Source organism: Chenopodium album, chromosome 6, assembly GCF_948465745.1.
Source record: "Chenopodium album chromosome 6, dcCheAlbu1.1, whole genome shotgun sequence".
NCBI classification, from domain to species: Eukaryota; Viridiplantae; Streptophyta; class Magnoliopsida; order Caryophyllales; family Amaranthaceae; genus Chenopodium; species Chenopodium album.
In genome coordinates this window covers 14,001,184-14,132,543 of record NC_137839.1, presented here as the reverse complement: position 1 = coordinate 14,132,543, position 131,360 = coordinate 14,001,184, and the positions used below count along the sequence as shown (strand labels likewise).

The 131,360-nt window shown below is 35.3% G+C and overlaps 4 protein-coding genes, 1 long non-coding RNA gene, 1 other non-coding gene and 1 pseudogene across 7 annotated transcripts in view; 3 read left to right on the top strand and 4 right to left on the bottom strand.

Annotated features, from left to right (window-relative positions):
• The first annotated feature begins 22,997 nt into the window (after positions 1-22,997).
• LOC145637377 (small nucleolar RNA R71) lies at positions 22,998-23,104 on the top strand. Its single transcript, XR_014114169.1, has one exon. It is a non-coding gene; the product is annotated as a small nucleolar RNA R71 (small nucleolar RNA).
• A 25,666-nt stretch (positions 23,105-48,770) lies between these two features.
• Positions 48,771-50,088, bottom strand: LOC145634632 (uncharacterized). Its single transcript, XR_014113454.1, has 3 exons — positions 49,866-50,088; positions 49,517-49,591; positions 48,771-48,923 (listed from the first exon to the last, which is right to left on the bottom strand). It is a non-coding gene; the product is annotated as an uncharacterized LOC145634632 (long non-coding RNA).
• A 23,215-nt stretch (positions 50,089-73,303) lies between these two features.
• LOC145634631 (sulfate transporter 1.2-like) lies at positions 73,304-78,321 on the top strand. Its single transcript, XM_081686039.1, has 13 exons — positions 73,304-74,077; positions 74,438-74,486; positions 74,601-74,808; positions 75,676-75,850; positions 76,004-76,069; positions 76,157-76,270; positions 76,362-76,478; positions 76,569-76,695; positions 76,815-77,101; positions 77,220-77,410; positions 77,546-77,631; positions 77,747-77,823; positions 77,930-78,321. Exons 1-13 carry the CDS (start codon positions 73,760-73,762, stop codon positions 78,074-78,076), a joined length of 1,962 nt encoding a protein of 653 aa, XP_081542165.1. The 5' UTR covers positions 73,304-73,759; the 3' UTR covers positions 78,077-78,321.
• A 15,280-nt stretch (positions 78,322-93,601) lies between these two features.
• LOC145635890 (non-specific lipid transfer protein GPI-anchored 31-like) lies at positions 93,602-95,373 on the bottom strand. Its single transcript, XM_081687259.1, has 3 exons — positions 94,925-95,373; positions 94,784-94,816; positions 93,602-93,975 (listed from the first exon to the last, which is right to left on the bottom strand). The coding sequence occupies exons 1-3, from the start codon at positions 95,262-95,264 to the stop codon at positions 93,776-93,778; spliced, it is 573 nt and encodes a 190-aa protein (XP_081543385.1). The 5' UTR covers positions 95,265-95,373; the 3' UTR covers positions 93,602-93,775.
• Positions 95,374-107,711: 12,338 nt separating this feature from the next.
• On the top strand, positions 107,712-109,821 carry LOC145636713 (uncharacterized). The gene is made up of 5 exons (XM_081688274.1): positions 107,712-108,287; positions 108,417-108,470; positions 108,825-109,141; positions 109,237-109,705; positions 109,795-109,821. The coding sequence occupies exons 1-5, from the start codon at positions 107,712-107,714 to the stop codon at positions 109,819-109,821; spliced, it is 1,443 nt and encodes a 480-aa protein (XP_081544400.1).
• A 3,562-nt stretch (positions 109,822-113,383) lies between these two features.
• On the bottom strand, positions 113,384-123,480 carry LOC145635889 (uncharacterized; annotated as a pseudogene). The gene is made up of 9 exons (XR_014113930.1): positions 123,250-123,480; positions 121,222-123,166; positions 119,728-119,843; positions 118,792-118,867; positions 118,328-118,412; positions 117,084-117,250; positions 116,152-116,295; positions 115,864-115,992; positions 113,384-113,811 (listed from the first exon to the last, which is right to left on the bottom strand). The product of XR_014113930.1 is annotated as an uncharacterized LOC145635889 (transcript).
• Positions 123,481-130,126: 6,646 nt separating this feature from the next.
• Positions 130,127-131,360, bottom strand: part of LOC145636712 (carlactonoate CLA methyltransferase-like) — a 1,605-nt gene continuing 371 nt past the window's right edge. Inside the window, exons 2-4 of the mRNA XM_081688273.1 lie at positions 131,232-131,360; positions 131,023-131,184; positions 130,127-130,183 (exon numbers count right to left, since the gene is read on the bottom strand). The exon at positions 131,232-131,360 is cut by the window's right edge and continues 3 nt beyond it. Coding sequence (XP_081544399.1) covers positions 130,127-130,183; positions 131,023-131,184; positions 131,232-131,360 — 348 coding nt within the window. The remainder of the gene's footprint in view (positions 130,184-131,022; positions 131,185-131,231) is intronic.

The following is a 131,360-nucleotide window of genomic DNA, read 5'->3' as shown; positions in this document are numbered from 1 at the left end:
TGCTAAAAACGTACTTAAAACAAAACTAAAACAACTCCTAATTAGAAACTAATTGCTCTACAAAAGAGCCTTTCCAGAAACACGCGCCCGATCGGGCTAGAGGCCGCCCGATCGGGCGCGCCTTTTTCCTCGCACTGCTCTTCTCACTACCGCGCCCGATCGAGCTAGCAGCTCACCCGATCGGGCGCGCCTTTGGCCACGCACCAGCACGCATCTTGCGCGCCTTGCCCGATCGGGCCCTTGCTTCACCTCGAGGCTCGGAGCTTCGATTGGGCTTATTTCTTCGGCCCAATCCGGATATCCACTTAGGGTCTTGATCACTCGGTCCATATACCTCGGTATCCCGATTACCGAGCCCTTAATCACCGGCTCTCACCGGTCTTGGGCTCCAAAAGTGGTCGTGTTTTTCCAATACTCGTGATTGCTCCAAAATATCTCGGGAAAATACTCCAAAAGCATAAATCCCTGCAAAAGTCAACCAAATCTACGAAAACACTGGAAAACACCGATTAGTAGTAAAAGTGGCTCTAAAGAGCCAAAAACACTACTAATTATGACCGAGGGACGGGGGTAAAATACCATATAAAATAGACACATCAAGATTCATGAAGGAGCATGTGGCAGCCATCAGGGTGGAAGAACTATAGCTGGAAAAGCGCTAAGGGCTGGATTGTATTGGCCCACCCTAAGGGATGATGCCACTAAAATTGTTAAGAAGTGTGAAAAATGCCAAAGGTTCGCTTACATGCCCCATGTTCCGGCCAACTCCCTCACAAGTATTCAGTCAGTCCTACCCTTTGATCGTTGGGGCATGGACATCTTAGGGAATTTTCTCGTGGCCTCGGGGCAAAGGAAATTTCTGATAGTAGCAGTGGATTATTTCACCAAGTGGGTTGAGGCTAAGCCGGTGGCAACAATAACTGACAAACAAGTCCAAAAGTTCATCTGGAGGAATATCATCACCCGCTTCGGGGTACCCCGCATCTTAATCTCATATAATGGCCGGCAATTCAACAGTGGGCCAACCATAGAGTATTGCGGGCGTTTTGGGATCAAGAAAAGGTTTTCGGCTGTGTGTCGACCCCAAACAAATAGCCAAGCAGAGGCGGCAAATAAAACAATATTGAAAGGGTTGAAGACAATGCAGGAAGGCATGAAGGGGTCTTGGGTGGATTACTTGCCCGGGATCTTATGGTCCATTCGTACCACAATCAAAGAAGCTACGGGGCAAACCCCTTTTGCCTTAGTGTATGGGAGTGATGCACTACTCCCCGTGGAAGTGGGGATCCCATCCCCCAGGGTTACCTTCTATGACCCCGACCGAAATGATCAGCTGAAGCCCTTGGCCTTAGACTTACTCCCAGAGATAAGGGGAGATACTTTGCTTCGTTCTATAGCATACAAGCAAAGGATAACTTGTTATTTCAACAAAAAAGTCAAGGCAAGGCCCCTGGTAGAAGTGATTGGGTGCTCTGGAAGTGTGAGGCTGCTGGAAAGCCCCCGGCATTGGGTAAGCTAAGCCCTAATTGGGAAGGGCCTTACAAGATTAAAGAGGTAATTCGCCTGGGAACCTTTATCTTACAAACCCCTGATGGCAAGGACCTCCCTCGGCCATGGAATGCTGACAACCTCCGGAGGTTTTATGTTTAAAACATCTTCATCACAATGATGCCCTAGGGGCAATAAGAGCCGATACTAGCACATCATTGTAATGACTTTCACATTTTCGTTAATATAATGAAAAAACCCCGGTTGGGATGTTTGCCCCATTTATTTTGCACTTGTTATTCTTTATTTACTTAGTTTATTTTTTGAAATTTTTATATCGCTTATTAGCATAGCCGACTTCCATTTAATAGCACCACATGCCGGGCATAAGGCATTTTGGTTCGCTAACACTAAAGTTTGTTCCAAAGTTTGGGGCAAGATGCTAGCCTATACTCAAGCATTTGAGATAGAGTCCTGGCCGAAAGATCACTCATAACTTGGGGCTCGTTTAGCCCCCAGCCTAATTTAAAAGGTTGGAAAAGCCTAACTCTTATACTACTTACAACTTAGGGCTTATGTTAGCTCCAAAATCGTTTCACTTTGTTAATAATAAGCAGGGATAGCCCAGCTCTCATATAACTCGTAAAATGGGGCTCGTTTAGCCCCTAGTCCATTTACTTGGTTAATTTATAACTTAGGTCTCGTTTAGCCCCCGGATGTTCACACAAATCACGTCCTCGCAAAAAATAACATAAGGCTCGTTTAGCCCTCATCAAACAACAATAGCATGCTAAAGCCGCTAGTTAAGCATTAGGGGCTTCTTTTTGGCCCCTAGGGGTGAATGAACAAGTAGTAAACAAGTGGTAAACAATAAACAAGCAGGAGTAAGAGCACATGAAATCCACATCAATAGAAAAGCAAAAGTAAAAGCCGAATGTGCAAATATACAAGCCAAGTTAGAGATTCAAAGTTACAACAAAAAGATCACAAGTCTCATGAAAAGAAAAGACATCCTAGGAGAAGTCAATCAAGACAAAGCAAGGGGCTACTCCTTGGCCTCGCCCTCCTCAGCAAGCACCTTCCTCTGCTCCTCCTCCTCGGGCTCGCGAACAAGGTCCTTAATCTTACCTCGTACCTTGGGGTACGAATCCTGGAGTCCAAAAGAGGTGAAGGCAACATGCATATGAGTCAGGGCATCCTCTATCCCCACCTCAAAAGCCACATATCCAGTCTCAGATTGGAAATTAACGCAAGTCGGAGACTTTTTCCACTCAGCAATCACCTCCTCCTGGCTTTGCTCCACCTTCCTCTGGGCCTCAGCAAGATCGTTCTTCATCTGGGCCAGCTCGTCCTTCTTCTCCTTTAGCTCGTTGTCAATTAGTTCTCCTCCTCCTTAGCCTCCTTGAGCTGAATCTCAAGGGATTGAATGCTGGATTTCCCGGCCTCCTGAGCATCAACAAGCTCCTTCTTGGCCGTCTTAACCGTCTCTTGGGCCGAGTTAAGCTCTTGCTTGAGATTGTGGATCTCGGTCCTAGCCGTTGTGTGGGGAATAATTTCAAGCGTTAATCCCCTAGCTTGAACCCCACTATGATCATACACTAAAGTACGGTGGCGTCCAAAAGGGAAGAAGATAGAGAAAAAGAGTCGCCAACAAGTTTTAGGAACTTGTAAACCGTTCACGGGGTGAAGGTTACACCCCTTAACGATCCAAGAGATCGTCAACTCCATAAGGTCTTGAACCAAATAAGGGTTCGGGGATGAAGGTACAAATCCAACCTAAAAGTGATTGAAACTGCCCTAATAATAGGCCTCTACTTTATTCTGATCGTATTCATGTGCGCTTTTTGACTAACATGCAATCAATAGGTTTACCCCTAAACCTGTTATCATGGCTCTATATGATGCAATGAGTTTGCAACCTAACCATGGATCTAGTTCTCTAAAGTTCAGGATATGGTTTAGTCAATATAGGATCCATGGTTAATTGTCCGGATGCACCGCGTGGAAGCCTAACCGTGAAGGGTTGGCGCGAGTGGATGGGACACCGCGAGTTTAGAAAAACTCGCTTCCATGGTTTGGTGAATTCAACATCTCGGATGTACCCTTTGTTGCACGGAGCGTTCAATCGGGTAGATGGAGCTTGAATTCCCAGAGGGTTATGTCCATATGTAGAACACATATGGGTTTCAGAAAAGTGAGAAAAAATTCAATCAGGAAGTAGGATCGAGCAAACAATACGAAAAACCGGTCGAAATTAGAACGGATATTTCTGGCTCGGTGTTGGGGGAAATTGGCGCCAGCAAACAGAGACTGGCGCCAGCTTTTAGCTGTAGTGCCTGGTGCCAATGCTGGCATCTGGCGCTATGGTTAAAATGCTGGCGCCAATGCTCTGGCCCCTGGCGCTACTTCCCACATGCCTCAGCAGCTTTCTGTGATCGATAAAATTTTCCAGTTTCGCGCGGTTTTATTTCGGTCCTAGTTGTGAAAGATATTTCTCAAATTTCCTACGTGTAAAATCCTATGTTTTTAACTCATTATAGATGGTATTTCCAATGAGATCTTTTTTATGCATATGACAATAATGTTAATCAAAATTACGCACATGAAATACTTAGAACGTTTCGAGTCTCATCCACTCATTCTAAATTATTGCCGAAACAAATTCTGGAATTAAAATAGAAATCCTCCCCAGTGGAGTCGCCAAAAACTGTAGGGAATAATTTCAAGCGTTAACCCCTAGCTTGAACCCCATTGTGATCATACACTAAAGTACGGTGGCGTCCAAAAGGGAAGGAGATAGAGCAAAAGAGTCGCCAACAAGTTTTTTAGGAACTTGTAAACCGTTCACGAGGTGAAGGTTACACCCCTTAACGATCCAAGGGATCGTCAACTCCATAAGGTCTTGAACCAAATAAGGGTTCGGGGATGAAGGTACAAATCCAACCTAAAAGAGATTGAACCTGCCCTAATAATAGGCCTCTACTTTGTTCTGATCGTATTCATGTGCGCTTTCTGATTAACATGCAATCAATAGGATTACCCTAAACCTGTTTATCTATGTTGGTTGAATATTAATGCACAAATAAAACTATTATTGGCGATCACTTGAAATTATAATCACATTAACCCTAAACAAGATTATTAATTATCTTATTAAGCGTGATTACAAGTATAGATTCCCTTTAAACATGCAATAAAAGGTGTGATCAAGCAATAAAAATAAATATCAAGCAACATAATAAATATCACAATAATAATAATAATAATAATAATAATAATAATAATAATAATAATAATAATAATAATAATAATAATAATAATAATAATAATAATAATAATAATAAAAATAATAATAATAATAATAATAATAATAATAATAATAATAATAATAATAATAATAATCATAATCATAATAATAATAAAATCATCATAAATGAAATAATCATCACCAAAATAATAATAATAATAATAATAATATTCATAATCATCATAAATTATAACAATTATAATCATAATCATGTTCATGTTAATATTAAAACATAATAATAGCAAGATCCTAGGCATGATACTAACAAGATTAATAACAAACCCTAGCATGTCACTAAGCATTAAAAATCAAATGTTTAGCCCTAACATGATACTAACAATCATAAATATTAGGAAGAACATAGGAAGCATCGTAACAATCATATTTGATATTATAACCTTTTCCCTAAACATGATACTAGGAATATCACAATAACAATATAAACATGATTTCTACATCATAACATCAATTTAAACCATTAAAGCACTTACTTTGATGCCTCGTACCTCTTTCTAATAACAAAATACACACGTTAGTAACTTCAAGGAAAATAATAATCAAAACAATTAAATTAAATAATTGAAAGAGAGATTTGGGACCAAACCCTCAGAAATTAAACCTTTCACGTCTAGGGCGAAGGCAACTTCGAATATGGCTAGGTGTTTCTAGATCTTGCGAATGCGGAATTTTGTATGTGAAAACAAAGTTTAGAGAAGAAAGAATTGATGAATGATTAAGAGAATGAGAGGATTAATTGAATGAAAACTGATTGTAGGCGAATGCTAATTAAAACTGATTGTTGATGATAACTCGTGAATGAAAACGGAGTTTTTAATACGTTATTTATAGAGAAAATCAGCCAAAAAGATAAAATTAACAAAACAGAGTTTGACGCAACTAAAACAGAGCTGGCGTAAACCCTGGCTAACTAGCGCCAGACACCAACACTAGCGCCAGGCCTGGTTCCAGGCGCCAATGCCTGGAGTCAGGCGCCAAGTCTGTTCTTAACGCGTTTTCGAAAATCTGATAAGTTTGCCGTACTGGAGGATAAAATCATATAATTTCCTCGAAAATGCTATTTGATTTTAATTAAAACTCCCAAAAGTCAACAAAAATCAATTTATCAATGATAATTGAATAAGGAATGAAAAGAACCTTCTAGAAGAATCTAGAAGACTAAAACCATTCCTAATTGTATTAGGAATGATAAATCATATTAGGCCCTCCCCTAGATCATTGGGCCTCACATAAGGCTCAAAACGGGCCCAGTTTAGTAAATTGGCCATAACTTCCTCAATATTCATCGGAATTGGGCTTATAATATATCGTTGGAAAGGTCTTTGAAAGCCCCATCCAACTACACTACTATTGGACCCATATCATGGACCAACCAAACTGGAATGACTGTTTTCTTAAAATAAGTTTTCAAAAACAGAGAGAAGAGAAAAGAAATTAAAACTTTCCGCAACACTAAACTTTCAACACTTACACCTCATTCGATTATGATTCGACGTGAAAGGTACTCATCACCGGGTTTGGTTTTGAGGAGACACAAATGGGTGTCTACAACATGATTTCTACATCATAACATCAATAAAAACCAATTAAACACTTACTTTGATGCCTCGTACCTCTTTCTAATAACAAAATACACACGTTAGTAACTTCAAGGAAAATATAAAATCAAAACAATTAAATTAAATAATAATTGAAATACAGATTTGGGACCAAACCCTCAGAATTAAACCTTTCACGTCTAGGGCGAAGGCAACTTCGAATATGGCTAGGTGTTTCTAGATCTAATGAATCCGGAATTTTGTATGTAAAAAGCTAGTTTAGAAAAAGAGAGAGAAAGAATAATCAAGAAAATCTTGATGAGAGTTGGTGAATGAGAACTCGTTGTAGGTGAATACTGGTTATCGCAAACGGAGTTTTTAATACGTTATTTATAGAGAAAATCAGCCAAAAAGATAATATATCAAAACAGAGTCTGGCGCACGAAAAACGGAACCAGCGCCAACGCTGGCTGTTGGCGCCAGGCGCCAATGCTTGCGCCAAACGTAGCGCCAGGCGCTACAGCTGGTGTTTGGCGCTGATTTCAAAAATTCACGCGTTTTCTTAAAATTAGTTCAAAAATTGCCGTACAGGAGGATAAAATTGTATTTCTCTAAAAAAATGCTCTTTGATTTAAATTAAAACTCTGAAAAGTCAACAAAAGTCAATTTATCAATGCTAATTGAATTAGGAATGAAAAGAACCTTCTAGAAGAATCTAGAAGACTAAAACCATTCCGAATTGCATTAGGAATGATAAATCATATTAGGCCCTCCCCTAGATCATTGGGCCGCATATAAGGCTCAAACAGAGCCCAGTTTGGTAAATTGGCCATAACTTCCTCAATATTCATCGGATTTGGGCTTATAATATATAGTTGGGAAGCTCTTGTCAAGGCCCATCCAACTACACTACTATTGGACCCATATCATGGACCAACCAAACTGGATTGGCTGTTTTCTTAAAATAATTTTTCAAAAATAGAGAGAAGCGAAAAAGAAATTAAAACTATCCCCAACACCAGACTTTCCACACTTTCACTTCATTCGATTATGATTCGACGCGAAAGGTACTCATCACCGAGTTTGGTTTTGGGGAGACACAAATGGGTGTCTATAGAAGTTCCCACTTTGATTGAGTTTGGAGAAACGCGAGTTTCGAAAACAAAAGTCAAAGTATCGATAGGGACGGAGAATTATTCTGAACGTTCTGCGATCCTAAACCATTCTTGTAACGCCGATACGTGCAAAACTATCGTTAGTTAAACAGATAAAAGAGTTAAGAAACGCGTATCTTGCACCGTCGAGCACACGTCTCTAAAAGTAACCGATTTGCTGCTGCTTTGCTGTTGTTTTTATGACCTCCTGCCAAGAGAATGCCATCCCGCTTGAAAACCGCTACGCTTGTAACTGCTTCCAATATAGAAGATTGCTTCACCTGAAACGATCCTCTTCCGCTATGATAATATTCCACGTCCAAGGGAACACTATCGAAGACAACTTCGCCTGAAATCGCCTTCAGTTGCTTTTAGACAACTTTCCACAATCTATAGAACGCCATCTTGCTGCTTGTTTTGACGATCTTCCGCAATCTAGGGAACGCCGTCGATAAATGTTGCTACATCTCGAGCCTTTTCTTGAATCATAGTGACAACCTTTCCAATCATAGCAAAAGTCGTCAAAGACCGCCTCATCATGAATCGCTCTTCTCATATCTTGGTGACAACCTCCACAATCTTAGCAAATGTCGTCGAAGACCGCCCATCTCGTGCCATCTTCTCAAACCTTTTCTCAAATATTTGGTGACAACATCCACAATCTTAGCGAACGCTGTCGAAGACCGCCCATCTCGTGCTATCTTCTCAAATCTTGGTGACAACTTCCACAATCTTAGCGAACGCTGTCGAAGACCGCCCATCTCGTGCTATCTTCTCAAATCTTGGGTGACAACCTCCATAATCTTAGCGAATGCTGTCGAAGACCGCCCATCTCGTGCTATCTTCTCAAATCTTGGTGACAACTTCCACAATCTTAGCGAACGCTGTCGAAGACCGCCCATCTCGTGCTATCTTCTCAAATCATGGTGACAACTTCCACAATCTTAGCGAAAGTTGTTGAAGATAACTTTACTTGAAGTCATCCTCAGTTATTGCGATAATATTCCGAAGAAAAATTTCCGAAGACCAACGCTTGTCGATCTCTAAAGCTTGCTTGAACTTTGCTTCCGCTAAAACCAGAATGTCGGTGTCTCTGTGATGAGCCAATTCTTAGGCACTTTAAGCTAAGTGAGACGATCTTTCGTCAGTTCGATCACTTATTTGCGGTTGTAATCAAATCGACTACTGAATCATGTCAAATTGCTTATAGGGGCTAACTGGCGTACCAAGGAACCCGAAATTGCTGTTCTGAGAGGCTTCGAGCTTTGTCGCTGCTGAAATATCTCTGGCGCCAAGAATTGGAGTAGGGTCTTCCCTATTCTGCTTCACCTGTATTTATTTTTGACCGTATAACTTTGCTAATCTATTTAACCATCTTAGGGTTGACCTAAGGTTTAACGTCGCTTGACTCATTGACTTGACACGACTCAAGGTATTAACTTGACTCGCTGTGATTGACTGACTCGAGGTTGACTCGATTCGAAGTGAAATGATACGTGTGACTCATGACCCGTGTGTGCATAGTGTTGACTCAATGCAAAAAAAGCAAAAAATTTCCGTCATTTTTGTGGAGGGTACCGACATTCTCCCGAAAAAGAAAGACGCAAAAAAGAATCGAAGTGAAGTTTTTGAAGGTGCATATTGAATGAGCTTAGTCAAATGTTGTTTCTCACAGTACAAGGATTGTAACATCTTAGACTATCCTAGTTGACTCGATAATGAAAGTATTTGGGTAACTTAGGCACGGAGGCTAAGCACTTCATACTTCATAATGCAATAACAATTATGATTGATGAGTGATGTTGATATGACAAGGCATGCTTCAGCGTTGATCCATGACAAAGGGTTCCTAAGAGAAGGACTACTTGGTCATGTATCTGTGCAGTGTGTGAAAGTGACACTAAAGCTAGGCTGCAAGAGCTAAGTGTGTGGAAAGATATTGTTTGTAAAAAGAGTCAAATGGTGGTGACTCTTAGGCTAGGTAAGCTAATGATGTAGGGATCAAGCCCCCAAGTCTAGCTCTAAGTAGATAGGGATGTGCATAAGAGATCCCTTGATGTGATCATGGTGTAAGTGTGTGAATGTGAATATGAATGTATTTTTATTACGGCCGCACCTCGATGTGAGGTTGCCTACGTATCCGTTAGGAATCAGGCCGAACGTAGCTCTAGCCGAACCTCGCACAAGTGTGTGTATACCTCAAAAAGGTCTTTTTAAGGGTTGTAACGTGGTTAGGCTAAAGGTTATAGAAGAAGGGGATAAAGGCTCAAGACCCTCGATAAGCCCCCAAGGTGTGCAACCTTGCTTTTGAATCTTTATATTTTTATGCTTGAGGCTTGTTTCTCTTTTTTTTTTTTAGTTTTTTTTTTCTTTTTTGCTTTAGCATCTATTTTATTTTTATGAGTGTGGGCAATCTCGATCATGCGGTCTATCACTCACTTGGAATTCATGTTTCTTAGGCATGGTACCGAGCACTCGATAAGAGGCGCAATCTGAGACGCGTTCATATCAAAGATATTTTCATATCAAAGACATTGGAACACTTGCCCTTTTGTACACTTTTATTATATTTTTTTTGTTTATTTTTTTTTGCTTATTTTAATCTTTTGAATTTACTCAAGCTTTTTTTAGAATTGCATAAGTTCACACCATCCCATCCCAAGGTTAAAGGATTGTAAATTAGAAAGGTGAAAGGTAATATAATGTGGCTACAAGGGGTGCCTCAAATCATTGGTATACCTTGTGCTTAGTTCGACATGGATTTTTTTTTTTTTTTTTTTTTTTATGCAATGTAATGTGATGATCATATGCAAGGAAATAAATGCTCATTTTATTAAAAGAAAATATATAATGATCCTACAAAACAAATCTAAGGAGAATTAAAAAGGTGCCTATGCTAGACTTATTGGGGAAAGGGTAAATAAAAAAGAAATAGAAAAAGAGGTCACGAAATCTTGTCGTTGAAGCTCGCCTCTTATCTTGTGTTGTTTCCTTTATCATCACTCGGTCTTCTTGTTAACTAGAGGCATGGGAAGCTTGTTATTATCAATCAAATGTTGGATAGCTTCCTTTAGCTTCCAATAGCTCTCAGTAGCATGACCCCTACCTTGATGGTACTTGCAGTGTTCGTCTGGATTCCAACTAGGCAATCTCTTTTCAGGTGCGGGATCTTGAATAGGTCCAATGGGAGTAATGAGTCCTTTGGCATGGAGTCGATCGAAGGCAGTATCGTAGCTCATCCCAATGGGGGTGAAGTCTTTCCTTAGTTGCTTCTTAGATCCTTGGTTATCTATGGCTAAAACTTCACTGATATCAAAGGTACTAACATTGTTACTAGAGTGGGCGTTTTCGGAAGAAGAAGGATTGTCGTTCTTCTTTCCTTTCCAGCCACCGTGGTTACTATTTTTAGTAGCTTTTTGCTTTGCGAGGTCATCTTCGATTTCAATTCCGATGTCATAAACGGCCTTGAAAGTATTTAAATTGTGTTGATATTTTAAATGTTTCGAATACTTCTCTTGGAGATTCTTGATAAACATCCTCACAGATTCTTTTTCAGTGGGCACCTCAATCATCTTAGTGGAAGTTTCCCTCCATTTATTAAAGAAAGAAGTAAAGCCTTCATTCTTTTTTTGTCTTAGCATCTCAAGTTGTCTATAATCGGTTTCAACTTGAATATTGCACTTGTACCTATCAATGAAAGCGTTCACTATCGATTCCAAGGCAGAGGTTTTCTCTTTGTCAAGGGAGAAGAACCATTGTTGGCAAACGGTTTCAAGAGATAGTGAGAACAGAGAGGGGAAAACCTTCTTATCGATACCCTTAATGTTCATTATAGTTTCGAAAGCTCTTAGATGGAAGTAAGGGTTATCTGTTGCCTTGAATTTTGGGATGTCAGTGGCATTGAACTTATGAGGAAGAAGTTCCTTGTCCAGCGAGACCCCTTGTGAACTCATGCCCTGAAATTTATAGTCATTGGATAGCTTGCTCAAGTTTTCTTGCATAAGGTTCATTTGTTGTTGCTTCACAGGGTCATCAATTTTGAGGGTTAAAGCCTTTAACACCTCAGTCACGTCATTCAATTGATTCCTAAGTTCATTAACTTCCTCTTGAGTTGCCATTATCTTTTTAGCCTTCCTATTTTGACGAATTGGTTTATCAAAAAGTAAAACTTGAATAAAGAGGTTGTCCTTGATTAATCACCATTCTCTCCTCAACCAAGTACTGTGGAAAAAGAAATTTGGGGATATTTATTGTTAATTATTTGACTCAAACTCTATTCAACATGCAATGGATGGAGGAAGTGAAGAAAGATTGGAATGGAATGTGAAGAAAGATGATGGAGGTGGAGGGATATGAAGAATTAGAAATAGAATGTACCCCCAACTCAAATGACGGAAAAAACCGACTCATGCATGAACCTAAGACATGGTCATGGTGACATGTACTCAAAGTGTGTGCTAAGACTAGTGAGTGTAAGTGATATGTTAAGACTCGTGTCATGACCATGTGGCTAGACTATGTGACTAGACTCAATTAATGACTTAACAAGGCGTTATTGACAGCGAAAATCAACCGAATTAATTAGCAAACTGGTTAATTAGACACTAGGTGATGACTCGATTAATAATCCGAACTGTAGGCCAAACGACAGGACTGGCGCCGCACTATGTAGTGTAGCGCCAAACGACAAAGCCGTCGCCAGGCGCCGCACTCCACAGAGTGGCGCTATAGTCCAGATTTTGGCGCCAAAGCTGGAGCTTCAATCTGGGACTGTTTTCGGTGTTATTAATTAACAGGGGTATGCCTAAAGTCGTGCTAGGTCAAAACTGATTAAAATATTAGACTTTATTGACTCAAATTAATTAATTAATTAGGAAAAGTTCTTTAAGTCATTAATTTATTTAATCTCAACACAAGTCAAACAAACGGTTAAGAAAAGCATAGAATATATGCACAACAAATAATGCACAATTAAACAAGTAGGCACGATATGATGCAATGAGTTTGCGACCTAACCATGGCTCTAGTTCTCTAAAGTTTGGGATAAGGTTTAGTCAAAGAGGGTCCATGGTTAATTGTCCGGATACACCGCGCAGAAGCCTAACCGTGAAGGGTTGGCGCGAGTGGATGGGACACCGCGAGTTTTAGAAAAAACTCGCTTCCATGGTTTGGTGAATTCAACATTCTCGAATGTACCCTTTGTTGCTCAGAGCGTTCAATCAGGTAGATGGAGCATGAATTCCCACAGGGTTATGTCCATATGTAGAACACATATGGGTTTCAGAAAAGTGAGAAAAAATTCAATCAGGAAGTAGGATCGAGCAAATAATACGAAAAATTGGTAGAAATTAGAACGCATAATTCTGGCTCGGTATTGGAAGAATTTGGCGCCAGCAAACAGAGACTGGCGCCAGATTTTAGCTGTAGCGCCTGGCGCCAATGCTGGCGTCTGGGGCTACGGTTAAAATTCTGGCGCCAATGCTCTGGCCCCTGGCGCTAATTCCTACATGCCACAGCAGCTTTCTGTGCTCGATAAAATTTTCTAGTTTCGCGCGGTGTTATTTCGGTCCTAGTTGTGAAAGATATTTCTAAAATTTCCTACGTGTAAAATCCTATGTTTTTAACTCATTACGGATGGTCTTTCCAATGAGATCTTTTTTATGCATATGACAATAATGTTAATCAAAATTACGCACATGAAATACTTAGAACTTTTCGAGTCTCATCCACTCATTCTAAATCATTGCCGAAACAAATTCAGGAATTAAAATTGAAATTCTCCCCAGTGGAGTCGCCAAAAAATGTGGAGAATAATTTCAAGCGTTAATCCCCTAGCTTGAACCCCACTGTGATCATACACTAAAGTACGGTGGCGTCCAAAGGGAAGAAGATAGAGCAAAAGAGTCGCTAACAAGTTTTAGGAACTTGTAAACCGTTCACGGGGTGAAGGTTACACCATTAACGATCCAAGAGATCGTCAACTCCATAAGGTCTTGAACCAAATAAGGGTTCGGGGATTAAGGTACAAATCCAACCTAAAAGAGATTGAACCTGTCCTAATAATAGGCCTCTACTTTATTCTGATCGTATTCATGTGCGCTTTTTGACTAACATGCAATCAATAGGTTTACCCCTAAACCTGTTTATCTATGTTGGTTGAATATTAATGCACAAATAAAACTATTATCGGCGATCACTTGAATTATAATCAAATTAACCCTAAACAAGATTATTAATTATCTTATTAAGCGTGATTACAAGTACAAATTCCCTTTAAACATGCATAAAAGGCGTGATCAAGCAATAAATAATAAATATCAAGCAACATAATAATAATCATCAAAATAATAATTACAATAAAAAATAATCATGATCATAAATTATAACAATTATAATCATAATTAAAATAATAAAATTAATCATAATTAACATAATCATGTTAAAGCATAATAATAATAGCAAGATCCTAGGCATGACACTAACAAGATTAATAACAAACCCTAGCATGTCACTAAACATTAAAAATCAAAGCTTTAACCCTAACATGATACTAACATGCTATTAGGAAAGAAAATAGGAAGCATCATATAAATCATAATTGATATTAAAGTTACCCTAGACATGATACTAGAAATCATAATAATAATCTAAACATGATTTCTACATCATAACATCAATAAAAACCAATTAAACACTTACTTTGATGCCTCGTACCTCTTTCTAATAACAAAATACACACGTTAGTAGCTTCAAAGAAAATATAAAATCAAAACAATTAAATTAAATAATAATTGAAATACAGATTTGGGACCAAACCCTCAGAAATTAAACCTTTCACGTCTAGGGCGAAGACAACTTCGAATATGGCTAGGTGTTTCTAGATCTAATGAATGCGGAATTTTGTATGTAAAAAGCTAGTTTAGAAAAAGAGAGCGAAAGGATAATCAAGAAAATCTTGATGAGAGTTGGTGAATGAGAACTCGTTGTAGGTGAATAATGGTTATCAAAAACGGAGTTTTTAATACGTTGTTTATAGAGAAAATCAGCCAAAAAGATAATATATCAAAACAGAGTCTGGCGAACGAAAAACGAAACCAGCGCCAAACGTAGCGCCAGGCGCTACAGCTGGCGTTTGGCGCTGATTTCAAAAATTCACGCGTTTTCTTAAAATCAGATAAAAAATTGCCGTACAGGAGGATAAAATCGTATTTCCCTCAAAAAATGCTCTTTGATTTTAATTAAAACTTTGAAAAGTCAACAAAAGTCAATTTATCAATGCTAATTGAATTAGGAATGAAAAGAACCTTCTAGAAGAATCTAGAAGACTAAAACCATTCCTAATTGCATTAGGAATGATAAATCATATTAGGCCCTCCCCTAGATCATTGGAGCGCATATAAGGCTCAAACCGGGCCCAGTTTAGTAAATTGGCCATAACTTCCTCAATATTCATTGGAATTGGGCTTATAATATATCGTTGGAAAGCTCTTGTCAAGGCCCATCCAACTACACTACTATTGGACCCATATCATGGACCAACCAAACTGGATTGGCTGTTATCTTAAAATAAGTTTTCAAAAACAGAGAGAAGAGAAAAGGAAATTAAAACTATCCGCAACACCAGACTTTCCACACTTTCACTTCATTCGATTATGATTCAACGTGAAAGGTACTCATCACCGGGTTTGGTTTTGGGGAGACACAAATGGGTGTCTACACTTTGAAAGCTCAGTTCAGAGGCCCTCAACATCCTTCATAGCCCCCCTCCGGTATTGACAGGGTAAAGTCGTATCCTCAAATGAAAAGTATTACCTAAATCCTCTAACTAATGTAGATAGGGAAGTAGGGTCGAATCCACAGAGAAACGAATCTTTTTATTCCTAATTAATTAGAATAATCTAGATTATGAAGTAACCAATATTTATATTTGAATAAGAAACTAAACTACTAAGATTGAGAATAGGGAGAAAACAATATATAAAAGGATCTAGGGCATAGGTTCACCAATAAATAATATTCCAGGGTAGAATATAATAACCATTCATCAATGCATACTTCAATCAGATTATAAAGGGCTTTCACTACGTATTATAATCATACAATTAATTTACCGGCATTAAATCTTATCTTTCGAATCTCGAATTAACCATTTATAAATTAACCTGTCTATTGAAACTAGACCTAAACATTAATTCTCATCTGTCGAATCTGGAATCAATATTTTCAAACTCATGCATAAAAGACCAGGCCTAATCTAGTCACAGAGCATTAATTCAATCAATAGGAAATTAATCTAGCATTGATAATTAACAACAATAAATTACCCCTTCATATTATTTATGGATCCCCACAACCCTATAATGTAAACTACTCACACATAGTAGAAATTAAACTAATCAAAGCAATAAAGAAAGACATGATAAAAGGAATAAAGTAAATAACTAAGATTAAGAGAAGAGAAATCGTTACCAAACTAATCTGTATTAATGGAAAAACAATCAAGAACAAGAGTTGAGAGAAGTGTTAAAAGAGAGAAAAGATCCTAAGTAGAGAGAGAAAGTCTAAGGAAGAAGATAAGTGAAATTAATCGTCCTAAAACGTACTTAAACAAAACTCTAAACAACTTCCTATTTAGAAACTAATTGCTCGACAAAAGAGCTCTTCCAGAAACACGCGCCCGATCGGGCTAGAGGCCGCCCGATTGGGCGCGCCTTTTTCTCGCATTGCTCTTCTCAACAGCCACGCCCGATCGAGCTAGCAGCTCACCCGATCGGGCGCGCCTTTGGCCAAGCACCAGCACGCTCTTGCGCGCCTTGCCCGATCGGGCCCTTGCTTCACCTCGAGGCTTGGAACTTCGATTGGGCTTATTTCTTCGGCCCAATCTGGATATCCACTTAGGGTCTTGATCACTCGGTCCATATACCTCGGTATCCCAATTACCGAGCCCTTAATCACCGGCTCTCACCGATCCTGGGCTTCAAAAGTTGCCGTGTCCTTCTAGCTTCCGTAGTCGATCCATAAAGCCCGGGAAAATGCTCCAAGAGTGCAATTTCCTGTAAAATACAACTAAAACTACGAAAACACTAGAAAACACAAATTAGTAATAAAAGTGGCCCGAAAGAGCCAAAAACACTACTAATTACGACCAAGGGACGGGGGTAAAATACTATATAAAATAGACACATCAAACTCCCCCAAGCCAAACCTTTGCTTGTCCCTAAGCAAAGATCTCATCAATGAATCAATAAACATGCTTCACCCCAAAAGTAAAAATATCAAGCACAAACGATGCGGGGTAAATCAAATAAACATGCTTCAAAATCAACCAATCAAATCCATCTAATTACCAATCTTCCCTAACAATTGTCAATTAGAGCAAACCACAAGAGCATGTAGAATTCAAGACTAGTGCTCACGCACTCAACTCTCGTTTTTGTGGCGAGTAAAAGATGTACTCGATCGCTCTCCATCCAACCCCTTTAGGTGAACAATTCCCTCCCAACTCACACTCTCGTGTGTATAAAAACAATTAACGCTCATCCTACTAGTCGACTCGAAATATGCCAAGTCATAACTTGCATTGATAAACAACACTTTCACATTCATACAATTCTACGCACAAAGGTCGGAAGGTATTTAAAGCTTGTAATGTAAGGCTAGGGTAAAGGGTAGGATAAATTTGGGAATAAGTGAGAGAAAAGCTATGCTTAAAGGAGCCATATCCTAATAAAACCCATGATCAAAATAAATAGTGATCATACATTTCCAACATAACCAACTCTAACATCAACCAAATATACTCCAAACAATATAAACAATCCCAACACTTACATTTTCACTCATAAGATACAATAATGAAGAAGTAGAGTGAATAAACAAACTTTATTTTCAAACTTGAATATTTTTAACGAAGCTCAATTATTTTTCTTTTGATCAACCTCCAACTAGAACATTTGAACAATTTTTTTTCTTTCGAAGTTCACTTATTTTTTTCACACATTTTTTTTCTTCGAACTTCTCTTTTTTTTTTTTTTTCATAATATCGTGCTTTATTTTTTTCAAGAAAATATAACTCTTAAACTCATCAAAAATAGACATGAATAACAACAAAACAACTTCTCAAAAGCCCACCCAAGTTGTGCAAATAATAAGCACACTACAAACTCCCTCACCTCACTCACTAATGCTCCCCCAAGCCAAGCTTGGGACTAGTAACCAATGGGGAAAAATAGGCTTGTAATATGGCTAATAAAACAACAAAAAGTCAAGGCAACAACATGGGTAGCAAGAAGGGAACAAATGTATCTAAAATCATCTGGAGGCTACCTAAAAGAACAAATGCCTTCGTCCTCCTCAATGTGCATAATAATGAATCATATAAATATTACTAATAGTTGCAAACCAATACTCAAATTCATTGACATACCAGGAACTATGGAACTATCACACATTCCTTACCAAATCAACTAGTCAAGCACTATATTCACAAGTAGTTGGACAAAATTGACGCATGCTAAGGTTTCAAGGAAATCAAACTTCAAATCATGATCAACTATTCCACAATGTTTATCATCAAATACCAGGAATCAAAACAATTTTCTCAAGTAAGGGGCATGGGGAAGCATAATTTACAATTCATTGGAACGTATTTTTGAAATTTTTTATTTTTCAATTTTTTTTGTATTTTTCATATATAAGAAAGCAATAAAAACTAACCTAGGAAAGCAATAAAAACTATACTATAAAGCAAATAAAGAGAGAAAAGGAAGAGAATTACCAAGTGAAGAACACCCCCCCAAGCCAAATCAAGCAATGCCCTCATTGACTTGGGAGTGGAGCCTACTCCTCATCCTCATCCATCCTCGAATAGCCCCCTCCGTGGCTAGAACAGGCTCCTCCATGGCTAGAGCCACCACCTCCATAACCCGAACCACCTGCAAAGTAGTTAGGGTCCACATTCCCCCCAAGCCCACCAAAAGGTACATCGGTCCCATAACCATGGACCGATGAGTAGTCGACGTAGGTACCAAAGGCACTTGGGTTCGTATATCCACCTTGCGGATATTGGAACCAATCAGGGACAAGTGAATCGGGGGGAATAGCCCCCCGACGGGCGTAGTCATCATACATGGGGTATAAACCCCTCCTTAGGTTCCTCTCCACATAACCTACCCTTCTATCTAGATACCCTACTCTAGCATCTAAATCTCTAACCAAACCCTCAACTCTCCCTTGCCCCGTCTCAATCCGATCTAATTGGCTCCTAAAAGCCGAGAAGTCATAAGGGGCGTTGGGGTCTATGTTGTAGTTGGTAGAGGAAGTGGGAATATCGTATGTAAAGGGTGGAGGTGGTTGATAATGTGGTGAATGGTGAGGAGGTGAGTGGTCTATGGGAGAGTGATGGGGTTGAGGTGAAGGGTGTGGTGGTTGCACCTCACCTTGACCGTTAAGCTCGAAAGTGTAAGAAGGCTTCCCCTTATCAAATTTGGTCAAGGTGGGGTGGGGTAAAGTGAAAGCATTATCCCTCCTACCCGATTCCCGTTGAATCACCCACCAAGTCTCCCCTCCCATGACATTAATCCAATTAAGGCCACCTAGATAGGGTAGGTCCATAATAGTTGGGCCGGCTACCTTACCATCATCGTTAGGGACAAAGCTAAGGTGTTTGACCGCTATATGTGTAACTAGGCCACCAAAGTAAATGGGTACCCTAGACCTACCCGCCTCGGCCGCATTGGCCACCCATTAGAAGTGGTTGGCCATTTTGTTGACTATATTGAGATTTTCACTCCTAGGGATCATGTATGACCTTAGCAATTCAAGCTCATCCCGCCTAACATTGGCGGGTTCATGCCTTCCAAAAATGGTAAGGCCAACAAACCGTTGCCAAATCTTTGGCACGGGATGTTGTATCCAAGTGCCCTTAGCATGTTGGAGGTTCAAATTAGGATCCCCCGTAAGGGATTGATAGACAACGACAATGTTGTCTTGGGGCGGTTCAAGGGGCCTATCCTATTTCAACTCAAAAAGTCTACCAAATTCTTTCAATGTCAATCTAACATCATTATTGAATAATCAAAATTGAACATGAGAAATTAAAGCATTTGATTTTATGACATTAAAACTAGAAATGAATTCTAAGGTTAAATAATCATAAGTATCGTAATGCATGTTAAAGAAACCGCTCATGCCAACTCCCTTGAATAATTTTTCTACATGCTTATCGATTCCTAATCTAATAAGGATAGGGTGATGAATGAAACGAGTGGGAATTACCTGCCTCGTAATGAGGTTAAGCATCCTTTGTTTTTGCTCTTGGGTGGTGATGACCACCCTCTCCCATCCCGGAATTTGCAAATCCGGGTCGATTCTCGCCTCTTGTTGCCTTGAGCTTTCCCCCCTTACCGTTCTTGATCTCTTGAAATCCATGTGATCAGAAAATATAGGAATTGAATAGTTTCTCTCTTAGGGTTTAGAGAAAATTGAGAGAAAATGGTAGAAAGTGGGTGTAGATTGTAGAGAAAGATGAAAGGATTAAAAATATGTAAAAAAATTTGAGTTTTGATGGAAGGATTGGAGAAGATCTTGAAAAATAAGTGAGTTTGAAGGTGTAAAAATTGAGGTTTTAGAGAGAGAAAGTAATGGAGAAGAAGATGAAATAAGAAGAAAGTGAGGAAATAAAAAAGAGGAGAAGTTTAAAGGGGACGGCTAAAGTAGGCGCGCCCGATCGGGCAAGCCTCGACCGATCGGGCAAGCCTCGACCGATCGGGCGGATAATCCTAATTTCCAGAAACATAGTTTCGCGCCCGATCGGGCGCGAACACGAACAAAAATTTCGCCCTATTACTCGCCCGATCGGGCGAGCTTCGTCCGACATATCTTTTCCTTCACTCGATTTGCGCCCGATCGGGAAACCTCGCCCGATGGGCAAAATTTGCTCGAGTTTCTGACTGAACTTGCGCGCCCGATCGGGAAACCTCGCCCGATCGGGCTAAATTAGCTCCGCTTTCCAGCTCTCCTTCGCGCCCGATCGGGCAACCTTGCCTGATCGGGCGAAATTAAGGCTGGAATTTGCCTTGCTTGCGCGCCCGATCGGGCGAGCTCCGCCCGATCGGGCCCGTGCCCGGTCAGATTTCCTTAGCTTTTCTTCGTCTTCAAATTTTTCTAAGTCTTTCGACCTCTTAAACCTATACCTGTACAAAAACACTTATAAACGGTAAAATTTCGCTCTCCTTGCCTCTCAAAAATAAAAATAAAAGTAAAAAGGAAAACTAGTCTAGAAAGCAAGAAATACGGGTTGCCTCCCGCAAAGCGCTGGTTTATCAAGGTCCCGCACGACCTTCTTACCAAGTACAATAACTAGGACCCTTGGCCTAACGCTTGATCGGGTGGTTTCTCACCCGGTCTAGCGATGTTTAGACTGCGATGCGGCTTTCTGACATACCCTGTGGGACGCCAAATCACCTTATCTAGTGGATCCTCCTTAACTTGGACTGGGGGATCTTTAATAGTATGCATCAAAGATCCTTCTTTGATCGAGGATTGCTTCAGATTGTCCTTGTATTCAATACTAGCAACTCGATCTGGCGGAACACTTACCGCAGGCTCGATTCGCACAACTTGCTCGATCGGTTCCACCTGTTCATCCTCAAAACCAAGACCAACAGTGTAAAACGCTCTTTCTATTGCATCGACTTCCTTCTGCCATTTGTATATCTCATCTGAAAAGGATGCAACACAAGATACCGCCTCCAAGGGACCTTTTTCAAGAGCTTGGGGCTTGTTAGAATAGTTTTCAACCACATTAACACTGAAACATTTCTCCTCAGTCATGGAGATTTTAGGGGCATTATTCAGATTAAAAACAACTTTATCATCCCCTACTGATAATGTTAACTTACCACTTCTTACATCTATTACTTCTCCTGCAGTGTTAAGGAATGGTCTACCCAAAATAATTGAGGTTTGCATATCCTCAGCCATATCAAGAACAACAAAATCTACAGGTATATAAAATTTACCTACTCTAACGGGGACATCCTCTAAAACACCTAAGGGGTACTTGAAAGAACGGTCGGCCATTTGTAGAGTTATATTGGTAGCTTTTAATTTACCCATATTCAATTTAGAACACACAGATTGTGGCATGACGCTAACACTAGCACCCAAATCACATAATGCATTATCAATCAAGAGATTGCCAATATGACAAGGGATAGAAAAGCTACCTGGATCTTTTAATTTAGGTGGAGACTTATTTTGAAGTACGGCACTACATTCTGTAGTGAAAGCTACTGTCTCTACCTCACTAATAGACCTTTTCCTCGTCAATATTTCTTTCATAAATTTTTCATACGAGGGGATTTGTGTGATCAATTCAGTGAAGGGAACTATTACCTTCAAATCTTTTACCACCTCCAGGAACTTACCAAACTGCTTATCCAAGTTTGTCTTCAATTGACGATTGGGGAATGGAAGTTTGATAATTGGCTTTGGGGCATTATTACTCTTGTCTGGAGTAGCCACCTTCTCTGGAGTTGTACCCTGCAATGTAGAATTAGATATGTTAGTATTATCCTTTAGCCCTGTAGGGCTATCAACTACATTGTTTGGTTTAACGGAATCAAGATTAGCATTATTTAATAAAACAAGTTCATCAACTCTGGGCATAGAGGGCCCTTCATAGTTTGAACCACTCCTTAGAGTAATTGCAAATGCTTGATCCGTAGGCCTAGTCGGCTGTGCCGGTAGAGCTCCCTGTTGGCGGGCTTGTAGGGTAGCAGAGAGTTGCGCAATTTGATTATCTATAATTTTATTTTGCGCTAGGATTTGATCAATTGTCGTATCTCTACTCTCCATGTGCTTTTGCATATTAGCCAACATTGCTCTAATATCCACCAGAGAAGGGTCAGAATATGAGGAGGGTTGTTGTGGTTGGTTCTTCTGGCTAGCATTGGGATGATAATACTTCTGCTGCTGTTGTTGTGGCGTCTGTGGTTCTTGTGGTGGTGGATTTTGAACATTAGTGCTCTGGTAGGAAAAGTACGGATGATTCCGATACCCAGGATTGTAGGTGTTGGAGTATGGGTTATTCTGCCTATAAGCTTGGAAGGCATTAACTTGCTCCACGGAACTCCTACAATCCTGCTCCCAGTGACCTACAATACCACAATTTTCACAGAAAGCCTCATTAGAATTATTATTAATCGCAGAAACATTAGCTACATTAGCAGTGCTCAAATTATCTAATTTTTGGCAAATAGAGGTCAGTTGAGCTTGCAAAAAGGATACAGAGTCAACACTATGTTTCCCTTTGTTCGCAAATCCTCTAGGATTCCCATATTGGGAATTGTGTATTGCCATGTCTTCAATAACCTGACCTGCATCATCAACATTAAGATTCATAAATCTCCCACTAGCTGCAGAATTTAAAATTATTCGAGAAGAATTTCCAAGGCCATTATAAAAGGCTTGGATTAATTGTCATTGCGTAAATTATGGTGAGGGCAATCTCTTTGTAAATCCTTGAACCTCTCCCAAGCCTCATATAAAGATTCATCGGCTTCTTGGGCAAAGTTCTAGATTGCACTCCGTAGTACGGCTGTTCTCTCTGCAGGGTAATACTTGTTATAGAAATTCAAAACAAGAGTTTCCCAGTCAGTTATACCAAGTGTAGTTCTGTTCAAGCCATTAAACCACAATTTAGCTTTTCCAGTTAAAGAGAAGGGAAAGAGAATCTCCCTGATTTGGTCTTGAGTGACCCCGGCTTGCCTGATGGTGTTACAATATTGAAAATAGTCGGCAATGTGAAGATTCGGGTCTTCACCCTTTGCTCCACTGAATTGTTTCCTCTCTATCATCGTTATAAATTGAGGTTTAATTTCAAATTGAACCCCATCAAGAGCCGGAGTAGGGGTGAGATGTGAAAAATCCGTAAGCTTTGGTTGTGAATAATCACTAAGCTTCTTTGGAGCCGTCATCTCTGATTCTGCGTCTGATGATGTCTCTGAATCGCTAGAACCAGTCGGAGGATCGCGGTGATTATTGTTATTATCACCAGAATCCGCCAGGATTTGCTTGTAGAAATTTTTCTGTCTATGGAAGGAACGTTCGATCTCAGGATCGAATGGGATGTAACCTGATCTGGAACACCTGGGCATAAACAAAAACTAGAAGCAAATATGAGATTTGCCTCAGAGAACTAATGCTCTCTGAGACAAAAGGAAAATAATCTAGACTACAAAAACAATCAGAAATAAAAATAAAACCGTTTCCCCAGCAACGGCGCCAAATTTTGACAGGGTAAAGTCGTATCCCCAAATCAAAAGTATTACCTAAATCCTCTAACTAATGTAGATAGGGAAGTAGGGTCGAATCCACAGAGAAACGGATCTTTCTATTCCTAATTAATTAGAATAATCTAGATTATGAAGTAACCAATATTTATATTTGAATAAGAAACTAAACTACTAAGATTGAGAATAGGGAGAAAACAATATATAAAAGGATCTAGGGCATAGGTTCACCAATAAATAATATTCCAGGGTAGAATATAATAACCATTCATCAATGCATACATCAATCAGATTATAAAGGGCTTTCGCTACGTATTATAATCACACAATTAATTTACCGGTATTAAATCTCATCTTTTGAATCTCGAATTAACCATTTATAAATTAATCTGCCTATTGAAACTAGACCTAAACATTAATTCTCATCTGTCGAATCTCGAATCAATATTGTCAAACTCATGCATAAAAGATCAGGCCTAATCTAGTCACAGAGCATTAATTCAATCAATAGGAAATTAATCTAGCATTGATAATTAACAACAATAAATTACCCTTTCATATTATTTATGGATCCCCACAACCCTAGAATGTAAACTACACACACATAGTAGAAATTAAACTAATCAAAGCAATAAAGCAAGACATGATAAAAGGAATAAAGTAAATAACTAAGATTAAGAGAAGAGAAATAATTACCAAACTAATATGTATTAATGGAAAAATAATCAAGAACAAGAGTTGAGAGAAGAGTTAAAAGAGAGAAAAGATCCTAAGTATAGAGAGAAAGTCTAAGGAAGAATATAAGTGAAATTAATCGTCCTAAAACGTACTTAAACAAAACTCTAAACAACTTCCTAATTAGAAACTAATTGCTCGACAAAAGAGCTCTTCCGGAAACACGCGCCCAATCGGGCTAGAGGCCGCCCGATCGGGCGCACCTTTTTCTCGCATTGCTCTTCTCAATAGCCGCGCCCGATCGAGCTAGCAGCTCACCCGATCGGGCGCGCCTTTGGCCAAGCACCAGCACGCTCTTGCGCGCCTTGCCCGATCGAGCTAAGCTTGCCCGATGGGGCCCTTGCTTCACCTCGAGGCTTGGAACTTCGATTGGGCTTATTTCTTCGGCCCAATCTGGATATCCACTTAGGGTCTTGATCACTCGGTCCATATACCTCGGTATCCCAATTACTGAGCCCTTAATCACTGGCTCTCACCGATCTTGGGCTTCAAAAGTGGTCGCGTCCTTCTAGCTTCCGTAGTCGATCCATAAAGCCCGGGAAAATGCTCCAAGAGTGCAATTTCCTGTAAAATACAACTAAAACTACAAAAACACTAGAAAACACAAATTAGTAATAAAAGTGGCCCGAAAGAGCCAAAAACACTACTAATTACGACCAAGGGACGGGGGTAAAATACTATATAAAATAGACACATCAGGTACTCCTCGGCGAGCACACTCAGATTCATGCCAGCCTACATTCCAAAAGGACAACAAGATGATGGTTATAACAAAACTAAATAAAGAGAAATTATATGTTATATAACAAAGTATACCTTCAAGACGTCGTCGAAGGCCGAAGAGATAGCCTTGGTGGGATCTTTCCTCACCACCTCAACGTCCTTTGCTGAAGGGAAGCGGACCACTGTTTGTTTTATCATCTTCTTCCGACCCCGCTTGGTGATGCCGAGGAGAGAGTCAGGGAAGTAAGGAGCCATTTCCTCGCAATCTTCCTCCTCTTCTTCCTCGCTCTCATCCACCCGAGGCTGCTTTCCCTGATCCCCGAAGCCCTCGGCCTCCAGGAGCTCGATGTGAGTGGAGCTGGTCGGGGAGACAAGCTGAGACCCCTGATCGTCTATCTCCATTTTTGTGGCTTGGGAGGATCATTCTCCCATCTCAGTTGTTTTCCTTCTCAACTTTGAGTTCTTGAGGTTCTGAAAAAACAAATCACAAGTGAAGTTAGCAAAAAAAAGCAACATTTCATGAAAACCAACCTCAAAGAAGTTGGCATACCTAGGGAGGGGGAGGAATGCTCATGTTTCCTTTACTCAAGGAGACCTTGACCTTTCCAGCTCGAAAGTTCACCTCTAACATCTTCCTTTGAAATTTCTTTGTTAACTGCTTGAAAGCAACACCTGAAATCATCATTCGCACAAGTTTGTTAATGAACAACAAAGCTTAGGAGAAATCATAAAAGTGTAAGACATATATAAACAAAAATAAATCCTACCACTATCATAGGCGTGGCTCTGGCCCACAACACTCAAAAACTGCTCTTTCTGGAAGTGTCTATCCTTCAAAATCCACATGGTTGGAAGCTTCTCCTTGGACCCTTTTTCCTTATACGATTGCAACCAAATAGCCGTCACGACTTCATCAGCTTCCATGGCAGGAACGTTATAGTTCAAGCCAATCCTAGGCTCACCGCTATGATCTCGAGGAACCCTCCAACCCCCAGCATGGTAAATGAAAAGAAAGGTGTGGCGAAAACCCTTCTGACTCGTGGGTTTTGTGTTTATGGTAAGATATAACTCCTTATCATGAAAAGCATACCACCCGTGGCTATCTACGTTACCTGGGACCTCCTGGAGCCTATGTGTGTTCCTGAAGGCGATTATGGTACAAGGGGCTCCAAGTAAACTACAAGTGACTATGTAAGCGTTTATTGTCAACCAGGAGTTAGGAACAAGCTGGGTTACACTAAGGTTATACTCAATCAACAACTCCTCAACAAAAGGGTGTAGCGGAAATCTCAACCCATTATCCAAGCATTGCCTATATACAGCTATACACCCGGGGGGAGGGTTATCTATGGTGCTATCACCCCCAGGAGGGGAAATGAGAAAAGGCTCCCTAATATGGTACTTAGTCTGCAAATGTCTAGTACCCTCATATAAAGATCTAAGACAAGCAGGGGTGGGGTGGCACATAGAAGGGCTAGCTCTCCTAACAGGTGGTTTAAAAGTCACTGGCTCCCCAAGAGAAGTATATGTATCATCCTCACTTGACATTGTCACCACTCCGTCAACAAGCAATCTGTTCAAAGAACCCCTAGAAGTCGGTTCACGTGCAAGAGAAACTTCCCAAGAGGAAGGAGGCAAACAATAATCAAAGCCTAAATCATGCTCAAGGGGTGGGGATGGCACACAAGGAAAAGGCACACCCAAAGGAACAGAATAATCAACACTAGTACCAATCACATTTGTTACAAGTACTTCCCCCGCCCAGATTTCCTTAGACAAATCATAAGATGAAGGGCCGGGGAGAGAGTCAAGGTAATCTTGAGTCGCTTGGTTGTTCATGATGCATGCATAGCTCAACTCAAGACTACCCCGAGAAATTCTCAATATACATGCAAAAATACAACAAGTGTACCTCTAAGCCTAACATCATCACAAGCACAGCCGAGGAACAATCAAGCATACAAGGAAAAAATAGCACAAATACTAAGCAGGAAGAGGTGACGCTTGAATTGGAGAATGAAAAATCAAGTATAGAATGCTTACCAAGTAATCAGAGAGGCCGGAAGAAGTTCTTAAGGCAAGATCAAAGTATACCCCGGGGAGAAATACTCCTGACAATGTCAACAAAAATTTCAAGTGTTAGAAAAATATTCATAGACAAGCCCAGCTGAGGAGCATGATCGGAGTGTAAGAAAAAAAATATATCAAATCACAAAGGCTATGTCAAAACTCTCAAAGAATTATTTCTAAGTAAAATTACCCTTCATTGCTTGGAATAGCACCTCATACCCCTTTAGCCTAGGCATACCCCCTCGGCTATCTCTCCTCGCCAACTCACAAAAACAAACCTTGCTTGAAATAAAAACCAAAAATCCTCAAAAATTTCCAAGTTAAATCCCTCAGCTCTCACTAGATATATGGGCTACCCTCCCATCCTGATGAACTAAGTCCTCGGCTTACCTCACCTTCCCGCAACATTCAGCATGCTCAATCACACGCTCAACCCCTTCGGCATGACTGAGGTTACCCCGGGGTCGGATCGCTCACTCCCTCGGCTTGGAGCAACCTCTCGGCATCTCTCTGCCCTGCTTCACTCTTCTCAGCTCTCTCTCTCTCTCCTCCTCTCTCAACCCGACTCATCACCCAATTAAAATCTTCTAAAAATCTAAAAAATCCAAGTTAAAACCCCCGACATTCTTTCTCCCTCGGGGTAGACTTCGGCCAAGCAAGCCTTCGGCTTGTGCATCGCACCCCCTCGACCTGAAAGTCACCCCTTCGGTCTGAAGGGTGACTCCCTCAAACTCTCTCTCTCTCTTGCATCTTGCCTCACGCAATTAAAACCCGCGTTAAGTCCCTCGGCCTTATCCCCCTTGCAAAGCCCTCGGTAAGGGCGAAGTCCCAGCTGCACTCCTCTCGGCTGGTGCGGAGCACGCCCTCAGCCAGACGCACCAAACCCTCTCGGCCTGGGTATCTAAGGCCTTCGGTCAGACGGATACCCCGTCGGCCTGCGCTACAACCGTCACCTCTCATCTCTCTCTTACCTTAGCCGAACGCCCAGCACGCGCACCCACCCCTCCGGTGTACCGCTGACCCCTTCGGTCTTCACTCTCTCGGCACCTGGGCACATCTCTCTCCTCATCCCGCTCGGTAAACCCCCTCACCGTGCATGTTACCCTTTCGGACACTCGGGCTACCCTCTCGGCATGAACCAATACCCGAGAAAACAACTCCCTCAGCTCGCACACGACCCCCCTCAGCCTGTGCGTGACCCCCTCGGCACACCCAGTTCGACCGCATAACCTCTCGGCATTCTCAACTTTCCCCTCGCTCATCTCTCTATATCCTAGGGTCTCACTCCCTCGGGATTATCTCTCGCCTCGCCTAACCTGACGGATCCCCTGGCCGCGCGCATGACCCCCTCGGCCTGCACGAGGCATCCCTCAGTTGCACAGCACCCCCTCGGCTGTACGGCGTACTCCCTCGGCTGAACAGAAATCCCCCTCGGCCTGCTCTAGATCCCTCGGCCTGCTCTAGATTCCTCGGCCCTCTCGTCTCTCCTCACCTCAACATATTAAAAAAAAAAAATCCTATGCTAAGCCAGTCAGGAGTCCGAAAATTCATAAATTATCAAACACAAATCCCAAATTCAATTCCAATATCCCAGCCAAAAATTAAACCCCAAAAAATCGAAAATTACAAAGAAAAACCCTTAATTTCGGCTGGGCATAGCCATCCTACCCCGGGGTAAAATCAATTCATAGTTCAAGTGTATCTAACCCTAAGATAAATTCAAAATTTCAGAATTTCCAAGTACAAAAAACGCATAGACATGCCTTCGGATCTATGAAAATAAATCAAAGTGTGAAAATTTTTCACATACCTCTTGAAGATCTTGATAAACTTGGATGAACTTGGATGATGTGACTTGAACACTCAAACTCTCAAGAACTTGGGAGAAAATTAGGAGAATTTTCGAGAATTTTCTTAAAGGCAAGTGAGAAATGAAAAGCATGTAAAGTAAGGGGGGAGTTCATATGTTCAAGCTAAGAAGATGAAAACCCCTCAAAACCCTGGTGCAAATGGGCCTAAGTGATACTTGAGCCCAGAAAGTCACCATTGAAGGATTAAAGTCTAATTACCAGCTTAATTAGCATGAAATCATCATCGGATTATCTCTAAAAATCCCAAGGATAGTCAAAAATGGAGACAAGACATGCCTTCAGCAAAATACATGAAGCTCAACCTGAAGAAAATATTCTGAAAGTGGAAATTTCATCAGTTATCTCTAAGCCATCATCAGGCTTAGCTCTCAAAATTGCTCAATCATCTGAATTAAAGTACCTTCAATGCATTGCTTTGGCTGGTTTTCACCCTTGCAAGTCGCTTGGGGCTCTTTTTAGCCCTCAGATACCCTTGGGGCTCGTTTTAGCCCCCGGGTATGCCTTGGGATTTACTCCAGCATATGTGACAACTTCTCTCATCTCTATTCCGAGTGACATCCGAACTTCATGCGATCTCGTTCCCACATCACGCGTGGGGCTAAATGTTTGGGCCAAGTCCATTGTCCTAAGCCCATTGACCTGGAATTACGAAAAATACCCCTCCATGATCCAGCCCATCATTAGTCAGAGCAAAGTACGGATTTACCCCTAATCTGTCCAATTAAGTACAACTTCTGCCACCTGAAAGTACATCTATAAATAGCTCTCTATTCATTAATGATGGTAACTTTTTTCTAATCCTCTAACCTTCTCTCTCTACTTTCTCTCTCTAAAGTACTCTTTCGCTCTCTACTTTTTCTCTCTAGAAAGTACATTCGCTGACTTAAGCATCGGAGGGGCTTTCCCGGGTCACACCCCCGGGGTAGTTAACCTTCTTTCTCTTTTGCAGGCCTAGCTCTTGGACAGCAAGGCATAGCGGAGGGAAATTCGGACATACTTTGCACCTAGTTCTAGGACATCTTGATACCTTACTACCCTAAGAGACTCCCAGGAGCATTTTGTTTCCAAAAACAATTTGTATTTAAAGGACTTCACTTTTTGGCCAGAGCTCAGGTGGGTTATCTAGACGGAAAACTAACCACATTCCTTAAAGATGAAAAAAAAGCTCTAGTAAAAAAAAATAATAAAAAAAAATGAAAAAAAAAAGTGGAACGTACTTAAAAGTGAAAAATCTGAAAAGTGAGGTCCTTCCTTTATGCTTAACTCTACTTTCTTCGAACTACTTTGTACTTCCTCGTTTTTTTATAGTTGCTATACACATTTTATCACGATATTTAAGAAAATGCACCTCATATGATGTAATACACTTACAATAGCATTAAGGGGTTGTTAGGAGTATAATTAAGTGGGCCATGAGCATTAAATAAAGATAATAGTAACATTTTCACAATAAAATCCTTCCTTTTATAGTATGTTGTAACTATTGTGACATTTTCATTTTAGGAAAGTGTTGCAATTATAAAAAAAAACAAAGGAAGTATTTTTTAGCTGTTTTTAAATCTGGCACCGAAATGAAATCTTACCTAGTGACCTAGTGTACACTGCCAACACTTGTTGTGCATTAATTTAATTATAAATCTAAATTTAATAGAGTTATTCGTTACAATATAGGAAAATTTAATTTAATAAATATTTTATTTTGTTCATTTAGCTTCAAAAACTTAAATTCTATGATTTCAGTTCAAAAGTATTAATAAGATTAAAGAAGAAATATAATAGAGAATTAGGATAAATAATTACAGTTAACTAAAATTAATTTTGGTTCAATGAAAATAATCTAAGGGGCCGTTTGGTTCGCACGAGGGAATTGGAATGGAATGAACAAAGGGAAAGAAGAAGAATGGAATGAAAATACCCTATTTTCGCTTTGTTGTTTGTTTTAAAACAAAGGAATCATTCCCACCACCACACCACCACCCCACTACCACCACAACCACCACACATTTCATCTTTCTCAGCCACCAAACCCCTCATTGGCCCTCCCCTGTCCCTCGCTGGCTATCCCCCTCCCCTCGCCGCCCTTCCTCTCGCTTTGCCGCCGCTAGCTGCGTGAGCCTCGACCACCCCTCACCCGCAAAACCACCCCCAACCCCGTAAAAACCTAGCCCCGATCTCCCTCTCCCCCGAAATCGTCGCCTGGCCCTCCCACCACCCTCAAAACCCTAGCCGGCGGTGGTCAGGTGAGGGGCGGCGGTGATCTAGGCTGGTTTTTTGGTGGTGTTGGTAGGTGTGAAGGTGGTGATGTGGTGGTGTGAAGGTGGGTAGGGAAAGAGAATGGGAAAGTCTAGGGGGGTGGGGAATGGAGTTGGAAGAATTTGGGGTAATAAGGAGGGTAAAGGGAATGAATAAAAGTGCTAACCAAACATCAACAAAGGGAATTGAGCCAGTTGATTCCCATTCTCTTTCCTGATTACCCCCAACCAAACGGCCCCTAAGTTAATCAAATTAATATAATTTCAATTTATGATAATAATTTTAGTTAAGCAAAAATAAGGTGGTATAGAAACACATGACCTATGTCTTATTTGTAGTCAGTCAAATAATGTGGCCACATTTGTTTATAAGAATAATTAAAAATAACCTTATTTCATCCATAAAAATAATGTAAATTTATTATACTAACTCCAATTCGTATCATATGCAACTTTGGTATATTATTTGTGAGATATAAAAAATTCAAAAGTTGCAAATAATACAAACCAATGGTAGTACGTACGAGTAAAATCAAGTACAATATAATAATAATAATAATAATAATAATAATAATAATAATAATAATAATAATAATAATAATAATAATAATAATAATAATAATAATAATAAAACTCTTATTTGTTCATTTGAGTAACCTTATTCTTTAATTTCGACTAATTTAATAAAATACTCTATTTTCAAGGTATCATATTTAATCATCACTATAACGCTAATACTCAACTGTCTTATATGTGAAGTGACACACCATCAACTAACATATATTACCTCCGTTTTTTTAATTGACACGTTTTAATTTTACCACTATTCACACACTCACCTTTGACCATGTTTTGTTCTTTATACGTAATGAAAAATATAGTCATGTGAGATCTTGTTAGATTTGTCACGATATATATTTTCAAGATATTAACTTTTCAAATTTTTTGCTTATCGATACTTATAGATCAGATATGAATGGTTGAAGTTGTGCATTGACAAACGTGACTAAGGAAACGTGTCAACTAAAAAAACGGAGGAAGTATGAATTTGTAGATAATATTCGATGACAAATCTATACTAATATAATAAAAGGCATTACTAAGAACGTTTATGTATCACCTAGACTCCCTCACTACGCCGCATTACCTACTCAACTACTCATTGCACTACTTTTTTTTTTCTTTTTTTTTTTTATGCAAAAGGGCGGCGAAGCCCAAAGATACACTACAAATAAAAAATTAAAACGAGAAGTATTAACCCCTAAGATGTCCTCCATTGGAATCTCCTTCTATTTCGATCGTAGGAACCTCGAAATAAAGAGGTATGTCCTCTTGGACAATTCCTAGAATTTGTAATATATACACCCAACTAACTCAAGGTTAGCTGTTTCTCTTCATTTGATGATTAAATAATAAACAAATCCTCAAAATGAGAACAAAACACTTATCGGTGTACAATACACCGGTGCATACAACAAGCTCTCAACAACTCTGAATAAGTTAGCTAGTTTATTAGCTACTTTATTCCCCTCACTAAAACAATGAAAAATATGTATGTTATTACCCGCTATTTGTTTTTCATTGCTTTCATGCACTTATAATAATGAAAAGTTCTCCACAAGATTTAAACACACAACCATTCTAGAGCTAAGTGTTCTTATCACCAAGCTATGTGATATATATGTAATTTTTTAAATATAAAGTAATATGTAGCAAATATATGAAAACATGTTTGATTATTACAATATAATAAAGTCTTAACTTACAACGTATAATAATGATCAATTTCATATGATAATTGGGGGCGTTGCCTGGGACTAAAAATTAGTTTTTCTTTTAAATGGAGTAATTTAAATGCATAAATCTATAGTACTATATAAAGACAAAGGGTTTTTTGGGTGATAAATTTACTAATTCCCAAAATGTCCGTCTCAATTTGCAAAAAATACTTTTTTTGTTTTATTTTTTTTATTTTATCTACAATTAATATATATATATATATATATACATATATATATATATATATATATATATATATATATATTAAAAATAACAATCGCTGATGTCATCACTGCCTACGTGTCACTTTCTTATTATATTTTTTCCCTCCAAAATGCATGTATGATGTCATATTTTTCCTTTACAAGCTTTTGTTTTCTAAAGATACAAGTGTAGAGACGCACGAAATTTCGTGCATGTGAATCTATCGAGTAAAATTCTCTTTTTTTTTTCAAATGGAAGTTTTTTTTTTCTTTCTTTTTTTCACATGTTAGGTTTTTTAGATGGTATTTTTTAAAGGATGGTATTATGTTTCAGATGGTAGGTTTTTTTTTTAAAAAAAAGTAAAACAAAATTGAGAGGGGTATTTTAGGAAAGTAAAATTTATCACCCAAAAGTTCAAAACCCCCTTTCACGCACTTTATATATAGGATTATGTTATTCAGTTATTTATGATTTGTTACCAATAGGTAATAATATAATTTTAAAATTTCCTAATTAAATATGAAAATTATGCATTTTTGGGAATTGTATATTCATATTTAATCAAAAATTAATTAGAAAAACGGAGGAAGTAGTTATTTTCTTTCAATATGTGTTAAAAGTTTATAATTCAATTCTTATTATAAAACCGTGCATCGCACGGGATTATTAACCTAATTATTTTTTTAAAAAAATAACCTCTCATAATTACCCTTTAATAACTGTTTCACTTCTTACATATAAATTTATATCTTCAACTGTTTCACTCCACTTTATTTATAATAATAAATAAATAAATAAATATTGTTCTCACTCCCCTTTAATTTATATATATTAGATCTTATCAATATTATTAGTTTTACAGTTCCTACTAAACATGGCTGGTGTTTTATTTATTTATTTATTTAATTATTTTGGGTGATTCTAGGTTGATGGCGGGCATTGGTTATTATTTTTTTTTTCCTTCTAATTTTTGTATGGTATGCGCGCATATATATATATATATATATATATGCTACGGAGTAAATATTACGGAAGTAACAAAAAAAAGAACTCTCCTTTTTCCTCTTCTAACTGTTCTAAGTACAAACAAGCGATTAACAAACACAATCAACATTAATAAAATAAATAAATAAAGGAAATTATAATTTTGCTGTACAAGTCGTCAATGAAGATTATGATGATACTCGTATCAGATTATCAATGCATTAAATGATCAAACAAACGAACGATGTGAGACGACGACTGATCCAAGTAAGTTTTGTTTTTTCAATGTTTATTTTTTTATTTTTTTTTATTTTTTATTATTCCATCATATGAAAACTTCGTTTTGTGTAAATTATATTATCCAGAAATTTGTTTAATAATATGAAACTCCCATCAATCGACAATCGTTCATTTTGAAAAGAACATCTTATTAATTTTAATTTTGTTACGTCATTATCAAGTATGTGCATTATTAGTAGTTGATGTTCCTATATATTATCATCATCAATGGCAAATTTTATGGTGGCCGGTTGTTGTTTTATAAATTGTTTGATAATTTTATAAAAATATATATTTCGAATAATTTTGTGATGAAGATGATGGGAGTGGAAGGGGATAAGAATTTAGGGCACGTCCGCACGTGTTTGGTATACCGTATATATAGTATACTTACATACTTAATTACTCGTATATGCATTATGCATTGACTTAAAATAGGCAAACTATAGTATATGCATTATGCATTGGCTAAAAATAAGCAAATTATATTCAGTATTATTATTTAAATTATTGCCTTGCCCTTTCTATTAGCTAAGGGCACTTTAAGTAGAGGAGTCAATTCGGATAATCCACTACCACAAAATAGGGAATAGAGAGCGCCTAAAACAACTAATATAGATCGCCTGTAGGGCGCTCCTCTGAGAGGGTGCCCTATAAAGTCTATAGAACGCCTCTTTGAGGCGATCTATATCTAACACAATACAGAGCGCCTATCTAAGATAGGCGCTTCATATTTTATATAAAAAGTTAATAAAAAAAAACTAGGAAAATAGAGCGCTCATCTTCGCATAGGCGCTATCTAGCTACATAAAAACAGAACGCCTATCATAGATAGGCGCTCTCTATTCCTCACTTTTTTTAATACAAAAAATATTATTATTACTATTATTATTATTACTATTATTTTAATAATAATAATAATAATAATAATAATAATAATAATAATAATAATAAATTGTACTGTACATAATAAAATAAACTCCGAAAAAATTAAAATACAAATACTCCGTATTTCAATTACAATAACAAAATTCCTTAAAAAAATTTACAATTACAAGTTGTGTATGTAATACCCCTTATTAAATTCCTTGAAATAAATAAATAAATAAAAAAAAACCACTGATTAACTAACACTTTAGAAGTGCACCGACCAGAAACTCAACGACAACTCTTCCACCAGCAACGTCTCCACCAACCTCACCACTGTAGCAAGAATAGCGCACAAAAATAGAGAAGATGACCAAACACCCACAAATTTTAAGATAAAAATTAGAAATTAATCCAAATTATAACATAAAAATCAATTGATGAAAGATGAAAACCAGAATTATAATATGACAATCAATTAATAAAAGATGAAAATCAAAACTAGAACATGCAAATAAATTGATAAATCATAAAAATCTGATATTTTAACATAAAAATCAATTGATAAAAGATAAAATCAGAAATTATACCATGAAAACTAAACACCCACAGATCTAATAATTGAGAAGTATAAATCAAGAACTGATCGAAAAGAAAAGCCAAAAAATTCATACCAACTTATAAAAAACCAAAAAACGAATATATTTGCAATATTGAAATTCGAACACAAACGAGATTAATCTTCTTATACCTTTATGAATCTTAAGACTTCACATCTTCACAATCTGTTTTATAGCAGCAACACCTAATTTCAACGCATTAAGATCAAACGACGGCTATCTCTCTGGCTCCGCGCGGCTTCTCTGGCACGATCCTCGATGGCGTTGCAGCGGAGCATCATCAGTTAAAACTGATTCAACTATAGAGAAAGATGGAGAAGAGAAAAAGGTAGTACAAAAGTATTCATGATTTCATTTAGATTAAACCGCAATCAAATCTAATTTTTGATAAATTTGAGGGAAATAATTCAAATGATATGCATTTGTTTTGATTTTGAAACTGGAAAAAAAAAAAAAAAAAAAAAAAAAAAAAAAAACAAGTTTTCTGGCCTTGAGGAGAGGAGAGGTGAGGAGAGAGAAAGAGGAGAGGAGAGGGCGGCTGGTTGAGGAAAGGCATCATAGGGTTAGGTTATTATTTTATCTTTATTGTTTAAAATTATGCTAAAATCATATAGGTCGCCTAACTAAGAAAGGCGATGTATATCTAAAGTCACATGTTTTATATAAATATTAAAAAATCAAATAGAACGGTTAACTAATGTAGGCGCTCTATAGCTTTTAACATACAAAGCGCACATCTTACATAGGCGTTCGATAGAATTCTAGAGATCGCCTAACTAACTTGACCGCTCTCTATTGTGCGTTATGTATTCCCTATTTTGTGGTAGTGATCGGATGGAGTTCGGGTCGAGTCTGTTCGGGTCGGATATGTTCGGGTTAAAATTATTCTTTTAATTCAGATCGAGTCAGGTTAGGTCAGATTCGGGTCATGGTCTATCGAGTCCGGGTCGAATATGGGTCAGTTCAACTCCAGATCGGTTCATGTTCGGTTCGGATAAATTTGGATCGGGTTCAAAACGGGTTTAACCGGGTTAATTTCGGGTCGGATGAATTTGGGTCGAGTTGATTTGGGTTTGGGTAATTTCGAATGGATTAAGATAAGGTTGATCTGTTGATTCATTAATTGGTCAATTTCAATTCAATTCCTTTCTGTATTTGGCTAGATATTAATCGAGCCAATAATAAGGTTTTTAAAGTAAGAGTTATTATTGAGTTTTTATCTTATTATTAGGTCAATATAGCATCAACTAAAATTTGTTGCTATTCACCAAAAATTCGTTGCCAACTCTATTTAGCAACAAGTTGGAAACAAAAATTTGTTGTTGCTAAAAGGCTTGTTGCCATGTGATTTTGGCTACCAGTTGCAAAGCAATTTTGTTGCAATATTGCATCAATTTAAATATAGTTTCCATGATTGTTGTTGTTTTTGGTGCATTCGTTGCCAACTTTGGCAACAGATTACCATTGGTCGTTGCTAAAATTAGCAACAGAATCTTAATGTTAGTTCCTAAAATATCAACAAATTATTAAAGTTGGTTCATAAAAATAGCAACAAATCATAATCATTGGTTGCTATATATCAACACTACGAGACAAAAACTCAATCCCTATTAGCAATTCGGTTTAACCCGATCTCGACCTTTACCAATCTAAAATCTCACTCGGGTCAGGTGAACTCGACTCGACTATGCTTGCATGTAAGGCTCTTTGAATCCCCAATCTCAAGAACCATAGTTGGTAGGAATCGAACTTGTGACCTCGATGTCACATGGTGAATCTCTTACCAACTATACCAAGTACTATTTGTTTACTTCGATGCATATATATAATTTATAATAAGTGAACGAAATATTAGAGACGGAATTGAAAATTTTGTCTCTAAATTAAGGACAAAATCAAAAATCCGTCTCTAAATTAGAGACGAAATTGAAATCCGTCTCTATTTGATGTCATTGTAGCAACAAATAATAAGAAGAGTGTCTTCAAATAATTTTATACATAATAGCAAAAAGTGGCCTACATAAAAATTAACAACAAAATGTAACACAACTTGTTTCCAATGGCAACAAATAAAAAAAATACATTATCATCTAGCAACAATAGTTTAGACAACTTGTTTCTAATGGCAACAATTTAAAAATTCATTGCCTTTGTTTGTTTCTAAATCAATACAAATAAAATATTTGTTTCCATAGTTTGTTACCATATGGAAACAAGAGAAACATATGATGCCATATAGTAACAACTAGTAAGACTTTTTTTTTAAACCAAAGGAACTTAATTAATTAGAAAAAGTCACAGTACAAAGCAAATGCCAAGTTCCTAACTTAGCCATGATAATCCAAAGGATCAGACTACTACTAGAAAACATAATAGAGATAATATCATAGTTCAAAAGGCTTCCTACAAATAACATTACAGGCATTAAACAGCAGATTCCATCGTACCATTTTAGCAGGCCACAAACCTCGGGCAGTAACCTCATCATAATCAAATACTGCCTGTAAGATCATCATCATACGCATCCCTAGTGATGTGTCCATTTTATATAGTATTTTACCCCCGTCCCTTGGTCATAATTAGTAGTGTTTTTGGCTCTTTAGAGCCACTTTTATTACTAATTGGTGTTTTCCAGTGTTTTCGTAGATTTGGTTGACTTTTGCAGGGATTTATGCTTTTGGAGTATTTTCCCGAGATATTTTGGAGCAATCACGAGCATTGGAGAAACACGACCAGATTTTATAGCCCAGGGCCGGTTAGAGCCATCGAACCGGTGATTAAGGGCTCGGTATAGGTGATACCGGGGCATTTGAACCGAGTATTCAAGACCCAAAGAGGAAACCCAGATTGGCCCGAAGAATTGGAGCCCAATCGAAGTCCAAATATTGGCCCAAATGAGCCGCCCGGCCAAAAAGGCTGGCGCCCGGAGGCGCGCCCGGCCGGGCGGGAGAAGCTTGGTCTGGCGCCCGGTGACGCGCCCGGCCGGGCGCGAGATTAGTACTGGAGTCAAAAAAAGGCGCGCCCGATCGGGCGGTGCCTCGCCCGATCGGGCGCGTGTTTTCTTAGTAGATGATTAACATAGTTTTAATTTGTTTTAGCTTAGGATTTTTGTACGGAGTATAAATACTCCTACGTAATACGATTTTTATCATCCTTCTCTCTTAGACTTTCTCTCTCTACTTAGTTTTCTCTCTCTTAATCTCTCTCTAAACCTTTGTTCTTATTTCTTTGATTAATTCCAGATTATTTTGGTAACGTTTCTCTTCCTTTAATCTTATTTATTTTTATTCCTTTCATCATGATTTATTTTATTACTTTGATTAGTTTAGTTTTTATTATGTGTGAGTAGTTTAATTTCTAGGGTTTATGGGGATCTAATAAATAATATGAAGGGGTAAATTATTGTTGTTGATTATCAATGCTAGATTAATTTCCTATTGATTGATTTAATGCTCTGTGACTAGATTAGGCCTATCTTTTATGCATGAGTTTGACAATATTGATTCAAGAATCGAGAGATGAGAATTAATGCTTAGGTCTAGTTTCAATAGGCAAGTTAATTTATAAATGGTTAAGTCAAGATTCGAGAGATGAGATTTAATACCGATAAATTAATTGTGTGATTGTAATAAGTAGCGAGAGCCCCTTTACAATCTGGTTAATTGATGCATTGATGATTGACTATTATTGATTGTTGGTATTGCATGATAATTTCTTATTGGATTGTTTTAATGTTTTACAATTGCGGCTTGTAAAAGTATAGCAATATTAAATTGATGAATCGAGCAGATGTTAATTTGATATTAAAGGCTATTTTCAATAAGGACTTAGATCTAGTAAATTGCGAGAGCCTGTTAGATCTATGTTGATTAATAAATTGCGAGAGCCTGTTAATCATGTTATTTATGCAATGTCAATTATTGATTACTATGTTTTACCCTGGAGTATTATCTATTGGCGAACCTATGACCTAGATCCTTTATATATTATTTTCTCCCTATTCCTACTCTTTTTAGTTTAGTTTCTTATTCAACTATAAATATTGGTTACTTAAATAGTTTAGATTATAATAATAAATTAGGAGTAAAAAGACTAGTTTCCCTGTGGAGATTGACCCTACTTCCCTATCTACGTTAGTTAGAGGACTTAGGAATTATTTTTTATTACGGGATACGACTTTACCCTGTCACCTAGCACATGAGGGTGGTTGATCAAAGAAATTGGCTCCAGATTTCAACTCCTTTCCAATCTATGCAAGGTAGTGAGCAACTCTATTGGCTTCTCTTGGGACGTAGTTGAAAGAAAATTTGCAGCCTTTAGCAAGTAAGGTCTGCATATCCCTTAGAATAGCAACAAAATCATGGGTTCCATTCTTCTCCACATCATCAATGGTAGATTTAAGAGAGAGAGCATCAGTTTCAATAACGACATTTGTAAGCCCCGCATCGACAGCCATTTGCATTCCACCATATATGGCCAATAGCTCAGCCTGTGCTGCACTTCCAGCTTTAGTCTGCCATGCTTTCCCAAAGAACCAATCTCCGTCACAAGTACGTGCCACTGCACTAGCCCTAGAGGTGTCTTTTCGCCTCCATTCCCAAGCACCGTCGGTGTTGATCTTGATGGTGTTTCCTTTCACCCTTTGCCACCTTGTTTCACGAATTAGAACAGTTGGAATCTTTCCTTTCCCCTGAAAAACATTAAGAATAATATCCAAATCCAGCTTATATCTGTTAAACAAGGTTAGAGGGTGGAAAATAGCAAGTTGGAAAACCGTGTAGTTCCTAGCTCTCCACGTATGCCAAAGAGCAACAGAAAAATCACCCTCCAATTATTGCTCATATTCATGTTATAATTCATCCAACCTTCCCAATTAATATTTCCCCTTATTCTTTTCATTTGTATTCTTCTGCTCTCTTACCTGCTTTCCTTCCTTTTTACCCTTATCATCTTTTTTAATATACTTTTTTCTTGGGGCCGCCAAAACCCACGGGCCATAGTCCTCTTTACTTGTTATCTGAAACCCTATGCTATTTTCTTTTTCTTTCTGCAACACCGTAGGAGTAGGGGGGGTTTCCTGGTGCTCCGAGCTTATCTCCATTTGCCCATCTGCAACCTTACTCAGTTCTATCCCTGTTGTGGTCTGAAGCACACTTTTACCATTTTTTAAATGGCACTTGTCTTTTGTATGTCCTATCCTACCACATTCAAAACAGAGTGTGTGGATTTTTTCAAACTCGATTTTTTGCCATGCTTTACCGACCCAAACTCTAGTGACTAATGGTTGTTCAAGATTGATTTCGACGCAAACACGCGTATATATGCATTTGCTGATTTTATCAGTGGAGTAATCCACCCGAATTGGTTTCCCCACCACCTCAGCTATGCTATACAGAGGTTCCTTATCGTAATATTCTACCGGAAGCTCTGAAAATCTGATTCAAACCGAAATATTCTTGAAACTTTCCGATGATGGTCTGAAATTTAGCTTCCATTTAGCCATCATTAAGTAGTGGTCAAAGATAAACTACGGCCCTCCAAAAAGGGCTTTCTCAAGATCATCTTGGATTGAAAAACGAAACAGGAACACTCCATTTTCCATCTCAATTACTTCAAGTCCCCCCCTTGGATTCCACATGCGTTGAACTCTCTAATTCATGAATTCTGCTCTGATTTTAATCCCTAGGCATTTCCCGATTAGAGTCAGATTCCATGGCCTTCTAAGCTCTTTTAGCTTTTCCTTCTGAAACTTTACTGCATTCGAATTAGTAGTTAAATCCTCATCTTCGTCATCCCATTCCTTAGATGCTACCATTATCTTTCTTGCTTCTTTGAACCACTGTGAGGAGTGAGTGACTGCCTCTCTAAATGATCCTGCCATCCTCTTCATTGGACCACTATCCTGTTTATCTTTTACAGAAGTTTCCCCTGCTTCCGTAGGAGTTACTCCTATCCTTTTATCCTGAGCTGAATCAGCTTGAGACACTGTTAGTTGGTCATCGATGTTGATCTCCATATCCTCGTTCAATTAGACAGTACTTGGAATATCCATGCCCAAATCAAGACGTGTGACTGATTTGTTAACTAAATCTATCTCCTGCGTAGACTCCATTTCAATTTCTAAAGAAGGAGTCATCTTCACCAAATAAAAACACAATGGGATGAGTAGAACGGACCTAATCTAAAAGATAATCCAGTAAGACTACACTAAATGCTGAGCATTGAAGGAACACTACTTGCCCCCTACTAGAAGTAAGCTCCTAGAGCTCCGAACACTATTGTGTTGAAGTTGTTCTCCGATGGCTAAGCCTCTAGAGAGAGAGTTTTTTTGTGTTTTCTGCATCATAACAACTAGTAAGACATTTTGTTTTAAAATAGCAACAAATCAAAAACATGTATCAATTAATTATTAAAAAAACTAAAGCATAAAACACCGCTTTTAATTAGGCAATGAAAAAAAATTATATTCGTTGCTATTTAGCAACATTTTAAAAATCTGTTGCTATACTTAGTTGCTAAAAAGCTTTTATTTTTGTAGTGTATATCAAGTCATTCATGTGTCATATTTTTTATCGAGTTGAAAGAAGAGGTTTTAATGTTCAAATATTACAAATTATTTGTAGGAAATTTTAGATGAGACGAATATAAAGCTTAGAAAGTAATTTTATATAAGGAAAAATAGAAAAGAAAAATCCAACCTATGCACTTTTTCCTTACAAAAATCCAACCTTCATTTTATTCCTAAAAAATCCAACTTTTATACCCCTCCTTCTCCCACTGTTCCATTACCTGTTGATGACCGATTTTTCTAAGTTATATGCCACGTGTCTTAAATTAATAGGTTAATTATTTTTTTAATTATTAAAAAGCAAAAATAATTAAAAGAAAAAGAAAAAAAAAAACCTTTTCCACCACCACCACCTCCACCACTTTCCCCTGCCACCACTCCCTCTCCCCCTCCCTCCCCTGTGTGCCCACCATCCACCGGGACCAACGCGCACACCACCAATACGCACAGCCCATTGAAACCTTCCCCTGCCACCAATACAAACGCCCAACCACCAACTCACACCACCACCACCTTCCCCTGCCACCAACACAAACGCCCAGCCACCAACTCCACAACCCATCCAACAACACACACGCCCAGCCACCAACTCCACCACCGAGCAACCAACAAAAACCCACACCTCGCAAACCGCCCAGCCGCCAAAAAAAATCAAAAAACCCCCCTTTCCGTCACTACACCTCCCCCTTTTCCTTCACGTCAGCCACCCACCGTTGATAACTTTAACCCCAAAACCCTCCCTATCTGAAACCTAGCCCCTAAAAACCTCCCTGATTAGCCTGAAACACAACCTAAAAAAACGCCCTTTTCCCCGAACGACCACCACTTGCCCATCCCACCCTTCGCAAGCCCCATGGAGCCGAGGGTGAGAGAGAGATAGAGAGGGAGAATGAGAGTGAGCGAGGGGAGGAGAGGTGAAACGACGGTGATGAGTGGTGGTGGCGGAGGTGTGAGAGGAGAGATAAAGAATAGGAGTGAGAAGGGAAAATGAGAGAATAAAAAAAATTTAACATGTTTATCAGGTCATAGGTAAAATGGACCTGTTAGAGAAGGGTGGTATAAAAGTTGGATTTTTGAGGAATAAAATGAAGGTTGGATTTTTTTTTTCCATTTTTCCTTTATATAATTGGTATATACATGAAGTAAACTTATTATCGCGGATTATTTCTTTGTAGTAAAAACGTTAACTTATTAATAAGGGATTAGTAAATATAGTACTCCCTCCGTATCTTAATGATGTTCCTGTTTACGTAAATCGATCCAAAATTTTTACTTATCTTTGACCGCAAATATCTTCAGTATCACATTAGCAAAAATTATAAAGCTAGATATTAATAACATACTCATCAAGACGAATCAAACTAGATTCCACATGACTATATTTATTCTTATAGATTGAGAGAAATTTAAAAGATTCTCTCTTATTTTTAAATAGTCCAAGATTCCAAAAATAACATTATTTTGGAACGGATGGAGTAGTATAAGAACTTGAATAAAAAGGTCAATAATTAATTATGGTCGGGTTAAATTCGGATCGGGTAAAAATGAAATCGAGTTAAAATTGGGTTGGGTAAATATAAGTTTGGGTCAAAATAAATCGGATTAAATCGGTTATTTTCCGATTCAATTTCGACCGGGTTGAGTTCGGGTCGAATCAAATCGGTTTGGTTTGAGTTCAGGTTGATTCAAATCGAATTCGGGTTTAGTTCAGATTGGATCAAATCGATGTCGGGTTAAATTCAGATAGGGTCAAGTTTAGATTCGAGTTGACTTTAGTTCGATTACAGATTGCGTTTGGATCTTGAATTTCTCGGATCAAATCGGATAGGTTATAGTTTGAAACAGATAGTTTTTTTCGGGTCGGTTCAAAATTTGATTTTGACCCCTCTTAACTTTAAGGTTAAAGATTTCGTGACCTTTTCCCATATACTCTTAAACGGTCTTGCTAGTTTGGAGTTTGGAGTGAATTTACCTTTGTAAATTGCGAGGTTCTAGAATTGCATACCCTTACGAATTCACTTAAGGGCTATTTTTCTCGAATGAGCTTTCATTCTAAGAGTAGTGTTTTAGTTTTTGTTATCATTTATTTGAGGGAAATTTGTCTAGAATTACCATAAAGATAGGGTCATTTGTGAACAACTACCCATTTATTTTATTTGTTTAAATTTACCCAGAAGTTACAAAAAGTTGGGTAGCACTACCCATTAACGTTTTCCGTCCAATTAAAACGTTATTGGTCCCACTTTTTCACTTTTTTCACTTCATTAACTCCCCTAATTACCTTATCTCTCCTCCCTAATTAACTTCCCCTCCATTCTCAGTCAAAAAATCTAAGAGAACATACTCAATAAATTGAGCACAAATTCTTAATTATTCAAGTGATGTTTCACACTTTCCTTTTAATCTATTGTTTACTATATTTGTTTAACAAGTTTTAATTGAACGCAATTAACATAATTAAGGTGTAAATTAGTGATTCGGATTAGGGTTTATGGGTTCAAATAAATTTGGGGGTTTTGATTTCTAGGGTTTAGGGGTTCAATTGAGTTCTAGGTTTCGGTTACTTTAACTTTGAGATTGAATTTAATTTTATTTTAATTATTAATTGGCCATTGTAATTAGTAGGATGTATAATTAGCCATTGTAATTAGTAGGATATCTAAATTTGGGGGTTTTGATTTCTAGGGTTTAGGGGAAGTTAAGTAGAGAGGATGAGAGAAGGTAATTAGAGGAGTTAATTAAGTAGGAAAAGTGAAAAAGTGGACCCCATTAACGTTTTTTGGGCGGAAAACGGTAATGGATAGTGATATCCAAACTTTTCTTAACTTCTGGGTAGTTGTTCACAAATGACCTTATCTTAGGGTAATTCTAGACAAAATTTCCTTTATTTGAACTTATTTGAAGCTATCAAATCTTATCTAAACATAAGAATGTCATAAACCGAATGTAAACTCCTTTAAATAGGTTATGGCAGTTTACACATAAGTGTGTAACATTCCTAATTTATGGTAAACATTTTTTTGGGTGCAAAATAGGGTCAAACCCAAAAAGAAAAATACAAAAACTAACTAACAATCGAGGCGAAGTCACCCCAACTATGTCCTCCCCGAGTAGGTTCTTTATTTCAATTAGAAGATCATCAAAATAAAGCACCCTTTTTTCAAGAACGCTCCAACTTTGTGCTCCCAAAGTACTGGAATAGGAAGTCCATAGGTTGGCTAATTGATATGGGAGGAAGCTCGAAGCTCCTCTAACGGCAGAAAAATGGGTTTAATGAGAGAAATTAGAGAGAGAATTTGGGGAAGAAGAGAGTTTGTTATTAATTGCATAACTAACTCACAATTATTACATGACTCTTATAGTTGAATACACGTCATCATTCCACTAACAAACCAACACTCAGCTAATAACAAATAAAATTAACTAAAAAATCCCGCCAAAACAATTAGCTAAAGTTCCCGCATCATAGCTTTCCCCCTTTTAAAAGACTTGTCCTCAAGTCTAAGCAATTACAAAGTCAGGTTACTTCTTCTTAAAGTGTTCAGCGGGCTCCCAAGTGGCCTCAAAAGCAGGAAAGCCTTCCCATTTAACCAAATAGTGTACCTGAGCTTGATTATGAAACTCACCATTTTCCTGTCCAAAGTTGCAGCAGGCTGAATTCTATCAGAACCAATTTCAAACCCTTAAAACACATGAGGGATATGAGAGACCAAAGGCAGTTTTCCTTGAAAAATCTTGAGCTGAGATACATGAAACACATCATGTAGGCTTCTACTGGCAATTTCAACTTGTAAGCCACTTTACCAATCATAGCAGCTACCTGAAATTGCCCATAGAATTGATAAGACAACTTTTGATTGCTCCTTTTATGTACTGAGTGCTGCCTATAAGATTGGAGTTTCAACCAAACCCAATCACCTACTTGAAATGACCTTTCAGACCTATGCTTGTCAGCCTGACTTTTCATCCTGCTCTAAGCTCTCTCCAAATAGAACTTCAAATCTGCAATCATCCTTTCCCTTCTTTGAAAGATTCTATCTAGCTCATCATTCTTAACCTCACCAACCAAATATGGAAAATGTAAAGGTGGGGGTTGGTTGTAAACAACCTTATAGGGAGTCAATTGTATAGCAGTATGAAAATGGGTATTGTACCACCATTTTGCTAGAGACAACCATTTATGCCATTCCTGGGTTGATCTCATGTCATGCACCTAAGTTATGCTTCCAAGCACCTATTGACCACCTCTTTTTGACCATCAGTCTGAGGATGATAAGCAGTAGACAAAAGTAGCTCAGTCCCATGTAGAGTGAATAACCCCTTCCAGAACTGACTTAAGAACACAAAGTCCTTGTCACTGACTATAGATTTTGGCCACCCATGTAGCTTAAATACATTATCCAAGTAACATTGAGCTACTTGTAGTGCAGTAAAAGGATGAGATAATGCCATGAAATGAGCATATTTGCTCAACCTGTCCACCACCACAAATATCACCTCTTTCCTAGCTGATTTAGGAAGTCTTGTGATAAAATCTATAGAAATGTCAAGCCAAACCTCCTAAGGAATAGGAAGAGGATGTAAATGACCAGGATATGCTGAAGTATCATACTTAGCAGCCTGACACACTGTGCACTTCCTCACAAATGCACCGACATCTCTTGTGAGTTCCCTCTAGTAGAACAACCTTTTAACCCTTCTCAAGGTCAACTCCCTTCTACCATGACCACTCTATGGGGATTCATGATGACAAGAAAAAATTTTATTCCTCATTTGGTCATCGGGACCCACTAAAATTTTGCCCTTTCTTCTTAAGAGAGTGTCATCCCACTGGAATCCTGCAACCAAGTTTCCAGATGGCAAAGCTTGCATGATTGCAGCATAATTGTCATCTAACTGGTACTAGCAGCAATTAAGGTTCCCAAATTGGAATCTAATACTGTAACTGCCATACATAGAATCTCAGAACCTTAAAGCCTATATAAGGCATCAGCTACCATATTTTCCCTCCCACATTTGTACTGTATCTCATAATAAAAGCCATTTAGATTTGATAACCAGAACTGCTGAAATATAGTAGAAATCTTCTGCTACAATAGCCATTTTAAACTTTTCTTATCTGTCTTGATAACAAAATGCCCCCATACAAGATATTGTTCCCATTTCTGGACAGCAAAGACTATAGCCAACAATTCCTTATCATACATAGAAAGCTAATTCTTCCACTTTAGACCCAATGCCCTGCTGATATATGCTAATGGGTGCCCTCTTGCATTAATATATTCCCTATACCAATCTTAGATGCATCAGTCTCCAAGATAAATTGCTTGCCAAAATCTATAATGGTCAAAACTGGTGCTGAAATCAAGGCAGACTTAAGCAATTCAAAGGCTTGTTGTGCTTCATCATTCTAATTACAACCATTCTTCTTTAGCTGATTTGCCAAAGGTTTACTTATCACTGCATATCCCTTTACAAACTTCCTATAATAACATGTCAAGCCTAGGAAGCTTCTAAGTTCTTTTACATTAGATGGAACTGGCCAACTACTGACTGCAGCAACCTTCTTGGGATCAGTCTCCACACCAAACTCAATAATATAGTGACCCAAATACTCCACCTTATTTGTTTCAAAAATACATTTGCTTTCCTTCACAAACATGTAGTTATCTTTCATCAGAGCAAACACCTTATCTAGATGTTGCCAGTGGTTCTGCAAGGATCTGCTATAAACTAGTATGTCATAAAAAAATACTAACACACACTTCCTTAAAAGTGGCCTAAACACATGGTTCATCCACCCTTGAAAAGAAGTAGGGGCATAAGTCAGACCAAAAGTGTAACACCCCGACCTCTAATTCAGTTATTAAGATAATCTTAGCAGCGGAATTAACCTAACACGGTCGGGACGTCACTGCCGTAAATCCCTCACGAGACTTACAAGGAAACAAACATACTTAATTAACAAACTTGATTTATAAAACATAGTAATCTATTTATAACAAACATTTTTCTTAATTTTTATAATAGAAAATCCTATCTTATCTCAAACTTTACTAAGTAGCTTAGTCTTACTATTCAAATTAAACAACTTAAAACTATAACTACTATTAAGTGATAACTGAAAGTAAAATCCTCGCTACTACTCGTCTCCATCATCCCCAGCAGTACCTAAAACATAAAAACATAAAAACGGGTGAGCCGAAGACTCAGTAACGAACTACTCTAGTAGTGTAACATCATTTTAATTCATTTTAGTTAACAAAACAGGGAGAATGGAATATTTTAAAACATTTAATAAAATTCATATAATGATATATATATAACGTTCATATTAACATGCTAGTCGCTGGCAAGTATGACATGGCGGAACGTCTTCCGCGATGGGCCGGTGCCCATAACATAGAGAAGATGCTCGACATAGTTGGGCTAATGCCCCATGGGTACATGCATGACCGAGAAGTAACCTGTAAACATATACTGCCAGACAGACTAGGTCTTTCACTGTTATTTATCATGTTGTGTAACTTTTACATAAGTCATTCATAGATTCATGACATACTTTCGTAAGATCCAAATATTAATAAAAAAAACGTTTATCAATAAAATCATTCATATAAATCATTAAACTGAAGTACATTAATAAACACGTTCATCATCCCGCAAGTCATTAAATCCAGAGATATAATTAACTTTCAAAAATGACATCATGCTTTTATAAACACATTTCGAAGGGAATTGCGGGTACTAGCAATAGTCGTTACCTCGATTTACAGTATGATAACCTTCCTGTTAGCCTTTATTCTATCGTTCTCACTGAGCTCCGAGGTCCGATTCTTCTTAAAAAAAAAAAAAACTATTGCATTAGTTGGGAAAATGATTAAACTATACTCTTTAATTATATTAGTATAAAATCAATAAATTTATTTCTAAATACAAGTAATACCATACGTAGCTTTATGACTCAAAGAAGTCATAGTTTTTCTACTAAATTATTAACTAAAGTACAAGAATTACTTTCAAAACAAATTAGTTATTTTTATATCACAAGAAATAAAACAAGATTTCTTTTCAAAGAACACTTATGAACATCATAAACAATACTGCTTTTACCTTGGGCTTAGTATAATATGAAGGCAACAGTCTCAATGGATCTTAAAAGATCATTTCCATTAGTTTTGACAAGAACATGGTCATGAAAGAAGAAGAGGCTATCTAGGAAAATATAGTATATGCTTTATGGTGACAAGGTTTTAGAGCGATGGAGATGTTGGCTTGGATTAGTGGCGGTGATCGACCCAAGTAGACGGTTGGTTTTTTTTTCTTTAAGGAGTGTATTCATCGTTCATTCGTTGCTAGTAGTTCAATATATATATATATAAAGAAAAGGGAGGAGATAAACTTTTGCACATGAATTGATGATAAGCATAACATGAATAGCAAATAGGAAGGAAGAACTCTTTGACTAACTTCCATTGCTTAACCGTGAAGAATAACAATGAAGAGGTGGGTTTTGTCTTCTTATTGCTAGAACATTAAGAAAAGGGATGATCAAATTTCTATTGTGATAATCATGGGGTTATGAGCAACTAATTATATAAAGAAGCAAAATTAAACTTTGTACCATCAAATTCTTAACCGTGAAGGTGGTAATTGAAGAGGTGGAATTTGTCTTCTTGTTCCCTTTTATACCTTAACCTTGAGGGAGTAGGATAAGCTCAAGCAAAGTTGGCAAAGTCTAATCAATTATCCTTGATTGGTTTAGCAAGACATTAAGCAACAAGTATTAGGAGATGTAAAATAATTTTGATCTTCATGACTTAATCGTTATCCTTTTGTATAAATAAGGGTATTTTGGTCATTTTATTCTCTCGGGTAAAAATACTGATTTTGATATAAATCTTTAAACATACGGAACATAAAAATTTTACTTAAACTGAAATACATTTTAAAATAAATTATTTTCCTTCGAAAAATTAGCTTTCGGAATAGTATAATATGATTTTAAAATAAAATTTCAGACTAAACATTTATTCTTGTTAAAATAGAGACAAAACCTTAATTAAGCTAATAAAATAAATATTAGAGTATGATAAATCGGATTTTAAAATCTCGGGTATTACAAAAAGGCATGACTAAGAACTCATAGTGTCCTATGTGAGTTTTGAATGTTGTTTTGAACACATCATTAGCATTACTCTCATTTGATGGTATCTAGCCCTCAAATCCAACTTGCTAAAAACCTTAGCTCCAGCTAACTCATCAATTAATTCATCTATCACTGGAATTGGAAATTTATTTTTGACAGTCTTATTATTCAGCTCCCTATAATTCACACACAATCTCCAAGTACCGTCCTTCTTCCCTACAAGAACCACATGTGATGCAAATGGGCAAGAGCTATTTTGTATAATTCCTCTATCCAACATCTCTTGTACCAACTACTCAATAAAATCCGTTTGCTTCAAAGGGTGCCTATAAGGACTAATATTCACTAGAGTACTACCAGGAAGTAAAGGTATAGAGTGGTCAAAGACTCCTCTTTTAGGGGGGGTAAACCAGTTGGTTCCTTAAACACCATGCTGAATTGTTGCTTAAGAACATCAAATTCTGCAAACTGAGGCTGATTATGGATGTCCTGCTCTAAGGCACGGTTCATTTCCAATACTTGCAGAAGGCATAACTGAACTGCTAAATCAAAAACTTTGTCTGTAGGGTTACCCTCCACCACTGAGAGTTTCTTAGAGGGAATACCCCCTCAAAACAAACTTTTTACCCCAAGGTTAAATTCCATATTTAACTTCTGAAAAATCCCAATATGTAGGACCCAATAGCCTCAACCATTGAATTCTTAGCACCATATCACAACTTCCCAAAGGAATTAACAAAACATCAGCATCAAACTAATGTCCTTGCATTTCCTAAGCAAATCCCTTACACATGGACTGATAAGGGATATGATTCCCATCGGTAACTAAAACAGCTTGAAAGGTAATCTGATCCAACTTACACCCTAGTTTGGTTGCTATATTGACATCAACAAAATTATGGGTGCTACCAAAATCAATAAGGATATGAAAATCCTTACCATTCAAAACCCCTTTCACTCTCATAGTCGGGAAAGATTGACTCTTCGCTAGAGCATTGACAGAAATCTGAGGTTCAGACTGAACTTCCAATTCTGACCCCATGTTGTCCTCCTCTTCTATATCACACTCACTAGGAATTTCAACTTTGAAAAGTTGTGGCTTCTTAAATTGACATCAATGTTCTCTATTATAAGGCTGGTCACAATAATAACACAGGTCTTTGGCAACTTATCAGCTCTAACGTCAGCTGGAATGTGTTTGTAGTTTTTAGAGGTGTGAGAAGATTAAGGTAAAGAAGAAGATGGTTTCATTTGTGGTGTGGGCAGCAAAGGTGGTAAAGAACTGGCGGCAAAGAAGGAGTAGCGAACTTGGAAGATTTATAGCTCAGAGCAGCAGAAGTCAATGACTCCTCCTGTAGTCTAGTATATTCCACAGCTTGAGCAATGGTAGAAGGTTTAAAAGCTTTAACAAAAGGCTTAACAGCTGGTTTCAATCCCCCTACAAAGCTTTCAAACATGTATGCATCAAGTAGAACATGATTATTCATTAACATGATAGACCTCAAATTTTCAAAAGCATCAATATATTCTTCAATTGAACCAAGCTGTTGAAGTCTATCAAATTGTTCTACAACATTAATTCCAGAACTGTCCTTAAACCGAGCATACAAATCGGCAACAAAATCATTCCAATCTACAATCACAGTCTTTTTAACAAACAAATAATTCATCATCCAACTCTCAGCTTTATCAGTCATATTCAGAGAAGCCAAATTAACTTTCTAATCATCAGCAATTTTGCATAAACTAAAGTATTTGCAACATTTATTTACCCAAATTCGTGGATAACTACCATTAAATTTAGGAAACTCCAATTTAGGGTTCATACCTAAGGTCCTCGTGGAATTGGTTCAAGCTTCCAGATGAAGTTGAGGTTGGGGAAGAAGGCTGAAAAGGTGTAGACGAAGCAATCGAAACCTTCTCATCTTGAATTGCTTGCAACATCTTCAGCATTTCATCAAATCTTTGATCGAATTTAGAATTCTGACCATCAATACGTTTTTCCAGATTCTTGATTTGAACTTCCATCGTAGCAACCCGTCGAGTGACAGGCGGAGGCGCCAAAATCACTTACTGAGGGAGAAAAGTAAGCAAATGCTCTGATACCAATGATAAGGGTTGAAGCTCGAAGCTCCTCTAATGGCAGAAAAATGGGTTTAGTGAGAGAAATTAGAGAGAGAAAGCGCAGAGAGAATTTGGGGAAGAAGAGAGTTTGTTATTAATTGTATAACTAACTCACAATTATTACATGACTCTTATAGTGAAATACACTTCATTATTCCACTAACAAACCAACACTCAGCTCATGATAGCTAAAATTAACTAAAAAATCCTGCCAAAACAATTAACCAAAACAATTAGCTAAAGTTCCTACATAACTAATTTATTGTAAACATTGACTAATCATAATAACTTGAAAAATAAATATAAAGTGTAATGTAATGGATTGCAACAGTAATTCCACAATTGTTGGTCACAACAGACAAAAGATATAGGCATAATTTTTGTTTAATTAGGGAAAAATGGATTACAATAGGAGTAGGGATATCACTATTACATCAATTCCATGCTTGAAGAGTTAAAGGAAGGATGGTAAGGGATGCAATATTAAATTTATGAAGAATGGAGGAGGGAGGAAAGAAAGGGAGACCAAATAAGGGTATTTACTAAATTTTCAACATATCACATTATTATCTTTAACCCAATAAACCATATACATTCATATTATTATCATTCACCAAGTCTTCATCCTTAGCAAACCCTCTTATGAGTCTTATTAATAAAATCATGAGTTATCGTACAAAGACCCTCTTTCATTGACACTAGGCTAAGATCTCATTGGTTTCGTTAACATTTAACCTAAGTATATATTAGTTCCCAAATAATAATTTTTTTGAATAGCAAAAATAACTCATTAATTACAAATTTATAAGTCATACGACGTCTACAATAAAGATTCGACCCATTAACAAATACAAGATGTTGAATCAAATAGCACTATGGAATTTTTTTTCTGATTCATCTATTTGTATTCGAATACTTGATAACTTTTTCACCAACAAAATAATTTCACGACAGTCCATTAGATCTAATATCATTGATTCAAAAATAAGAACTTTCTTCTATGAAAAGGGGAGCTAAACCTTGTCTTTCAAAGGAGGTCAAAAAATCCTTATCTTTCGAAGGAGATTAGTAACTCATTCTTTCAAGGGAGAGAAGTCTCTCCCAAAAGTATGAAGCATTATTGTAAACCTAAATAAAAACTTTAAAGAAACAAGGATTGTGGCTTTCCACCGGTTAAAACCAATGAAAGCCCCTTCAAAATTCAACAAAGGAGGCTAAGATTTTGGAGAGAGAAAGGAGTAGGGATGAGAGAGGAATTACCATTTTTCTTGGTGAATTCCCAAATAATAATTTGATAAAAAAATTTAGTACCCGAGTTTCAAATAAAATATATATATATATATATATATATATATATATATATATATATATATATATATATATATATATATATATATATATATATATATATATATATATATATATATATATATATATATATATATATATATACCGGTCTTGTTTTGCCTTATTTCTAGGAAAAATTCACTTTAATAATCCCAACTTTTCCCAATTTACTTTAAATATTTCCAACTTTCGATTATTCTGCAATAATCTCAACTTTAACATGCATTTTATTTCTTAAAAGCTAAACCGGTCAACAAAAGTCAATAACCCTTTATTGTAGGTTACCTAACATGCATGTGTCAACATGTGACTGGTATAAAAATATAAAAAAGGGAAAAAAAAAAAAAAACAAACCACCAGGTGGCTCTTCTTCCTATCCTACGCCAGAACCAACCAACCACTAGCCACTGATTTTCGCCGCCGAAACACCCTAACACAGGGAATCAACCGCCCCACCTCAGAAACAGCCATTCCCTTTACTACCCTGCTCCCTCACTCCACCTTCTCCCTGATTACTCAAACACCAACAACCCCATGTAGCCACGCCACCTCTCAACACCAACAACATCATGCAGCCCTGCTCCATCTCTTACCCCAACAATAACATCAACCCCGCTACCACTTCACCGCCGAAAATAGAGCCCCCTTCCAAATCCGCCATAACCGGGGCCCTGTCCCTTCTCATAGCACCGAAGCTGGCCTCCTTTCCTTTCCCTCAACCCAAAAAGTGACCTCCAATCCCCACCTTCGAAAAAATCGGTCCCAAAATCCCAACGAATTGGTTTCAGGGCTAGGTTGCGGTGGGGGGGAAGCAAGGGTCATGGCGTCAGAAATTAGGTAGCCAGAAATAGGGATTCAGGATACAAAGTAGGGCTGAGCTGGGGAGGTCGTGGCCACCAACGGTGGTCATGGAAGGGTACGAAGCAAGGGTCGTGGCTATCGCCGGAAATTAACCGGGCCTTTGATTTTTTTTTTCTTTTGGGGAAATTCTCTTTGGTGAACTCCAACTTTTTGGTTTTCTAAGTGGTAAACATTCTTAAATTTTATTATCAATGGTAAACCTCAATTTGTTATATTAAGTCAACTATAACATTAATGACAAATTTTAACTGGATATTTAACTATAGTTAGTTAGTTTTTTTTTTGGGTTTTCTTAAGTGACACATGTCACAAGTGAATTGGCTAAAATAATTTAAGACCAATTTATAAACAAAAAAAAAAAAAAAAGAAGCCACCAACCACCCCAAAAACCACTAACCACCCCTAATCCCGGCCACCAGCTGATCCCCCAAAACCACCTAATTCCGACCACCACCTAACCCCCTTCCCTTGCGCCGATTTCCCCCTCCGCACGCCGGTGCTGCGAACTCCCACCCTCCCTGTGTCGGCGCCCAGACAACCCAACCCAAAACTCCACCACCCAACCTAGCAACCCAACCCGAAACTCCACCATCCGAAACTCCCAAACACCCAACCCGAAACCACAATAAACCCTCCCCCACCACGTTAAAACCCAAATCCGACCCTTTCCCACCCTCGAAACCTTAGGCGACGAAGTTTCGAGGGTGGGGGAAGGCCTGATTCGGAGTTTAAAGTGGTTGGGGGAGGGTTTTTTTACGGGTTTCAGGTAGGGGAGTGTCGCCCTAATCGCACCCAAACCACCACAAAAACCCCCGCCCTTCCTCGACGAACCCCCTCCTCTGTGAGCCGACCACGGAAACCCTAAAACCCACCCAAAACAACCAGAAAACCAAAACTCGTTTCCCAGGTTTGGTTTCGAAACCCTTAAACGGGTGGTGGGGTTCGTAATTGGGAGAAAGTGAGGAGGTGGAGGTGGGGGATCGAAGGCCGGCGCACCGGCGAAGCTGGAGCTGGGCGTCGACGTTGGTAGGGGTGGGGGAGAGGTGGTCGGTGACCGCGGGTAGGAGAGGGGTTGTTGGTGAGTGGTGGCTAGGTTGGGTGGGGAAGGTTTTTTTTATTATTATTATTTTTATAATAATTTAATTATTAAAAAAATAAAAAACTAACCATAGTTAATGATTTTTTATTAAAATAACACTTATCAATGGTAATCACAAATTGAGGTTTACCATTGATAATAAAATTTAAGAATGTTTACCACTTAGAAAACCAAAAAGTTAGAGTTCACCAAAGAGAATTTTCCTTTTATTTTAAATTAAACTTATTTAATTTTTTAAACTAATTAACAAACGACACATGGAAATTTATTTTTTTTACAAAAAAATTAACCCTTTCTCCAGATAACCGGTAAAGGGGATTGAAGAAAGAAAACGCATGTTAAAGCACTAATAGAAATAGGCTGATTTCCGACGGACTGGTTCCGACGGGCACAAAATTCCATCGGAAACATGAAAAATTCGATGGATTTTTTTTTTCATCGGTTATTTCTGATAAGTTTTAATAATCAGTAGGAAATTCGTCAATCCGTCGGAATAAATGGGATTTCTGACGGATTTCGTCAGAAATTTAATTTTCCTACGGAATTTCCATCGGAACATAATAAAAAAAAAATTAGAAACCCTAAATCCCCTTTTCTTATCCGCCTCCCGTCCCTTTTATCCTTCTCTCTCATCATTTTTCCCTCTTCTCCTTCTCTGTCTTTCCCTCTGATTCGCTCTCTCCTTCTCCTTTCCTCTCTTCTTTTCTTTCCTCTTTACTTTATCACTTCTCTTTCTCGCCTCTTTCTTCTCCTCTCTTTCCTCTCCTTTTCTATTCTCTTGTTTCTCGGTGGTTTAAGGGTGGAGTAGTTGCGACATGGTGGTCGATTTCGCTTTAGGGATGGTGTTAAAAAAATTAAGGGTTTTTTAATGTCAAATTAGACCATGAATGTAACACCCCATCTAAAATAGAAGGCGAGACGTTAGCGGAAATAATGTCAAGACGAAATGTCACTCTAAGGGTTACTAAAAACTAAACAAAATAAATAAATAATTGAAATAAAATAATAAAGAAAAAGAAATCCCAAATGATCAAATAAAACTTTCAACGAGGCAGATTAACCTCAAATTCGACTATCTCATAAAGAGAGGTAAAGATATCAAAAGATAGTCAATAAAACTACTTGGGAACAACCTAAACACTTTGCTCTCAGCCCAGACTCAACAAACGCTATTCTTCACCTGCAAATAACATTTAGGTTCCACAATCAGTGGGGAGTAACTAGCAATTCCCCCAAAACTTGTAGAAACACAAAGCTAAGCATAGTGTAAAGCATAGAAGCATAAATAAAAACAATACAACATGTAGACAAGATAAACAACTACTTCACAATATAGTCAAGATAAACATGATAAGATACGTATGTAGAAAGGAATACAAGTCAAAACATGCAACATGATTACAATACAATACAAAACAAACATGTATATTAAAGAAAATGAATATATTACCATATGATTACAGAGTAAGAATAAATAGCACCCAAAACATAAGCAATAAACTCATAAAAACAATAATTAACACTTATAAAGGTTCTTTAAAGAGATTTAGAAAATTCTTGACTTGACTTAAGAAGACCTTCTGAAAGTAAAAATAATTTTGAAATAGAGAATTTAACTTTTCGAAAACTGATCCATAGTGAGGCAAGCATATAAAATATGAACGCCGGTGAAATCCACAGCCCGCCATCAAAGGTTTGTCAGGGCGAACCTGCAGACGATTCCGCAGTCGTCTGCGTCTGAGAATGGCCAAACTCCCAGTTTTCCTACTCAAATTCCGCAGCCCGAATAGTTCCAGACGACAACAATTAACCTATAAAATTACATTTCGAATTCCGCAGCCCAAGATGTTGGCGTGTTCCAACCATTGAATTCCGCAGCCCAATGGTTGTCTTACACTCACGAATCAAATATAACAGTAAAAATAATTCTTCGAAATTATCCAAACACATTTAAGGATCATCACCCCCAACTTAAAATACTGCAGGTCTTTACTTCTAAGACCAAATTTCAATAAAAATCCTTCAAAAGAGTTTAACTTCAAAATTCGTCAAAGTATACAAAATCATTTATAAATCATAACAAGGTGTCACTCTTATTGTCTGGATTTGGGTACGAAGTTAATTATAATAAAATATCACAATACACTCCGTACACAACCCTTGGCGAAGCGGTGCTTAAAAACAGTGTTATTCTACTTTAAAGCACAACGATGTCGACAACTTACTTAATAACCAAAAAAGGCAGCAACCATACCACTTCGTCACACTTCATAAATACACTCAAATAATGCCAAAATGATAAAATAAAACTATGACATATTAATCCACATATAAGTCAATGTATGCATACAAGAAAGGGAAATTCCCTGTTTCTCATGGTGAGAAACAAATTTGTTTCTCATAATGGCATTTTCGTGAATAAATCAACAACTTTTTCATTATTGTGGGCTCCACAATTGAATAAAGTTGAATAAAGTTGTTGATTTATTTACGAAAAATCCATGTGAGAAACAAAATTTGTTTCTCACCATGAGAAACTGGGGCATCCTCTACAAGAAAATCTTAAATTTATGACTTTAACATGGTGAAAACAACATGAAAATGCAGCAGCCCCTAACAAAAATTTCAGCAGCATATATTGCACAACAAATTCACCCAAAACCAACCTCAAACTCACAATTAACCTTAGTCCATTATCATACACACTCTAAATACATAATAGGTCAGATTAGGCACAAGATTAGGCACGAAAATTAGGCAATACATCACTTAACACACTCAAATCATATTCCCCTCAAGATGAATTTGCAGCAGCACCTATGCTCACATTTGGGCAAATAATCACATTCAAACTTACCCAAAAACATGCTAATTTAATTTTGGGATATACCTAACATGATTCTATACCATATTAGGAACAAAAATAAACTAAATCAAAATGAAAATAAGGCTGAAAACGTACTGCACAAGGTCAGCAATTACAACAGCAATATTTTGAGCCATAGTGTACATATCATGTTTAAAAACAACCAAAACATAACAAAAATTTATGGAACCAAACCTTAATATATATACTACTTCTAAGGATGATTATCTAGCATAAAAACCAGAAATAAAACATGAATAAGATACCCTCATTTCTCACCCACAAAACAGCAAACAAACATGAAACTCTAGCTAGCACCTTGAATTACAACGAATTTCTAATCTAACCAACTCTAATTTGCACCTAGCCTTAACCTATCATAGCCGTGATTTCTAAAGCTTGGAATAGTGCTAGTTACATCTTAAATGAAGGCCATAAAAGTCAGATTAAATTGCAGAAAGGGTTGCCCACCAAAAGGCCCCAAACGAAGCTCCATTCACCCCTTTGTCTTGATCTTCTTGAGTACAATTGAGTGATCAAATTTTAGAGGAAAAGCAGCAGCAAATTAACCACGAAAATCCCCATATTTGAGCCTTGAGATCACACCCAAATTTTGAGGGAAAAGAGGAGAGAAACGGAAGAGATATGAGCAGCAAAAAGGACGCTCAAAACCATGAAGTTTTGCACGTTCAAAAAGGGGGAAAGGAGAAGAGTCCTTGACAGCTACTTAAAGAGGAGTAAAGGGGGTGTTATTACATGAGTAATTATGGAGTTTTAGACTTTAGAAACTGATCAATAATCAGCCTTAAGGCTGGCGTGAGAGAGGAGAGAAATTGGGCTTCAAATGAGCTTCTTACAAACCCTAACTTAAGCTACACTTATGGGTTTGGTTGAATGATTAATTTAGCTAGGCTTAAGAATGGGATTAGGAAAGCTAATAAACAATTATATATTAATCTATTTAGTCATGAGAGCTTTGAGGAAAAACCTGACCCATAGATAAATGCTAGTTGACCCAAAACTAGACTAGGAAAGGAATATAACGGGAGGCATTTTAAAACGCGTTCAAAAACGATAATATAGATTGTATTATTGATATCTCAAAAATAATATCAATAATAATAATGAAAATAATCATTTAAATTACAATACAGAATTATATATAAAGTTCATATGTACCGAAAAGCGATATAAAAGACGAAAAGCAAAACTAGTAATATTATTCATTTATAATGACCTAATTAATAAAAGGACATTATAATGAGTTTTATAAATAAAAGAATTAAAGAACACATTATAAACAATACCAATTTGATAAACGAGTTGACGGAATCACCCAATACAACTTTATTTATCGATATTGAGATAGCACGTAAAACGTTTTTAAAACTCCAAAAATCATTTTTGTACCTATTAGATTGGTACTTCAGTCAAGGAATCACCCATGATGACCCGTATCAATTGCAATAGGTTAAATATCAAAATTATATATAATTTAGTAACACTTAGTGAATTAATGCTTAAGCTTAAGGAATCACCCTTTTATGCTAATATCAATTCAGACAAGACAAATATAGTTGAAATGATTAAAACTCAAACATAAAACCTTTTAAATAATAACTTTCAATCGTTTCAGTAAAACATTATAATAAGGGTTTCAAAAGCTTGAGATTACCCTTAAATCAAATAGCAATCATAATAATTAAATTAGCATTTCAATTTAGAAATTGAGATTTAAATTAGAAATTAGGCTTTATAGGTTGAAACACATATAAGGTAATGGTTCGAAAATATGGGGTGGTTACAATGAAAACACTAGATCTAGTGTTTTTAGGGTTTTCATGGTCAAATTTGGCCTTATTAAACCAAATTTAGGGTTAAATTCGAAGCCAATTCAAGTTTTTAGGTATGTATTTGTGTTTTTAATTTTTTTGTGTTTTTTTTTTTTTTTATTTTAATTTGTGGGTTTCACGGTGGTTAATGTTGTGTGTTTTGTGTTGTGTGTTTTGCTTTTTTTAATTTTAATTTTTGGGTTTAATTGTCGTCGAAAGTGGAAGCTGTGGTCGGTGGTGGTGGGTATGTTTTTTTTTTCTTTTTTTGGGTTTACTGACGAAAAGGTGGAAGCCGTGGTGGTAGTGGTGAGTGAGGATCTGGTGGTCGGTTAGGGTTTGAGGTGGGGGGGATTTGGGTGTGGGAGGGTTTTCGGGGCTAATGGGTTAGCCTTTGGGGTTGGGTAGGGATCTGGGTGCGGGAGGGTTTTCGGGACTACTGGGTTAGGGTTTGGGTTGGGTAGGGATCTGGGCGTGGGAGGGTTTTCCGGGGCTCTTGGGTTCGAGTTTGGGGTTGGTGGTGGGGCTACTAGGTATTGCAGTTAGGTGGGAAAAGGGTGGAAAAGGCTAGGGTTTGGGCAGTGGCGGTTGAACGTGGTGGTGAGTGGTAGTGTGGGACATGTGGGTGGCTTTTTTTTGGTAGAAGTTTTCGACGGAAATTCCGTCGGGATTTTTCGACGGATTTATATTCCGTTGTTATTTTGTGACGGACTTTTCCGAGCCGGAAAATCTCCACCAACATATAAATTCCGTAGGAAAAGGTCATATTTCCTACCAACAATGCTTTTCCGACGAAAAACGCTCTTTTTCTAGTAGTAAAGTTAGGATTATTGCAAAATAATAAAAATTTAGGATTATTTAAAATAAATTGGGCAAAGTTGAGATTATTAAAGTGTATTTTTTTCTTAATTCTATTTATTTCAGAAAATTATGTTCAGATAAATTTGGACAATGATGAGATTGGTAATTTCATAAACAATTTAAGAGTTATTCTGATCAAATTCAATTTACAACTATATTATAATCAAATATTTGAAAATCAATGCAAGTGAAGTTCTTATGTAAAAGTACATAGTATTCGATCAAATATACACAATGAAGATGTGACACTATTCAAAATATATGCACCATGTTACAATGTCACTTCCTCGAGCTAGATTGGAACCCGTATCCTCCAACACATAAATGTCATACATTTACCATGCATGTCAACCAACTTTTATTAATGTTTTAAATTACATATAATAAACATGATATATTCCTTTTATTTATTAAGTACTTAAAAATTATATAATTTATATATTTTTCACAATAATAGAAAATAAATACATATGCGGTAAAAAAAATAACACTCGAGACAAACGCCCAAACCACGTACTTCCCACATTGAGAAAAGAAGAGAGATTTAAACACTTTATAAGGCTAAAGGAATAAGGGAGACACTCCTTCTTGCCATATGATTTTAAGATGGAACCTCCTTTGGTCTTGTGAAGTGGACTCTTTCTTTTGGTTGCGGATGCGGTCTATACCTATATTTAACATAAATATATGTATTCCCTTTTTTTTAATGAAGAAAAATATATGTACTACTCCCTCATTTACTTAAAATGCCCTAAATTGAAAATGTCAACTGAAATATCCTTATAATTTCGAAGATGGAGATTAGGGGGAAACAAAATAAATAATGAAAAAATAACTAGAAAATATTTTGTCCTTAATCATCAATCATCAATAATCATCAATAACTATATACTAAAAGACACATAAGCAATGACACGTGTCATCGTCTGGTGTGTCCTTAAATATACTTATTTTATTTTCTTTTATTTCCTTTGAGTAAATATTCTTTATAATAAAGTTTAATGAGGTAAAGAAAGTTGACTAAAATGTAAATAACCTTAATTGTAAAAAAATAATAATAAATAAATAAATAAATATATATATACTATTTAGATCTTTACTTGTAGAAAGAATAAAATGCACTAACTTCTGTAAGAAAAATATATCATTCAAAGTAGATTATCAACATAAGATTTTTATTACTTGTTTTTGTTAAGTAAGTTATCTCGATGATAAATATTTACGTAAGAACATCATCAATAACTATATAATTTATTGATTGATAACCATAAATCACTATATAAAATATTACCAAAATATAATTTAAAATATAGGAAAATTTCACAAGAATAATTTAACATTTTGCTGGTTCTCTTAAAATAATTCAACCTTTGGATTAACTCTGAACAATCCCACCTTTGATGTATATTTTCCCATACTAAGCCTAAGTAACCGGTTACCTTAAGATTAGGTTTTTTTTTTCCCCTTTTTTTTTCCTCCATGAACACCTTTCTTCCTCCTTCCTCCATGAACACAACCTTCATCTTAACTTCCATTACCACCTCGTCATTCATCCTTCCTCCATCACCACGAACCACAATAACCACCACCTCCATTTTCGTCCCAACAGCCAGTCAATTACCCCCTTCATCTTTTCTCTATATTACAAAATACAAACCACAATCACCACTGCGAAGGGAGAGAGAAGGAAAACGGGGAAAGGGAGGTTTTGAAAGGTGGAGGCAGGAGGGGGTGGTTTCCATGGGTTTTAGTGTGACGGTGGGGGTTTGTGGGTTATTTGATGGTGGTGCGGACTGCGGAGGTTTGTGGGTTGGTTGATGGTGTGTGGAGGTTTGTGGGCTGGTTGATTTTGTCACGGGAAGACGGAAGTTGGGACGATGGGGGTTTCTGATTTGGTTGATGGTGGTGCGGAGGTGGGTCAGTGGGTGGATTGACGGTGGTGTTGGGGGCTGTGGCGGTGCAGATGATGGAAGATTGACGGTGGGGTTGACGGTGGGAAGCTAAAGGTGGGTTTTTTTTTTCAATTTTTTGGGATTGTATTATATTTTTTTTTTCTATTTTTAGGTTTTTTTTATAAAAAAATTAAGTTTTAAATAAAAGAAACAGACAAACCAATTAGAAGCTAACATGTGGCTTGGCAACCGGTCATAAGGGGTATGGTGACCTGTTGGGTGCGGTGTGGGAGAATAATAGGTAAAGGTGGGATTATACAGGGTTAATCCAAGGGTTGGATTATTTTGGGAGAACCAGCTAAAAGTTGGATTAAATATATTGATATCTAATTAGAGTTCATATCAGGTAGAAGTTGAATAAGAATAATATATTGACGGAATGATATGTAATAATATTATTTTAATTAGGTTGCACATTTTTGGTTGAAATAATAAAGTGATTTTAATAGTGTGTACAAAGAAAATTTATTCGCAAGATTAGTACATAACTTTAAAATTTTTCATTTAGTTAATAAGAAAAATAACAATTTAACAATAGCAGACAGAAATATATAATAACTATATGTTTAAATGCTTAACTTTAAAGTACATATTTAGCTAATCGGTTTTTCATGACTATGTTTCATTTTTGTAAATGTTTCGGTAGTTTAATTCACACTAACTTTTGGCAGATTTTTTTCATTTATTGATAATAACACTGAAAATTACCGGCCGTCATGACACGGGACCTAAACTAGTATATTAATATTCTTAACCCATTGTAAAATAGAAATTTCTCAGCTAAAATGAATTTTTTAAAATGGAACTTTTTCGCTATTATTTTGAAAACCTAACTTCCTTTAAATATAATTAAGCTAAGATGGTTGTGTCAACCATTAGTTTATATGATAATTACATATTGTTTAAATCCAAAAACTTTAGAATTGACCTCTTGATGATACATAACACAGTAATGTGGAGCTCACTAATTGTTTGAAAAGCTTTATATTATCTATGCTATCAAATAATTAGGATCGAAGGATAAGTATGTATAATTGTATCCACTACTTCTTCCATTTTTTTATTCTCTCGTATTATGTATTTGGTCAAACTTTGAAACTTTAAATGTACCTTTTTAATTAATACGATGATATCTTTCAAAAAAAAAAAAAAAAAATTAATACGATGATAACTTTTCATTTGGAATATGGTTACATTCGTCTCTTGTATTCTGGGTGTGTTATTTTTACCGAATTTGATTTTGTCTAAACTTATCTGAACTTACATGAACAAATTAATAAATCTAAACTTATTAGTCCTTAAAACTTACTCCCTTTTTATTCAAAAAAAAAAAAAAAAAAAAAAAAAAAAAAAAAAAAAAAAACTTACTCCCTTTGTCCCTAATTGTTTGCTCCACTTTCCTATTTAAGGTGTCCCCAAAAGATTGCCCCATACTACTTTTGGCATGTTTTCTCCCTTGCACTCTCTCTATCTCTCTCCTCATTGATATTTGTGTCAACCTATGTGCACCATTTTTTGCCCAAAGCCTTAATAAAGTAGATTTATAGTTTGGGGCAAACAATTGGGGACAGAGGAAGTATTTTAGTAGTAATTTAAACTTGAGTAATTCTTTTTAAATCTTGTTTTCCTTAAAAAGAACTTATCAAAACTTATTTGATCTTAAATAAGTGAAAATAAGGTGAAAAGAACAAACATGAATTTTCTCATTTTCTTTTGACACGTTTGTCAATACACATTTTAAGGGCGTGTTTGGCAAAATATAGTTGTGAAGGTAGTTGTTAGCTGTGAAAATAGATTATTTACTTATGAGTGTTTGGTAAATTAGCAATTGACTAGCTGTTACATATAAAAATTAGGGAAAATGGAAATTAAAAATCCAACCTTTGCGCGGTCTGACAATAAAAATTCAACCTTCCATTAATCTCATAAAAATACAACCTTTATACCCCACCTTCTCTCACAAATCCATTTGACCTTTAACCTATTAAACAGGTTAAAAAGTTTTTTTTTTTAATTATATTAATTTCCCTTCTCACTCCTCCTTCTCTATCCTCTCTCCAACAACCCACCAATCCCGCCACCCCCAACCATCCACCAAAAACCCGACCACCCCAACCAACCTAAAACCCGACCACCCTAAAACCCCGACCACCCCAGCCAACCCCAGCCCACAAACCCCGACCCTAATACCAACCACCCTAAAGCCCTGACCACCCCAGAACCCCGACCACCCTAGCCACCCATGAAACTCGACCCACAAAACCTCAGCCCTACTTACATCAACCACCCTAAAACCCCGACCACCCCAGAACCCCGACCACCCTAGCTAGCCAACCTAAAACCCGACCACCCCTAAACTCGCCCCCTATTTCTTCTTGTTTAAGGGTATGGGTGTCGTGGGTGGTCGTGTTTAGGGGTGTCGTGGGTGGTCGTGTTTGGGGGTGGTCCGTGGTCGAGTTTGGGGGTGGTTGTGATGGTCAGTTTCGGGTAAGGGGTGGTAGAATTTAAGGGTATGGGTGGTCGGGTTTCAAGGTGGTCGGGGGGGTAGGTGTGGTGGTTTCAAGGTTGTCGGGTTTCAAGGTTAGGGGGCGGTGGGGATGGGGATGTGGTGGTCAGGTGCGAGTGGGGATGGGGTGGTCAGGGAAGGAGGTGGGGATGGGGATTTTGGCTTTTTTGATTTTTTTTATTTTTTTGATTTTTTTATTTTATTTGTTTTTAATGATTAAAAAATAATTGACCAATTAATGGCTTACACGTGGCACATAACTTACAAAAATCGGTCATCAAAAGATAATGGATCTGTGGGAGAAGATGGGGTATAAAGGTTGGATTTTTATTGTCAGACCGCGCAAAGGTTGGATTTTTAGTTTTCATTTTTCCTAAAAGTTAATATTTTATTTGTAAAACTATAGATTAATTTTCAACAACTACCTCTAATTTCAAAAGCTAATATTTCTAATTTTTATATATAAAAGCTACCTCCATCACTAAAATTTACCTTAATCACTACATTGTCAAACACTCATATTTTTTTTTCCACTACTAAAATTAAGCCGAATTGCGACCGCCTCGGACGGTCGTAGAAAATAGCAAAAACGGTCGCAAAAAGTGATTACGACCGTCAACGGTCGTAATGTGGTGGTCGTTATTCCTTTGGTCGCAAAACGAAAAAATTACGACTGCTTGACGGTCGCAATTAAAATTACGACCGTTTTCAGTATTTTTCAACGACCGTGTGAGGAACGGTCGCAAATTAATATAATTACGACCGTTCAGGCGGTCGCGATTCTGGGAAATAGCGACTGGTTTTGGCGATCGCAAATTAAATTAATTACGACCGTTTGTTTAGGCGGTCGCAATTCTAGAAAATAGCGACTACTTCTGGCGGTCGCAAATTGTTTTGATTAATTAAAAAAAAAAAAAAAAAAAACACTCACTGACTGTATTTCGAAGCCAGCCCCACCGCCACTTTCCACCCAACCCACCACCACCACCCTGCCTAAACAACCTTTACCAAGCATACATCGCCGCCATCCCAAAACATTTGATTTTATAAAAAAAAATACCCTAAAAAACCCCCACAAAATTATCAAAATTTAACGAAAATCAAACTATACTTCACAAAAATATGAACAAAATCAACAAACACGAACAAAATTAACGAAAATATGAACAAAATCAACCAAACACGAAAAAAATCAACGAAAATATGAACAAATCAACAAAACACGAACAAAATCAACGAAGATATGAACAAATCAACAAAACACGAATAAAATTGACGAAAATTTGAACAAATTAACCGAAATAATTAACAAAATCAAGGAATATTCGAAATCAATCACAAAGTTAACAAAATTCTAACCAAATATGAACAAAGTTCGCAAAATCAAACAAAATCAACGAAACTAAAAATTAAACCCAAAATCGACAAAATTCGAACAAAAACTCAAAACAAAAATCAAAAATAAAATCAAACAAAATTTGTATAAAAATAAACATGGAAAATCGAATAAAAAATGAAGTATAACACAAACCTTTCCTCATATTTCTTCATTTTTGGGTTTATATGGTCAAATTGGACCATAAAAAACTCCGGATCTGGAATTTTTATGGTCCAATTTGACCATAAACACCATAATTGTTTGTTTGTTGACAAAAATCCGAACACCCAAAATACTTTGTTGACGAAAATTCATAGAAAAAGAAAAAATGAAGTAGAAAAATAGACCAAAAATGGAGGAAATAGTGGTGCAAGCGTCGGTTAATGGAGGCAAAGAGACTTAAGAAGAAGAAAGGAAAGAGAAAGCTAAGAAATGACTAGAGAGATGGAGGAGCGTGAGAAAAGGAAAAAGGAAAGAGAAAGATAAGGAAAGAGGAGAGAGAAAGGAAAGAGAAGAGAATGAAAGAAAGAGTAGAAGAACGGCGTGAGTGAAGAGAGGGTTAGGGTTTGGGTGAATGGGGGTATCCTTTTATACCCTATTTAAAAAAATATATATGAACCCCTTTTGCGACCGCTTTTTTGTACTTGCGACCGTTTAAAAAACGGTCGCAATTTGTGACATTTGCGACCGTTTATAAAACGGTCGCAATTTGTGAAATTTGCGACCGTTTTAAAAACGGTCGCAATTTTTTATATTTGTGGCCGTTTATAAAACGGTCGCAATTTGTGAAATTTGCGACCGCTTTATAAAACGCTCGCAATTTGTGAAATTTGCGACCGCTTTACACGGTCGTAATAGATTATTTTTCTTTTACAATTATTTTTCATATGTTTTTTTTTTAAAAAAATTTAAATACTCTTGCGACCGTTTTTTGGCAAAAACAGTCGCAATTTTGCGACCGTTTGAAAAACGGGCGTAATTTTGCGACCATTTGAAAAACGGTCGCAAATTGCAACTTTTGCGACTGTTTTTATGGCGGTCGTAAATAAATGGTCGCAATTTGGCCGAATTTTAGTAGTGTGGTTTGACTTGTTTGGCATGGTCAAGTCAAACTATTAACAGCTATTTAAAAGTTAATGTCGAACACGCCCTTAACCATTAATTAAATTTTATGTCCAAAAGTGCACATTTTACCATTTGATTATTTTTTCTCTTAAACTACGGGCATGTTCACATTTACTTAATTTCAGTTCAATTCAGTTCAGCTCCAATCAGTTCAGTTCAGTTCAGCTCAGCTCCTAATTTTCCTCTCTCATAAAATATTCATTTCAGTTCATTTCAGTTCAGTTCAGCTCAGTTCAGTTCAGTTCAGTTCAGTTCAGTTCAACTCAGTTCAGTAAATGTGAACAAGTCATACGTCTAATATAAAGAATTTAGAAAATTCTCTTAAACTATAAATTGTGTCTTGATTTTAAATTTAAGGTTAATTTTTAAATTAGCACCCAAAAATGTAACCATTTTCGAACTAACTACCCTTTTAATTTATTATTTTAAATTATCACCCCTTAAATTAAATAAATGCTTAGATTACCACCCATTTTTAAAATCCGGTGGATTTTCCGTCTGTAGGCCCCACCTGACACTTATTTTGACCCTTTTAACTGATTTTTTCCCCGAATTTTCACTTTAGAAACGCTTTCTAAACTTTAATTCTCATTTCCTTCACCAAATTCTACCATATTTCAAAGAGAAAAATGTGAAGTGAAGTTAGGAGAGTGTTTTTAAAGAGAAAAATCAGGGAAAAAAATCAGTCAAAAGGGTCAAAATTAGCATTAGGTCGAGCCCACAGATGAAAATTCCACCGAATTTTTGAAATGAGTGGTAATCTGAGCATTTATTTAATTTAAGGGGTGGTAATTTAAAATAAAAAATTAAACGGGTGATTAGTTCGAAAATGATTACATTTTTGGGTGGTAATTTAAAAATTTTCCTAAATTTAATGAACATTTGGAAGCGAATGCATTGTTATATACGGAGTATATATATGTTCGCTTAAATTTATACTATTACTAGTTAAAGTCCCGTGCAATGCACGAATTTTACTAAATTACTTATATAGTTATTCCGTACAACGTAAATTTAACAATTATATCCAAAAAAAATTATGGTATCCGAATATATGTACTACTTATTTATGCTAATTTTTTTATAACAAAAATTATTTAATGTAAAATATTTACATATTAAAATATTTCCTTTAAGTTAGTATGGAAAAAATATTAATCGCTAACGTGGAAGGTGAATATTTTATACGCTATAAATACTTTTCATGAAAGATCGACCAAAAAAAGAGGAAAGATAAGTTGGAGGGAAAATTTTTAACCAGAGGATGACATGTGTCATCACTGATTTCGCTTTTAGTATTAAGTTATTGATTGTACATTGGATTATTTAAGACCAATTCAAACTCTGTACTTGGGTTTTTTTTTTTTTTTTTCTCTCTCTGAAATATACTTGGGTTCACTTTGCTTATGTTATGGGTTGGCATTGAGAAAATCCATCAAATTCGATATGGATGAACCTAGACGTGATATGGGATCTCTCAATTTCTGACCTTATATGTTTAAGCAAAAAATAGCAAGTTTTTTATACACTCTTCAATTATTTGGAGTTTTAAATAGCAAGACGGTTCTCATGATGGCAACTTGCTTGTATTTTTCTTTTTTAATCAAAAATTTAAATTAAAAATAGTACTACTCTATAAACTTGTTTATATATTAATATTAATCATCATAATAATTGCTTTATTTTCGCACCCAAAAAAAAAAAAAAAAGAAAAAAAAAAAATCCTTTATGTTGCAATAAAATACTGTATTTTTTCTTTGAACTACATTTTTCGATTGATAGTAGTGTGGTTGATATCTTCTTATGCCATCATTTTCTAAGAATCTTATGCATAACTAAATTACAACCTTTCGACTTTATGAGAAGCTTTTATTTTTGAAAAAGTAAGGTGTTTAGACTTTAGAGTGATACATGTGTTGGTAAGGTGTCATTAACGGTAAGGAATTAAACATCTTAAAATAAATCACAAAGAGGGGAACATATATACATATGACTATACGAGTACTTTGTTTTATAATACTTGTACCACATTGACATGCTATGGAATAAGAGAGTAAAAGGTATAGTTACTATAGTAGCTTAAGTGGTTAGAGTTTCTCTCCTACTTTAAATACTTTTGTAACATGTGAAGGATGTATATTGCAAGTAATATGCATTTGTAAGAGTTAGGTCAGGACAAATGCATGCGGGCCAATAAAAGAGGGTCAATTTTGATTGGGATTAAACAAATTTTGTACAAAAAAAAGAAAGAAGAAAGTGGCCGGAAAATTTTTAATCAGAACATGACAAGTGTCATGTCAGATTCGCTTTTAGTATTATGTAATTGATTGATTGAGTTAATCCATCCAATAATTATGAGTCTTATGTTCTTTTCAGCTTATTTTCAGTTTAGTTTAGTTCCTAATTTTCTTCTATTATAAAATATTTAGTTCATTTCAGCTCATTTCAGTAAATCAGAACAAGTCATATGTAGTAGTTGCAAGTATTAACGACCTACATATCAATAAATATAGATCGAGTACACCTTTACTGAAACGGAACATCAGATATATGTTCTGTCCATCTCAATTTAATTCACCCACTATCAGACTAAGGGCCTAATCTGATTTACCGAATTGGGTTGAATTGAACTGAACTTATTGGAGCTAAACTGGACTGAACTGAATATTTTATGAGAGAAGAAAATTAAGAATAGAATTGAACTGAAATGAACTTATTGAATTTGAAGTGACTGAATTGAAAATAAGCTAAAGAGAACAGACCCTTAGAGTATAAAAAGTTGTGCTAAAATCAAATTGTTTAACATGAGACCAACTCTTTTCCATTTGAGCATCACTCAATCACTCATCTAGAATACTAGAACTAATTAACTAAAAATAGTTGTTTTAGTTTTGCCTTGCTATGTTATGATTTTTTTTTTTTTTTTTTTTCCTTGAAGAAACATTACCCGGGCAATTTTATTCACTTTTGGACTTAATAATGTGTTTCAACTTATTTGATTGATTAAATGTACTCCCTCCGTTTCATAATGTTAGTCCCATATGGAATCAATCACATAAAATAAGAAAAGAAATATATTTGGAATCTAACATTAAAGTACAACATAATTCATGATTAGTTTACCTTATTTAACTTTTTTTGATTTTTTATTAGGAAAGCACAAGTTATAATTGCATAATATAAGGTAAAGATTTCCTTACTTAGAGTTATGTCATCAATCCACAACCAATCAATTTATACAAAAATAAAGTTATAAATGAAATATATTCAGTATGGGTAGATCTTTTTGAAACGCCCAAAATAATATATGGGACTAACATTATAAAACAGAGGGAGTAATAATTATCGATAAGTTTAAATAAATAAACACAAGTTTCGGTTAGTTTATTCAGAATAATATGTCGTTTACAGTGGTTATAAGGTATAAATGTATAATACACTCATAAAAAGGTGTTATGTTATAAGGTATAAATGTATAATACACTCATAAAAAGGTGTTATGTTACTTTCCATTAGGACAGTATATATAATTATATACGGACTATGACAGAGCTATAGGATATACGAGTACCATTTTTTGGCTACCCATAAAATGTGAAATGTGATTATGTCACTATCCATCTACTTATCATATGTGTAGTATACAATTGCATAAATCATAAGCCTCCCATGAAGTCTTTTTAAGGTGCACTTTTTCTGTCATGCTAAAAAAGGGCAACCTTCTAAAGTTCTAAACAGACTTCTAACAGAACTGAAGTAGTGCTTCCTTTAAAGATTTGCAAGATGACTTTATCACTTTCTTAAAACTAACGACGGTCGATGATCTTTGAGGCGGTCCCCCGATCATACGCATTTTCTTACTATTTTAGTGGAGGATTTAGGAGGAGTGACTATAGCGAAAAAGGTTGTACTTTACCAGCTTAATCTTGCTCGTGCTAGTCTTATTTTGGTTTGTTATGTTTCGCTTTTATTTCCTCCGCATTTCCTAACTTGTTAGTGTTTCCCTTTCGTTTTTCGTGGCTTTAATTTGATCCCTCGTTTTTTCACAGTACGCTTTCACAACTTCACCAGAGGGTTTTTTTTTTAAAAAAAAAAAGTAACGAAAAGGAACAAAATTCTAGGGTAACATTTGTCAATTAGATAATTAGTTAAATATTTAGGGTTGAAACCCGGGTAAGATTTAAATTTCGTCTCCAAATCTAAAATAATTATTACCACCTCTATTTCTTTTTATTTGCAATGTTTAATATAAAAAGAAGTTACACATACATTAAATGCAACAAATGTTAATATATTTTATTTTATTTTAAGATGACATCTGCCTCCATATCTTTCGGTCTTTCCTCACCACACACCCCTACTTTTTCACTCTCTATTTAATATTCACAAACAAATTTTGCCTATGATACCATTAAAAAAACATCATTTTTGCAAATAAAAAGAAATAGAGGTTCTAAACTTTGGACTTAATGTGTGGATGAGATGAATTTCTCATACATATGAATTACATCATAATTATTAATTACTACTCCACTGTTCTAGCGTCAAATTCATCTGGCTGCTGACGTGGCTAAGCTAACTTCCTTCTCAGCCAAACTACGTCAACGAGATCACACCATTATATAGAAAGTCAACTATATGCACATAAATCATTGATTATATTAATCAGTGAAGAATCATCTTTAATTTTCTTCTGATGATAGTTAATATACAAGTCACATTTTGAATCTAGATCATATAATATCCACATTCATTTTATTCATAACACTTGCGTAACACCCTTATATATACTTGTCACAATACATCTATAATATTTCATGAAACAAACAACAATCTAATTAATTTCATCTCTTTTTTTTTTAGCTAATAATTTTGAGGGACGACTAAAAGAGAGGTTCCAATCACCAACTATGAGTCGCATTGGTGACGAAAACATTGTTACTAGTGCAGCCTCATCTCGCCGTCGACCGGAGTCGTTGCCACAACTCCATAGTGTTGGAAGGCCTGAAAAACAGACTATATGGCAAGATCTTGGTCATACTTTCAAGGAGACTTTTTTCCCTGATGATCCTTTGAAGAGTTTTAAGGATCAACCGGCCTCGAAAAAATTCGTCCTTGGGCTACGCGCCGTTTTCCCCATTTTCGACTGGGGAAGACAGTATAACCTTGCCAAATTTAAACATGACGTTATTGCTGGTATTACCATCGCAAGTCTTTGCATACCACAGGTAACAATAATTTCTATTGTAACGTCTCTTTTTAGTACTGACATTCTATGATGCACGGACGCACAGTTACACCCCGTCTCTAACATATTAGAGACGCGTGGTAAACAAAAAGAAGTGCACTCCTTTATTTTTTAATCAACTATTAATTAAGTTGATTTTTCTGTTGTATAGACAGTTCAATTATTCACTTAATTTTCACTCATCATAACTTTTTTAATTTAATTGCGTTCATGTGTATTAGTTTCTGACCCTTACGACCACTAACCCTAAGTGATCGCCACGAAAAAATAATCCTTAAAATTGGCCTTGTTATATTGCATTGTGATAATCGCAAATGTTTAACATTTTTTTGTGTTGCAGGACATTGCGTATGCAAAACTTGCTTATCTCAAACCTGAATATGGATTATGTGAGTCCTACTCCCTACTATTTCATACATGTATATCGTTTAGATAAGAAAATGATGCAATTAATATGACATTTTAACCTTACATATATGCATATATTTTTGTTACACTTGCAGATAGTAGTTTTGTACCACCTCTTATATATGCTTTCATGGGAAGCTCAAGAGATATAGCTATCGGTCCAGTGGCGGTCGTCTCGCTCCTACTCGGGACTCTGCTTAGTGCTGTGATTGATCCTGATATTAATCCAGTTGAATATACTCAACTTGCATTAACTGCTACGTTTTTTGCTGGTATCACTCAAGCCACACTTGGTTTCTTCAGGTATATATGTATATCACTAAATCATCTGTTGTGCCCATTTGTTCATGTATGGCTAATCTTACGCTTATTTGGAATTATTAAAATGAGCAAATAAATAGTCTTATTACAGTTAGTTACCTTTTGGTGCAAAATACAAGTAGATTTTTTAATTGAGATATATGTGCTCTTTTCTGTGCATTATTAGTACAAATGTAGTTAATATAATGTTAAATATTTTTCATTAACAATTTTATATTAACTCTCCTACTCTCTGATTATACTAAACAAAACTGATGGGAGTATAACGTACAGGAACATCTCTTCTATTCCCTTGATTAAAAAATCTCTCTTAACCTACTTTGTTTTTTTAGCTTAAACTTATCTTTGACATGACTAAATTTTGTTTAATATTTGTAAAGAAATAATGTTATATGGGCATTAAATAAAGTATTTAACTTTCAAACGTCATACAATTTGTGCACTTTGAGTTGTACACTGTATATTCACATGTTATACTTTTACCATAATTTTTTTCACCATCATATGCTTTGTATGTTCTTTTGTAATATTCTTTTGTTTTTGTTTGGAATTTTTCTGAATGTAGAATTAATACTCTCTCGGTAAATATATATGAAGCTATTGAAAAGGATAATTAAAGATATTATTAGTTAAAGTTACGTGTTGGCAAGTATGTTAGATCAAAGTGGAACAACTAATCAAAACATAGAGGAAGTTTTTCGACTTAAGTTTGAATGCTCGAAAGCAAATGTTTGAGGAAAAGGCCTTAAAAATCGCAATTATTTGATTTAGTTTAGCTTAAGTTGATTGATTTAGATTAATTTTGTAAAGGTGTATGATCTAATGAAAAGTTTTGCCTCTGATTGTTAGGTTGGGCTTCTTAGTTGACTTCCTCTCCCATGCCGCGACTGTTGGATTTATGGCTGGTGCAGCCATTACCATTGGTCTTCAGCAGCTCAAAGGCTTGCTTGGCATAAAGAAGTTTACAAAGGACACTGATATAATCTCAGTTTTGAAATCGGTTTTTAGCCAAGCAGAGCATGGAGTAAGTATTATTCTTCATTACCTTTTCCAATGCCAAACATTTTACATACTTTGTATATGTTACTGGCCTTATTGCCTTGTGCTTGCTGATTGCTGGTCTAAAATGATCTCTTGGTTCGATTACTGATACCGGGTTTTGTTTATATGTTGACAGTGGAACTGGCAGACAATAGCTATAGGTGTATCATTCTTGATTTTACTCTTGATCGCCAAGTATATTGTAAGAATGTTTCTGAACTAGACAGAGTTTTTGTTAGGCAATGTTAGAAATTTGGTTGTAAACTCAAATTATTTATTTCTTTTACAGGGAAAGAAAAACAAGAAACTGTTTTGGGTTCCTGCAATGGCTCCCCTCACCTGTGTTATCCTGTCGACTCTGATCGTGTTTGTTACTCGTGCTGATAAGCATGGGGTTCAAATTGTGAGTACTAAAAAAAAAAATTCATCAAGTTACCCTGTGATTACTTTTTTTGTGCAAGTAATGAACTGTGTTAACATATTGTTTTCGATAGGTGAAACACATAGATAAGGGAATCAACCCGCCTTCTGCTAACAAAATCTTTTTCACCGGACCTTACCTATTGAAAGGAATCAAAATTGGTGCTATTGCTGGTGTAATTGCACTTACGGTAAGAAAATTATATAATACCTCTTATATACCTCACTTCAAATCCAAACTCTGCGAAAACTTAATATTTTTTGTGAACTTGATGTTGCAGGAAGCAGTAGCAATTGGCAGAACTTTTGCAGCCATCAAAGATTACTCTATTGATGGTAACAAAGAAATGCTTGCCTTAGGAAGCATGAACATTGTTGGCTCAATGACATCTTGTTATGTGGCTACTGGTAAAAATGATTGCTTTCGGATCTCAGTATTACTCCCTCCGTCCCATATTTGATGTTACAATCATTAGTACAACGAGCCTAAGAGTATTAATAGTATACGGTATTGGTGTGTTTTGCAGGCTCGTTCTCTCGGTCTGCAGTGAACTTCATGGCTGGTTGCCAAACAGCAGTCTCTAATATAGTCATGTCAATGATTGTATTCTTGACCTTGATGGTCATCACACCTCTATTTAAGTTCATTCCAAATGCTATTCTCGCTGCCATCATTATATCCGCAGTGATTAACCTTGTTGACATTGGAGCTGTAGTTCTCTTATGGAAGATTGATAAGTTCGACTTCATTGCTTGTATGGGAGCTTTCTTCGGAGTCATCTTTATATCTGTTGAGATTGGAATTTTGATTGCGGTATGATAACAACCAAACAATTCTACACTTCCAAGTTAATTTCATTCTGATGTTGCTGTTAATATTGTTCTTTCATTCTAGCCTTGACCTTTTTTTTATTTGTTGCATGATGTATCAGGTTTGCATTTCATTTGCCAAGATTCTGTTGCAAGTAACAAGGCCAAGGGTAGCACTACTCGGAAACCTTCCTGGAACTACGCTTTACAGGAATATTCAGCAGTATCCAGCTGCTTCAACCATCCCCGGTGCTTTGATTGTGAGAGTCGACTCTTCAATCTATTTTTCAAACTCAAATTACGTCAAGGACAGGTACTTATTTGTTTCATGATACTCCATTAGTCACATTTCGAACAATTTTGATGCTTAAAATGATTTCAATGTCATTGAAGAGATTTCATAAGCTATTTAAATTATACATTAATAAGTTAATCTATTCTCTTTCAGGACTCTGAGATGGCTAGCTGATGAAGAAGAGCTGAACAAAGAAAGTAACCTCCCCAAAATTCAATATCTGATTATTGACATGTCTCGTAAGTCATCTCTCAAAATAATGTTATGATCTTTCATTCCTCATGAATGCTTACCAGCACTAGAGTAAACCTAGCATCTTCTAAATCGTCGTTTTTTTATTCCCTTTGCTTGCAGCTGTGATCGATATTGACACCAGTGGTATTCATGCTTTAGAAGACTTAAACAAGAGTATTCAAAAGAGAGAAATACGCGTAAGAACTAACCATGTTACATTGTTCAAGTACTTGTAGGAATGTCTTGTGAACTCGAAGTATCAAAGAAATCCTAACATTTTCTCTGTTTATTTTTTTTAAACAGCTTCATTTAGCAAATCCAGGGTGTGTTGTTATGACAAAACTACATGATTCCGGGTTTGTAGATGTTGTTGGACAAGACAATATTCATCTAACAGTTGGAGATGCTGTTCGAGCATGCAATAGAAAGATACTAGAAGAAACAGCTTGATTTAACTCATCAATCTCACAAGTATACTTGAGCTAACTTTAACCATGATTCCTCTGAAAAATCAGTGCGGTTTCTAGTGCTAAAGCTTGATGTTTTTGTTATACAACATGTTAACTTGAAACTATCCATGTAAATATGTACTCTTCTCTTGGTAAGATAACATTAGGTCGGTGCAAGCTGAGCCGGTTGTCTTATGATATGTGATTATCTTCTAAACACATTTTTTTTAATGGAGCTTCATTTTTGATGTTCGGCTTTTGATCCTCCCATTCTACTGAATCGTTCGAGATTGAGAGTCCTTGAGAGGTTACTTCTAATACAGATCTATACAATGTACAATTTGAAGTGGTACAAAGTATTGATCAGTGTGATCACTGTAATAATTTACCATTTTAAGTGTGTGGTTGTGAATCAACCTTTAATATTTTATGAAGAATGAAATTTCTAATTATTGAAGCTTGGAGTGAAATTGACTATAGAGTAAAATTATGGGTTATCAATCTTGTTAATTAGATCAACACAAATTCCAAATCATAGAAAGTGTGTGTGTGTGTGTTTTTTTTTTTTTGTTTTTTCCTTCTTCTCCAAACTTTGAACGTTGGGTTTAAACATATAACAAGTGCTTAACTTTTGGTGGATACATGTTGCCTTTGCCCTTGATGTTGCTAGATGCTACTCCCTTCTATTTGTGGGGACCGGAAGGGGTCACTATGACACGCACTATGACACGCACTATGTCACACACAAACCCCAATCAACCCAAAATCATCTGTCCCACAATTTGTGTCACACTGGTGTTCCACTAAATATGATTGGTTCTTTAAAATATTTATTTGCCTTTTAAAATTTGAGAAGTGGGACCTTGTAATTATTACAACCAATAATATTAAGTGGAACACAAATGGAACATGAAAAATGGGACAGAGGATTTAAACCCCCATATAAGCATTAAATTTACACTTGAAAATCGTAAGAAGTTAATAAATCATCAAAATATAAACACTAATAACACTGATTTACGCGTGTTTTTGTCATGAATTCCTAATTTTATACAATTTTCAAAACTATATTTAACGCTTAAATATAGCCCTTATGGCTACGTAAAAGGTTAGGGGTACACTAAGTGTACAAGATTCCTTTTGTACACCACCAATAAAAAAACGCCAACTCATCAATGTAATAATGGAAACTAAAAAAAGAAGAGGGAAAGGAAAAAAAAGAAGAGGAAAAGATGAGCGCCAAAATTTTCAGCCTAGGCGCCATTGTGAGGAAGGTGAGAGGCAAAATTTTCAGTGGGCAGCAACAATTAATGGATAATACACCATTAATTTCCCAATTAAGCATCAAAATTTCCCATCTTCTCCCCCCAAAATTTCATCTTTTCCCCCAAAATTCCTTGGCGAAGAACACATCCAATTTGAATAAGGGAAGAGTTGTGAAAAAATTATTCAAGTGTGGATATTAATTTCGTCAATCAGTTACAAATATTCGCAGATAATCTTGTTAATTGCTGAATTATTTCGTTTAAAATTCCTAATTTGATGATTTTGATAATTTAGGGTTTTCATTGTTTGATTTTGAAGTAGATGATTTTTGGGTAAAAATTAGGTTTTTATAAAGATTGAATTGAAAGGGTAAATCATTTAGATTAATAGATTGATTTGTATGTTGTCTTTGGTTTTGTTTCTTGTGGGATGTTATTTAATTGAATGAGTTTTCTGGGTTCCATTGTAATGGAAGCAATTGTTAAATGGAATCGAGGTTTATTTGTTGTCAATAATTTTATAGCATCTGTTTTTTATACGTAGGATCATTTTGTCAATATTAAATTAAAATTTAATTTTATAGTATCTTTTTTTATTTTGTTGAATCTGAAATAAATAACAGTAGTGTGTTTGACATTGTGGCAGTGAAATGGAATGCAAAAACATGTCCCCTCGTTTGAACATTAATCTTAATGAAGTGATAAACGATGTGATTAGCTCAATCAGAGATGCAGATCGAATCAAACGATGTAACAGAAGAAGAAGCAGCAATGCATGCCATTCGATTATTAATGAAGAAGCTGAGGTTACTAACATTAGTAATGAAGAGATTAAGGTTGAGGTTAATAACAATAGAAATGAACATGATTCTCATAATCGGTCAAACGGAGATGAACAAGTCAATCGTACTCCGGCTGTGGGTATGTATCTTGCAAGCGGTGAAGAATTTACAAGGTTTTGCCATATGTATGTCTTTGAGAAAATGTTTGTATTTGTATGAATTAGATATGAATCAGTAAGCCAATATTTAAATTGATCATGTTAATACCATTTTGATGCTGTTTAAATTCGGAAAGATGTTGTTTTATGGAATTTGATGCTCAGAAATGCGGAAAGGTTTTGGGTTTGTAGTGGGAGTTTCATAATTTCAGATTTAAAGAAACCAGACCTCAAACTGTTTTATTGACGATTGGTAACATTAGTATTTAAAAGTACTAATTTTTATTAGGACGTTACTATTTATGGGTAATAGGTGAATGAAATATAAAATGCAAACAAAAATAATAATAATTGGTATATTGAATTTAAATTAATCATGACTCGAATTGTTTTATTGATAATTAGTATCATTGATATTTAAAAGTCTAATTTAAAATGGGAAACATTAGTATTTATGGATATTATATATGTGAATGAAAACTAAAAATAAAACCCCAAAAAAAAAATGGAGTAGTTTGGATTCGAACACGGATCACTTATACATAATAGGAAAGCATTCACCAACTACACCAAGGGGTATCAGCACATATATTTATCGTATTATTTATTTATTTGTACTATGTATATTTATGTCAAATATATTAGATGATTCTATTAAAGACAATATGATTCCTTAAATGGTAATAATACGCTTATTAATATATTATGATGATTATTGTATGTTGTTGTTTGGTTTAATAATGTGTTTCAACAAAAAAAAAAAAAAAAAAAAAAAAAAAAAAAAAAAAAAAAAAACTTAAATATATTAATCAAAGTGAGATATTTTAATAGGCGGTCAAATTTAAAACTATTTCAATTGCACACCGTCATTCGCTAAGGGTTTGTTCTCTTCGCCTTATAAAAATAATTTTTAGGTCTAATAAGTTCAGATTAGTTCAGATAAGTTATAATAATGTCCAATAAGTTACATAAGGTCTAATAAGTTACATTAAGTTAAATAAGGTCTAATAAATTTCAATAAGTTCTAATCAAGTCTAATAATAAGGTCTAATAATAAGTAGGAGTGTCCATTCGGTTTTTGGTTTGAATTTAGCCCAAATCCAATCCGATCCGAAATAAATTTCGATTTTCAATTATCAAATCCAACCTGATCTGAATCCCTCACCAAATCCAATCCGATTCAAACATATTTAAAATTCAGTTATTTGGACTCGTTACGAGAGTGCAAATTAAAATACGTTGCATATATTTTGGGCCTAATGCGATAATAAAAATTAAAATACAATAATATAAAAAAAATTATTTATTAAAAGTATAGTTGTACACGATTAATAGAAGTATTGAAAACGTAAATAGGTTACATGATAAATAGTAATAATTATAATAATAGTTTAGCATGATTATATTAACAATACTTATTTTTAAACTAACAATTTCATATTTAATTTATTTCGGTTATTTGGATTCAAACAAGGTCAATCCAATCCCATTCGAACGTCCGAATTTTCAAAAAAAATTCAAACCGATCCGATCCGATTCGATTTAAAGTTTGGATCCGATCTGAATTAATAATTCAGTTTTGATTTGATCTAAAGTTCTGGTATAGTGAAGAATCGAACACGAATCACTTATAAATATATAATAGGAAAGCATTGACCAACCAAGTCATGGGGTATCAACACGTGCACTTATAAATATTAAATTTATATATGTTATCCATTACTAAGTAAGTTTCAATTAATTAAATTGAGTTTGAAATCATACATGTATATATTAAATTTATCATATTAAAAATCATCCACTAAAATTAAAAGAACTATTTATATAAGTTATTTGGGAATTAATATAATTGTTTTTGTATGTTTCGCATCATATCCATCAACATAGGTTACATTTATTGTAAGTTGGGTATTAAATGAAGTGGTTATCTTTTAAAATTTCTTAAATTTGAAAAATTGTTACTTAAAAAATACTTTTTTTTTAGAAAAATAAAATACTTATTTAAGAGCACTGTGTAGATTTGATTTACTAAAAAATAAAAATTAAAGATTATTTATAGGTCCTTTTTTTATTATATATAGAGAGTTACACATAAAAGTATAACTTTATTCCCTTAAAAGAAATTTTAAAAAAATCTGACTTTGTTATTTTGATATATTAAAAACAAATATGATTACGTAAAATTGGAAAGTTATCAAACCAATGTACTGTCATAGAGTTCGAACAAATATGTTTGATAATTTCGATTTTTGTAAAACATAAATGATTCGTTCATTTCTTTTGTTAGTTATGATTCTATAAAACCAAAAATGATTACTTAACATTTAAAATTTTACTGAAAATAAAATGAGGGAAGATTTTCGCTAAACTCCCATTCAATGAACTCTTAATGGTGGTAAAATTTCAGGTGGCACTGACATTTAGCTTTGGAAATAGTAATTGGGAGAGAAAAAGTAATTTCCCTTTTCACCATTAGCGCATACTTAAAGTTTCTTCATCTCCTTCAATATAATAAAATTTGATTTATTCATTTGTCTACTGATACTAAACATATTCAGTGAATACTTTTATTAGTAACTTGATACCAAGAAATATAATTTAAAAACAAGTTTATGGCACCACTTTGTTGGGAGTAATGCAAGTCGAAAGATTCGATTGTATTAAGCTATGTTTAATGATAAGTTTCTTTTCTTGCTTGCCCTGGCAGGGCGGAATTTCCCTGGGGGGTGGAACGAAGAGAAGTAGGATATTCATCAAACTAGTTAACTTCGTACTTTCGTATCCCACTTGCCCTGCCAGGGCGACATTGCCCTGGCAGCCAGGGCAAACGCGCGCCCGGTAGGGCTGACTTGCCCGGGCAGACCGGGCAAAGCCTAAAGTCGGGTTCTTGAGCTGTGCTTGTCGCGCCCGGTAGGGCGGACTCGCCCTGGCAGACCGGGCGGACCTTGCAAAGCTTCGGGAACCGCGTTTTGGCCGGGTTTTGTTTCATTATTCTTGATTCCTTTTCATAACCTATAAATACCCTTGAGCTATTATTTTTTATAGAGACAGAAAAACACAGAGTATTGTGAAAACCCTAAACACAATAAACACAAGTCATTCCTATAGAGATCTGAGCAGTTTTTGAAGTAATTCCAACCTTCCAATCGGGGTACGGAGTTGGAAGGTAGCTGTGTTACCCTTGGGGAGCATTCGTCACTGAGAGCCTCGTACCGGTGGTGGCGAAATACGCTTCTAGGGCAGCCGTAAAACGCGTCACAGCTTTTGTGAGATCTACAATGGAGTATTGTATTTTTGCCGTAATTTCTTTACTATTTTCATGGTTACAACATCTTATTTCCTGCAATCTAGAAGCGTATTTTCTGTTGTAGCCTTGTATTTATTTGATACAATTATATTATCAATTGTTCGGGATATTATAGATGATTCTCGTTTCGCGCTAAATTCAGAGAATTAATTAAATCTTTGAGGTTTGGAGACCTCACTATTTCTACGAATTATCCTTTGCCGAAACGATTCAATTAAGCAAGGGAATTTATTCCAAATTTGTGGTTTGCATATTGTGTAAGTATGCTCCTTGATTTATGGTATTGTTTGATTACGAAGTCTGCAACAAATTGAGTGGAATAAGGTTGCTAAGCAATAAATTTTTCAAGGAAAGTCAACTAGAGGTGGTTTCTTCATTCCACGAGGCAATGATCACTGCTAGTTTATTGAGGAATGTAATAGTGAACGATCTAGCGCCTAGTCGAAGTTTTTTTTTTATCGTGTGTGAAGATTATTGTTTCAATGCTGCTTGTACAAGGAGGACTTTGTCATGTGGCGGCTAGCATGAATTGGCAATCAAATTATTCTTGAGTCGGTCACGAGGATGTGTTGAGCACTTGAGTAGAAGCTAGTCAACACCAAAGTTAAGTCGAGCAAGTGTTATCTTGTCTAGCGAAGCATATAAGGTGGGCAGCTTGCAAAGGCATCGGAAGCAAGTGCCAGAACAAGGAATCCATGGGACCTCAACGTGCTTGCTTGAGCACTACCAGGAAAGTCTCTCCTCGTTTAATTTCTAACTTTGTATAATATTTTATTATTTTCCCCTTATGCATGTCAAGTTCCTTGTGATGCCTTGATATGTGATGTGGGGTGCTTTGAGTTGGAATTGAGTCCAACAAGTATGTTAGTTTGACTCTCCACAGTGAGTGTGTTGAGGAAGTAGCTTGTTCATGCGTGCCTATATGCTTAGTTAATTTGTCAAGTTGTGAGTTACTTACTTCTGCTTATTATGTTGTATATTATCCATCGATTAGGTGCATTGATTGATTAGGACTTGTTTGTGTGACTCTCGATTATTCTTGAGTGTTATTCTTATTCCTAATCTAGTGGCAAATGGATATTATGTTTGTTTAATTTAACTAAGTCAATCAATTGTGAGTATACGACTTGAAGGGTACGTATTTAGTTTATATGATTTAATTCATGAGTACTTAGTTAAATTGTTAGACTTGGAGATTGAGTAGAATTGTGAATGTGTTGCTATTCTACTTGTTGATGTTTGCGTGAAGCATAACTTCTTTTGTGGTCTAAGTGAGACAATTGTTTATATCTCCTAAGTTTATACATAGCAGAAGTAAATGTGTTATCTCGACCAAAGCCTAAAAGAGTTAGGTTAAGGTTGTTTTTAGAGAACAAATCCACAATGAAATAATTGGAGGTATGATCCTATTGTTTGGAGAGGCCATTTAAATTGCTAGTGTTTCAATGATTGGTTATTGAAATTTATATGGAGGTAGCAATTTTATTGTTTTCAGCTCTCTTTGTTGGCTAATGGTTTGTCTCACAAAATGTGTTTTAGCCCCGTTCTTGATTAACAGATTGGTTATATATGGGATAACCTAAATGCTTGTTGTGTAGGGGTGTTTATGGAAGGTGAGATGTTCCTTATTGTGCTTCGCAATTTATATTTGAGACTCTGCGATGTTGTGATTATATTAAACATGCTGAATCTAATATTGTTTATTTGTTCACTCATGTGAGTGATCTTTTCTTAATTAATTCATGTGGAATGTGTGTTTCTTTAGCATAAACCTTTATGTTATTAATTTAAAGGACCTAATGTGTGGTCTATATTGAGTTATGCTAATGATATATGAAAATCAATTAAAGCAGAACATACTGGAAATTATGGAAGTAGTGAGATCTCTGCTGCTTTACTTATTCTAGTTCACAAGTTTAATGTATGTGGAACTATGAGTTAGGTGTTTAAGTCTAGATGACTTTGATATGACGAATCATGTATGTGAAGTTTCTCAAGTACGATTTATATCATGTATTAACCTTGTTGATCATGTGGGTGTTTCCTTTGTTTCTTAAGCTTTGGTCTGAACAATGTAGTTGATGAGTGGATCAACTAAGGTAAGTATTATGGCTAAAGCATGAACTAGTTGAGTTTCGTCTTGTGTTTACTTTCATGTTTGAAAGGTTTAGATGGATTGTTTCTTGGTATTCCAGTAATGGTGGATAGGGATCCGAAACCATATGAACATACCATGATAAATGTTACTTGAACTAGTTTGAAGAGAAGAAATATGTGAACATAAACTTAAGCTCTTGTGGAGTCTTCTGCTTGAGATTTATATGTCTTACCTTACCATGGAATGTCCTTCGGTTGTAAGTGCCTTTCAAGGAAACTAGTAAGGTTTTGGTATACCTTGGAAGGGATTGAGGGTAAGATATTGTGTTTTCACGATATACATGTAAGTTTGGTATTGACCCAATTTATTACTCACTTGTATTATGAGCTTGTCACTTTTGCAGTCAGGTTGCGTATGCTTCCTAACATGATTGATTAGAAATCATGGTGTTTGTTAGTGATGCAATTATATGAGACAACTCAAGGTATGAGGCATAACCTTCATATATTAAATTAACTTTTGCGGTTAATGTGGTGAGTGGACTAGACAAGTCATGTGGGGGTCAAATGTAAGTACCCAAACTATGTCAAATGTTTTTCATTCTTGACATGTGAATGTAATGATGTACTACATGTGTGTTTATTATGATGAGCATTGATGTTAGTCAAATGCTAGTCTAATCGTATGTTGTTGATTACACATGTACTGATTGATTGAGATTTAAGGTCTTAATTTTTATCTATGCCAAGATGAAAGTACGAGATGATGAGCTGAATGGTGTGATTCTAGATGGTAAGATCATTAAATCGACCAAGGTATGTATTGAGCTTATTCTCACTATGTAGAGAATTTGATTTGGTTAATATATTGGTCATGTTGAAACCAGAGTTGTTGGGTATAGATTAGCCTTGATGTTTATTTCAATATGCTAATGATTTGCAAGTTAATTGATGTAACATATTATTCTTGACATGATGTAGCTTTTCAAAAAGAAATTTGTTGGTTCACTTAATTTATCTAGACAGCATCGTCCAATCGTTGTTAAAGTTGGGGCAATGCAGGGGATAAAGGTTAAGTAAAACAACAAAAAATATGATTACCCTATCAGTGTATATTTTTACATGTTTATGGGTTGTTTATTTTAAGTTATTTGCAAAGCAAAAGTGTGATACACGATCCAGCTGGAAGCAAGGATCATTGCTAGGGATGATAAGTGTCAAGAATATGAGTTATTGCAAAATGAACTCTGGAAGTTGGACCATTGTGGGGGTAAGTTGATCCTCATGTTCTCTACATTATTTTTCACAAGTGTCATTGTGTGTGTTGTCAGGAACTATGGAGGTAGTGACAAAGTAAGACATGGCTTGTGGAAATGGTACTCTGGTTGGAGTATGTAAAGCTAGAGAAGAACCATACAATTCCTTAAATAAGGAATAAAGTATGACTTGGTAAGAGTTTGTCGAAGGGAATGAACTAAAAATCCTCGTGGTATGTCATTCTCATGGTAATTAGTTGTGAGGATGAGTTTATGCTCTTAATATGTCTATAGCCCGAATTGGGTGGTCCTATTGTGAAGGACTTGATAGACGTACCACCAATATTTATCTATGAAATGAATGTTATTGTTCATGATGAATCTATAGCCCGTATTGGGTGGTTCTATGAGAGAACTTGATAGATTCACCATCGTTGTGAAGTTGAGCTTCATGTTGAATGTATCTAGCCGTATAGTCATCCGATAAGGGGTTGAACTATAGGAAGCCTAGATAGATGTGCCTATGTGTTTGATTGTGAGATCAAACATCAGTGTTTTGATGTATCTATAGCTTCTATAAGTGGTCCAAATAATCGGACTTGATGGATACACCAATGGATAGGTTGGACGTTGTCCTTAATGTTTCATATCCCTTTTGGGTGGTCTATGGGGCATATAGACTAGATGGGGCACCTATGTGAGTGAGCAGGGTTGGCATCCTCCTATGGAATCTATGTAGGTTCCTAACAACACTCACTAGAAATCCAAGGGAAAGTTGGCCTCGTATGACATTTCATGCGGACGCGGAATTATTTCAAGCCTCTAAAGGTATAGTGTGTGGTGTCGGGTTCTTTCAATGATCTTAGGAGTTCAATTTATACTCTATAGAATTTTGAACACCCCACTCCACTAATGTATTAGTTCAATCATTATGGGTTATTTCACTTATGCACTTATCCTTTCATTTACTGTTCAGATTTCTAGATCTCATGTTCGATTGCATTTGTGGGGGATTGTTGGGAGTAATGCAAGTCGAAAGATTCGATTGTATTAAGCTGTGTTTAATGATAAGTTTCTTTTCTTGCTTGCCCTGGCAGGGCGGAATTGCCCTGGGGGGTGGGGCAAAGAGAAGTAGGATATTCATCAAACTAGTTAACTCTGTACTTTCGTATCCCACTTGCCCTGCCAGGGCGACATTGCCCTGGCAGCCAGGGCAAAGCTTCAAACTTCTCAGTATCAATTTTTACCCCGCGCGCCCGGTAGGGCTGACTTGACCGGGCAGACCGGGCAAAGCCTAAAGTCGGGTTCTTGAGCTGTGCTTGTCGCGCCCGGTAGGGCGGACTCGCCCTGGCAGACCGGGCGGACCTTGCAAAGCTTCGGGAACCGCATTTTGGCCGGGTTTTGTTTCATTATTCTTGATTCCTTTTCATAACCTATAAATACCCTTGAGCTATTATTTTTTATAGAGACAGAAAAATACAGAGTATTGTGAAAACCCTAAACACAATAAACACAAGCCATTCCTATAGAGATCTGAGCAGTTCTTGAAGTAATTCCAACCTTCCAATCGGGGTACGGAGTTGGAAGGTAGCTGTGTTACCCTTGGGGAGCATTCGTCACTGAGAGCCTCGTACCGGTGGTGGTGAAATACGCTTCTAGGGCAGCCGTAAAACGCGTCACAGCTTTTGTGAGATCTACAATGGAGTATTGTATTTTTGCCGTAATTTCTTTACTATTTTCATGGTTACAACATCTTATTTCCTACACACTTGACTCTGCATCTTGTTTCATTCAATATCGACTACATACATTAAAAATATAAATAAAATGAATGTATTGAATATTTGATCTCATGACCATTATAGTTTATAAGACTAACAATGCAAAATTTATTATATTGTTATTTTAAAAACTAATATACTTGACTAGTATAAATATTTAATAATTCTTATTATAAGTAATATTAAAATAAGTCACGGTGGACTAAAAGTAAACTAGGAATAGCTGAAATAAAATTGAAAATTATACCAATGAAATTAATTAGGGCTCTATTGTCATAAAAATATTTAGATAATAAAATACAAAGTCTATTGTACGCACACTTTATTGTAAAGGAAGAAACAAAAGTTAAAATGGTAAGAGATATTAACATGAATTCATCATTATAAATACTCCGCATATAAGTCAAGAAGGGGTAAAAATATAACATTAGTGAAGGGCTAAAAAGAATTGAAAAATGATGCTACTAAAATAAGAATTCATTTTCAAATTATAGCCTAGAATATATATACCAGAAATTGAAATATGATTTGATATTAATAAATGTGTTAGGATCCTGAATTCATTTTTCAATCTTAAATATATTAATCAAAGTGAGATATTTTGATAGCGGTCAAATTTAAAATTATTTCAATTGCACACCGTCATTCACTAAGGGCTTGTTCTCGTCACCTCATAAAAATGAGTTTTAGGTCTAATAAGTTAGATCAGTTATAATAAGGTCCAATAATAAGTTAAATAAGGTTTAATAAGTTACATTAAGTTAAATAAGGTCTAATGAATTTCAATAAGTTCTAATCAAGTCTAATAATAAGGTCTAATTAGTAGGGGTGTCCATTCGGTTTTTGGTTTGAATTTATTTTTGAGTTTTTAAATACCAAAATGATACTTAAAATAAAAATTTATAAAAAAATAAAAAGCAAAATGTGTTTCTTTTGTACCTCCACAAGATTCGAACACAAGATGACTATCCATCATAACTCAAGGGGTTTGTTTATTAGACCATTGGAAAATATTTTATTTTAGAAAAAAAAAATAGTTATTAAAGATTAGTTATACATCTAAAAGTATATCTTTGTTCCCTTCAAAGAAATAAAAAAATTATGTTTTGTTAACAACAAGGTGTTCTCCATCTTTGTACTTCAACTTAGGATAATATACAAGCCTCCCACCATGCCAGATTGTACACCTTATGGAATTTGAACATGCCATTCTGATCTTTAAAATGCATGTACTAAAAATGGATCTAAGAAAGAGAAAAAAATGTGTAAAAGGGAAAAAAAGGGCAAAGTGGATTGGGAGGTGATGGCGGTTGGAAGTCTGGTCCACATATTCCACAACACATACCATTAGTTTTATTAATTCATTTCAAACTATAGTGTGTACTAGCATTTTAAACATGTTGTACGGAGATCTCATAGTGACACGTTTATCAAACAAGATTTTATTAAAAGAAGAATGATTCTTTAAAATAAAAAATGTTTTTAGGGGACAAAAAAAAAGATGATTTTATCATGGTCGCAAGGTTCGAACACTGAATGCATTTGAATAATACAGCATTTTGATAATATCAACACCATAGGACTAGGGGGGTATCAGCACATTCACTAGATTACATATTAATATGTATTATTAGTTGAATAGGTTCTCTTTTTATGTTTATCAAAGTAGTGAAAATTTTAACTTATTAACATACTTTTTGTTTTAAATAAAATAGTTTTTTTTTTTTTAAATACTAATAAAATAGTTATTAAATATAAATAATTTATATCTAAACGTATAACCTTGTTTCCTTCACTAACATCAAATAATTAAAAACTAAATAAAAGATATACGTATAACATTGTTTCATTCACTAAATTACTTTTATGTTATTCTGATATTTTAAAATTAGATATGATATGTAAAGTTAAAAATAATTAAAAACCAGAAAAAAAAAAAAATACAATTTATGCTGTCACAGTGTTCGAACAGTGGTTTGATGCATGTATGCACATGCAGCTTTCAAAGTTAACCATTGGACTAAGGGGTATCAACACGTTCATTATGTGGGAAAAAAACTATATATTACAATGTTTGTATGAGCGTCCCAACAAATTGTTTTCTTGGAGTCGATTCAAATTCCGGATCGTTTGTTTTGGGTGAATTGTAAAACATAATCTTTAACCAATTTTGCAGTTAATAATTCTAAATCTGTTTTCGTTTTTCACACCTTCACCATACTTTCATTCAAATTAGTTTATTCTTCAAATATATAATCACCACAATTCATTTTAATAATTGTAAGTCACACCACGACGGGCCGGAATATACATGAACATTATAAAAAATTCACCGACGCCGATAGGTTGTTCACCGGCAACACATTCACCCACGGCGTTCGCATTTTAACCAACACCTTATCGCACCGCCATCAATCTGTTTCACGCTGAAATTCAGAAAATCAGATTTGTATATTGTTCTTCATTTGTTATTTACACAGATACATTAGAGGGGAAACATTAGGAGAGAGAAATTAGGAAAAACGACATATGCATCCCATAAGAATCCTAAAAATTGAAATGTTAAGTTAAATCAAATATTTTATTTACATTTTATTCATTGCTTTTCATTCGTTATTTACACAGATACATTAGAGAGGAAACATTAGGAGAGAGAAAAAAAAATTAGGAGAGAGAAAAAAAATGAGGTCAAAAAATCTGATTTTTTTTTGGGGGTTATATACTACATTAATTTGGGTAGGTGAAAGGATAGATAAATTTGAAATTCAAAAGTTGAAATTTAAAAAACAAGTTTGAAATTCAAATGAAAATGAAGGTGGCCCACAAAAAAGGAATATTCCCAATCAACCAATAGGAAACTTGTGTACAAGATTTCTTTTGTACACTAAGTGTACCTTAAATTGCTCCCTATGGCTACATATAACATTACCCATTAATTAATAAGAATTCAATAATCTTGTATTTAGAAGTTTAAACAAAAGATACATTGGTGAAAGTATATTCACACACTCTCGAAGTTAAAAATGGAGTGTCAGTGCACATAAGTTAAAAATGGAGTGTCGTGCGCATAAGGCGGTTTGATCATGGAAGTATTAAAGTGTTGGAAACTTTATCAAAAACCACCAACTAAAAACGCTTTTTGTTTTTATTATTATTATTTTTTAGAAGAACCACCCACAATTAAATAAAATGTTGTAAAAACCACCCAAGCTAAAAAAATGTTATAAAAAGCCACCCATTGTCAGAAATAAATTGTTGACCGCCCTCCCCTTGCATTGACCATCCTCCCCATCCTCTCAAAAACCCTAGAATTCACCGGAAAGTTCGGCTGCCCCTCCCCCCTTTGGTGAATTCTAGGGGTTTTCGAGGGGATGGGAAGAGTTGTAAACACCAGGGGAGGGCGGCCGACACCGGTAAATATGGTCAATAGCCTAATTCCAACAGTGGGTGGCTTTTTACAACATTTTTTTTTAGTTTGGGTGGTTTTGTACGACATTTTTTTTATTGTGGGTGGTTTTTCATAAAAAAATTTGTTTTTAGTGGGTGGTTTTTGACAAAATTTCCTTAAGTTTTTTATATTAATATCCTACACTCAAATGGGTTATGAGGCCGGGTTCATCAAGACTAGTTTGGGTTTGAATCAAAAGTTGGGTCATTTTCGACAATCAGGTCTGTTTCTGAATTTTGATATGTCCGTTATGTGTTAAAGTTTGTTGAGGATAAAAATGGTCATTTAATCAAACCATGTAGGATGCGACGATTGAGACTAATCTATCAAACCACCAGCCAGGGGCACGTTCACGGGTGGATCAAAATACGTAGTAATGAAATATGGAATACAAATTAGCTACAGAAACTTGACAAGGTGTTCCAACGAAGCTAGTGGCCTGGAGAACAACCCGTGCCCATGCCAATCATGTCCACTCATGAATTCTATTCAAGTTATGTTATAAATCAGCTCAAATACTAAATCAACCAAGAAAGGAGATGAGTTTCACAAGTGTATTGATCAACAAGGAAATTAATGAACACTCGCCCTAGACAATCTATTATCTTTTGGTTCACTTCTCAAAGTGATTACAGAAAATGAATGAATACACTTATCAAATTAAAATATTTTAGCTTTGGGATTAAAATATTAAAAAGGGTTAGATACTACGATTATGTAGTATACGCAATAATTATAGGATTACGGAGTATATCATCTAATCTCTTCCTCAGAGTGCTTGCTATGAAGCTGTGTTACATGTTACAAGTTACAGCTCTTATAAGTATAAGGGTCTGTTTATATTTACTGAATTGAGCTGAACTAAACTAAACTAGACTGATTGGAGCTAAACTGAACTGAATTGAATATTTTATGAGAGAAGAAAATTAGGAGCTGAATTGAAGTGAAATAATGGGAACTAAATTAATCTGAACTGAATTAAGGTGAAGTGAACGAACCCTAAGACATTGAGAAAGTATAACAGAGTATATTTGTAATTCGAAATTTATAATAATGCTTAATAATTGATCATAATAATGAATAATGATAATAACAATAACATGAAAACATAATAATACATGGAAAAAAATATATACTACTGTTACGACGGCATATAAGAAGTTAAAAATGAAAAGAATTGATTATAAATAAACATTTATTACACCAATTTACTCGTAAATTGTCGATAAAATTCTCGACTTAATACTAAAAAAAAAAATATATATATATATATATATATATTTAATACTTGGCAAGGGCTACATATAACTTTACCCATAATATATGGGTAATATATCATAAACATAAATCATAATCAAGACATCATAAATGCAATAGTTAGAGATAAGAAAATATAATCAAGAAATACAGAGAAATGTCTGGAAACATAGAATAAATAAAGGTCTCCTCCATAATCAATTCCAATTCCTCACCACCACAAAACCAAAAAAAATTAAAAATGTGGGTCAACAAATGTAAAACAGAATAATAGTAATGTTTAACCAAACAAAGTACTTTCCAAATATGCTACTACTACTATGCAAAATTAAGCTCGTCTTTAAACCCCTTAAAAACTTGATAAAAATGCTCCTAACGCTGCTAGACGAACAACAGTCAGTTGTGCTGAGATGCCTGTAGCAGAGGATGCACCATTTGGGCTGCTTGGTGACATTGCAGGTGATGATACTGTGCTGCCTCCCGGACCCATTGCTGCTGCTGGAGCCATCGAAGCGCCTGATGGAGCACCCGCCGGAGAAACCATACCAGCTACAAGTACAAAAATGACAAGGATCACAGTTAGTTCAATAGCAAAGGATCATAAATAATGTTACAGGTTAATAACAGAGGATCATTGATACCAATCAAGTAATTCAGGAAATACAATTAGTCATTTATAGCTGTTGAATTAGATAAACAACACTGATTGATCCCTAAATTATGCAATAATAATGTAACAATTATAATCAATTTGAGAACAAGTAAATGAGTAGGTAAAATATTGAAAAAAACTATGTAAACACAAATTAATTAATTATTCTAAAATCCTAGAAACAAGGAAAATATTCCTTAACAAATTAAAAAATTAGAAATCCCACAAACATTCTAAAGATCCAAACAAAAATACTACATACTTCAATTTCGATATTCAAATCGTCGAGAACACAAAATAAAATTGTTTTTCCAGAAAAAATAAAATTGCCCCTAAAACCAGGTTTAAAAATCCACTTTTATAAAGTCCCTAAAAAAACCCACTTTTGTAAAGCCAAAAAAAAACAGCATGCTGAAATTTCAAGCTAAAAGGAACCCTTTTTTTTTTCTATTTATCTTATTTTTATAATCTGTAAAATTTAAGAATTTTACTCCTAACACAAAAATTTCCAAAAAATTCACATTTCCAAAAATTAAAATACGTATTTCGTATAATTAAAGCATACAATTGTTTTATTCATATACAAAAATTAAGAGTAATTTAAGTATTTCGTATAAAACAAAAACAAACGACAGAAAAAAGCGACGGAAAGCAATACAACAGAAGCGTCGGAAGTAGATAAATACATCGGAAGTAGATAAATACCTGGAGAAGGAGCGCCAGTTGGAGATATATCCACTGCAAAAACAAATTTATTAAAAAAAGAAAAACAGATTATTAAAATCGGCAAATTTTTTGTTAAAAAAAAAAAATAAAAAAAAAAGTTAAAATAAAAAACAAACTTACAGCCACATTTGGCAGCAGAAGGAGCATGAACATGGCAAGCATCAGGAAGACCAACAGCTTTAGTAACATTCAAAACGACACCGAATTGAGCACTACTCTTAAACCCTTCACAAAGACACTCAGCATTCGTTTTAAGTACAGATTTCAACCCTGAACAACAGTTTCCTTCTGGTTTATTCACTGTACTTCCATTCGTTACGTACGAAAGACAATCCGACATGCTCAGCACTACGCTCGTGCAGTCCACCGGTGCGGGCGATGAGCCCTTTGACTCCACCGTTGCAGCCATTGCGATAGCAACTGACATTAGGATCACGTACTTCATAATAGTTGCTGCCATTGAAAGAGATGATAATAAGATTTCACAAATGAGATGAATGAAAGAAAAAAAAAGAGAAGGGAAGTTTCACAAGTTGGTTGTGTTTGTGTTGGTGTGGTGGAGTGATGAGAGGAGAGTGAAGGTTAAAATAGGGAGGGGGGAAAAGGAGGGACACGTGGCGGGCATCGAGGGAGTATAGGGATGAGGGAATGTTATGATGAGAAGCATTTGGGGTTTTGAAAAAATGTGAAAAGGGGATTTTTGAGGGGGGTGATACAGTGGGGTGGCTGTGTGGGAAGGTTTGGTAAGGTCGAATAGGAGGATGACACGTGTGAAGGTCAGGGGTTTTGATGGGTGAGTCAATGAGGGTGGACTAGGATGGTTGAAATGGGTAAAAAGGGTAACTGTTGGTTTTAGTTTTTACTGTTTTTACTGAAAGGTGAGTTTGTTTACCAAATGAAGGGTAATTAAAATTGATTGACTCTGACTTGTATGTGAGTAGCAGAGTAGGGTAAATAAGGTAGAAGATGATGGGAGATTATGATTTCATATTTGAAACTAGGAATGGAAAAGGTTGTTATTCTCTTTTTATGATGTTCAATAATGTTGGTTTACTCATAGGTGTTTTAAGATTGTATGGAAAATTGATGCGAACATATTTCGGGCTTGATGTGTGTGCAACAATGCTATAATTTTCATTTTTCATTGTATAATGTGTTTATGTGAAACAAATTTTATGTTATCTAATTTAACATGTATTGTTTTTTTTTTTTTTTTTTTTTTTTTTTTTTTTTTTTTTTTTGAAAAAAGTCCTAAAGGACACTAAATTTCATTCATATAAGCCATACGGCTGCTACAATTGACAATGAACGATAATGAAAACGAATTTAACAAAATCAAACAAGAATTAATCGGGGAAGGGCTAAGAATCCAGATACATAAATATAACAATTCAGCATATTCTCGATTCGTTGTCTCATACAACTTTTTGAGTGGATCCTTCATCGCTTCGCAATTTTGTGAGAAAGTAAATTCTTGTACTGATTCTGTAACTCGAATCCGAGCCACAACCAATAGTAGCCCCGCACAACCGGAGACCAAATTAAGCACAAATAAAACCTTGTCTTTCGAAGGAGTACGAAAAACCTTGTCTTTCGAACGAGAGAAACCCTTTCTTTCGAGGGAGACATTATTGTAACCTAAAACAAAAGACTTAAAAGTAAATCAAGATTGGGGCTTTCCATTGGTAAAATCCGATGGAAGCCCCTTTAAAATTGACAATGGAGACTAGGTTTAGGAGAGAGAAGAGAGAAAAGGAGGCTAGGGTTTTTTCCTTAACATATATTGATTTTTATTGTGGTAAGCCCCGTCACTAACAATATGGTGATTATAGTCAGTCCCTCCATATAGGTTTTAGAATTGTTTGCTAGTGTGTGCAGGGATACAAATTTGAAAGATCCGTCTTGCAAATTTGTGGAATTGCGAGACTGTTGGTATAAGGGTGCAGATTTAGAAGATTCGTTTTGCAATTTTGCAGATCTTGATAATCGATCAAGTTTTATCACTTTTGCGACTATATATTAATGGAGCTTCGTCAAGAACGATACAAAATTGCAAAGACATTTAAAATTATCCAAGAGCAGCTCATAAATGATGTCATTAGTTTAGGGGTGTTTAATTCTTTATTGAGAATGTAGATCTCTTAAGGGATGATTATAGGTGTCGAATATCTATTACTATTAATGAAATCACCTCTCCCTATTCTATTCCAAAAAAATAAAAAATAAAAAAATTTAACATATCAAAAGATTATTTAAACTAATTTTAATAGTAAAGTAAAACTTTACAAACTTTTAATAAAATGAGGTGTACAATAGATATTATATTTATATGGGTGTAAAGTTTTTTTTTTTTTAAATGCTTACAGGGGCCTAAGGCTCCGGATATGAGTGTAAAGTTAAATTAAAGTGATAAAAAATTATTCCGATATTGATAAAAATTGCACTGATACAAATAAATTGTAATCTACTAGTATATTTAATTAATTAATTTACAATTATTAGAGGAGTAAAAATATTGAGTAAGTTGCCTCAAATGTATTTAATGTACACTAGCATATATATAATTGTAACCTAGGTCGCTTGATTTAATTTCCTTTTTGGTTTTGAAGCTGGTGATCCCATGCTAATATTAGAATGACTCAAAATATGTGACCTACAATTTTTACAAATGAAGTGAGTACTTTCTTTGCATAGTAATAGTTAGATAATCTTGGAATTTTACAAGTATGAGTTATCTTTAGCATTTTCCTATTTTTATTATTATTATTATTATTATTATTATTATTATTATTATTATTATTATTATTATTATTATTATTATTATTATTATTATATATATATATATATCCGAATTGAGCTCGTAATTAGTAAAAAAATAACGTAAGTAGTGTCTCATTTTTACAGTTTTCCACAAATTGATATATTTTTGTTACGCAAAATGAGGCACTTATGTTATTTGTTTGCTAATTTCGAGCTCAATTCGGATCTTTAAGGACTGAAATGACCTCTAAAACCTTAGCCGAAGATTTTTCGACATGTAAATCGATGTAAAAGTTGAATTGGGCTGCAATTTGCAAAAAAAAAATAAAAAATAAATAAAATAAAATAAAATGGCTGCAATTTGCAAAATACGAACTTTAAATGGTTGCAATTTGCAAATTTTCCTATTTATTATATACTTCCTCCCACTGTTTCACATTCATTACTTTTCAATAAACAATTAACTCCACTATCTTTCTTTTATAATTATTTAATAACTCAAGTACCCCACTTATCTCTTATTTTATTTAAGTCAATTAAATTGCCTAAAACTATGTGTCGGTCAAAGTGTAACAATTACTAAAACACAAAAGAAGTAGTATTAATTATTAACATCTTATACATTTTCTGCAAAAAGGAAAAAAAAAATCATCTTATACTTGTATGAAGTATTAATTTGGGTAGGTTTCCAAAAGAAATTAAAAAAAAAAGGTATTAATTTGGGTACACATTATTTATTTTGTTATATCACTTTAACAAATTACTTTTCTACCCATAATCAATCTTGTTATCTTGTAATTTCTCAAAATTTCCCACTTATTACTATGAGTCACCCCCCATCTATACACCAACTCATGCCCACTAACTTATGCAATGTCACCTTACAAGTATTAATGGAAACCAAACAACATAATGACAAGTGACCAAGTGACAATGTAATAAATGTATAAAATTATTGTACAACAAATAATTTTAGGGTAAAATTTATTGGTGTGAAACAATCTTTAAGCTGCTATTATTTTTAGGAAAAATTGAAAAGAATAATCCCACCTTTCGCCCATCTGCTCAAAATAATCCCACCTTTTTGAATTCCAGAAATAATCCCACCTTGTAACTCCATCTTCCCAAAATGAACCTTTTACCGGTTTATAAAATTGGTAACCTATTTTAGAAGGTGACTTGACGCTTGTCACCTTCTAATTGGTCCTAATTTTAAATAATTAAAAAAATCAAAACAATTAAAAATAAAAAATCTCCCAGCCCCACGACCACCCCCTTCATCGCCACCATCACCACCATCACAACCCCCTGCCCCCCCCCCTTTATCATCGCCATCACAACCCCCTGCCCACCCCTTTATCACCACAATCACAACCCCCTGCCCACCCCTTTATCACCACCATCACAACCCCCCTGACGCCAGAACAGACATAACAGCCGCCGCTAGAACAGCCGGACCAGCCGCCTTCCTTTGTTCCCTCCCCTTCTCCGATTCCCTCTCCTTCCCCGTTCCCCCTTCCACTTCCCCGATTCCCTCCCCTGTTGGACCGATGTCGCCGATTGTTTCCCAATTCATTCGATTCAGATGTGTTTCGATTCGAAGATTAAGAGGGGATTTGGACATAGACAACCCCTTCTTTGATAATTTGGGGCGGGGATTTGAGGTCGAAACCTCAAAGCCTGACAAAACAGAATTAATGGCGATTAAGATCTCTTTTCAATCTCTCTTCGCACTGCTATGGTGGGATTTAGGTGGGCTTGGCTCAGGTGACGGGGCGGGACTGCATCTCAGGTTAGCGTGGCTCATGTGACGGGGCTGGCTGGGGCTAGGCTGGGCTTGCATCTTTGGTGGTCAGTTTGGTGGTGATAGTGGGAAGGTGGCCAGGTTAGTGTTGCTGGTCATGGTGGTTGAATGAAGGGGGTGAGGTGGAAAATGGTGGGGAACGGGCGGTGCCAATGGTGGGGAACGGTGGTGCCAATGGTGTGGTAGGGCTGCTGGGTTAGGGTGTTTGGGATTTTTTCTTTTTCTTTGGTTTTATTTTAAAAAAAAAAACAAAATAAAAAGTTTACCTGTTGAAACGGTTTGTAGGTAAAAAAGCTCATTTTGAGCAGATGGGGTGTTAAGGTGGGATTATTTCTGGAATACGCAAAGGTAGGATTATTTTGAGCAGATGTGCCAAAGGTGGGATTATTCTTTTCAATTTTTCCTTATTTTTATAACATAGTATATGTTAAAGAAGTGTTTTTAAGGGAAAAATTTTATAAAAAAAATAATATGGTTATCTTATACATTAGGGCATGTTCTCATTAACTGAAGTGAACTGAGCTGAACTGAACTTATTAGAACGGAACTGAACTTATTAGAACTGAACTGAATTGAACTTATTAGAGATGAACATAATTGAACTGAACTTATTAGAGCTGAACTCAACTGAACTGAACTTATTGAGCTGAACTGAAATGAATATTTTATAAGAGAAGGAAATTAGGAACTAAACTTATTAGTGCTGAACTGAACTGAACTGAACTGAACTTATTAGAGTTGAAATGAACTGAACTTATTAGATCTTAACTTAACTAAACTGAAATGAACTGAAAATAACGTATCAGAACAAGCCCTAAGAGTGATATATTTCTTATAAAACGACAACTTTATTATTTAAGAAAATAAGTAACTATTTTTATGTCGATGGAACATTTGATAATTTTATAGTAATTCCGCTCATTGTACAATTACACTTTCCTATTTAAAAATCTACTAAATCCAACCGTTAGAGACCTTTAGGGTTTAAAAATTAAAATTACAAAAAGTTTTGATCATAATTATGCTAAAGTCATAATCATAATGAAACTTAACTTTCGTTTGTCCACCCAAAAGAATATAAATGGGGACACAAACAATATAAAGTGTGAATATAAAAACACTCCTAATAAAAAGAAAATACACTTTGATGCTACCAAATAATGATGGCAACTCTATAGAATTGAAGTAGCTTTTATTAATATATTTACACTTCGTATTCAATAATGTGATCACAAAATATGTTTAACTCCGTCATTTATGGACCAGCTGAGCATGCGGCTGCTCGAATTATTTCATAAGTGGGTGGGCCCAATAAGGCTATGGTATGGTATGGTATGGCCTTTTCTTGTTGTCACTTTGGAATAAATTCGATTTCATTTGTTTTAAATGGAATAAATTCAAATTACTTTTGTTGAAATTTGGCAAACTAGTTTTATTAACGTTAGTGGCCTTAGCTTCTTGTGTGTAAAAGCATACAAATTTGGTTGTAGAGCTTTAACTTGTTCCAAGTGTTGTATTATCTGGAGAAATCATTGCCATGTGGTAGTCAATCTGACATAAATGTAGTAGCCACATGTAATAATCTATGAGCTTTGTTTAGTTTATATTGTTTCATGCTTTAGTTATAAAATCAGTTTTAAGTTAGGATAGAATCATATTAGGAGAAAAAAAAAAATACTCCATATATACTTTAGGAAATTTTGTTTTTTACCACCTTACAAACGCACTAAAATCTGTTTTACCACCTCCCAAAAAAAAAGTATTACTTTACCACCTTATAAAATAAATAAATATAGGTTTTACCACCTCCACCTGACTCCGGTGACGGAAAGTTGCTGTGGGTCCCACCATTTATCATTTCCCTCCACATTTAAGACAAAAAATACGATACCTCTCTTTCTTCCTTTTCTCACCTTCGCCTCTGAATTCTCACCTCTCTCCATCAATTCTCTCATCAATTTTTCTCTGAAATTCAACCTTTCACTCTCTCTCCTCTCATTTTCTGATCTTTCTCAAAAAGTAAACCCTAAGTCGCACAGTTCTTCACTCAGCAAGAGTAGTTGGGACCACAATTTCGAAGCCACTCAGCGAGGTTTCTTTCATCTTCAACGCGTAAAGGTCCAAAAGCTTGAGTCTTTGCTGACAAAGAATCTCGAACTCTGACAAAAGAGGTATTTTTTAGCTCCTTACTGTACTTTGTGTGGGTAATTGGGAGTAATTTGGGGTAAAATTTGCTGTTTTTGGGAATATGTGAATTAAACAATTATAAACCCTAATTCTGCGAATCTTTGACTTGATTAAACTGTGTTATTGTTAATTAATTAGTTAATTAGGGTTATATATATATGTTAATTGTTAATTAAGTGCACAGTGTAGCCTAATTGGTCTTGCATGTTGTAATTTGTGAGTAGTTGTAAATTGGATTGATTAATTGTTCAATTAAATACTGAGATTGTGCATTGTTGTGTTTGTTTTGTTGTTGTTGGACCTCACTACTAGAATCCGGGCAAATAACGACAGTTTTTCTACGACAGCCATAAAAACTGTCGTAATATTTTAAATCTACGACGGTTTTTGTAACTGTCGTAATATTACGACGGTTTTTTAAACCGTCGTTGAGTTACGACAGTGTTTAGCCAATAAACTGTCGCAATAAACACTAAAATTAAATATTTACGACAGCTATAAACTGTCGCAACTTACGACGGTTTCAAAACTGACAGCTTATGGCTGTCGTAGAGATTTTTGTTTTTAAAAAAAATGGTATTTAAATACCCAATTCAACAAGCCCACACCAATTCCTAAATACTCTTCCGCCGTTTCATAACCACTGACTCTCTCTCCTCTCAATTTCTATCTCCTCTCCTCCCCTTTCTTTTTCTCTGTTTCGTTCTCCTCTTCTCCACCTTCCTTCAGTTCCTCTCTTCTCTCTTTCCTGATCTCTTTTTCTTTCTCCTCTCTCTTTCTCGTCCTCCTGCTTTCTTCTCTCGTCCTCCTTCTTTCTTTCTCGGTCTCCTTCTTTTTAAACTTTTTCAATTCATTTAAAAATTAAAAATGGCTAAGGTGACTAAGTAAAGTTCATGTTTTTGAGGTTTAATTTCGTGATGTTGAGGTTTTTTAGTCAAATTCGACCATAAAAATTCCAGATCTGGAGTTAATATGGTCGAATTTGACCCTTAAAACCCAAAGAACAGGAAATTTGCGAAGGTATGTTAATTATTTTCGTTCATCTTCGTTTGATTTTTGTTTAATTTGTTTAATCTTTGTTAAATTATTTTGTCTTTTATTTTCTTTTGATTTTTTGTGGCATTTTTGTTTGAATTTTGTACTCTTTTTTTTTTTTTTTTTTTTAATTTCTGTTACTTCATTAATTTTTTGTTTGATTTTCTTGATTTTTGATTATTTGATGTTTATTTGTATTTCTTTTTTGATGTTTGTTATTTTAATGTATTTTTTTCATTTACCTTTGTTTATTAGTTTGGGTTTTCTTTGATTTTGTTTGTTGGGGTTTAATTTTTAGATCTTAGTGTTATTATTTTTTTTTTTGTGCAAGGTTAGGGGATTGTCGGTGGTGGTGGAGTTAACAGGTACGGGGAGTTGTTGGATTTTAGATTTTTTGGTTTAATTTCATATCTAGGGTTGTTTGTGGGTTTGTATGTGTTATCTGGGTTTAATTTGGAAAATGTGTGGGCGGCGCTAGGTGGTTTATGATGGCGGTTGGTGATGGTTACGGGTTGTGCGGCTGGGTTACCGTAGGCGAAAGAGTTAAACGAGAAGATGCTGGGTTGGGGGGTTTTGTTGTTTTTTTTTATTATTTTTTTTTATTTTTTGCGACGGCTTTTTGCGACGGCTAGCTGTCGTTAAAATTTGTTTTTGCGACAGTTTTCATGACTGTCGTAAATTTGCGACGGTTTTAAGCTGTCGCAGATGAATTATTGCGACAAAAAATGGGACTGTCGTTGAAATTAGTAAAACCGTCGTAAAAAAAGTTTGCGACAATGCCGATCGCGACAGACTATTTACGACAGTTTACTGTCGCAACTATTTTTTGCGACAGTTTTTTCTACTTTTGCGACAACTTTTGGCTGTCGCAAAATAGCTTATTTCTTGTAGTGCCTGTTACAGCTAGGATGGACAAAGTGAACCTTAAAATGACATTGGGGGGTGCATTTATACCCTCCTTAGTTGGTAAAAATAGAAGGGTGTTAAATTGGGATGGTGGTTGGGTTTATGTGAGGAAAAATGTTACTGTTTCTAGCATAGATGTACACTACCTGAGGGAGTCAGCTATACATGGTTTTGTGTATGCTACTGTTAGGGTGCCTAAGGGATTTAGTTGTTGGTATAAACAGAAAGGGAGGTCTTGGGTAACTGGTAAAAGGGAGTTGAATAGTGATGATGAGGTAAAGGGGTTCCTTAAGACAGTGAATAAAGATGGGGAAATAGAGATGTATGTGACTAGCCATGAGCCAATTCAGGCAACTGAGAAAACACCATTTAAGCTTATAGATGGTAATGAGTTGACTTCAAAAGAGAGGAGCAGACTAAAAAAGAAGTTAGGTGGGCCTAGAATACTTAAGACAGGCCCAAAGGATACTAGCTTAGAAGTTAGGAGAAGCCCAAGTTTAAAAGGGATTGTGATTCATGACAAAGAGGCTGAGGACAGGGGTGAAAGGGTGCATACAACTACATATAGAGTGACAGCAAAAGATAAGGGAAAGGGAAAGTTAGGTGAGGGAGCTTTTGGGAAGTTTACTACAGCTGAAAAGGGTAAGGGAAAGGTTCTTTAGGGAGTTGTTGGTGCTAGATCTGGGGGTGAAGAACCTAGGAAGCAAGGTGCAGGCAAGAAGAAGCAAGGTGTAGGGAAGAAGTTGGTGTTTGAAGATGAGTACCGTGATAGGGAGGGAGGAACTGAGTCTTCTAATTCTGAGCACAGTGATCTAGGACTGGACTGGGAGGAGGGAGAAGAGGATATTTATGATGATGAAGATGATGAAGAGTGGTTGAGGCAAAACCTAGATCTGCTTAGAACTGAGGTGCAGGGCAGCTTGAAAGGTGTAGGTGAAGATCCAGAGGAGCCTAAGGATCCTAGGGTTGACATTGACAGACATCTGAAATCACTTGAAGTGAGGGTTGAAGAAGAAGCTGATGATGATTCTGAGGAACTTAGGAGCTTAGGTGGTGATTCTGATGATGACAATGGTGGTTGTACTTGGTTTAATGCTGAAACAGATTTCTCCAAGCCTATCCAATTTGAAGTGGGTTTAAAGTTCAGCAATGTTCAAGTGGTGAGGAAAGCTTTGAGGCAACATGCAATTGAGAACATGTATGAGTACTACCTATTGCATAATGACAGCAAAAGGATAACAACTTTGTAATCCCCCGTATTTTTAAATATTTTATAAATGAAAATTTATTTTATTTATAATATTTATTTGTTATTTTTCATAATTTAATTTTAAAAGTTTCAAATTATTAATCTGGGTCGAAAATTATTTGAACAAATTATTTTATGCACCTTTATTCTACAATTTATGTCCAATCACAGAAGCCTAACCCATTTGTTTACTTAATCGACCCATTATTTTTATGAGGCCCAATCTTTCTTTTTACCCTACAATAATTCTCTCCTATAAATACCCCATGAATCTCCAAAAATTTCCCACACAAAAAGGTTAGTCTTATTTTCATCCTCCTTTGTTTCATTATTTTGCTTAATGTTAATTTAATTGTTTTGGATTTTGATTTTAGTATAAAGATTATATTTTTAGTATCAAATTATATTTTAATGGTATAAAGATTATAAATTTCAGATTATATTTATGTTATAAATTTCATATTTTATGAATTATAAACATAGGGTTTCAATTTATTGAAAATCATGATTTTAGGGTTTTTATGAACAATTGATTTAGGGCTTTTATAGTAATGATGTTTTGAAATTTTTGGTGATTATAACTACTGATTAGTTTAAATTAATTCCATATTATTTTAAACACTTAAATTCGTGTTTTAATTTTAAGATTTCCGTTCATTAATATTAATCCCGTTTTAATCCCGATCAGGTTCTAAACTCATCCGATTTTGACAAAAAAGTAGTGTTTTCCATGTGGAAACAGCGTTTTAAGAAAGATTCACTACCTTTGGTAGTGAGCACTACCCTCTCGTGGCCAAATTCAGCCTCTAAATATGATTTTCGGGCAGTCTTTTATTTTAACGAAGTTTTTTTATAATTAAAATATTATCCTTGAGTTTGATTGATAAAATTAATTATGTTTAAAGTTAATTAAGCATAAGTATATGTTTTTTATTGATGTTTTAAGTGCTAGAAATAGTTTCTAAGTACTACTTTTGATGTTTTATAAAGAGGGTTTAATCACCCATTAAAAAGGGAGATTATTAGGGGTTTTTAAATAATTTAAAGATTTTTATTAAACTTTAAACTTGCTGTAATTTCATGTATAAGAGTGTATTTTAAGGTTTTTATGAAGAAAATTTAAAGAACTATATATAAGCCTTTAATTTTAACTAAAGGGAAGGTTTTAAAGTGTTGTTTGATTTGGATTTTGAAGGTTTTAAAGTAAGTTAGTATTGCTGTAAATTTGATTGATTGGGTATTGATTGAGATGTTATTATTTGGCTTAGGAGAGGAGTTTATTGAAGGTGATTTCTAGTTAGTAAAGTGGCATACCAATTCGTTTGCTCAAGGTACGTACAAGTTACGAAACCTTTCTTTTAGGTGCATGTTTAAGGACGACGGATCGAGAACTTAGTATCATGTATAGGGATGACTGAGTTAAATTGTTTGGTTATACATTGTGAATTTCATATGACGTGCACTATTTTATATTGCAAGTATTATTTGTGCTCTAATTATGCAAGGTGCGCTTAGAGGCAAAGGTATATGATTGGTGTAATGATTAATTTATTACTCATTCATGATTATGCAAGCAGGATGAGTAAAGGAAGAATTTAAGTCTTCTAAGACGAGGTTAAGGTTTTGGGGTGCCTTATTCACTCAAGGTGTTTATACACCGAGGAAGTAAAGGAATAAATAATAAATGTTGCTTGCCACTAATAAATCAAGAATTGAAATTGAAAAGTTGTTTTACTTGATTGAATTGATATTGGATTGATTGTATTGTTATGCATATGAGTCATCACCAAGTCTAAACCTGTAAATCACGTAAAGTGCAAGATGGATGAGCAATAAAACTCTGGATTGGTGCACTTCTGGAGTAATGACAATCAGGGGTTGGGGTACATGGGGTATTAGCCGTGTACTTTCTCGAGGCCATCTGATCTACGAGTCTCTTATTTCAAATATATTTTTTTTAAAATTAGGAGTTAGGTGAGATCTCATACTAACTACGGTCACGGAGTCGCGCCCGTGGTCGTTGGATGTTTATTGATGTTTCCGAAAGGAGGCATGGGGTTTTTCTTTTATTGATGTTCTAAATGGAGCATGGGTTGGACAACCTTGTCTATTGCGTAATCCAATGAATAAAAATAATGATTTACCTATTATTAATTAATGGAGTCTTAGTAATATAAATAGTTGAGTTGTGTGTTGAGTCTATAATTTAATGATGCATGATGATTGATTATTAGTAGCATGTTATGGATTTCTTAATTTATTTTGCAGCTTGTATGTACTCAGCTTTGCTGATTGCGTGCTTTGTGTGTCTTTCTTTGGTCATGGCCTTCGCCTTTCAATGACCCTGTGACGATCCAATTTTTACACTTGTAATATTGGGGAGCAGAATTACCACAGGTTCTTACACATGCAGCATTCATCAGGGTTGTGGGATCTTGAGTAGAGAGTTGGTTGTTTGCATTTTATTTCTTTTGCAAGTTTGAATTTATTTTAATTCGATTTTATTCGACACTATTTCTTTTGGGTTTGAATTTATTTGAACACTGAATATAATCACTTACTACTTTTATTGGGTTTTGAATAAGGGCCTTAATGGTTCCAAGTTGTATGACTTAATTTGGTTTCATTTGTTGGTTTTGAAACTTATTTATAACTGATTTAGTTTTTCCGCTGCTACTTTCTGATAAAGCCTCAACATTTGAACACGTGGCGGTAGCACGCCAGTAATTCTCTTGAATATTGTTCAGGGTCCTCACAGGTTTAAAGAGAGAATTATTGGGGTGTTACAAGCTTACTGTAGAAGAAGGTGTAGCTGTCAGTACAACAAGAAAAGTTGTAGGTTGGTTCAGTGTAATTGTGTGAAAGGGAGGAAGTGTAGATTTAAGTTCTATGCTTCTAGGTTAGTGAAATCAGATGCTTGGCAGATTAAGTCTTTAGTGTTGAAGCATAGGTGTGTTAGGACAAAGATGAACAAGAAGTTGACAGCTGAATTTCTGGCAGACAGGTACTTAGAGGAGTTTAGGAGTAACCTAGGGTGGAAGATAAGACAGATTCAAGAGAGGGCATTGAATGATTTGGGGATAAAGGTTGGGTATTACAAGGCCTGGTTGGCAAGGAGCAGGGCCAAATTGGTAATTTATGGGAGTGTAGCTGAGCAATATGCTAGGGTATGGGACTATGGGAAAGCTTTCCTAAAGTACAACCCAGGCAGCAGTTGCAATGTGGTTGTGGATACAATGGATCAGATACAGAGGCCAATCTTCATGAGAATGTACATTTGCCTTGCTCCACTGAGTTTTGGGTTTGTCTCTGGTTGCAGACCCATCATTGGGGTGGATGGTTGCCACCTTAAAGGAGCATATCCTGGGAAAATATTGGTGGCTGTAGGTAAAGATGGAAATAACAACATATTTCCAATAGCCTGGGCAACATGTGAAAATGAGAATAAGGAGACCTGGGTGTGGTTTCTTCAAAGTCTGATGGAGTCACTAGGCTGCTTTGATAAAGGACATGGCTTGACTTTCATGTCTGATTGGCAGAAAGTAAGTATCTTCTTTCTGGTTTTTGCTTTTTTTCTTTTTTTTTTTTTTTTTTTTTTTTTTTTTTTTTTTTTTTTGTTTGTTTGTTTGCATTTATATGGTTTAACTTTTGTGTCTTTTGTAATATGCTAGGGTTTGATTGAAGCATTTGCTGAAGTTGTCCCAAAGGCAGAGCTGAGGTTCTGTGTGAGACACATTTGGGCAAATTTCAAATTGTAATTTCATGGGGCCACTTTCAAGGAGCTTTTTTGGGCAGCAGCTAGGGCAAGCACAATGGTATATGCCTTCACTTTGACCCATTCTTTGTAAATTTGTGTTTGCATATTCTTTGCATATTCTGTGTGTGTTTGTGTGTGTTTGTGTTTGCATGTGTGTGTTTTTACTGTATATTATTTGTACAGTCTAGGATATTTGTGTTTGCATGTGTGTGTATACAATTTGGAGTATTGAATTTGGCATTGTTGTATATCATAAGTTTGACATTGCTGTACAATTTGGAGTATTGAATCTATGCTGTGTGTCTTTGTGTGTGTGTGTCAGTTTGAATTTGAGGTGGCTATGGAGTCAATTCACTTCCTGAATGATGAAGCTTATGAGTACCTTGCAAACATCCCCCCCCCCCACCACTGGTCTAGGCATGCTTTCTCAACTAGATGCAAGTCTAACATGTTGTTAAACAACATGTGTGAGACATTTAATGATGTGATTAGGGAAGCTAGGGACAAGCCCATTCTTACCCGAATGGAATGGTTAAGAAGGTACATGATGAAGAGAAGTAATGATAAGTGGGAGGCTGCCTCTAACTGGGAGGGTTTATTAACACCATATGTGAACAAGCTGTTTGATGGCATTGAGAAGTATGCTAGGCTTCTAGGGGAGAGACCTATGAGGTTCAGTACAAAGATGACCAGTGCGTTGTTGACTTGTCAAATAGGACATGCACTTGCTATAGGTGGGAGTTGACAAGGATACCCTGTACCCATGCTTATGCTTGCATTTTGGACAAGAGGGAGGACCCAGAGTTGTATGTGCATGTGAACTATTATAGGGTCACTTACCTAGATGCATATGAGTCTCCCATAGCTGCAATGCCTGGTTCAAAGCATTGGGAAAGGGTCCAGCTTAGAGAGCCTTTGCCACCTGTGATAAAGGTTCAGCCAGGCAGACCAAAAGCAAAAAAAAGGAAGCTTGAACAAGGTGAAGGGTCTTCTGCTGTTACTTCTCAGGGGGAAAAACAAAAGATCAAAAAGCAATGTAGCAACTGTGGTGGGTTTGGACATTATGCCAAAACCTGTAAGCAAGGTCCTGCACCAGAGAAACCACAACAGGCTGCACCAAATCCCAAAGGGGGAAGGCCACAGCTGCAGACAGCTTGGATGAAAGAGCAAAGGAAGAAAAGTGAGGCTAAAGCTGCAAAACAGGTATATACATGCAATTTTGCATTCATTGTATGTGTTTTAGGTTGAGTAACAATCAGCAATTGATGACTTCTGTTCTTTTTGAAATGCAGGCTGCATTGACAATGCCAAAACCATAGACTACTACTGCAGCAGCATCATCCCAGCCTACAGCAAATGCCCCAGCAACTTCAGCACCCTATCCATCTCTAAGTCAACCCACCACCAGAGGCAGAAAAAAGAGCTCAAGTCAACCCCAACCATATGAGTTTTCATCTCAGCCAGCCCAAGCAACAGAAGCAAGGCCCAAGCTGCCAGTTACCAGGAGCAGGACAAAGAATTTGAACAGTTTGTAATAGTTTAGAGAATTTGTACTTCATGAACAGCTTAGTTTTTTAAGTAATTTCATGTGTGTAGTTGGACAACTTAGTTTTTTTTAAGGTGAACTTATGTAGTGCTCTTTTGCTGCAAAACTTTCTCAACATTTTGTATGCATATGTGAATATGCCTTTTGCTACTAAAATGAATGGGAATGACTAAATTAAGCACTACAAGTTAGAGCAACCTTTTCAATACATTTCATTTCATTTGATTAAGCAAATATTCAAATACATAACATGAAATGGTAACCCTAACAAAAGCCATAATACCTTGCCTAAATTTCCAAATGTCCACACTAATCCTAAGATCTAGCAAAATACAAGGCCATAACCAAACCTAGGAAACAAAACACAACAACACCCATAAACATAGCCAAATTCTTTGATGATCCTTCATTTCCATGAGTCTCCATGCTCATCTTCTTCCTGTCAGAATTCAGTGCCTTACACTTGATCTTCAAGGAATCAATCTCATTCAAAAAGCATCTCCTCTGCCCACTAACATCATCTACTTCCCTCTTCAAGTCATTAATCTCACCCTTCATCAATTTCTTGTCAAGTATTAAGTTGTTAATCACCTCTGTTTGCCATGGTGTTCCATTTGGCTGATCCAACCACTCAAAGGCTTTACAACCCCTTGTCTCTGTCACAGGGTCATAGAACTTGCAGGACCTGAACTTGCGTCCCGGATTCTCCCTAGTCCAGGAAGTAAGCCTTGCCATGGGTACTCCGCATTGACATTTTTTTCTTTTGATGGTGAATAACTTATGGAAGACATTTCCTGCAACAATTGGGAAGCACCATCATCAACATTACTCCCAATTGAACAAAATTACCATTGCCATACCCTAATTACAATAATCAATTCAAATTTAAAAAACCCCAATTCAATTGAAACTAACATGAACCCTAATGTTAAAAATACGAAATTGGGGCTCAATTCTTAAGTCATATCCACAATTAAAATCAAACATCACATTTGCGACATAATTCAGACAACAATTGCAAAAATTTGCTATGAATTCATCTTATTCGAGATTTAATTGAACAACGTACCTCCTTCCAATTTATGTCTCAGTGAACTTTGTTAATTGAGCACAAATATGGAACAAATCGATGCTGGGAATGCTAGGGCACAGTGAAATTGAGCTTTTTGGAAGCAAATCGAAAAAAAAACCCAAAATCAGTGGATTTTTTTCAACAAATTGGTAAAACGGGTTATTTACAACGGAAAATCGAGGAAGAAAGGGCCAAATTTTAAAAAGTAGCCGTTAGAATGGGACCCACAGCAACTTTTCCGTCATCGGAGTCAGGCGGAGGTGGTAAAACCTATATTTATTTTTTTATAAGGTGGTAAAGTAATACTTTTTTTTGGGAGGTGGAAAAACATATTTTAGTGCTTTTGTAAGTACTTTATTAATAAATATAAGCCTATTTTTCAAAAAAAAAAAATAAAATAAATATAAGCCTAGACTAGATCAAATCAGACGAGAATTTTCTTCATATATGAAGAATTTTCTATCAATGTTAAAATGAATTATAATGTTTGAAAATTCATTTGTGAGATATGTAATATTACTAAACTACCAATTTTGTAAATATCTAGGCATTATTATATCTCTTAAACGTTCAAGCCACTTAGACTATTTTCCTCTTTTAGACAAAACTTGTTCTAAAATTAAAGGTTGGCAAGCCAAACTTTTAAACATGGCGGGAAGATACACTATAATTAAATCAGTTTTAAATTCTTATCCGGTTTATGCCAAGCAAACTATTTTTTTTCCTAAATCGGTTCTTTCTCACTTTCAAAAGTATTGCAAACAATTTCTTTCGAATAGAATTAATAGAACTAAATTTATCCCTCGTACTAATTGGAAGGTTCGTTGTTTGTAATCCGGCTAATCCCATGGCAAAGGGTGGCCTATGTATTAGAGAATTGGGTAGATGGAATTTAGCTTTCATTGCTAAGTTATGTTGGAAGATCCTTATTTAATATTATAAGTTTTGGGTTCAAATTTTTAAAAATAAATATCTTAAATATTCTAATTTCCTAGATTACTTTTGTAAACCCAATGATTCTATCATCCCGAAATACATTTTGTTGGAAGAAACATTTTAAAAAAATAATCATGATAAACATTAAACCTTGACGTTGCTGATATTCATCTTGTTTAATTTTCTGCTGTTGCACCTACTATTTCCGTCTTTAATAGTTAATGTAGTTATATTTTACATGTTTGTAAGCTAAACTTATCTCATTTAAATGATATATAAAGAAAGTATAATTCACAATAATTATCGAAGTATTTTAAATCAATTGATAAGAGAGGATAGTACTAGCATGATTAGTTCAAAAATTTGCCATCTGATGCTAGTTAATTTTCAAATTACAAAGCCCAACGTCAAGCTACTATTTAAGATTTAAAACATGCTCCACCTATTATGTATGCTTCAAGATATCAATACATTTCAATTTGTGGGTTTTTTTTTTTCCGTGTGAAGAATTTACCATACACGGTACATTGTACGACTAACCCAAATGCTGATGAAGCGATGACCAAAAAAGTAATCAATTGCATTGTACCGTTCACAATTTTCAACGAAATCGACGATCATTGCTAGTAATAAGCACACGTTTGAACCATCCAATTCTTTTTAAATATAAATTATACATCATGCAATACAAAAGAGAAACAATGTTATATTTTGTATTATTTATGTAATACCCTACATTCAAATAAAATCATAAAGAGGATTTATTTAAGTTTAATGAACATTAGCTTATATAGTTTTTTTTTTTTTTTGTTTTTTGGTTTTTTTTTTTTTTTTTTTTTTATTTTTTACAGCAACTTATATAGTTAAATGTTATAAAAATAATGACAAATGTTTTTGTAATTACATTTAAATGATTAAAGTTTATTCAAGCTCCAGTATAAAATCAAAAGCAAAATCAAACAAACCAAATCCTTAAGAAGTCATATTCAGAATGTTTTTATTTTTATTTTATTTTATTTTTTTAATTTATTATTTTTATTTTCAAACCAACCGATACGCAAAAGCAAACTCAAACAAACCAAATCCTTAACAAGTCATAATCAGAATGATATGTATTTATTTATTTATTTATTTTAAATTTCAAACCAACTGATGCTCAATTCAGATCACCAGATCAGCTTGTTCGCTGCTCTACATGTGTGCTTGTTTGGTACTCAATGTTGATAAATGAATAAAAAGTGTTACGCTTGCATGTTTGTTGTCTTGAGGCAAAAGTGTGTTGCACATTCCAAGTTTACAGATGGGTCTTGATTTAGCATCACTTAGATCAGTTAAATGGGCACAAATTAAAGATAAGTGTCATCATCCTGTAATTTTGGTTTTATCTACAGGGGTAAAAAATTTGCATCATGGTATCATCAAGTAGTATTACGGAGTATTACAATAGTACAGACTACAGAGCTCATAAATGTCTGTCAAATGGAGGATTTGGGGTTGGGGCGTACATATGGTTACATGACCCTTAAAATCATTTTTCCTCTTATTGCTTAGTAATGGCTTTGCAGATCAAAGATTCTAACTATCTAAAAAAACCTATCTTTTTTGTACAAGTGACACTATAACAGTCACGTGATCAAGCTTGCCACCACTGTATCCAGGATGACCAGCCGCCTTTGCTGCATCAGCAAAGGGACTTCTTGCAGATTCTGACCTCCCCACTTCTGCTGCTGTGGTTGCTAAGAGTTCTGCTAGGTCCTGATAACAGAGAAGGGAAGAAATATAAGATTCAAAGTTAGTTATCAATGGATGGGGAAAGCCACCTTTAAGGGCAGTGAATGAGCCAGCAAATGAGGAATACTTCGGTGCTGATGAAGTGAAATAAAACAAATTGATTTTAATCAAGCTTTTTACAATAATGCGACTGACCTCTGCTATCAATTAATCACAAAAGTAGCTTTGTATGTAGTTTATTTTCAAGGTTGAAGTTTGGAATATAGGCTCCTAAGGGGTGGATGCAACGTATCAGCTACATGAATGCAATTAAGAAAACCTAGGCAAATGCAGCACCCACATATTTTCTACCAAAAATCTAGGTTTAAATATGTTGTTTCCTTGATCCTTAGCAACCAATAGGCAATTTTTTTTTTTAATTTTTAAATATTGATTCCTTATGACTGTATGAGCATTTCCAACAAGACAAGAAATTAAAGATAACAGCATACTGCCACTTGATAAGTTTTACACCTAGTATTTTCTGCAAAATACCTGGAAATTCTAGTAGCAACTTCCTACTGTTTACGGGGAGAAGGGTGGTGATGGTTGGAGGGAATGTATTGCATGTTAAAGCTTTCTTTCAACAGTTAATAGACTTTTCATTAATCTACAAAGCATCTAGGGATACGGTTATAAACATACACAACCCAGTCCCCACATCCAGATAATAGAGAAAATCTAAACTGGGTGGTGGTGTAAAGGAACAGCTACCCGGACGTATCACAATTTGCAAATTACCACTTGAATGGTGGTGAGAATTACATGTCCAGAAAGAATTGTGAGGGGTGTGTCGGTAAGGCCGTATGGGCTATATAAAATAAAATAAATAAATAAATAAAAATAAAAAGAAAGAAAATGAGAATTGACAAGAGAAAGAAAAAAAAAGTACGATCAATCAATCAAAGCCTTAATCCCACAAGTGAGGTCGGCTAACATAAATCAAATTTGATTATTCCGTATAGTCATCGACATAAATCTTCTTCCTCCATCTCTTACGATCCAATGCTTCATCCTCATGCAAATCCATAAACCTCATATCCTTCCTAACTCCTTCCAACCAAGTCATTTTGGTCTCCCTCTCCCTCGTTTAAGCCCTCCATGGTCCCACTCTTCCACTCTTCTGACCGGTGCACCCTCGGGTCTCCGTCTTACAACGTTGACGGTTTTCTCTTAGTCTATCCGTAATGCTTGCCACACCTACTTTCTTGCGAATAACCTCATTTCTGATTCTATCTCTTAGAGTGTTCCCACACATCCATCTTAACATGCGTTTAAGGAGTGATTTTTTAATTTTAGTTTTTTTCTTCAAGGATGGAAAACAAGGATCTGACCAACCAAACTTTTATAGTACAAACCAAACCGTAAAGGAGGAACAATACTATCCATAAATCCCTCACACAAAGTGCTAATTTGTTTACCTCCTTAAAGCAATGGTGAAAAAACTATCAATACTAAGGTGTTACCTGTTACTATATGAGAAGACCAAAGAATGTCAGCAAAGTCTACTACTAACTATTGTATTTAGCACAATATGAACAAAACTTAAATGTAGCTGAAATAAACAAATAATAGGTGGGTGACAAGTTATACACAATGTTATTGATGCTTAAGGACAAAATCTTCCCCTTTGTCACTTAGATGTGGACCATGTGGTTCAACCAGTCAGCCTCAGAAAAATCGAGATGTAGGCTCTTGATCAGCTTGATACTTAACGTTAGTGTGTTCAGGCAAGGGATTGTTTCAACCAGTCAGCCTCAGAAAAATCGAGATGCAGGCTCTTGATCAGCTTGATACTTAATGTTAGTGTGTTCAGGCAAGGGACTGTTTCACAGTTTCATCACTATAACTAGTTGTCCTGACCAGGTTTTAGTGTTTCAGAAAAAGAGGCTTTGCTGCCTCTCTAAATGTCTTTGAGGGAATAATTTAGCTCTAACCCAAGAAACCTACTATCTTTAATTTTGTTTTTGTTCTAAATTGAAATGGAAGATCTGATGATTTATCAGTTGAAAAAAAAATGCTACTTGAGGTACACACCTGTAAAGTCATCCCAGCTTCCAGAACTTTAGAAACCATGGAAGCAATTTCTTGATCATATAGATTATCAAAAAGGCCATCAGTTGCTGTTATGATCACATCGCCATCTTCTAAATCAATATGGTATTCCTGAAATAGAGCATAATCCCAATATTACCATCGTAAATCTCTAGCAGAATATTTAATATGACAACATAGCTGTTTCTTTTTGTCATCAAATTATTAGGAACTATAGTGCATGCCTGCAAACCCAGAGATCCAGGTTAATAGCTTTGTAATAGAGAATACCTCAGCATCTTCCACTGAATCATCACCTAAACCAATTGCATAAGGAAAACTGAACTCATGAACCATTGGAGAAGATTTTTGGACGACGGTCCCATTCCGTATTATAACAAATCACGAGTCCCCAATATTTGCCACATGGAGGACCTACACGAACAATAAATCATCAAAAAAACTGACCTCACAGAATTAAGAATTCTTACATTTAAAGCCAAAATTATGTTAGTTTCTACATTAATAAATTGAACATTCAAATTAAGGATTCACATATTCAATAGAATTCTGTCAATCCAAATAACCAAATTGTGCCGCGCTAGATACAGACATACAGTAGGGTGGATACCTGAATAAAAGAAGTTACTTTGGTTTACTGTTGATTAAAATAGAATCTTTTTGAATACTTAGAACCTCATCAGAAGATATGCAACATGCAACAAGATTGAACATATTTCCAACATTTGGATTTTACAATTCAATATACGAGGAGAGAGGACTTCTCTATTGCCAAAGACAACTAGCTTAAACCAATTCTTTTTAAGTAGATATTCATGGTATCTTGTCTATCTTCTACACTAAACCCGAGGATCCACGAATGAGTAAATAATAAGCCCACTTAAACATAGAACTTCCTATAAAATCGATATAGAGACTTTAGACATCACATTAACACATCAAGAAAATAGAATTGCTAATTAAAGGAAAAAAAAATAAAAAAAAGTAAAATGACAGAATGTAGTCATCTACAAAAGATCAACATAATTAAACCAGTTTGGCAAATATATCTTGAGACCCATACATTTTTGGGTCTTTCTCTAAGAGGATATATGATTTGTACATGTGATGAAATAACAAACCATTAAGAGATGAACAGGACATGCCCTCTAACTACTCATTACTTTAGAGTGAAAGGCAAAAAACCAACTCCGTAAAGTTACCTCTTTGTCAAAGTGAGCAATCAAAACCCTAGCTGCACCAGTAGATTGTGTTATTGCAGCACTTTGCTGGAGAAGCTGTTTAACGTTGGTTAATCTAGCACTCATGCTCTTTAGTAGCTTTTCTCAGTTTTGCATGAATTCGTGAGCATACAATCCCATGTCCACTCCTATAAACAGAAGACAAGAATCAATTAGAAAGTAATTTATCTGGAAGACTGGAAATAAGAATTCTAGACATGAAACTAAATATACTTGGATAAAGGGAAAATCCATTAGAAACTATATAAGAAAATAGTAAACTCTCATCATAATAGAAAAACAAGGAATCCCAATACAATATACTAATGTGCAATGTGATATATCTGATGATTGATGGGAAATTATCATGAAATGTACTAATGTGCATGACATATTAAGTTATCTCTTTCCAGAACACATATTTATTAATAATTCCAGCACCTGCTACAAACACAGAAAAAAGCAAATTAGGCAACTTTTACATATTACTTCCTCCATTATGAGTCCAATTAGGTATTTAATTAATTTGAATGAAAGAACATGCTACTAACAGAAGGTACGCAGGCAACAAGAGTTTCTTCAAAAACGATCGATCAATGCAATTACATGGAAAGCATGCAGTAAATGTTTCAAAGCAGCACCTCATCATGCTCTCAAGCAACTAATGGGTGCAAGAATGTAACCACTTCCATAAATTTAAGCTACAATAGCTCCTTTCAATATCATCACAGACAACACCACCATAGAGATGTAAATCTAACAAGTAGAAAAATAGGCTACTCTTTATTTTTAAGCATCCAGTTTACTTATTGACACCCCCCGCCCCCAACCCCTGAAACCTAAAAGCAACAGGGAGTAGTCACAAGATCAAGTTGGTTAACTTTTAACTATCCAGAAATCCAGGACCACAATAGAGCAAGTTGGCTCTTGATGATTACAAATTTACAATGGTGCATTATTCATCAATCAAATTCCACTTCACAATAGAATATTGTTGTTCACTGTTATCAGGCTAAACCAAATGTCTCAAGGGCCTTTTCTTGTATTTGTAGCCTAATAAAGGCATCTAGCATCAAGGGTTTATTGACAACCCCCAATTAACGGGTAATTTTGCTAGATACAAAGTTTCATAAGAGTCAATTTAGTAATGAAATGAAATTTAAAAAAACAATTCACGATAATACTATGGAGAACTGGAGAAGCCAGTTAATAATATGAGCATTCACCTCCAAGGGACCATTGACCAACGCCGTCTGCCACACCAAACCAGTTCTTGGAAACAAAATGGGCATCCTTTCCACCTGTCAAAGCCTGGAAATTATTATTCTTTGTATTACTGAACTGAACGTAGACTAAAGGTCTGAAAATCAGTTTATTAATTCTCTATCATTCACATGCAGTTATCAGGTTTCCCAATAAAATGATTTTTAAGTACAAATCTTCATTGAAAACATGACAACTTCACAAAATTCTTGTAGAAACATCAGCATGGCCTTGTCTCTATAAGTTTGCCACAAATTTCTAATTAGCTAAGCCTTATGCTTTCAGTCAATATTCTGTATATACTGGGAGTTTGACTCAACCATAGGAATTCATCTGACCTGACAGAGACACTATTTGTTCTCTCTAAAATCTTTAACAATTAAAAAAGATAATCTCATGTGGAAAGCATTAAATAGATTATCCATACCTCAGGAAAATGTTCCAATGATGCAACAGCTGATGAAAGAGAAAAGGCAGGAGATGAGGGTTCCGCTTCGTTCAGACTGAAATGGAGTAGGCATACAAGAAACAAGAAGCTAGAATAAGATGATAGCTAAAACATAACCAAGGTGGTGGTATGTGCACACATACTAACATCACCAGTAATCTACTAGATGAATTAATGAAATAAGTAATCTTATTCCTATGTTCTGTTTTAATGTTCCTGCTATCCTTTCATAGCCCCTTTCAATTTATTGTTCCTGTTTGGAATATTCCATTTTATTACCTACTATTTCCCTATATTGATCAACTAGCCCCCATTAAGAAATTCAATGCCTTTTAGCCCCCCCACTATGGCCCACCTAATGGGTCCCACACAACCCGACAACTCGACTCAACCACTTTTACATTTTCCTTTAGCGACCTTTGGTATTTCCCGAAATTGCTTGTACATTCAATAAAATGGAACAGAGGGGTTAAACTAAAGAAAAATGCAATGAGGGAAACATACGTGTATGATGATTGGCAAAGATTCTAGACACCTTGTAAATAGTTCATCTTTCCTCCTCTCCTCCCCTCCCCTCCACAGTCCTCCCCCCTTTCAAAGCATTAGCTTAAAGTCTACTTTAAAAGTCAACAATAGGAAAACTTTGAAGTAAATAAATTCCCTTTAAACCATATTCCATGCTTTAATACGGACACACTAGATGAAACAGTAACCCAAGAATGAGTGTATGAGGAATTATGCAGACTTGCAGAGAATATGCAATTATGCAAGTATATTGAATGGCAAGTATTTGATAAACTACTAGATAACTCAGGTAATAGTTACCTAAAAGTTGGGGGGGGGACCCTAATTTGCAAGGTTGCTTTAATTCAGGCAAAAAAGTATAAAGCTTTGGTAAAACGAATTTAAGTCTACCTGTCAAGACCAATTTCTGGTGAAGATATCTCTGATGTAATAGGACCCGTTGCTACCAGACTATTAGTAATATCATCACCAGATTGTGTAACAGTATTATTTATGGCATCCTGAACCTGAAAAAAACACGTCAAAAAATTTCTAGATACAAAAGAGAGAAAAGAAAAAAAGGAAAAACTTATTATTAATACAGAGGAGATGTTCTTGAGAGCCTTAGGCAAAACATAAGCTACATAGATGAAGCCCTATCGAAGTCCAAAGATATAATAATGACATAGAACATGTCTTTATTTATGGTCAGCTGTTAAAAACGGATTAATTTTACAACTCTTACTAATTACAAAGTGTGCTCAGCCTAATCATGTTAGTCCCATGCAGGATCTTTGCAAGAAACCCTGGAAAGTACCAGACATCACAAGTTATAGGAAGGACTGCTACTTTGCGCACATAAAGTGCCCCAAATCGAGCTAGTTCTCCAAACTATATATTCTCACAAGTCTCAAAGAGATAATGTATCAATTTACCAGCAACAAATCCTTTGGAAAAAGAATAGAAAGTAAAATAGTTCTTACTCCCTAAAACCATAAGTAATTCCCTTTAATTTTGCTTTGTAATATATATACACTACATAGTTAGCTATGCCTCCAAATTTAGGCTCTTCTCAGGAGATTTGCTCTTGATATCCAAGAGCAGATAATATATGACATTCCTCCAGCAAGACGATGCATAGCTCATGCAATTCATTGCAAAAGGCACGAGTCTTGGATTTCCAAATATAGTGTCTCCTTCTAGAAAATACATTCTTTAACTGGCTACATCATTGCCCCAAAGTAACTTTAAATAGTATTCTCTAATATAATTGTAAATCTGTACAACAAACTTACCACCTGGGTAATAACCTACACTGATTGTAAGTTCATTTTAGACAGACTACATAACTAAAATATTTTCGTGAAAAAGAAATGTTAATTGTTAAATAGTGAAAGTATCATAGTACGTATATTGTTAGAGATCATCTTCCGACAGGGGAAGTCCAAAAAGGTCAATTATATTAGTTTTCCTAAACAATGTCATTTAATTTACACGTGCCTTATCTAAGAAGCAAGAGATGTCAACAAGAAAAATTTCCAAGAACAATAGAAATGACAGGAAAACCACAATATTCCCAAACACTGATTGAAGCACTTTGATGCATCCACACTTTCACATGAATCAAATTAACAATCTCTTACGTGGAAGAAGGGACAACTTATTTGGAAAGCAGAAATATTATGACTATCGTTTAATCAAATTGAAACTTTCCATGTTCAGCGGTTCTCCTAGAGTCCTAGTTCGATGTGAAGATATACGAAACAACCAACCTAAACATAACCACATATCCATTTTTGCAAACATAGAAATCTCACAAGTAAACAAAAGTGATTAAATGTAAGAAGGGGAAATAATAAACTGCCTTTTCTTTTCAAAATCAGAATAACAAAATATCAGTCTAACCTTGTTTGAGTCTAAAAATGATCCCAAGCCAACAAGATCATCTTGCAACTCAGAACTCGTTTCTTCGTCGAGAATTGGTTCTGCTTCGAACTTTTTAGACATCAATTCTACTGAATCGTCATCCTCATCCATTGGTATTGGGTGATTAACCGTAAGGACACATGCCTTCTCCGTCTCATCCTCCAAAGACACTGATGTATCCTCCGCAATCTCATCCTTCACAACTGCCTTTTTAACAATCTCATCCTCCGCAATCTCGTCCTCCACAATCTCATTCTTCACAGTCTCATGCTCCAAAGATACTACCTTATCCTCCACAATGTCGTCCTTCACAATACTGCTCTTCATAATCTCATTCTCCAAAGCCACTACCTTTTCCTCACTCTCATTTTTCACGTCGCCCTTCACATTCTCATCCACCGAAGACACTACCTTATCATCCCCGATCTCACCCTCAACAATGTCGTCCTTCACAATGTCGTCCTTCACAATCTCATCTACAAAAGACACTACCTTGTCCTCAATGTCACCCTTCATAGTCTCATCCACCAAAGACCCAAGCTTATTCTCCTCAATCTCATCCTCCACAATTTTGTCCTTCACAACATCGCCCTTAATAGTCTCTTCCACCAAAGAATCTACTTTACCCTCCCCAATCTCATCCTCTACAATCTTGTCCTTCACAATGTTGCCCTTGAGAGTCTCATCCTCCAAAGACAATACCTTATCCTCCTCAATCTCATCCTCTACAATTTCGTCCTTCACAATGCCGCCCTCAACAGTCTCTTCCATCAAAGACACTACCTTATCCTCCTCAACATCATCCTCCACAATTTCGTTTGTTACAATGTCGCCCTTAACAGTCTCTTCCACCATAGACACTACCTTACCCTCCCCAATCTCGTCCTTCATAATGTTGTCCTTCATAGTCTCTACCATCGAAGACACTACCTTATCTTCCTCAATCTCATCCTCCACAATCTCATCCCTCACAATGCCACCCTTAATAGTATCTTCCACCAAAGACATCACCTTACCCTCCTCTATTTCATCCTCTACAAACACGTCCTTCACAATGTCGCCCTTTAGAGTCTCTTCCATCGAAGACACTACCTTATCCTCCTCAATCATATCCTCCACAATTTCATCCTTCACAATGTCCCCCTTCAAAATCCCATTTTCCTCCAAATACACTACCTTATCCTCCACAACACCGGCCTTCACAATCTCATTCTCCACAATGTCGTCCTTCACAATCTCATCCTCCACAATACCGCCTTTCACAGTCTCATCCTCCTCCAAAGACACTACATCACCCTCCACAACATCGCCCGCGACAGTCCCATCCTTCACATACTCATCCTCCAAAGACACAACCTCATTCTTCACAACCTCATCCTCCAAAGTTTCCACTACACCTGAAGCTTTGACATCCAAACTCATCCCACCGACATTAGACCGCTCATCAACACCATGCTCAACCTCATCATCATCACTCTTCTCCTTAGAACCTTCACTCAATCCTTCATCCTTCCCAATTACCACACCAACACTCGAATCACACATCGTAACGATGCCATTTCCTCCCTTATTCTCATACTTCCCCGCATTAAAATCACTCAAATTCTCAACTCCTACCACTGAATTTAAACCACAATTCTGCTCATCTTCAACAGAATTTCCACTAATTTGAGCATCAGACTGTAAATTAACAACATTATCAGCATTTTCCTCACCAATTTCCTTCAATTCAACACTATTCCTATCAAAATCTCCACCTTAGTCCTCTCACTATCATTCTCATCATCATTAACAACATTACCTTCTAAACCTTCATCACTTTCTCTCTCCAATTCCATTTCAATTCCACCATTATCATCCTTCAAATTTCCAGAAATTTCACTCGCATCACCGAATTTGAAACTGACACTACCATCAGCGAGCTCTGCACACGAAAAAAATAAAAAAATAAGCGTAAAAAATCACAAATAATCCTCAAAATTACTGCAATCAGGTTTTCAACAGTACCAATTCTAGAAATTATCTCAAATTGCGAAGAATCAGAACATAGTTTGGTGACAAATGAGGAGTGAAAGAATCTGCGACGAAGAGGAGCGAAGCGAACGAAGGAGAAGTTAGAATGAGGAGAGAGAGTGAGAGGTGAGAAGAGAGAGAAAATGGAGGAATTGGAAGAGAAGTTGGTGTGTAGCATATCCGCCATTGGAGGACTTGAGTAGAAGCTCGAGAGTGAGGATCAAAATTTGGTATTATCATGTTTTTTGCATTAATTATCGGTGCAAAATTACGTGGTAGGATTTAATTGGTTTAGGTTATGGTGTTTTTAAATTTTTGTGATTTGGAGAATTATCGTCACCTCTTGGACTAGACTTTTGATCAGGTCGGTTTATTTGGTTAATTGGTTAATGGATTAGATTAGGGCCTTTTCTAATACGTTGAAGTTCAGTTCAGTTCAGCTCATTTCAGCTTCTAATTTCTTTATCTTATAAAATACTCATTTCAATTCAGTTCAGTTCAATTCAATTCAGTTCAGTTCATTTCAGTTTAGTTCAGTTGAGCTGAGTTCAGTCAATGAGAGCAGGCCCTTAGTTTAATTCTAATTATTAATGGTTCGATTTGGCTAGAGTATTTTTTTTATATATATATTTTCCACTTGTCTGAACTTTGTAAAGAAGTTTTACAAATATTGTATTATATTCATTTTTGAAAAAGAAATAATTGTGTTCACACTACAAATACCTAATACTCCGTATACCCTTTCTTTTCAACCCTTACTTTTTTTTTTTGTGTATACAATCGCATAGGCAACTTTATATTTCTACCTTTCTCTCTCATCCTTTTTTCCACTACTAAAAATTTGTGTCAAGCCCTTAGGGTGCAATAATAAAAGAACGGAGGAAGTATATGATTTTAATCCAAGTCTATTTGTAATCGGGTTGGGTTTGTAGCAGGTTAGGCTAGAAGCCTAGGTGTGGGTTTACCTGAGTTGATTCGGGTTCGAGTTCATATCAATTCAAGTCATAAGCAGATAGGATCTTAAATGTGTTGGGTTAGTAGGTTTGTAGTTGGGTCAAATTAGGTTAAGTTGGAGGTCTTGACACGATTTCATTTTGAGGAAGGGTTAAATAGGGCTAGTTAAGAAATGTAGCGGGTTGGTTCGATGTTGTTAATTTTTAGTCGGGTTGTAAATTATTTGGGTCATATTCGACTATGGTTGAAACAATAAGGTTGTATTGTACATGAGCTTTGTTGAATTATATATACAAGATATGAGACACACGCAAATTGCGTGTGCAACATAAGAAATTAATATGCATGACTCGATTCTCTTTCTTTTTCCTAAAATATTATCTACCTTATTCTAATAAAAAAAAAAAAAATATCAATAGGTTTATAAATTGATGAAATCATAGAGGTTAAAATGTAAGATATGATTACATTATAATGTTCATGCAAAATATGATTTCCCTCAAAAAAAAAATTTAAAATAAAATAAATTAAAGGGTGGTAGTTTTTTTGTTTTTTTTTTTTTTAAATGATAGTTATATTTTTTAAATTATGGTAGTCTTTTGAAAATTATAAAAGATGAAAGGGGTATTTTGGAAAAGTGAAATTTATCACCCAAAACCCCCTTTCACTTTATATATTACTATAGATGTTGGAGTTTTGTGGAATTATTTATCTTGGAATCTTTTATGTAGTATTTTGTGTACATCATTATCAATATGTTAACCAAAGCGAGAGGAGTTCTTGCATCTTATAGTATGTAGTATCTTGGAGTTTTGTGGAATTATTTATTATCTTGGAATCTTTTATGTAGTATTTTGTGTACATAATTATCAATATGTTAACCAAAGCCAGAGGAGTTCTTGCATCTTATAGTATGTAGTATCTTGGAGTTTTGTGGAATTATTTATCTTGTAATCTTTTATATTATGTAGTATTTTGAGAACATAATTATCAATATGTCAACCAAAGTGTGAGGTGTTTTTGTATCTTTGAGTGTAAAAATTTTACAGTAGTAGTTTGAAATATGAGTAGCATAATATTTTAATGATTAATAATTCATAATTGATATATTTTTTAAGTAATTAATTATATTACTTTATTAATGGTATTAATAGTATCATCAACATTTTTTGGATTCATCAAATTTTTAGTTTAATTAATGTAATTTTTAGTCTTATTCTATAGTTTCTCAATATATATATTTATTTTATGTTGGATTTTTTTTTGACTACGGGTTAAATAAATATAACAGTATTACAAACTACGAGCCTTACTAGCTCCTTTGTTATTACAACGAGAATATATTAAATTAAAAGACATCTTCCCGTGCTTGATCTTGCTGGGTTGAGAAATCCATCAATTGCCTTTGAACATACGACATAGAATACATCATACAATTATTGAATCCCGCTTTCCATTGATCTGAACTTGAAAAATGCATAAGAGGATGTTGAACAAACAAACTTTGATGACATACATACATATATATTAACGAGCTGAAAAAGGCATAACAACACAAATTGAATTATACATTTAAGTGATTCGCTACCCTTAACTGTGGGTACCATTGATTTCTTCTCTGAGAAGGAGACCATTGACATACCATGAACCCCAAAAATGAATTTTGAAGGGCCCCAAATGGTTGTTTTTACTTTTCATTTATTTAATTTTACTTTGGAAATTCAATAATAATTCACTATATAACTCCATTTAATCATTCATGTAAATATTTTTTAAACCAAGCCTATGTAATGTTATTGTTATTCCCTTGTTTTACTTGGTCATTGGATTTGTTTAATAACTATAGCTCCAAATTTGTGTAATTGGTCTTTGTTATTTTTTATTTGACCTGCCACATTATCATGTTTGCCAATACATAAATCTAATCATCAATATATACTTAATTTCTAATAATTAAGTAAAAATTATAATCAATAGATTCCGTGATGAGATTTATTAAGACGATTTAAACAAAAACCCGCATGACTATATTTTAACTTAAGTATAAATCACAAAAGGCGATCAAAGATGAGTGTAATTATCTACGCAAGCGTTTATGTACTGAAAAGAAGGCAAATCCCACACAAATCTTAGTAGAACCTACTAATTAAGAGTATAATTAATTATTACACACATTGGCCTAATTGTGTTCACTTAGACCAATATTATTCGAAAGTTATAGCAACTACCAGAAACCATGCTTATTATTACCGAGCTTAGAATGCTTTTCTTCACTTCCTTATCAAAGAAACGACCTGATGTAAGGTGTAAAGCTCATCACCAGTGGACAAGAATTTGCGGACAAGTTCTATAAAACGCCGGAAAAACTCTTTAGCAGCTTCTTCACCAATTTTCTTCGATATCATGTACTCACATCCTGATATAACTGGCCCTGCCACAAACCTTGCTCTCTTATGCTCATCGATATCGTCTCTCGACTCCGACATAGGTACATCCCATAATACGCTAAAGATTTCATGCTTGTCAATGAAAAGGATCCTTGATCCACCACCAACTTGTTTACTTCATCCACGGTAGGGGGGTAGAAGGGAAGGTTAAAATTGTTGGCTTTTTCTTCATCAACCAAGCCCTATATAATGCGAGGCAATATTTATGTATTAAGACTAGTATAGTTTTATGAGCTCATGTTATCCATATAATTAAATTCACTTAAAGTGATAATTACATGATAAAGTTGTGGATGGTTTAGAATGGTGATCACATGATGCATAAATATTATTGGATGCTTGAATAGTTGAATGTCCATAAAAAAAATGTGCAAAATAATTTTCAGTATTTTTGGATTTCTATTCATTTAATAATAATTATATCTACATGACTATTTATATTTACTATGTTAAAAGAAATTTTTTTATAATTAATGTTGTACATCTATTATAAATTTGTCTTAAAATTATCAAAAATTACCCTAATATGTATGAAAGTTACCCTGATAGCCTGATTTATATAACAGTTAAAGGAGTAAAAATATGTCCACCTTACATTTGGTAGATACGGAGTAGTACATTTTGAAAAGCGGATAATCTTTTTGTATTTTATTAAGTGTTACACTTACCAAATACAATCGTATTTTATAAATGTTACCTTCGTTTTTGGCAAAAAGCTACTCCCTTTGTCCCAAATCAATTGAGACTTTGGACTTTCTTTTTTTTTTCTTTTTTTTTTTTTCTTACTACTGATATATAGCTTTGATCCTCTGACTATAATTGTTAAGTAACATAATAAAACATATTTTGTCATTAAATATATTGTTATATAGGTATTAATATAAAGTTTTATAATATAAGTTTCATTCATATTTAATTATATAAAAATATATTTAATGATATTATTCTTTCCCCTGTTCAAAAAAAAATTATATAAAAATATATAAGGTCAAATTAGTGCGTCAATATGTGTGTAAAAGTACCGTATCAATTATTCTTGGACAAAGAGAGTATATTACAATATTCTATATCTTTGCTTTAATTAATGGTCTCCACCACTACTATTTTTTAATATCATTTCTCTCATATCACATTATGTTAGTTCCCGTGTGCTATGCACGGTAATTTTCATACTTTTATTGGTCTAACAATATAATTATAATTATCGTTAGTGCTTGTAACATAATAATTCGTATTTAATTTCAAAAATTAAATTGTAAAAAAGTATTATAAACCACATGAAACATTTAACTACAATATACTTACTTTCTTATTATTTCTAATATTTACTAAAATAAAATACGAAAAATCAAACAAAGTACAAAAAGCTTATTAATAACAAAATGAGTTTTGTAAAAATACTCCTTTGACTATTAGTGTTTTAAAATTCACAACAAACTCTGTACTATTGTTCTTTTTGACAAACAAATAATAATTATATATATATGTATGTAGCTAGTCTTCCATCTACAATATCTCTATATACATCTTTTTTTTTTCTTCTTCCATATAAAATTGACCACTTTTAAAATGTGAAATTATAATTAAAAAAAAGGTCATATTATCGCATAGATAATATCACAATAAGATTTCTTGTGGTAATAATTTGGGCATGTGGTGTAACATAAAACCCTTGGTGTATTGATGCAAAAATATTATATAAAAAGAATACTTTTTAACCCATATAATTCCTATTTTAAATACTTAAAAAGTTATGATATATGTTTAAAATTACCTACATACTTAGTATTTTTTATTTTATCCAAAAAAATAAATGTATATATAAATCTGACAAGTTTGTTAATTTAATCTTTAATTAAAAAATTGTATTGTATGCTTAATAAAATAAAACATCGGTTGCATCATAAATTCATAATGTTACAATATGTAGTTATTAGATAAAGATAGGAAACCAAAATATTATACATATAATTAAAGATACTTAACATATCAAATAATGAAATCTAATATATATATATATATAAAGGGGAGTTTTTCCCCGAGTTTTTAGAGAGACACGTAGGATTTAATTTTCTTAGCGCGCCATGTAGGATTATGAATTTAAGTAGTAGCCAATTAAATAAGAGATTATTAATTTCTTTTACAATTAAATAATTCAAATGTCACATAAGCAAAATTAGCAAATGAAATTTTAAATTTTGAATTAATTAAATACAAAATATTATCTTTTGATATTAGGAATTTTATTTAATATTCTAAAACTAATATAATAACAATTTTAATCACATAAATATGAAAATATTTTTTTCAAAAAAATACTGACAAACCGTGCATCGCACGGGCTTCGTCTAGTAATTAATATTTGAGTATAATATATAAGGAAGAAACATAATGATTATTTTGGAAGGAAAAAGTATTATTTTTGTAAGAAAGGAATGAAAATATAATACTTTGTATTACATATATTAAATCTTTTCTAAGAAGATTTTTTGACAAAAAACCATAAAGCAAAAAAAAAAAAAAAAAAAAAAAAAAAAAAAAAAAAAGTTTTGGCGGAAAATCTTTTAACCAAAAGTTGACACGTGTCATCTTTGGTTTCGCCTTTAGTATATAGTTATAGAAGATTCATTATTTTTCAATAAACTATGAACTATACTATTTTTTTTCCATTATTAAATACTTAATTAACACCCCCCCAACTTTACTCTTATTTCATTAAAGTTGATTAAAGTTGTCTTTCCTATACTCGGGTAAAATTGTAGGTAACACTTAAAAACACGGAGTTGGACGTTAGTATTTATCTTACTTGTTTTTATTCGTTTTGATTAATTATTTTTGTTATTCATGTTGAGACCTTGTTTATATTAAATTTTGGTGAATTAACAAAACATTTATTTAGTTATCAACAACTGTAAGCTCAATTTTAATGATAAAATTATTGACATGTATTCTTTGACAAAATTTAAAGATAAGATGTGATAATTTTTATTTATCTTAGTGATAAACATGTATTCTTTGATAAGCTTATACATAGAATTCCACCAATTTAGCATTTTTACATTTTTTTAAAAAAAGAATTTAGCATTTTTACTTCGTTCTTTTTAAAATGTACTCCCTCCGTCCCTAAATTACATTCCTCTTTCTCTCTATTATGTGAGGAATAAATGCTAGAAAGAGGAATGTAATTTAGGGACGGAGGGAGTAGTAAAATATAAGCTAAGATTAACAATCAGTAAAATAATTGGGAGTACCTCATTAAGCATATCAAGTATGACCATGTTCTTTAGTTTGAGTATCCACATTTGATGTGGTCCATGATTCTCAGAACTGGCCATTATGTTGATAATCATCCTACCTCCTTTAATAACCTCCTCCTTTAATAACCTCTTCCCCACGACACTTCAAAAATGCGGTAAAGTCCGTCGCAAACTGTTTTTGATATGCTATGCAAATTTCGGGTGGACTAGTCTCTACATGTAACCCTTCAGTAATGAAGCCCCGTCTTTATCGAACAAATCATCTGGTACCTATCATATATATCATTCACCATTATTAGATCATTGCTTTATACTTCGTAATAAGTACATTTCTTTGCTTCATATTCTCTTCGTTTTTAAATACGAGTAACTTTTGTATACATGTGGTGTACAATAATTTACTATACATCAGGGGTCAGTTTTATCAAATTTAAGGTCACTTTTAAAGTTTTTTGAGTAACTTATATCAATAATAAATAAATATTTCCTAACTTTTATTTATGTCAGGGAACTTTTATTCGTATTAGGGTAACTTTTTGCTCATTTTAGGATAACTTAATAACGGATGTATTACCTCCGTTACATATTATTTGCAACGATTTGACATAAAGTAGAGAGGAAAAATGTCTAATCGTTGCACATAATATGTAACGGAGGTAGTATGATATTTTATTGTGTATTGATATATTTAAATGTGTCTTTAAATACTTGCTCCACTTTTCATTTTCGGTCGTTTTTAAATACTTGATCTATTTCTTTATTTGAAAAGTTTTTACAATATTTATTTCATTTCTCTCAACTAGTAGACCCAACATAAATCATATTTTATTAATTTCATATTCTCTCACCTCCAATTCTCTTAATTACTTTTGTTTTTTTATAATTTTTTATTCTTCCACATACCCCACAACCTCCATATTTTATTATTTTTCTCTAATTTCTCCTAAAACTCAACGCATAAAAAAATAGAACAAGTATTTAAAAACAAAGGAAAATAATATTTAGACCCTGATATTTATACTTATTTTCAGCTCATTCAAAGTTAGTTTTTATTTTGAGGTGCATGGCACCCTAAATAAGATTACGAGTAAAATTTAACAAGAGTTTACCTTGCTCAACCAATGCGCGTTATTAGCACAGTGGACAAAATGTAGGAAATTATCAGGGAATAATCTCTTCTGATAAGATCCTGGAGTCATAGATACGAAGAAGGACCCCATATTATTGCCACACCTTTTGTTCTCAAGATCTTCAGGAAAAGACCCAGAGACCTTGATATTGAATTAAAGTCATTGTTATAAAGATCGTTCAAAAATACATGTATTTGTGGAATTTCTTTTTCTTTGAATTTCTCGTTTGTAACTTGAATCAATTCTGGAACTATCATCAACGTATTTGGGCCACATGCACATCCAAGTTCTATATGAATCGTTTTCGATATCGAGTT

Coding starts and splice junctions, on each gene's coding strand:
- LOC145634631 (XM_081686039.1), top strand. CDS start 73,760: ATGAGTCGCATTGGTGACGAAAACATTGTTACTAGTGCAGCCTCATCT. Junction 74,487..74,600: donor CAAACCTGAATATGGATTAT/GTGAGTCCTACT, acceptor TTACACTTGCAG/ATAGTAGTTTTGTACCACCT. Junction 74,809..75,675: donor GCCACACTTGGTTTCTTCAG/GTATATATGTAT, acceptor TCTGATTGTTAG/GTTGGGCTTCTTAGTTGACT.
- LOC145635890 (XM_081687259.1), bottom strand. CDS start 95,264: ATGGCAGCAACTATTATGAAGTACGTGATCCTAATGTCAGTTGCTATC. Junction 94,817..94,924: donor TTCTGCTGCCAAATGTGGCT/GTAAGTTTGTTT, acceptor TTGTTTTTGCAG/TGGATATATCTCCAACTGGC. Junction 93,976..94,783: donor AACTGGCGCTCCTTCTCCAG/GTATTTATCTAC, acceptor TTGTACTTGTAG/CTGGTATGGTTTCTCCGGCG.
- LOC145636713 (XM_081688274.1), top strand. CDS start 107,712: ATGAACAAGAAGTTGACAGCTGAATTTCTGGCAGACAGGTACTTAGAG. Junction 109,142..109,236: donor CTGTTTGATGGCATTGAGAA/GTATGCTAGGCT, acceptor CACTTGCTATAG/GTGGGAGTTGACAAGGATAC. Junction 109,706..109,794: donor AGGCTAAAGCTGCAAAACAG/GTATATACATGC, acceptor TTTGAAATGCAG/GCTGCATTGACAATGCCAAA.